Source organism: Caloenas nicobarica, chromosome 16, assembly GCF_036013445.1.
Source record: "Caloenas nicobarica isolate bCalNic1 chromosome 16, bCalNic1.hap1, whole genome shotgun sequence".
Taxonomy (NCBI): domain Eukaryota; kingdom Metazoa; phylum Chordata; class Aves; order Columbiformes; family Columbidae; genus Caloenas; species Caloenas nicobarica.
Window position 1 is genome coordinate 14,554,519 of NC_088260.1, and position 119,728 is coordinate 14,674,246.

The 119,728-nt window shown below is 54.3% G+C and overlaps 6 protein-coding genes across 13 annotated transcripts; 3 read left to right on the forward strand and 3 right to left on the reverse strand.

Moving 5' to 3' along the window:
* Nucleotides 1-4,722: 4,722 nt before the first annotated feature.
* Nucleotides 4,723-15,319, reverse strand: LOC135995064 (leucine-rich repeat-containing protein 74B-like). The gene is given in 10 exon segments (XM_065646044.1): nt 4,723-4,911; nt 6,349-6,458; nt 6,916-7,008; nt 7,534-7,704; nt 8,253-8,353; nt 10,238-10,418; nt 12,105-12,241; nt 13,406-13,433; nt 14,610-14,786; nt 15,229-15,319. Coding segments are annotated over 10 exon segments (1,278 nt in total).
* Nucleotides 15,318-23,737, forward strand: P2RX6 (purinergic receptor P2X 6). Of its 6 annotated transcripts, none has more exons than XM_065646140.1 (14): nt 15,318-15,454; nt 15,561-15,702; nt 15,887-15,958; nt 17,095-17,166; nt 18,097-18,172; nt 18,874-18,967; nt 19,252-19,332; nt 20,013-20,154; nt 20,355-20,464; nt 20,926-21,019; nt 22,039-22,104; nt 22,800-22,877; nt 23,325-23,416; nt 23,673-23,737. In XM_065646140.1, the coding sequence occupies exons 1-13, from the start codon at nt 15,318-15,320 to the stop codon at nt 23,361-23,363; spliced, it is 1,203 nt and encodes a 400-aa protein (XP_065502212.1). In that variant the 3' UTR covers nt 23,364-23,416; nt 23,673-23,737. The 6 variants fall into 6 exon arrangements, with proteins under 6 accessions (XP_065502212.1, XP_065502209.1, XP_065502211.1 ...); XM_065646137.1 differs by lacking the exon at nt 23,673-23,737 and adding an exon at nt 23,497-23,658; XM_065646139.1 differs by lacking the exon at nt 23,673-23,737 and adding an exon at nt 23,533-23,658.
* A 386-nt stretch (nt 23,738-24,123) lies between these two features.
* Nucleotides 24,124-25,694, reverse strand: LOC135995065 (transmembrane protein 17B-like). The gene is made up of 4 exons (XM_065646045.1): nt 25,577-25,694; nt 25,217-25,320; nt 24,762-24,875; nt 24,124-24,372 (listed from the first exon to the last, which is right to left on the reverse strand). The coding sequence occupies exons 1-4, from the start codon at nt 25,692-25,694 to the stop codon at nt 24,124-24,126; spliced, it is 585 nt and encodes a 194-aa protein (XP_065502117.1).
* A 2,138-nt stretch (nt 25,695-27,832) lies between these two features.
* Nucleotides 27,833-64,564, reverse strand: AIFM3 (apoptosis inducing factor mitochondria associated 3). 3 transcript variants are annotated; one of them, XM_065646418.1, is made up of 20 exons: nt 64,534-64,564; nt 57,167-57,380; nt 52,146-52,255; nt 49,299-49,408; nt 47,888-47,932; nt 47,219-47,315; nt 45,020-45,132; nt 42,444-42,530; nt 41,797-41,888; nt 39,952-40,082; nt 38,720-38,835; nt 38,311-38,382; nt 37,940-38,003; nt 37,114-37,190; nt 36,264-36,381; nt 35,161-35,259; nt 34,671-34,746; nt 29,503-29,607; nt 28,397-28,417; nt 27,833-27,872 (listed from the first exon to the last, which is right to left on the reverse strand). In XM_065646418.1, exons 1-20 carry the CDS (start codon nt 64,562-64,564, stop codon nt 27,833-27,835), a joined length of 1,818 nt encoding a protein of 605 aa, XP_065502490.1. The 3 variants fall into 3 exon arrangements, with proteins under 3 accessions (XP_065502490.1, XP_065502491.1, XP_065502489.1); XM_065646419.1 differs by lacking the exon at nt 28,397-28,417; XM_065646417.1 differs by lacking the exon at nt 28,397-28,417 and having other exon boundaries at nt 57,167-57,395; nt 64,531-64,564.
* Nucleotides 64,565-76,742: 12,178 nt separating this feature from the next.
* On the forward strand, nt 76,743-86,210 carry LOC135995199 (caspase recruitment domain-containing protein 8-like). Its single transcript, XM_065646330.1, has 11 exons — nt 76,743-77,017; nt 77,548-77,664; nt 77,855-77,919; nt 78,308-78,373; nt 79,156-79,211; nt 79,294-79,514; nt 80,823-81,082; nt 81,664-81,789; nt 82,561-82,705; nt 83,500-83,541; nt 84,412-86,210. Exons 1-11 carry the CDS (start codon nt 76,759-76,761, stop codon nt 84,672-84,674), a joined length of 1,620 nt encoding a protein of 539 aa, XP_065502402.1. The 5' UTR covers nt 76,743-76,758; the 3' UTR covers nt 84,675-86,210.
* Nucleotides 86,211-87,606: 1,396 nt separating this feature from the next.
* POLE (DNA polymerase epsilon, catalytic subunit) lies at nt 87,607-118,020 on the forward strand. The gene is made up of 48 exons (XM_065646083.1): nt 87,607-87,852; nt 88,019-88,099; nt 88,179-88,223; nt 88,373-88,465; nt 89,057-89,211; nt 90,086-90,227; nt 90,556-90,636; nt 90,910-91,017; nt 91,578-91,688; nt 91,958-92,043; nt 93,211-93,330; nt 94,113-94,245; nt 94,818-94,931; nt 95,855-96,067; nt 96,942-97,049; nt 97,787-97,915; nt 99,194-99,296; nt 99,388-99,534; nt 100,125-100,270; nt 101,181-101,329; nt 101,728-101,820; nt 102,053-102,197; nt 102,656-102,813; nt 104,295-104,490; nt 105,206-105,420; nt 105,662-105,764; nt 105,962-106,042; nt 106,116-106,238; nt 106,323-106,541; nt 106,848-107,057; nt 108,319-108,462; nt 108,800-108,940; nt 111,261-111,414; nt 111,500-111,606; nt 112,439-112,615; nt 113,038-113,261; nt 113,381-113,601; nt 113,936-114,140; nt 114,560-114,733; nt 115,017-115,142; nt 115,671-115,803; nt 115,915-116,107; nt 116,209-116,340; nt 116,448-116,641; nt 116,833-117,033; nt 117,319-117,444; nt 117,569-117,658; nt 117,878-118,020. Exons 1-48 carry the CDS (start codon nt 87,607-87,609, stop codon nt 117,989-117,991), a joined length of 6,909 nt encoding a protein of 2,302 aa, XP_065502155.1. The 3' UTR covers nt 117,992-118,020.
* The last annotated feature ends 1,708 nt before the right edge of the window (nt 118,021-119,728 follow it).

Here is a 119,728-nt window from a genome sequence, read left to right on the forward strand (position 1 = left end):
GTGCCATGGCCGGTGCTGCAGCTCTGGGGACCGGGGGGGGCTCTGGGGACCGCGGGCAGGAGCAGCCCCGGCACACGGGCTGGGTAAGAGGGTTATCGCGATCCTGGGCTGATAATCCCCGCGCACGGCGTGGGAGGGCGGCCCGGCTGGCAGGACTGGTGGAGGAGCAGCTGGTTTGCCGGGTTCCCACAAAGCGGGTGCGAGGGGACAAGAGACGCAAATTCAGAGGGGGAACAACGTGGGAGTTGTACTGGGGAGAAAATCGATGCCGGCGATGCTGCCCACCAGCGTTTAGATGTTGGTGACACTGACCCAGGCTGTCCCTGCTCCCCCAGCCCCGAACCGCAGCTCCGGGGGGTGTCCCCAGCCCAGCCCCGGAGGTGACCGGAGGGGACGGAGCTGGTGACGCTCTCGAGGCCGCAGGGACCGGGCTGGCTGTGCTGCACCCGGGCGGTGGCGGGTCCCGCGGGGGTCACCGGGCGCTGGCAGGGGGTGACAGCCGCACGTGCACCCGGCGCTGTTTCGGGGACAGTGTAACCACAGAGGCTCTGCCGAAATCAGCAGGAACTGACCCGGCTGAGCCCTGTCCGTGGCTAAGAGAGGAAAAGGGCGGCCCCGAGAACTGGAAGAGGCTGCTGGGCTGGTACCCGGGAGAGAGGAGCTCAGCGTCCTAATTAAATCTCTTCCCAGCCTTGTGTTTCTAAATCATCCCTTCCCCCTGCCCCCAGCTCTGAAAGCAGCACAGCCGGGCTGCAGGGCTGGGAAAGCTGTAAGTAATCCTCTCCTTATCCCCCCATCCTCCCCGCCTCCTCCTGCGGATCCAGCCAGGGGATGAGGTAACACCCGCGTCAGCCCGACATGCCACAGCGGCCGATCTGCTCCTTCCGCCGGCTGCAGAACGGAGGGACCTTAAAACACGGCACAGTCCCCAGGTCCTGTTGGCCCCTTGTCCCTCCATGCAGCCGGTGTACGGAGCACGGGGCTCCTGAGCGTTCCGGGAGCGTTTGTGCTGGTGTTTCGGCAGCATCTCAGCAGCCCCGGCAGTTGCGTTGGGCCACAGCTCTGCCCTGTCTCGCCGCGCGGCGCTGACATTTTCTAACGAGTTGTGTAAGCGGACGCACAAACGACGCGGTCCCATCCCTGCAGCAAAAGCTTCTTGCCGACAGCGCACAGGCCAGTCTCCAACCACGCAGTTGCAAAAGTAAGGAGAATAAATCTTCACCACGTGCACCACAGACAAGGCAAGAAGCAACAGACTTAAACTGTCACCAGGCAGGTTTAGGCAAGAGACTGGAAACACTTCCCCACGGCAATAACAGCTTTGCCCGAAAGGTTCCGAAACGCCCGTCAGCTGCCGTGGGGAACGGGCTGCAGCGAGCAGGGACGGCTGGTGCTGGGATCCCGCCTGCCCGGTGCCCTCGCGTGAATGGACACAGTTCAGGGCAGCGCAGAGCCGCAGCCCCGTCCTTGCTGGGACGAGCCGCGGCACCGCAGCACGCTCAGGATTGTAAAGCAGATCAAAGTGTTCATGCAAAACCTCTGTTCCGCACAGGGGACAGCCAGGAGCCCCGCTGCAGGCTCCTCTTCCCCAGCGCGGCCTCCAGGTCGTGCTTATTAGTAGCTACTGCAGCTAAACCTTTTCTGGTCACCCCTGTGGTTACACTAGCGAGCTTCCCAGGACCATTAATGCTCATTTTCCAGAAACAATCCGGCAGCTGGAGAGGTCCCAGAGCACTACAGGAAAACACGGTGGCTGACCCTTCCAAAAGGCAAAGGGGTGCAAAGGAAATTCAAAGCCTCAAAAGGACACTGATAAAACTGAGAGCTGCTCAAGAATTAAGGAAAAAAATATCATTGGTGGAAATTAATAGGTATTTGTGTAACCTGTGTGCTTTGATACGGTCAGGAGCTTGACCTGTTGTACTACAGTACCTTCCACAGGGCATCCAGCTGCTACCTGGCAGGTTTGTAAAGAAGCCAAAAAGGAACAATATTGAAATAACGCTCAGAGAAAGAAACCAATGCTCAGTACTGGAAATGACACTGTGCACAGGGACTCAGCAGATCTTCCGGTGAGTTATTCCCAGATTAGTTCCTAACCTGAAAGAAAACACAGCTGAGTTTGGAGGAAAGAGGAACAGTGATACCAGCTGGGGAAACGGCCAGGTAAATTGGGAATAACTGATATTTCGGTATAATTGCAGTACAACTCCTGGTGTAAGTCTCCATGTGTTAATTCCTCATAACCTTTTGCAGCAGCTGCCAAAGCACAGCAAATTACTACAGCTTTGCACACAAACCCCCTGCAGGCTGCTCCGGCTGCGGGTTCTCCTGCAGCCCCCAGGGGGCAAATCCTGCCTGCGCGATCCTGCCTGTGCGATCCTTCCTGCACGAACCTGCCTGCGTGATCCTGCCTGTGCGATCCTGCCTGCGCGATCCTGCCTGCGCACGGAACAGGCAGGGGCTCAGGTCTCCACAGCCACCTCCTGCTCTCATCAAACCCACAGGACAACTGAGTGTTCAATATATGCGCCAGGGGAGGTTGAGGTTGGATCTGGGGAACAATTTCTTCCCCAAAGGGCTGTTGGGCATTGGAACAGGCTGCCCAGGGCAGTGCTGGAGTCACCATCCCTGGAGGGGTTGGACAGACGGAGATGAGGTTCTCAGGGACATGGGGCAGTGCCAGGGGTGGGTTATGGTTGGACTCGATGATCTTGGGTGTCTCTTCCAGCCAGAATGATGCTGTGATTCTATACACACCCCAGTTATATTACCTTGTAACACACCGCTGGCTCACCTGGTGCTTTGGCGCATTGATAGATTTGTTGAGCTTAATTCTCACAAGAGAAAAACAGCAGCTTCAACTGCAGTGAGTAATGAATCAATATGTATGTGTGGATCTTCCCTAGTTACACTAGCTGGTGAATAAAGATGGACTTGGTGTGTAGGAATCCTTTACCCACCTTACTTTTAATATGATTTTAACTTGCATCTCTTCTTTGGAAATTATAGCAAGGGTTAGGGGCAATGGATGTAACAGAAGCAATAAATGGTGACTAAATATTTTAAAATATAAGTCCTCATATCGATTTAAATCAAGCCCCATAACAGCTTCTGTGTTAGATACATGAAGTTTTCATCCAGAGACAGAGGGGGTGTCAGGCGGGTTCTGGAATTTCTAGAAACATCCCATATTTACAGATCTCACAACATGCAAGAGATTCCTCCAAATGGTGTGAGCAGACCAGTGTGAATCCAAGGCACAGACATTATTTATTAGATACATAAATGTTAAACAATTTCCACATTTATAGGACAGACTCCATCAGGTAAATCGTAACTGCATAGGGTTATTTTCAAAATAAAGACCCTAAACCTCATCTTCTGCTGAGATATAACACTAAGCACAATTTCAGCAGTAGGCACATTTATTAGGTAAATGAAATATGAAAGTGAGCAAGGGGATGATAACACTTCTGCTCTAGGGAAAAAGCAAAAGGCGGGAGGAGAGCAGCAGAGGCCGCCTGGAGCTTCGGCCCCTGCCCTCGCAAGCTGCCTTCTCAGAGAGGTGCCACCACCTCCCAGCACAGCACGGCCGGGGTGTCCCCAGACCCCGTCACCTGCCGTGTCCGTGACGGGGGAAACCAGAACCAGCACGTGGACGTGCCTGGGGACGGACCAGCCCTGCCCAGCCCGAGCCGCGGGTAGAGCCGGGATGGCTGCAAGCGCTTTATCAACAAGGTCCACCAGCCTTCAGGGGACCAAAGGCCGTTACCGGAGTGTAGCCGTGATGCGGTTAAGGCAGAACCCTGGGGTTCGCTGCTCTCTGGTTCTCTGGCCTCCCGCCCAGGCTGGGCACCCGGAGCTGTTCTGTGACCGTCCTCAGCCGCCTCCCCGGCTGCAAGAAACCGCAGCAAGAAACCAGCTCTTCACAGAGCCCAGGAGAGGAGAGTCAACCCGGGCTGTGCAGAGCACAGAGGTGCTTCCCACCCTGCTCCTCCAGGAGCTCACAGCTCCCCGAAGCGCAGTGCCCGGGTGTCCCAGCAGGGAGGATCCACCGGGACCACAGAAAACATCCCGGAGAGGGGAAGGAGATAGAGCCCACGTGCTGTGGTCACAGCTGGACTACCAGAGTGCCTGGCCTTTCTCCGGGCAGCTGGTAGCATCCACCCTGCCTAACAGTGACAAAAGCAAAAGCACACAGCAGAAAACAAGAACGCCAGCCGCAATCCAGGCCTGTGCTCCACGTGAGGCTGAGGAACTGTGCTGGGAAGCACCTGGAAACGAGTCACGGGTGCATCTGACAGCAAAGACAATCCTGGCTGTGCAACAGAAGAGCAACCGGAGGCAGAAAGCATTTCTGCACAGCACATCTCTGGATAGGACTGTGCTTCCCATATAATAAGCGTGCTCGGGGGCTGTGGGCTGTGGATCTGAGCACCAGCAGCAGCTGCAGCGCATGAGGTTCCACCAGGGAAATGTCCCTACACACAAAGGTGATGACTATAAAGGAGCCACCGGGCTCTCACCCGTGAGGATGCTCTTGCTGGAAGAGACTCAGAGCTGGTTGTAGCCGAAATCTTAAAGAGAAAAGTCAGAAAAACTTCCAAATATCAGCCAATATTCGCAAAGATCCTGTCTTAGCACTGTCCTGGAAGATCCTTGTGTCACAGGCTCGGTGAGCGTACCGGGGCATTGGGCAGAGGTGCTGAAGAAGCAGCCTCAAGGAGCCTCCTGTTCACCCACTGTGTTCTGGGAGTTACCTACCACTTCGGGCTGAGTCCAAAGCTCAACCTTCAGCTGACTTTTCCTCTGCAACTTCATGTTTCCACCCTATCTGAGAAGACATTTTAGGAGAAGTATCTTCACAGCATCACACAGCTCTGCAAGCTCTTTGTTCACAGGGGTGTCCTAGAGGGGAAAGTCACCGCAGGTAAGCAAGCACACGGTGATTCACCCTCCCTCAGAAAACAGATATTGCAATATATTCTGTGCTCTCTTAACTCAAACACAGAATTCTGACACAAGGTTGTGAGATCCAGGGCTGTTAACCAACACCAACATGTTATGGGTAGGTATGAGATTCAAGAGCAGCATTCTGGTCCCCAGGCAAGAAGCAGAAGAGCTGAACCAATGATGAAGCAGCACAGAAATCAAAGGAAGATAAGGTTTTCATGCAAGCTCCTCACTGTACTGTCAAAAGACCATGACCTAAAGTGGATAAAGGTGAAAAACAAGTGAACAAATAAAAAAAGACTTGGAGAGAAAATCAGGACAACGCCAGGATGGATAGTAAGCTCAGAAGAATGGTCTACAGGAGGAGAGGTTAAAGCAGCTGGACAGGAGGAGGCACAAGGGACAGGCACTGAACAACAGTGGAAGGCTCAGCGTGTCAGGGATCATCAGGTGGTAGGACAGACATCTGGACTAGTCATAGCAACGGGTCATGAAGGAGAAGATCCACCTGATGAAAATCTGGTGACTGCAAGGCACGTCTTTCCTCTGAGCTCACCATTACAGCCTCCCTGCGTGGTCCCTGGTGATACAGTTAATATAGTCAGCAGAGCTCCTAAAGCAGACCTCTGCACCTTGGTGTGTTAATTTTGCCTTGAATACCATTGATTACACCTCCATCTATGAACAGATGTTGTGTCATCAACTCAGACGTAGTCACCTACATTGAATACGAGTGAGGAAAGACAAATCCCTCCTCAATAAATGAGTTACTGACTTATCTTTTTAGAAAAGTAGTTGTGAACTATTTAATCCTCAGGACATTACGTGGCTACTGGCCTGAGACAGAGCCTCTGTTCCAGAAGTGATGCTCTTCGGTAGGGCGTACGAGACGCCTTGTGCCGAGAGCTGCCTGGTGACACAGGGCAGCCTTCTCGGACCTGGCACTGCGCACAAATGGGGTAGATGCTCAAGTGGAAGTTCTTGTGCCATGCAAGTGCCATTTGGCTTCATCAGAAATGGGACAGAAATGCTTTCAAAATTCTTTGCATTGTCAGAGCAGAGAGCTCAGGATTCCGAGGGAATTTCTGAATTCCCAGGCAGACAGGTTGCTCCCAGTGCCCAGCGCCGTTCACCGAGGGCTGAGCCCTGCTGCTGCCCAAAGCCTGAGCAACGCCAGTTTGGTGCATTCATGCACCTCAGTGCTGCTGCAAACACACAAATTGGTCCTGGGCACGTACAGATGTGTCCGTGTTTTGAAGCTGGGGGCCATTCCCTCCACATGGAATCCTCACTGGGCAGCAACAATGCCAGAGCCAGAATCCCGCTGGCAGCCCTTTGTTATTCTTACACGGCACGTTCAACCTCTGCCTTCCCTCTTCTTTCTGGTGTAACACTGAGTGGCAAGTCCAGGGTCTCCATGCCAGCACTAGAATTTGCTTGTAGAGCTCTGAGGATCCCACAGCAACCTTCGCTCTGCGTGGGATTCCTGGTTAGAAAATGAAACAGCAGGAAAGAAACAGAAAAGAAACAGCAGGAGGATATGTGACAGGGATTTTTGTATGATCCTTGATGGTACCAGTGGTCCCCGGTGGGTGAGATACGCCAAGTGCCCGTAACAGTGGATCAAGGACTCTCAAGTGGCCGCCCCAGTGCCACCTGCTACACCAAGCTGGACACTACTGCTGCAGAAATAGGATGCTATCCATGCTGCAGGACAAGGCAGAACAGAGGCAGGCTCACCGAGATCTCTGTTCACTGCGGAAAGTACTGGACACAAACCCTCTCTCTTAACGAGAGCAGACTGCAACCAGGGAAGCACGGGAGGAGACACACTAGGGCAAGTGTTTTGCTGTGGATTTGTTCTGCAGGGTTCAAGTTCAGGACATACTTGCATCAGTGATATTTAAATATGCATAACAGGCTCTAATACCTTCCTAGGAAAGTTACTCACATTCGGTCTTTTCAGAATCTTGTTTTCTTTCAGGACAGCTGCAACGTGCAGAACTCCTTCCATTGAAATATGGTCGTTGCCAAAAACAGACAAGAGGCACACTTCGCACACAGAGCCACAGGCTTTCCACATGCACACCGCTCAGGCAAAGGTATCAAAACTCCTGCTTCACCCAGCACTGAAAACTTTTTATATCCAGAAGGAATTTAGGGCAGCTCCTTCCAACTAACCAGTTGTACCTGGGAGGTTGGAAGCAGTAAGGAGTTGCCAAACTCCACAGGCTGAGGCGAAGCTGGCACGGCCCCACGGCCCCAGCAGCGAGGCTGACTGTGTCTTTCCAACAGGCTCGGACACAAACATACACAAGATATGCACACTTCTTTTTTCCATGCTTGTTCCTCCCCAGACCACCTGGTTTCCTCCCCTAAACATCCTCTAACAGGCCTTTGTGCAATCCTCGGATGCTCTTCCCCCACATCCCGTAATGCATTCCACAGCCCCTCAGAAGCGACCCTAAAATTACAGAGATGAATTGGGATTTGGGATGAGACCAGTAGCATGTTGTAACGTTCCCTCTGCCTCGCGCACCTGTGCACTCTGCAGGTAACAGACCCAAATGGCTTTACCCACCACTGCAAAACGGGAGGAAATGTGCAGCAGGACCGGAGTCCGGCTCACCCAGCACTGAGCTCTTCCATCGTTGGCTTTAAAAGCTTCCCCCAGGGCAGCTGCTCCTCTGCTGCCAAAGCCATCGCAGGAAACACACAACCTAAATCTCCCTGTCACTTGATTCAGCCCTGGAGAAATATCCTTCTGCGCACTACCAGCCATTCTGCTGTCCAAAAAGCACTTGGAGCCTTGCTCCACCACATCTTGGATGGCACGTGTGAGATGCATTATGCAAGAGGTGAAATTAAATTACTTTAGTGGCCCCTTTCAGCCCAAGAGGCTGGGAGAACTGTTTCTTATTTTAGTGAGAGACTATTTTCTTTTAGTAGATTATAAACTGTATCTAGATGACAAAACAATTTCTGTATTGATTTATGAATCAGAAGTGAAACGAAACAATTCAAAACATTCATTGTAGTAATTTTGACTCTAAAAAGGGAAAGAACTAGAAATAAAGAAAATGAAATATATGCAGTATGTCAACAGACAATGGATGATTTTACTCTCTTAGTTCCAAGGTCTACATGAGCTCAATGATCTCATAGTTGGCTGTGGGACAAGCAAGGGCACAAGACAAGCAGCACATCATGGCATTCACGCTTGTTTAAACAGATAAAGTTTCATGTGACTTCTCAGAATTTAAAAACAGGAGTGAAAACATCTCCTGCCCTGAAACCTTTGGCCAAGGGAGCTGCCCCTTCGCTATGGAAATGACTCCAGCCGATTTTAAATTCCTTTAATCTGATGTTTTCTCCTATTGCCTTTCCAAGCATTTCACTTAAGAAAAAAATCCACGAAGCCAAACAGTTCAAGAGTTAAAAGGATTAAGTTTAAGAGTTAAAAAGAAGCTCAGGGTAGTTTAGGTATTTCTCTGCAACTGTCTGCATTACCTCTAAGCTGGCAATTAAAACTACAACATATTATTTCTTTTTATACCTCATTTACCATAAACACAAAGCAGAAGCTGCCAGACAAGAAAGCAGGTTGCAAATGCAACAAGGAGGGAGAGAAAACCCAATCGCCGTATCACAGAGCCGGGGTCTGCTGCTCAGGCGTGAGATCCGACTGCACCGGCTCATCCTCCAGCCCGACTGAGCCTGGAAGCCGAGCCCGAGCCAGCAGGTCCCTTCCCACCGCTCTGCTGGCAGAGACCAACCCCTCCCAGAGCTCCTGGGCCATTATAAAATCTGAACAGGTCTCCTCAGCAAGTGTTCTGTGAGTTTCCAGCGGGACAGGAAGGAAATGAGGTTGTCGATCAGCACAGAAGAAAAGGAAGGTACTGCCATGCCTGAAGACCAGAAGACAGGAGAGCTGTTGGACTGTGAGGGCGGCAGGAGGTGAGCAGGACAGGGGTGGAGAGAAAAGCAGCCGTTGCAGCCTTCTGAAGTAAAAACGAGGAAAAAAGCAGAACAGAGCTGGGAAGGAACCAAGTGCATGGCTGGTGTGTTCCTGGTGTCAGAAGAGAGGACGATCACGGTTGTTTCCTCTCTTGTGAGCCAGAGAAGCCCGGTGAAGAGAGCCTTCAAGGAGGAGGCCACAGCAGGTGAGATGTGTGATGGTTAAGTATTGTAAAGCAGTGGACAGACAGAAGACGGTGAATTTTTCAGGAAAGACACAACCCGGGGAGAACGTGGACCTGACAGATGGCATGGGAGAGAAAAAAATCAGTATGTCCCTTTCTGAGTGTGTACCTGTCACAGAGAGTGTTGGAAGTAGAGGGGTTTGGAGCACAGTTGTAGGGTGAGACCAGGAGTTGGGAGATTTGTGACTCTTCCTCCTGGAGAAGATAGCAGGATACATGGCTGGGGCTGCCCAAGGACAGACATGGACAGAGAAGACAAAGCATCTGCCAGTAAGGTGCAGAAAGGAGATGAGCATAAAGGTCGAAAAGTCAGGGATTCGCAATGGCATCATGAGAGTGTTCTGCAGAAGTGGACAGTCGGGAAGAAAGGATGGGGAGTTCAGCCCAGCAGCAGAGAGCCTGGTGAAACCAGCACAGACCAAGGCCAGAGAGCAGTAACTGGGTTTCACCGCGTCACACAGCGTCACAGGAGCGCTGCGAGTGTGAGATTGTAAGGATTAAATAACTGTGCACTTAAAAACCAGGAGCCAAAGGAGAAGAGTGATATGCACTAACACAGTGCGGACCAGCACAAAAAGAAATATCCGATGTCACCAGCAAAGGAAGTCCCCAAACCACGGGCTGTCAAGGGTGGCAGAGTGTCAGGGAAGCACAAGTGCCCGTTTGTTCCACCCTCAGCCCCCTTGGCCCCTGCAGTCACCCCTCGGGGACAGGGAGGCAGACAGAAGGACTGGTGGCAAACTCCGTTCTGCTGGGTTTTTTCTGCTCTTATTAAGCATTTTTCACACCTGTGAAAACTGAAATAATGATTGAGAAAAAAAGCAAATGATAGTTCCGTGAAAGGAAGACCATCGGAACTTGGGAAGTAGGAAGAACAGGAGAAGAAAGAGAAGAGGTAAAGCTTGCAAAGCTGTAAGAAAAGGCAGAGATGAAGATGCACGAATGATGATAGCTTCACACTGGTTTTGCCAACAAACAGCCCAAAATACTTTTCAGGAAACTGAAAATATTAACCAGCCCTGCTCCCCAAAGGTGAGACAGGCGAGTTCACGGAGCTGCACTGTGAGCTGCCACAGCACCTCCCCGCTTCACCAAACGTGTTGTGACTCAGACCCAGAACATCCGCTTTGCTGCTGGCTGTGATGGCATCGGCCAAATACATCGCTGCATGATCCCCAAATTCATTTCCTGAGAGCTGCAGGGACACAATTGTAGTATTTTCTAGAAACGCAGCAGAAAAGGCCTTAGCTCCTTCAACACCTAGTATAAATCAAAAGCTGGGGAAAGAAAAAACATTATCAGATCATCAAATCATGCAAGATACAAGGGAGGTGCCTGACCTCTATGCTGCAATGGCAGAAGCAGTGCCTGACTTGCCAAATAAGAATGCTGAACCTGGTCCAACCCAGTAATTTAGTCGGAACAGCAGAATTTCACTTTCGAATTCAGAGCCTGTCCCTAAGATAGGCTCATTCAAGTTTTACCACGACTGTGGGACATGAGACACAAGTGCTCCTCACACATCTGTGCTTCCCGCTCCAGGCTCAGCCTACACTCAGCAAAGTTCTAGCGGGTTTTTTGGTTCCTCATCATGGCTTGGAAAAAATAATGTAGGCTGGGAGAGACAGCGAAGCTAAATGTAAGAACAGCAACGGATGTGAAGACAGACACTGAGACCCAAATATGAAAGCGTGAACTTCTCCACCCACCCACATACAGGATGAATTTTCCTCGCACAGAAGTAAAAGAAGCCTGAACCTCTAACACTGAATGCGACCACTGGAAAACAAAACTAAGGAAATCCCACATTAACGGGCATTTCACAGCACAGAACCCGTCCCCTTCATCCGTGCTGACTTCCTGACAAAGCGGATCAGCGTTGCCTTAGTTACAGGAGAGTTGTATTCTCAGCTGTCTATACTGACCTTCTTTGTAAATAAAATATATCCCCTAGTGCAGCAACCAGCACGACTTATTGTGAAGTTCTGCCTGTATCACGGCAGGGGCCTGGAGATTCAGACACTGAAACAGGATATTAAATTAAGTGCTGAAAAATGTGACACAGGGGCATGACGGGGGCTCCACACGGACCCCTCCTGGGTGTCTGCTCATCACACAGCACAGCACGGAGACTCCGGACTGTCTCTGCGCGTTACAGCTTCAGTTTGGCAGGCGCTTCTGGGTATCCGTGGCACAACCGCCCGCATCCCCCGAGCTGCCGTCGCTGCCCCTCGGCCACGTGCCACCCACAGCTCCGGTCACCGGCACATGTAACTGGGACTTGCTTCTTAAATAACGAAAGGCAGGAAGATCAATGCTGGAAAAGCAGAGACTAAAACCACGATCGCTAGACACAACACTGCCTGGCTGAGACCTGAATCCAGAAAGCGCCGCTGTGCTGCTGCTCCCCGGATCTGCAGTATCTGTAATCTAATACTACCGAGGTGTTAGACACGCGAAACATCCCTGGGCAGAGCAGACACGGGCTGCTTGCAGATTCGCTCCCGACGGGGTTCTTTTCCACCTCTCCCTGCTTAGAAGCCCCATTTTCTTAGATGCCAATTGTGCGAACTGAATTTACAAAGCCTTAACAATTATTAAGCGCATCCTCTGAATAATCCAAGTTTCAGGTGGATGTTTCTGATCCACAATCAAAACAGAAACTCGCTCTTTCTCTTGGCTTTCCAGCAGCTTCACGGGAATAACAGCACAGGGCCGACTCCAGTTGGTGGCATCCTAACTTCACAAAAGTAACTGCTGTGAAAACGGGTGGGGAAAGGTGACACAGCAGCACTCACTGTTCAAGCAGCACCTCAGTTCTGGTGTCCTTGTCACACACACGGGGTCACTGCCAGCAGGACTGGTTAAATCCACAAAGACGCCAGCACAATTTCCTCCTCTACAGCAAAGTGTCTACTGCAGAACGGCAGATCAGGGAACATAAACCTGAAATGCAGCTGTTTTCTTCCAGCATCTCCGCAACTGCAGCCACCACATCTCCCTGCAGCCAGTTGTCACCCAGGTCTAACGCCAGGACAGAGGTATTGACCAGCAAGGAGACAAGTAAAGCCTTGGCACCCCGCAACAACAACAAAAGAAACCCCCAAAAAACAAACAAGAAAAACCCCAAAAACAAAAGCAAAAAAACCCCACAACGGGTCATTTGCAGTTTCACTGGGTTCACAAAGCTCTTGTGGATGTTTCTGTTTCAGCTCCCCTTGGCCTTTGCAGAATCAGGCAAAAAGATTCCCCTTCCAACATCATTTAAAGCTAGGCCAGAAAAGCAAACACTGAAGATGGTTTAAGTTCAGGAGATTTCATTTGGCTTATGTTATTAAAAAATAATTTATCCTTCCATAAAAACAATGAAAAATATTTCTGCTGTCAATACTGATGACGTAGAGGAAAAGGTTCTGGCCCACTGTGCCTGATGATGGACCTTTCCAGACATCACTCCTACCTGGCAGCCTGCGAGTACGGCCACAGTAAGCGCCCTTTAGTTTTCTTACAGCTGCCCTGAACATATCTTGACATTTAAGACACTTCTATTGTGCCAGCGTCCTGGTGTGTTTCACTGGGAATTCTTAATTTCAAAATTGTTTAGAATTACACAGAAATATGGCAATGACCTTGCGATTACTCAACAGATACTGCAAAATCAAATTATTTTCCTCAGCCGTGGATGTCAGACACAGGAAACCAAACTGGAACAGATCTCAGAGAACTATTCCAGGTAAAATAACAGAATGAAAAGGTTTAGCACCAAAAATTAGTATCAAAGGCTGCACCCTTTTCATGGTCCAAACTACACCTTTCCAAAATGCCATGCCCACTGAAAACAGCTTTCATGGTTGGACTACCTGACTACCAGTGTGTGAACATAAAAAAGTTTTATGATTTATTCCTAAAAATATTAATTTAAAAAATGTGGGGTGCCCCAGAGGAGACAACAGACTCGGGCAAAACTCTCACCCTGAGGGGAAGGGGGTGGCGGCACAGCTGCACCCCCATCCCCTGTTCCCCAGCCCCGCAGGACCCGCTGGCACATCCCAAACACCGAACCTTGCTGGCCCTGAGCCGCCAGCCAGGCAGGAAAGGTGCGTCCTCGACATGTTCTTGACATAAAACTTGGGTTGCTCTGATACCCAGAGGAGTTACAACAGGATTCGCCTTAGTGGGAAGGACAAAACAGGCAGTCCTGGGGTCGAGGTGTTTGCACTAAGGAGCTTCACTGGGACTGAGAGCGCTCACCTTCTCCCTGATACTGGATGAGCACTCAGAACCAAGACCATGGCAGCTGCTGAGAAAACCTCGTGCTACTGGGGCAATCCCCAAAGACCGAGTGTATATGAAGTTTGTTCCAATGGCATCTTTCCTTACACAACTATCAGTGACAGATTTTGCTACCAGAAATGTGCTGATGTCTACTCTCATCTACCCATTTGAAGCTGAACTTGGAGATGCGAGTGCATCCAGGCAATATCTCCTTGCTGAGATGTGGGAAACTTCTCATGCAGAAAAACTGCTTAGTGTTCACTTTGATTAGGCTTCCGTGTAAATCTGATGAAGATGACCAGGGAAATCTGGACACTGCTGCTGTCCTGTACTCTCCACAATACCTACTGGAGGTGTATTTCAGCCAGGAAGGCCAATGGTACCTGGGGTGGGTTAGAAGGGGGGTGGTCAGTAGGTCAGAGAGGTTCTCCTGCCCCTCTGCTCTGCCCTGGTGAGACCTCATCTGGAATATTGTGTCCAGTTCTGGGCCCCTCAGCTCCAGAAGGACAGGGAACTGCTGAGAGAGTCCAGCGCAGCCACCAAGATGATTAAGGGAGTGGAGCATCTCCCGTGTGAGGAAAGGCTGAGGAGCTGGGGCTCTGGAGCTGGAGAAGAGGAGACTGAGGGGCGACTCATTCATGGGGATCAATATGGAAAGGGGGAGTGTCAGGAGGATGCAGCCAGGCTCTTCTGGGTGACAACCAGTGACAGGACAAGGGGCAATGGGTGCAAACTGGAACACAGGAGGTTCCACTTAAATATGAGAAGAAACTTCTTCATGGTGAGGGTGCCAGAGCCTGGGCCAGGCTGCCCAGGGAGGTTGTGGAGTCTCCTTCTCTGCAGACATTCCAACCCGCCTGGACACCTTCCTGTGTAACCTCATCTGGGCGTTCCTGCTCCGGCGGGGGGATTGCACTGGATGAGCTTCCGAGGTCCCTTCCAACCCCTGACATTCTGGGATTCTGTGACTGCCATCTGTTTGTCACCAGTGAGACATGAGAATGCACATTAGGGCAGGGGTTCTGGTGAGGGAGCGCAGCTCGGCTCGGCACGTGACGGGGTTTGCAGCCCCGGACACCCCCGGGCCCGCGTCCCGCCCTGGGCTGACGGGGCTGCCCACGCTGCCGCAGGGGCTGGAGCCCCGGGCCGCGCTGCAGACCGGCACACGGCCGGTACCGGCTCCGTCCTGCGGGGAAACGGCGCTGGCGAAGGTTTCACCGAGCGCTCCCACGAAGCCCCAGCGCCCGCCGCGCTCCGGCTGTGCCCGCGCCAGCCCCGCGGGGACGCGGCCCAGGCCCGGGACCAGGCCAGGCCGCTGCCTCCCAGGGCCGGCGGGAGAAGCCTGGCGTTCCCCTGCACCCACCCGGGGACACCGCCCGCGGAGGCCGGGCCGGAGCCAACCCCAGCCTGGGGTCCCCCATCGGCCGCCACCCCGCCCGGACCCGCCACGCTGCTGCCATGGCGACGGGGCGGGGCCGCGGTGGTGCTGAGGAGGGGCGGGGCGGGGCTGCGAGGGGCGGGGCGGGACTGCGAGGGGCGGGGCGGGGCTGCGAGGGGCGGGGCGGGACTGCGAGGGGCGGGGCGGGACTGCGAGGGGCGGGGCGGGGCTGCGAGGGGCGGGGCGGGACTGCGAGGGGCGGGGCTGGACTGCGAGGGGCGGGGCGGGACTGCGAGGGGCGGGGCTGGGCTGCGAGGGGCGGGGCTGGACTGCGAGAGGCGGGGCGGGGCTGCGAGGGGCGGGGCTGCGAGGGGCGGGGGGGTGCCGGGGGCGGGGCTCCGAGGGGCGGGGCTGGACTGCGAGGGGCCGGGCTCCGAGGGGCGGGGCGGGGCTCCGAGGGGCGGGGCGGGCTGCCGGGGGCGGGGCGTGGCGCGGGCGGTCCCGCCATGGCGGGCGCGGGGCCGGCGTCGCCGCTCGCCGGGCTGCTCGACTACAAGACGGCGAAGTTCGCGCTGACGCGGAACCGGCGGGTCGGGCTGCTGCATCGCCTGCTCCAGCTGGGCGTGCTGGGCTACCTGCTCGGGTAGGGCGGTCCCCTCCCGCCGCGGCGCCCCCAGGGCCCGACGCTCCCGTAGGCGGCGGGGGTGCCCGGGGGTCCCCTCAGCGGCCTCGCCCCTGCCCCTCCGCAGGTGGGTGCTGCTGGCGCGGAAGGGCTACCAGGACACCGACCGCGCCCCCCGCGCCGCCGTGGTCACCAAGCTGAAGGGGGCGGCGGTGGCGGGCGCGGCCCGGCGGCTGTGGGACGCGGCGGACTATGCCCGGCCCCCGCAGGTACGGGCAGCGCCGGGGTGGCAAAAGCTTCGGGAAAACCCTTTGGGAAAGGAACGGGCGACGTTAACGCTGTACATTACAAAGCTAAAAAAAAAAAAAAAAAAAGGACATTTGTTGTTCGTGCTGCTGAGTGTGAGGGCGCGAGTCCCCCGTCCCCCGCTGAAGCTGCCTCCTTGCCTCCTAGGGAGAAAACGTGATTTTTCTGGTGACCAATTTCATCGCCACAGCACAGCAAGCGCAGGGCACCTGTCCCGAGGTACGTGAGCTGTGCTGGTCCTTACCCAGCGCTGCGGGGCTGGTTCTGCTGCTCTGCAGCTGGACCCGAGCTCGGCAAAACCCAGGGCAAGGCCAGACAGAAGGGAAACATGGGTTTTTATTGTAAAAAACCTGATTTCCATCATTCCCTTTGCTCCCGTAGATCTTGCTTGCTCATTTGCACTTGCTCCGTCATACCTGCATGAAGCACGATGTGTACCCAAGCAGTCTGGCCAGAATCGCTTGTGGTGACCAGCAGGACAAGGGACACGGTCCGCTGGGTCCTTGCCAGCTCTGGGGCTGGTGGCACTGGGTGATCTGTGCAGGGTTTCTGCCATGTCACCCCATTCCTGTTCCATCTCTGCACTGCAGCTGGCATCGGCACAGCCGTCCCTGGCAAAGACCTCTCTTACCCGCGTTTCTTCTTGAGTCTCACACGTTTGTGGTTTCTTGCCTCACCGCTCCATTCCCTTACCTCTGTTCTGCCATTTTTCACGGTACTTTTACATGTGTGCGCTCCATGGATAACTGTGTCCCATTTCCTTTGTAGCTCCCTACTGCAGGACTAGTATCCTTTCCATCGCAGGGTCCTATTTCTAGGAGGAGCGGAGCACAAGGTTTCCCAGGCAGCCCGCACTGAATGGTGTATGTTCTCAGAGACAAATCTTCCCTTTAAGGCTGGACTCGGGCCAGCTGCTCGGCTGAACTCCAGAGCTGGACCCTGCTTGGCAGATGGGAGCAAATGGCTTTTAAGCTGAGCCGCTGCTGGCACCTTGTGCCCGAGCCAAGCACTGTTTGTCCTGGTGATCCCTTTGGCTTTTGCTGTGTCTGCTGTGCCGTGCCCGGCCCGATCCTGCCTCCCAGCTCGCCCTGTGCTGCCAGACTGGGCTGCTCTGCAAATGCTGCAGAAGAGGAGTAACAACCCGGGTTTTGCGTCGGGGCCAATGGTACTAATGATCCCTCTTTAAAGCGCTGAGGACTCCTGAAGCACTGGGAGCTGCAGGAGTGTCCCCAGGGGAAGACATGTGCCAGAGAGCGTTGCAGGGCTCTCTCACAGGCGGTGGCATCTCTGGAAGCCTGGTTTGCAGCGTGCAAGCCAGGGCTGCAGAGAGAGCAGAGCATCTCGTCCCATTGCAGTGCCGCGGTGTGTCTGGGTGCCTGTCGCAGTTTTCACCTCGTGCCGTTCTGGAGTTTCCTGGTTTTGAGGCTGTAGGTGACATTCATGTTTGGGGAGCTCAGAAAATTTAGCAGTGGCAGCATCTGGAGTTTCTGAATATTTTCAACTACCAAAGTATTCTGTGCTGGCAGACCAGGGGAAGGTCTGGCTGGGAACAGGGGCAGCACCTGAACACAGGACGAGCTGTTTCAGCAGTTGATGTCTGTGTTGTGGCTGAGCTCTGACATATCTCTTGGGGAGACCTTTCGATATTGATCTCCAATACTTTGAGTGGTTGGAAATCTTCTGCCTCTATTTGCAAGGTACTCTGAAGGTTAACGAAGATGATCAAAATAGACTCAGAGCCAGAAGGTGTTAGTGCATCCACTCTGTCCAGGTGCAAGCTCTGGGGCTAAGGGACCATTTCACTTAAATCATGGTCTTTAGCACATCCAGCTGTGCTCAGCTCTTACGGCTCCAGATGCTGCTGGTGGATGTGTGTGTGAGCGGCGCTGGTCCCAGCCCCAAGTGTCCTAAGGGCATGAGGGGGGCGTTAGATTTTGGGAGAAGCTTCATCCTTCTTTGCTCACCCATGGCGCTACTGGCGGCTTGCTCTCCAAGAAGGTTTGCTTTGCCTCCTGGCCCCCGTACATTGCCGCATAGCTGTGCAGGGCTGGGAATCAGCAATCGTTTCTGATAAGATTAAGGATAAAGTCATAGATATTCGTGACTAGGGAAGGTGAATAGAAACCTTTCAGCCCTGGTGTTCCAAGAGCTGATGCACAGATTTCTGCTGTCAACACAAGTGCATCTTTGCTGCCCCTGTCCTGGCAACACACATGCAATGAATTCTGAGGAGCATCCGAGCTCCTAAACGTCTGGGACATGCTTGGAGAAGCAGGAGCAGCAGCACAGGCTGTGGGGGGTGACCGCGTGGCCTGGGGTGGCCGCACAGTGACCGCCGTTCTCTCTGTCTCCCTCAGAGCCCCGCCGTCCTCGATGCCACGTGCACAGAAGATGCAGACTGTCCCATGGGAAACCCAGTGGATCGTGGCAATGGTACTGGGTGTTTTGCTAAAAAAACCCATAAAGTCATTTAATTTGTCATGCTTAGTAGCAAACAGGTCCACAGAGGTGCCTGATTGCCCAAATTAAGCGCTTTTTTTCTGAGGGGAAGTGCTCTCCAGGCATTTATTCGTGGCAAAACCTTACAGCGACCTGTCGTGGCCGGACGAGATGGTGCCGCAGGCACAGGGCGCTGCCACAGCAAGTACAGGGCTGCTTGGTTCTGATGTTGGCTGCTGGAATTGAAACCGCTGTGCCGTGTGATTGGCAGGTTTTCCTTCTGTAATAAAGCCTGGCTTTTATTCCGTGCTGATTAATATTAGCAGCCCACGTGAGAGTTCAGCTGGAAAGGATATTTCAGCTCTGGGAGATGGGTTGCCGAAGCTTTGTGTGCAGAATTGCCGCGGTTTGTTGTGTTCGTGCCGGGGAGCAGCAGCGGGGCAGGAGAGGCCGCACCGGACAGAGCGGCCGTGGGAGCAGCGAGCGGCTTCTGGCCCTGGTAACACAGCTGCTGCCGTCCGGCCTCAGGGGAAGTTTCACAGGGAGGTTGTTGCGTGGGGAAAACACTGAAGGGTCTTCTTTGAGGTTCAGGTTGTGAGAACAAGACAGAGGCCAGGACGTCGTCCCAGGAGGGGAGCTGCAGAGAAAACGTTTCAAAAAGGAATAGTCAATTATATAAGTTTTCACATTTCTAGGGATAAAAACTGGGAAATGCGTGATGTTCAACACCACCCATTCCACCTGTGAGATCTATGGCTGGTGTCCGGTGGAAAACAGCACCCTCCCCAGGTATGGCACAGGGTCAGGGGACAGCGGGCGGCGAGAGCTTCGGTTGCTTCTCTGTGTAACCAGCGCCCTGAAGGCGCTTGCCCAGGGGGCAGCCAGGCCCCCAAGGTCTTTGCCATTCACCTACCAGTCGGTTAAGCCTAGAGGACTTCACACCAGAGCATTTCGTGCAACTCTCTGTTGTAGCCCGAGTCCTGGGGTTGTGAGAGAGGCAGCAGAGCGAGGGGAACGGGGACGTGCCAGGGCCGCTGTGCAAAAATCTGCGTTTGGTGGTGGTTGTTTTCCAGGAAACCTCTTCTGGCTGAGGCGGAGAATTTCACTCTTTTTATAAAGAATACCGTCCACTTCACCCAATTTAATTTCTCCAAGTAAGTACGATGCTCCTTGGCCACACCGTGTGTGCGGCTCAGTGCAACCTCCGCCGAGCGCGGGGCCGAGCAGCCCCGTGCTGTGCGGGACAGCCGAGGCTCGGGCAGTTACGGGTGCGGATGGCGTGTTCAGGAGAACGCCGGTCGCTTTGGCAGCACGTGTGTTTGCACGTGTAAGAGCAATGGGATGGGGCAGAGGCACGGCTGTGCTGCCAGCTCTCCAGAGCACCGCGAGCAGAGCAGGACAAGGCCAGTCGCTCCCAAGGTCTTGTCTGACCTCATATTTTGCAAAGGGCTGCCCTGGCCTCACAGCCCCGCAGGCTGACGGCCGCCTGGCTCCGGCGGGAGACGTGGGCTGGGGCAGCGGAGCGGCCCTGCCGGCGCCCCGGCACGCAGGGTTCCCTCCGGCACCTGCCCTGGAGGGAAGGAGCAGCGCGAAGGCAGAGGTGGGGAGGGAAGGGATAAGGCAGGTGCCATAGAGGGTGATAACTCCACGTGTGATCCCTCAGGGCCAGTTTCCCTGCAGCTGAGGCTTTAGGAGAGGCGATGACTGTGTCCCTGCTGCAGGAGCACTGGGGTCCCGCTCCAGGGGGAGGGTCTCCCTTTGTGCCCTCCCGCAGGGCTCCCGGTCCTCCCGCACCCCCTGCACCTGTGACGTCGCCCTCTCTCTCCTCTCACAGGTGCAATACTTTGCAAACCAATGACCCCACCTATTTCAAGAGCTGCTTGTACGATCCGTTCTTCAACCCCTCCTGCCCTGTCTTCCGTGTCCGTGACATGGTGGAGGCAGCAGGAGAGACCTTTGGGGACCTCGCGCTGCTGGTATTTGCTTTTCCTTTTAAAGTATGGAAGATGACTGCAAATTCCCCAAGGGTGTGGGCATGAGCAGAGGAAACAGGACTGACCCCTGAAATGCTAAAGGAATGATGTGATCTCTCTGTGTGATTTGGAACAACTGAACAGTAGAAAACTCAGCAAATCCCTGATCCTATGCCGCTCCTGGAGTAAGATGTGTTTTGCAGGGGGGGAGCATCGGAGTTCGCATCGAGTGGGACTGCGACCTGGACCAGCCCGCGGCCCGGTGCCAGCCGCAGTACTCCTTCAGCCTGCAGGACAGGAACTACAACTTCAGGTGAGGATGCTGGGGCTGTGGGACGAGCACACGGCCGTTGTTCTACGTCTGCATTTCCCTGAGTGGTGCTGCGAAAGGAGCAGCAGGGACAAGGGGATGTGGAAGCCCAGCGCAGGGTCTGTCAGTACCGGCGTGCCGTGGTAGTTTCCACTCATTGGAGCTGTGGAGGGCAACCCCTGCCTGGGGGCAGGGACGTGTGGCTGACCACACCGGTGCTGACCCTGAACTGGACGCACTGGGAGCTGCGCGCTGCTGGTGACCCCGGGCTGGGTGCTGGGCAGAGGTTGATGCTCCGCTGCTGAAGCCAAGCGAGTGACGGCAGCACTTGCATCACCTGGTCCCAGCCTGCCAGGGGACACGAGGCGTGCACAGGCACGTGGCGGCCCCTGCAGTCGTGTGGCACGGGCAGCCCTCCACTCTGCTGCTGTGGCTTTCTAAGCCGCATCCAGTGTCTCCCGCAGAACCGCCTCCTACTACTGGGACTCCCAGCGGCAGCTCCACCGGAACCTGCTAAAGCTCTATGGCATCCGCTTCGACATCTCTGTGCACGGCCAGGTACTGTCTCCTCTGCAGACCCTGCAAGCACGGTCCCAGCTGCTTTGTCACTGCACCTCGCTGCTCTCTGCTGCCGCCAGCCCCACGGCTTCCTGCTGGCATCGCTCCTCCTCACCCTGGTGAGCTCTTCACCTCTTTCCAGAGTTTTCCAAGCAGAGCAGGGAAAATCGGTCCCTCCCATTTGAAGAGAAGCTTCTTGGTAATGGCCTGAGCAGGGAGGCTTCCCTTGTTGAGGGTCTGACATGGGTGTTGTGAGATGTTGGGCCCTGTACGCAAGGTGGGCTTGTCTGGTCAGAGGGGCTGTTGGCATCTCTGAGGGTCCCATGGTGGGAACACCCTGGCGAAGAACTCTTCTGAACCTGGACAATTAATCCTTTCTTGATTAATTGTCCCCTTGTGGAGAAAGGCATGGGCACGGTCATGGCTGACGCTTCTCTGTGTGCAGTATCACTGACAAACTCAGTACTCCTGTGTGCAAGATGGAGCCTGCACTGAGAGGACTGGTCACCCCAAGTGACATCCACAGCTGATCGGTTGAGCTTGGCACTGGCTCTTCCACCCGAAGAGGGCCAAGCATGCAGTGCAGGACAGGTTGCACCACTTTGGGGTGGTGAGACCAGGTCCGAGAGGTGTGGAGCAAGGTAGAATAACTAGGAGAGAGGTGGGAACCCCAAAATCTCTTTCCTCAGAGATGCCACACTCCTTTGAGCAGAGGGGGACACATCACATCAGGGCCCTGTTCGCTGGGATGTGGTTGGTGGGTGCAGCTCTTGACGTGCCTGCAGCAGGTAGGTCACAGTGACCTCTGCTGCCACCGAGTCATGAGCTGCCTCAGTCCCCTCTTTGACAGCCAAAGGGGTTTGGGGTCCAGGTAACAGCAGTCAGGTTCCTGCAGCCGAGCACAGAGAAATGACCCCAGTTTCCCCCAGCACCTCCCTGGCTTTAAGCACGCTGCCCCGGGGCTCGTCCCACAGCCCTCACCCCTCTGCCCGCTGTCTTCCCCCTCCGTTTCTCACCAGGCTGGGAAGTTCAGCATCATTCCTGCTGCTGTGAGCTTCGGCACCGGCATCGCGTTCTTTGGAGCTGTGAGTACTCAACACCCGCTCTTTTCCTCTGATCCGCGGGTTGGGATTTGCCGCTCGTCTGTTGTTTCCCCTGCCTGCCTGTGGCGTGAGGCTTCTGGGCGCCGGCAGCCCAGGAGCAGAGCCCGCCTGGTGGGGTGTGAGCTCCTGTTGTCCTGTTCATCATTGTTCCAGTAATGACGCTGCTGGGTCGGGGTCCTGAGCACTGCCGGGGCACATCTCATGGCACCGCGTGTCCGTTGGCCCTGGAAGGTGCATCGCTGGGGCACCGCTCGCTGCCCTGCTCCCGCTGTCTCTGCCAGCAGCGGAGGGCACCAGCTCCGCTCGGTGCTCGTATGACAGGAGCCGCTGTCCGACTCCAGCACAGATGGAGTGTGGTGGTCATTGCGGTGGGGCAGCCCCTTGTAGAGCACTTCTGTGGCTTTTCAGCACAGTGATGGAGGCCCTGGGCTCCCCCGCCAGCCCTCTCGTTCCTCCCCAGTGTGCTCATCCCGGTCCCTTTCGTGGCTGTGACAGCGTCTCTCTGCCAGACCAGCCCTCGCGCTGTGTCCACGCGTTGCAGCTCAGATGATCCCGTCTGACGCGTGCAGCTCAGGGGAGCGGGTGGGGGCAGAGGGGACCTGCCGGAGCTGCCGGGGTGGCCTGGGCTCCCGCAGGAACCGTCACAGCCGAGCCCTGCTGCGGTTGTGTCCCCACAGGCCACGGTGCTCTGTGACCTGGTTCTGCTCTACCTGGATGCGAAGGCTGAGTTCTATTGGAAAGAGAAGTTTGAGGAGGTAAGGACAGGGCTGCTTGGGAGAGCTGAGGCTGGAGTGAAGTTCTGTGAGCAGATTTGGGGGGACTTCACTGTACAAACCTGACCCAGCCCCACATTTATTCACCCTCATCCGAGCTGAGCCTGGCCAAGCTCCATGTGGGAGGGTCTGAGCGCGCCCTGGCGCTGTGTCGGTGCTGACACTGTGGTTCAGTGACAGGTTTTGCCACGTGTGATTCCCACTTTGGCACTGCCCAGCAGGAACGTTTCTTTGGAACTGCCTCAGGGCTGCACCGTCCTGTTGGAGGAAAAAACGTTGTTCCTGATGCCTGATATCAAACTGCAAGTGGAGCGGGGATCTCAGACAATGAACCTGGTCACACGGAGCTGAGCAGAGCAGCACGGGACTGACCTGCCTGAGCTGGCCCCTTGTTTCTGGTATAATAAGATGACCGTGTTCATTTTTCAGGCAAAACCCCCTAAAGGTAAGACTGAGGCCACAGCTTAGGGACATCAGGACTGCTCCGTCACAAGCATCGTTCACTCCAGAGTGACCCCCAGGTAGGTGTGATGGGGGCATGGCTGTGGCCTGGCCGGAGGTGGCCCAGTTCTCCTGGCCCATTGTGTGCTGCCGGGGTTAGGGTCTGCCTTTGCTGGAGAAACGTTTGCATCAGCAGAAGTTCTTGGCTCCTGGAGCAGCCGGTGACCGAGCAGAGCCGTGCTGCGGAGCTGCTGCAGGAGCTAGAGCTTGCTGGGAAGAAACTGGCCCGTGATCAGCGCAAGAGGCCTGAAGTATTTTGTGTTCTTCATGTTCCAGACGGCCGTGGGCCTTGACTTGCCATGGAAAACAGGGATGCGATGAAATAAACCTGTTCAGAAAGCTGAGGTGGCTGAGCTCTGTCTCTAGCCCGGGGGTGGCTGGGAAGGTGTTGCGCTGCTGCTCCCGCACCTCGCAGCGCCCTGTGTGCTTCCCGCTGCGATGGCTCCGCCTGAGCCCCCAGGTCCTTGAGGGCTGCCCCCTCCCATCTCAGCTGTGCTCAGGGAGGGTTTGGCAGCACTGGGCTGGTACTTGCTTGCAGAGGAGTGCGGTGGCTCCTGTGTCCACCAGTTTCTGCCAGGACTGACGCTCTCCGAAGCCAAGTGCAGCCCTGGGGCGAACCTCCGCATCTTGGGCACTGAGCCCCCTCTCCCACCTGTCCTGGGCTCAAAAACACTGTGTGGAGGCGCAGTGGGGTCTGAGCAGCGTTTAATGGAGGGATCCTGCAGCATCACCGCTCCTCAGCCACCCCCCCCTGCTCCTTGAACTGCCGCAGGTAGAACTGTGCCGCCAGCTGCCTGGTCATGGTCCTCAGCGCCAGGAACGCGGCTGCGATCTCGGCGAGGAGGAAGGCCAGGAGCAGGCTGTGCACGGCCGTCTCCAGCGGCAGGCGGATGACCTGGCCGTCCGTCAGCAGGAAGAGCAGGAGGGGGAGCTGGATCAGGAGGGAGAGGAGGAGGAACCCGGCCAGCTCGGGTACCTGTGGGAGCAGAGGCCACCGGTGGCGTGGGGGGACCCTCTCTGCCCCAGGGCTTCCCTGCATCGGCCACCGCTGCCATCGGCACTTGGATAGCAGGGATGTCACTGCTGTGCCTGGATGTGGTCTGATGCTGTCGAGTTCAGGGCTGGAGCATCACGCCCACAGCACAGGGACACAGCAGGACAGCGAGTGGCTTCCCCTTGTCCTCTGCCCCCAGGTTCTGCCTTGCACCTGCAGTTCCCCCTCCCAGGCAGGACTCCAGGAAGAGGGTGGCAGGTGCTCAGGTCCTGGGCAAGTGGACATCCAGCACACCCACCGCTCCCCTGGCAGGGCCGTCCCGCACCGCGCCCTGGGGATTTGAGGCTATGTCAGAGGGAGATGGCGCTTACCTTCTCCTGCAGGTTCCCCACGTAGCCCAGGTAGAGGCGGGAGCCTTCAGCCAGTGAGAGGATGAGGAAGGCAGCGAGCAGCAGGAACTGGTAGTGCCAAGGCAGCAGGTGGTACTGTGGTGGGGCACAGCCTTGTCCTAGCGGGCCCCTGTGCCCACCTCGCTGTGCCCTGTGCCCATGCCCCACCAGCTCCCACCTGTGCTGGTGCCCAGCCCTGCCTGCTCTGCCCCCCCGCCCAGTTTAACCTGCCCTGCTTGGAAAGTTCAATGGTTATTCTCACAATTTCCATTTCTGTGAGCTGGAGATGAGCCCTTTTGTAGGGGATGGGGCGTTTTGCTCATGTGTGTGTGGACCCATTAATTTTGAAGAGGCTCCCCCCCTCCCCTGCTGCGTGTGGCCTCTGCATGCCCAGGGCCGCTGGGCAGGAGCTGGTTCTCCCCACCACGGGACGGTACCTTCAGCTGCAGCATCAGCCCCTCGGCCAGGCACCATGCCGGGAAGTAGCAGGCGTTGAAGTAGAGCATCATCTGGAGGGGCAGGCTGGCCAGCGCGGCGGGGGCTGCACAGGGCAGGCAGGGCTGGGCCGGGCCGCCCGCAGGGAACCCCGGCCTCGCAGCGCAGAGGGGACAGCGATGGCCCTGCCGTGCTTGGGGGCACAGCTCAGCTGTTCGCAGCTAATGCCCTTATTTTTGTTCCCCCTCGGTGGGTGGGTGCAGGGACCCTTTGGGTGTCCCCACCTCAGAAGTGCCCGGTTGCGTCGGTGCTGTGCCGAGCAGCAACCCCCTCCCTGAGCCCCCCAGCCCCACTGCCCGTACCTGGGGGGTAGGTGTGGGCAGCGCCGCTGTCCCGGGTCTTGTTGTTGATGAAGAGGGAGCCGCTGAAGGCCACCAAGCCCCGGCGGAGGTTGGGGGGCAGAGGGGTGTGCGCGGCCATGGCCAAGCCCTGCTCGCCGGGCTCGGCTCAGCCGGGATTAGCCAGAAGGTCATTAACGGGATGACAGGCTGGGCTAATGCGCAGAACACCCGGCCATTGGCTCCCCAGGGATGGGGCTGCTGAGCTGGGAGAAGGATGTGGGAGAAATACCCCTGGGACACCAAGCCCACATGGGACCCACAAGGATACGGAGCATCACCTCTCCGTGGCAGTTGTGGGGGAGCAGCAGGTTGCCCCCGTCACCATGTCGGGGATGGGCTGGTGTCCCCAGCCCAAGCACCAGCCGTGGGCAGCTCTGCTGCGTCCTCTCCCAGCTGTGCCCTATGAACATAATTATCACTCAAAGCTCCCTGGCAGACAAGGATGCCCAGGGAGGGGATGGTGCTCTTCGCCAGAAACGCTTCTTCAAAGCCTTAAGACTCGCAGAGCATTTTACCCCTCACTGTAGAGCTTCCCTGCTAACGTGCCACCCCCATGGGTCTCCGTGCTGCTCAGCATCCCCAGGCGCCTTTTGGGACCTAAAATGAGACTTGCAAGTTCACATCCCTTAGTGGATCCAGCAGACACATAACGGTTCAGGAAGGGGACCCTGTTCATGGCTGTGTGCTGGAGCATGCATGTCACTTTCTCTTGTCCCCTCTGGTCATGGTGCCTGGGAAAAGCCTTGCAGTGAAACCAGAAGAGGCCAGCTGGGATGAGACACACGACTGGTGATGTTTCTACCTAGCAAAGATCAGAAAATCTGGAAAAAACACAGGTGAGCTAGACACAGGTGGGAAGCCTCTACGAAATAGGTGCTTCCACCACCACACAGCCAACCTGCAGAGGTGACCCAACGCCTTGGAAGGAATCAGAGATGATCCAGATCCCAAGAATAGTATTGGTTTAATTCATATGGGGTGAATCAAATGAAAAATATAAATCCTCTTGCTTTGGGCTCAGGGTAAAACTGTGACTACTGGGGAAGAAACCTTGCTCAGGACAGAGCACTGGGGGACTCCAAGCAGGGTGCTCGCCCCCAGCTCTGCTGAGCTGATGGACATGGGGCTGAGGGCTGGCCAGGGCCACCCCTGAGCTGGAGATAAGGCTCTTCTTCCAGCAAGGGGCATAAAACATGACAGCAGAGCACCGACATGGAAAGCCGAGATGAGAAATGCAGCCTTGTCACTAGGTCACAGGAGGAATGAGTGACGAAGGCCGGAAGACAGCCAGAAATACTCCTCCAGCTACTATTCCTTGAGTGACATCTCAGCAGCAGCACTAATCCTGCGATAATCGTTAAGGACAGAGACATCACGCGGCTGGCGGAGGGACGGCTCCCAAGCCCAGCAGTCTGGCTGTCACACCCCTGCAGGGTCACCCTCGAGGGGTGACCGAGAGCTGCCAGTGCCCAAGCCCAAACCAAGCCCCAAGAGACAGGGAGCAGCACTCCAGCCTTTGTCTGCTCCAGGATGGGGAGATGCTGTGGGTGCTGGCACTGATGAGCTCCAGAGTGCTCGGCTTGTGCCGGGACTCACCTCTGCTGGGGGGCTGCGCAGGGCAGCCGGCCTGGAGAAGGGAGGATGTGGAACACAAACACGGGCTGTCTGGAGACCACCTGGTGTGAGCCCACCTCCCCGTCCTCCTCAGGTGCTCCCCAGGGTGGGTGGGCACGGGGAGAGCTGTGGCAAGCGCTGCAGCCATGCGGAGAAGGAGCGATGTTGGGCTCTGCGGGGTTGCACGTCAGAGCTCAGCTGGGAGCGAAGGGGATTTGGGAAGGGGCAACGTGCTTGAGAGCACGGGGAGCGATGAAAGGCACTCGCGCCGTCCATGGGGGCGAGGGGTGTGCTTGGGGCAGAGCCGCCTGGGGACCCCACAGCCCATCTGCAGCGCCCGCAGCCGCGCGGCCCCTGTGCCCCGCTCCCCCCGGGGCTGCTTTCCCAGTGTCCCAAGGGAACTGCAGCCGCAGAGCCCCAGCCCAGCAGGAACCGGGGCAAAGGAGCCGTGGCTGGGCAGGTAAGTTTGTAGTGACAGGTATCGGGCTCATCCAAGTCTCAGAGGGAAATGACTCAGCTGCAGCGTTCCCGCTTGTCTGTGGTGCTGCCATCCACGCTCCTCATGGTGAGCACAGGGTCAGGAGGGCGTAGACGTGGCCAGCGTTAGGAGCCTTTCCCTGTTAGCCAGGACATATCTCCAGTTCTAACAAAAAGAGAAAAAACCAGCAGTGCGGCGAGATGTTTCCCAGCATGTGCAAGCAAATCCGCGCGGTGTGCCTGGGCGCAGAGGCACAGCCACCCTCTGTCCTCACACACCTATCACTACAACTCTCAAAAAAAATCACATGCAGAGCCTCAATTCCATGTAAAACTGAGTTCAAACAGTACTTTTTAAAGTTAAAATCAGCTATTCTGGCATTCAGCTGAAAATTCTTGGAAAGGCAGTGAATGGCAGGCATCTCCCCGGCTGAGCAGGGTCCAGCTGAAAGGCAGCTGCTTGTTCTGCCTGTTCCTGGCAGATCTGTGCACCAGCACCCTGCACCAGGGACACAGCTCCTGCCACCCCCAGCACCCCCCCAGCACACCGTCATGGCCCCGGGGGCTGCAAAACAAATGCACAGGTGTGACCAGTGTCCCCAGGGATCAGGGACATGGCCCAAGCAGGGGTCCGGCTGCCCCTCCCGCCAGCCCTTCACACCCAGCACACCCGGGACAAACTGAACGTACTTGCCGTGACGGACAAACAGCCTAAAAGGTGTGAAAGCAGCAGGAGGCAGAGAGAGAAAAGACATTTGGGGTTAAGTGGTTTGGCTTCCTTTGGGTTCACCGAGCCCTGCCGTGTGGTCAGCAGCTCCCCCCACTGCTGGGCTGCCTGTGGGATGCCACCTCCCTCCCAGCTGCAAACTGGGAGGCCAGCAACCATTTCCTAATGCACTGGAGGTGGTGGGTGCAACCCAGCCCCAGTCACTGGTGGCCACGTGGACCCTCAATGTGCTTCTCTTCCCAGGGGAGCCTGGGGGCTGGGAGTGCTGCTCTCCACGAGCTCTTGAAAACGTCTGCTTTTATTCCAGATGTGAAACAGAAGTATTTTTAACTCATGGAAACATCCCAGAGACAGGGACCCATATTCTCCTCTCAGCTCTGATTCCCACTCTAAAGGCTCCTTCCGATCTGTTACAACCTCCAGGCATTTGTCTTCCAGCAGGACACATTCGGCACCCACCCTCTGCATGCAGGGGTGTGCTCTTTCCTGTGCAAATTCTTAAAACCAAGGTGGAGAAAAAAGCACTTTTCCTATGAGCTACACCCCAATGAACCAGAGGCTGAGACACCAAGGGCAGGTGTCTTGGCACTATGAGCTCCCTGGGTTTTGCTGTTCCAGAGGTTTGTGCACAGGCAGCGCAGCCAGCCCCTCTCTGCGGGTCCCCTCTCTGCAGGTCCCCCCTCTGCGGGTCCCCCCTCTGCGGTCCCCTCACTGGCTGCTGCCCAGGGTCACCCCAGCATCAGGCAGCGCTGCCTTGGTGATGTGCCAGTGCAGGGTGGCAGCGAGCGCCACTGTCCCATTGGCTCTGTGCAAGGATTTGTATCCTGGTGTTCAAGACAAACCCCATGTGTGTGGGATGCCAGACCTGGAGGTGGCTGGGAGGCAGCACTTTGGAGGGATGGAGTGACCGGGGTGGGAAGGGAAATGCAAGAAAGGTACAGAGTGGGGAGCACCGGGAAGGAGCTGCCCATTGGGGTCCGGCTTTGGGATTCTCAGCCCTGCCCTGCTCCCCATGTCTGTGCTTGGCCCCTGCCCCAGCATCGCTGGTTCCCACAGGGCATCTACTTACTCCACATCGCGCTTTCGGATGGTCCTGCCAGCAGCCAGGACCTCAGCCACCTTGGACACGATAGGGTCGTAGTTCATGCTGGCCACAGCCACCACCTCGTCACTCCTAGGGCCAGGCAGAGCAGAGCAGTTAGGGCAGTCCCGGGTGGCCACGGCTCCATCACCCAAAAAGCAACATGCTGGAGAGAAGCAGGAAGCAAAGAGAAACACCTGCTGCTCCAGGGCCAGGACCCGTCCCCAGCGTGAGCACTGTGGGGACAGTGCTGGCGGTGTGGGACAAGGGACAGGCGAGGGCTCAGCGCTGGCACTCCAGGCTGGCCCCGCTGTGGTCTCGCCAACACTCACACGCTGCTGTGGTGAGCATTACTAGAGAGCCCAGGAGATCCAGACAGCTCTGGGCACCCTGGCGCCTGTTGGAAAACATCAGCAAAGGTGGGTTTCATGGTGGATAAAGACCAGGACATTAGCAAGGTTGCCCAGCGTTGCTGCCATCCAGGTACGTGATCCCTGGGCTGCTGCCCTTTGCCAAGGAAGCTGAGAAGAGGGTGGTCAGGATTTCCCTGTGGGACACTTAGTTGTGCTGCTCCACATTGCCATCCCGATCCCCACCTCCCAGTGGGCAGAGCACCCACCTCTGAGCTGCTCCACAGACACGTTCCTCCCAGAGCCCTGGGACAGCTGGGGCGGCCAACAGCAGGGTCCCACCAGTGACCAAACCCCTGCCCAGCAGCGTGCCCCAGTCCAGCTGACCATCACCCACCAGGATGCCTGTGCTGGTAGCACAACACAGCCTCAGAGGCTGAATGGGAAACAAATTAAGCCGAAGGGAAGAGGATGTAAAAATGCTGAAGGTCACAAGGCAAGCAAGAAGGACTTTTCTGCTTTGAGGTTTGCAGAGGTCAACCTGAGCATAAATCTTCAAAGACTGAATTCAGGAGATGACTCATAAATAGATAACTTAATAAACAAAGAAGGTAAAGATCAGAGAAGGTGTGTGGATAAGACATTAAATACTGGCGATATTGTTGAGTAAGCTGAAGAGTGGAAGCACCCAACAAATTAAGATCTGCTCTTCAATCTGCTTCCAAAGAGCTCTTTGACAAACAGAGCAAAGAGCAGCTAGGGGGAAACGTGCCTGATTCCCAGGAGGAGGAGAGCAGAAGAGATGTTTCAGAGGAAACTTCACCTTCACGGAGCCATGGCAATTGAAATCATCTCTCACAGCTGCCCCACAAAGCCATGGGGTAGCTCCATCACAGAAAACTACCTATCACAGAATGCTGTGATTTCTAAATAAGCTCACTGCTAATAAGGGAAAGCAAGTCAGAAACAGAGCAGCAGTCTGGCTTCCCCATCCATGGGTGAGCACAGGAGGGTAGAGTGGACCAGGAGCCCAGAATCTTCTCCAGAACCACTGAAGCTTGTCCTCAGCTTAGTCCACACCAACTAGACCCAGAGATGGACCGACACTGGCCAGGCTCCGGCATGGGTTGCTGCTCCACGGGAATGGCAGCAGGAAGGGGCAGCCATGAGGCTGCAAGGAGCTCTAGAGCAGGACTTGGATGTCATTGGAAATCCCGTCCTGAGGCTCCTCAGCTCAGTGCAGAGATGTGCACCTACAGCAGAGGGCATTTCTGATAGCCTGCGGATCTTCCACCCAGAAGACAAGGTGAGAAAAAGGAGTCGTGGGCAGACGTTGATGAGGAATACATTCACACCAGAAAACAGGCACCTGTGGCAGGCAGCATGAATAATTAACCATCTGAGAAGATTACAACGTGTGCGTGTGTCCAGCCTGCTGGGCTGTCACATTCGAAGGCTGCTGCTGTGATTTAGAAGAGCCCTTTGCTTTCTGAGCCTGCCTCTGCTGTGGTGCTTGATGTCCTGTGTGATGTAAATGAGGTCCTGCACCCTCCCCAGGACAGGACAGCCTTCCCCAGGGATGTAACTCCAATGATATGTGTAGGGACTGAAGAGTTTTCTTCACAGGAGACAGACAGTCTTCTTCCAAGACACTTACAGCAGTACCTGATGGTACTGCAGTGCAGATTTCATCTTCTCCTGTTGGTCTAAGTTCAGAAATGCAAACTGCCCATGAGAACCCCATCCCACCATGAACCACAGCCTGGGGAGACCCTACAGGCATCACACGGGGCCTTGGCCTTGGCTGCTTCATCATTGTTTGATGCCTCTGGTGCTCAGCACAAAATGGGGACTGAGGCTTCAGGACCCCTGGGGGGCTCTGCAACACCTTCACACCACACCACATGGTCTTGAAGCTTCAGTGGTTCCCTCTGTGTTTGGTTTCCTGAACATAGCCAGTTCCCAGCCGGGAAACACAAAGTGGTTGGGGACCTATCCATCAAAACCAGGGGAACATGTGCCACTCAAAGGGAAGATATAACCAAGGTGTGCAAGGGAAATAAAAGGAGTATGTAACCCCACCAGCCACCCACTGACTGAGCCTCAAGCCCAACAACCACCTGACATAACCAGCCAGGAAGGCAGATGCAAGCCAGACATTTCCATCAGCAACACACGGGGCAGCCGGTCCTTGTGTGAAATAACTCACAGGGTGCTGGTGAGCTGGAGCATCCCACATCAGCAGTGGGTTTAAAACATTTTGTCTGACAGAAGGGGAAGCCAGGAGGGATCCTTCTTTTTCAAGAGGTCTTTAGGGCCAACAAGAGTGCCCTTCCTGAACCTGGGATCTGGAGCAATCAGAAGTCTTGGCATATAGGCTGAGGGAAGATGAAGCACTGTGGATGAGCACTGTGTCTACATGGTCTTCCCTTCGTCTACAGGGTTCAATGCAACAGAAGTGGGGAACTGTGAAGGAGACAACCACAGCAATTCCCTGGATCTCCCAAGATCTCCAAGGGTTGGGATGACATTGGTCTGCTCTGGCTGAGGTGCTTCAGCGAGCACAGTGTCCCATGGGGACATCTGCAGATCACTGTCCCATACACCTCCTGGCACAGGGCCTCACGCTGAGTTCTCCACAGCTCACACAGCTCTGGACAGGGATAAGCGAAAAGCTTTCGTCTTCAAATTCTGGGGAAAAAAAGAGCCTTATTGTGAAAGTCAGTGCTAAGGACAGGCTCCAGGAGTGGGAACCCCCAGTGATTCATGCAACAACCAAGACAGCACGTGCCAGGAGGAGAATAGTCCAAACCTTTGGGTGGGCACAGCAGAAGGAAGCGGGAGGGGATGGCTGAGTTGGGACAGTGTCCTCAGTCCAAAAGCATTAGCACCAACCAGCAGAACTATCACCGAACAAGAAAAAGAGGAAGAAACACTCCCGGTGGCCTCTCACAGAAGCGGAGATGGGAACTTGATCAGAGCTGAGCAAAGCAGCGGGAGTTGCTCCCCGCCAGCCAGCGCTCCCCAGTACCTCCAGCTCTCGGCGCAGGATGCTGTCCTGGTGCCCAAAAGCCATCTCCAGGAGCTCCTCCTGGGTGGCAGAACAACACAGAGCTTAGCGGGGGACCCCCACCGAGCCCGGCGCTCCCACCTGCCGCAGCTCTGCCCCGGCACCGCTGGCCCCACGCTGAGCGCCGGGTGCACCGAGCAGGAATTATGCACCTTGCCCGGGGCTTTCCTTTTGAAGAGGCCCTACAGATGTTTAATTAAAGCAATCTGACATTTCCTTTCTAATTAGGATTGGGGTAAAAAGCTAAATGCTATGCTATGGAAAGGAAGAATAGAGGTTTCAAAGATTATATGCTGTAAATAAATGTGTGCCAGTGCGGCTCATGGATGCCTAACCCCATAAAGCTGCATTTACTGCAGGCGGGGGACTGCCAGTGAGGCCAGGGGACCTGAGATGGGACAACACAGCGGCTGTGGAGTGGCTTTACAGGGGATGCAGCAGCAAAAGTACACCCAACTCTGCAAACCACTGCAGCAAAACTGCCAAAAAGGGGTTTTAATATTCCCCTAGCTTACACTCACTGAGCAGACTGTGTTTTAAAATGCTGTGTTAGCAGTTATGTGATTTAAATGCATGTCAAGATGTTGGGGGGTGGAGGCTGACAGCCCCGTGGCTGTGGCTGTGCAATGTCCCCTGGTAGGAGCTCTCCCCAGCGCAGGGGGTGCCTTGGCACAAACCAACCCTTTTAGGCAATTTAGCCAGAGACCTCAGAGGTGTATCTGTTTGCCAAAGGCCCCTGGGTGCTGGTGTGTGCTGGAGCCCCATCGTGTCCAGCAGGTTTTTATCCGAGATCCACAGGCACCAGGAGAAGGAGGGTGCGTGCTGGGGACCTGGTGGCTCATGCCGTGGGGTGACAAGGTGAGCCCCGTGCCTCTGCAAGCCCCATGGACACATCCAACTGCCAGGCTCCACCCGGAGCGATGGGGGCAAGTGGCCACCCCCAGGGAGGGGGAGGCAGAGGGGAGGCGGTGAGGGACATCAGGCAGGGGACAGAGCCCTGGTGACATGGTCTCTGCAAAGCACCTGAAGAAATCCCCTCCATCTCCTGGCATGGGGAGGCTCCATGGCCATTGAGTTCAGATTGGGATAGGACAGAGGCAACAAAAGAATAAACAGCAGCAAATATTTTGGGGATAAATTAACGATGCACAGTCTTGCCAGACTAAACAGCCAGCAGGGCTTAAGAACAGCCAAGGCAACGCATGCTGACTGTCAGTACATCTCAGGAAAGTATTCCCAGACAGGCTCCTAGCCTGGGGAGAGCTGGGTTTCACTACAGGTGTAACAAAGGCTCCTGAACTCTTGCTAATCTTCACAGTTTTTAATAGACGGGAGAGTTTCTGAGCTTAATTTGTTAAACCAGAAGCAGAAACAGTGATGCTTGAGCTCCCAGTCCAGCCCTGGTCACAGATCATTAACACAGTGATAAGATGGGAGGGAAATCCTTTATGGGAATTGCCAGCAACAAATTAATAGAAGCCATTATCTACTCTCAGATATTCTGTGAACAGACAAAGTGCTTACATCTGGCAGAGACATTAGGTCTAAAGACCAGGTTAACTTACTTTATGCTTAGCACATTGTTTCTCTAGGGCCTTTTATTAATGTCCTGCAGCCTCTGTGTCCAGAGAGGAACAAAACTAACTGGTAGAAGCTCTGACAAAAATATTTTTCAGCCTAGAAGAACATGCTTAGATAAAGGTCTATGTAGGGATGTGGAGAAGAGAAACACTTACTTGGTATAAAATGCCACAAACTTCAGTTCATCTAAATCTCCCTGAATGACAACATCATCGAACCCTTCCCCATGGCCTGGAAGGTAGAGAAGAAGTGGATTCAGCAATAATTTCTCTGGATCCAGCTCTAGCCCCTAAGACAGAGTGTTTCAATCCAGAGCTACACAAAGAGCATCCTGCAGTCACCGAGAGATCAGCACTGGAAGATGGGGTACTGAGAAGCACCCCTTCTTTCAGAGCGGTGCAAGTGCAGGGAGACTGTTCATACTGGGCCATGCCCATGATCACAGCCGGACCCTCTGGCCCTGCACCCCACACCATGAGCAGACGGGTTTCGGAGAAGATACCAGAACCCTCAGGAGCCAGGCAGGGAAGCAGGCTGGGGGCAGAGGCTGGTGCCGAGGGTCCGCAGCAAGGGAGGTGGCTGTGGCTTCCCTGCCCAGGACACCTCCGCCAGCACGAACTGCAGCAGCCTTGGGGAGCCCCATACCTGCGTATCGGATGCTCTTCCCGAACAGAGCAGTCCACAGATACGGGACTGTGCTGATCTCCATGCCGTGGGCCAGCATGTTCAGCGCAGCTATACGGCCTGGAAGAGAGAAGCGGCAGATTAAGTGAGGAAGCTCCGCACCGGAGCAAGAGTTGTGCTCTGCCTTCAGGTCACACCATGGCATTGACATCGCTAGTCCCAGAGTACAGGGAAACCAAGGCCTTCTGCGTAGGCTGACAAAAACCCGTACTGCAACAAGCACCAACAAGGCAACACATCACATCCTCCAAGGCTGGGCAGGGGCTGCTCCCGGCAGTGCAGCTCCCACTGACATCTCACCTCTGCTGGCAGGACCGACGTGCTCATGAGCCCGTTCCAGCTCAGCTTCTGCAGGGTGACAGGGCTGAGAGCTTGATGAACTGACACCTCAAATGGGGAAGGGATGGATAAATCCCTGAGGGTATGGAGACTGTTAGGGCATTGTCCCTGCCACGGGGGCATGGCTGGATCAGAATGATCCAGAGGCTGTGTCCAAAAGCTAACTGGTGTTGGTCCAGAACCTCCCACCCAGGGCACCCACCCACTTGGAGGTCAACCTCCCCACGGGGTTGTGGCCTCGGAAAGCTCCAGGTCACCTTGTCACACCAGGGTTTCCAGGCTTGTTGGTGCGAAGGGGAGAAAGGTCTCAGCCCTGCAGCATAGCCCTGGGCCAGCCCGGCAGCGTGGGCAGCCCAGCCGGGGATGTGAGCCTGAGCTGACATCAGGATGCAAACTCCTAAGAGTCCCAGGACAAGGAGATGATCAGGCTCCAGCAGTGACTACAGGTGCCTGGGAGCACATGGTGTTTGGGAAAGCCCATCCCTGGGCACCTGGTTTTGTAATGAGGCATCGTTAGGCAATGCACATCAAGAATGCTGACAAATGAAGGCATATCAGGGTAAAATACACGTGCGTCAAAAGGTTTAGTACAACTGCCCAGTTTCCCTATTGGCAGTTGTCTCATTCTCTCACTAGAGGGTTTGGAAATTTCCCAGGAATCTGGAAAAGGCTCTTTTCCATAAGCAATTTGCTGTGGCAAAGTGAAGGGACTGAAAAGCACCTACCATGCATATGGGCCATCTGCCAGTGAGGAACGTTCACCTTCTTATTATTCCTCAAGGCCAGTGGGAACGTGACTGCATCACCAGCTGCGAAGACTCCAGGGATGTTGGTTTGCATCATCTGCAGGGGGGAAGCACAAGTGCACGTGGATGGTGTTTGCACCCTACAGCAAACAGGGACCTGCCTGAGAGCCATCATGGTCCCCAGGGCACATGGCAACCTCTGCTCGGCTGTGGGACCCCCAGGCAGATGGGATTTAACATTCTTCACTTTCAAAGTGGACCATGCAGGCAGAGACCTGGAGCATCCTTCCGTCAGTGGGTTACCCAGCAAAGCGAGACACAGACTGGTGTGCTGGAGACCCTCTTAGAAGGTTGGCATCTGCTGGTGTTTGCAAACAGAGCCTGGCTCATTGCACACGAGTGATAAGCGCAGAGGCAGGTGCCCCTGGAGCAGAGGCAGCCCCCCAACACGCTCCTCGTTCATGGCACACACCACCCATCAGCACCAGCACTGCGCCCATCGGAGTCACTGGCGGTGGAAGGGAAAGTTGAGATCCTTTGTGATCCTTGAAAAGATGGATCTTTCTCCATTTCTTTCCCCCCAGATATTCACACCATTCCAGGATGGAGCCAAGTCGGACACAAGCCCCAGCACCCAGGGCTGCGATCTGCAAACCCCTCATTTGCAGGCGGCCTCAGGCACCCCGCCGTGATGCTCCCAGCATCTTGGCAGATGAACTGTCCCTGAGAGAGCAGTTCGGAGCCCTGGGGAAACTTGGCTCGGAGGAGCCCCTGAAACAGCCCCAGCTCCTCCTGCTCTCCCGCTGGCAGGGGCTGCCCCCACGCTCACCTTGTTGACCACGATGAAACCTTTGGAGTCGATGTTGATGCCACTCTGCTTGAGAAAGCCTGTCGCCGGGACTGCGCCTGCAGGAGAAGGCACAGGCTGCTGGCGCGGTAGCCGGGCGTCCCCACAGCCCTGGGGCCAGCAAGTCCCCCCACAGCCAGGACAACCCGTCTGCCCCACGGCAAAGGCAGCGGCTGCTCCGGGAGCCCCGGTCCTCCCACTCCATCACTCTCCTCACCCCCAGGGTCCCTCCTGCTCTCCTGGTCACCAGTGCACTGCTGCAATCTGCCCACCTCCTTTTTCTAATGCTTGAAGATAATTTTCAATCCACTTCTCTTTTATGGATAGTTGGAAAAAAATATATTTAAAAGGGAGTCCCCAGGCTTCCAAAGACAGGGTTCCTCTGCCTCCCTTACAGTCTGTACTTTTTCTTCAGCCTTCTTTTTCCTTTTTTGATCTTTTTTTTTTCTCTCTAGCCTTTGCAAATCAGAGTAGTCCGCAACTTTTGGAAAGTTACAGTGTGAGAAAGTATTTGTTTTTTCCTCCTCAAGAGTAAAGGAGACAAATAGCCTCTTCTATGGCAGTGACAGGAACAAAAAAAGCAGAGGAAAAATAAATTGGTTCAGAGAGGCTTTTAAAAAAAAAGCAACTTCAGAGGATGAAATTGGTTTCAATGTTTTCTTTTTCTGGAAAAAAAACAAAGCCTTTACTATTTTCCAGATACATTTTCAGTTGCATTTTGGGGTGGAGGCTCTAGAGCTGTCGCTGCCGTGTCCCCACCAGCTTCACCTCTGCCGAGCAAACCCCCACCGCAGCGACGGCCCCTTACCCACACCGACCACGCAGACGTCCGCACGCAGGACCTTCCCGCTCTTCAGCACAACCTCCTTCAGCTGCACGGCACACAGGGGGACACTGCAGTTATTTTAGGGACACAAAAACTCTGCAGCAATAGCAAGCCAAGCTGGCAGCTCGCTTCGCTTTTGACGTGCGAGTTGACCATAATTCCCTATAATGGCAACAGGAGGAGGGTGGGAGCAATGAAACTGCCCCACACACTGAGGCTGGAGTGTGTTCGCTCCTGGGAGCTAAATCCAGGGACAGGAATCTCAGGGGGTAGGAAAGGGTAGAGGGCAAAACCCCAGAGGCAAAGCGAACGGCAGCCCTGGGGGTTTGCTGGGGCCCCTGCCTGCACCCTACCTTGCCCTCCTGCTCCCGCAGCTCCGACACCTCGGTCTGCATGTAGAACTTCACCCTGTTGCTCTCAAACATCTGGAGGGGTGACACAGGACAGAGCAGGGACATCAGGACCCCCAAACCGCCCCCCTCCTGGTGTCCCTGAGCCCCTGCCCTGCTCACCCTCAGGGCTCCCCCCGACCCACCCGGCAAAGGGGGTTGGCACCACCTCCATCCCCCACACATGTCCAGAAGAAGGTGCTCTACAGCGTATAGACCATGAGAGGGAAGACACAGCCCGTTCGTTCATTCTAGTGACTGCTATCACCACAGATCAGTCAATGAACAACAAACAACAAGTGCAATAAGGGAAACGAGCAGAACCCACTCTCCCACCAAAACCACCACTCCCCAGACAGGAAAGCAAGGTCACCTTCATGACAGCACGGCCAACCCTCTCCCCGAAGAACTTCTTGAAGGGGACTTCCTCCAGCTCCACCACGGACACCGAGTGGGCCCTCTCCGTGAGGTAGGCGGCTGCCTCCATCCCTGGGGAGCAGGAGCAGGTTCAAGCAGCTCTGGGACCAGCCCAGCGCTGCCCATGCCCCCTTGTCCGCTCCGGGCTGGGGAGGTTGGAGCCTCTCTACTGGGAGATCTGGGGTGCCGCCAAGGCTGGCTGTCACAAGGGCCCACACCATTTCACGTGAGATTTATGATTTATGATGGTTGGTTCTCAGACACAAGAGGTTTCAAAGACCAAAGGGAGGAACTGGCCGCGTCAAAGCCCCAGAGTGCCCCAGGAAGCCGTAGCACCCGGAGGAGCAGACCTCAGATGCGGGAACCTTCCTCCCTCGCTGGGACTGTCTCGGCAGAGGCACGAGCTGCAGGCCAAAAACAGCCCTGGTGACTTTAGCTCTTCTCTCCAATAAGAATGGGACAATTTTCATGCTGGCAATTTCATGGGAACTTTCACCAAGACATTTTCTACCTATGGGTTTTTTTTAGAAACAGATCCTTTTGATGACCTGCGGTTTACAATTGGCACCACAATCTACATTTTTTCTGCAGATAGGATTGACTGAACCTTTAAAACAGGATCTTTTTTAAAAAAAAAAAAAAGAAGAAAAACAAATACCAAACACTTCATAATAAATTCCCTGGCTAATACCCATTTATGTTGAAGGCTTGCAGGACCCACAATAATTTTGTTATAACCATATTAAGCAAAACAAAGAACTATCAAAGAAATGATAAGATTTTTCCAATGTATTTGAAAAATTCACAACCCTGATGAAAAGTAGAAGAGAAATAAACACACAGGTTTTCACCTACCAACACAACTCTCCCAACTGAAGCCAAACCTGCACTGACACATCAGATTTGAAACCACCCAAGCACCAGTACTGGACTTGCCGCATGCTTTTTGGACCAAGACAGCAACACCTGTGTCCACGCAAGCTGAATGGCACAGCCTCTGCAGTAAAATACTTGTCTTCAGGAAGGAGGCGTCCTTACCACCCACCTGCAGCTGGAGGTTGGACAACCTGAGGTCCAGTTTAGTGGGGGTTACCTATAACTGAGCAGCAACAAACAGGGCGAGGGACCGGTACTGTCTGCAGGAAGCCAGGGACACGTGAGACTGGACACCGCAGAGCGAGCGCTCACCCAGGAAAGATGCTCCCACGATAACCACATTCTTGCTTGTGGCCAGCTTCACCACACGGTTGGCATCTTCGGGTGTCCGGATGTTGAAAACATTTTCCACCTCCTTGCCTTTGCAGCTGAGAGCTTTGGGCCTGAAAAACACACATTGAGGGTGATACAGGTGTTTTCCCTGACTTTGTGGTGGTAATTGGGACTGCAGATCTCCTTTCTGGGGCTCCGGCAGCATCTCAGCCTTTCCTTTTTTTTACCTTTCTCCAGGCTGGAGATGTAACATGGAAAAAAAATGCTGGTGGACAACAGCTGGATCACAACCGCGATCGCCGGCACAGCAGGGGCTGCTCTGCACCCACCCCCGGCCCCATCGCTGCACCAGGGATCAGCTCCTTCCCGGGGCGGGTTCTGCTTTGCAGCTTGTGCTCAGCTGCTGGCATGTGGTAAAATTTTCAGAAGCTTAATAGGACACCGAAAACTCACTCTGTCCTCCAGCAGATGCTTTGGAGCCAGATATTGAAAGTTTCATAAGCCCCTGCAGAGGCAAGTTCCACTGTCAGTTCCTTGGGGCACGCTGCTGACACTGTAGTAGTTTATTCTTGTCCTCCCCATGCACTTACTGGAGCCTACGCTCTTTTAAATATCTGGCCCCTGCACGCCTGACTCCCATCTGGAAATGGGACAGACAATCTTAAATAATTTAGGTACCTTAAAAACATTTACCCAGTGTACCTGGAGCTTGTGCATAAGGATTTTGAAATTATTGCCAAAGGCTTAATCCTCTTTTGAACCTAATTACTTGGCTGGTGCAGACGGCGTTTTGGCTGGGGTGCTGCACACCCGGCACCAGCCGCTGGTGCTCAGTGGGACTGTGGCTTTATCTGCACACGGGGGCTGCAGCGGGAGCCCCTGCTCCGGCTGCTCTGCCGCATGCCCTTCCCACACAAGAAATTTTGCAGAGGCTGCATTTCTCCTACGCTGTTTTGTCCCTTGGCACTAGGAGCACAAGGAAAGGGAGCCAGGATGCCTCCTTTTCATCTTAAAGGGCCAATTTTGATAAATCCCCTATTGAAAACAAACCAAGGCACCACTCCCAGGGTGCTGGGGACGGTGCCGGTCCCAGGCGATGCTCTGCACCCAGCAGCAGCTGCGCAGAACAGGACAGGCACTTCGCTTCTGCCTTTCCTACAGCTGGAGCAGGTTTCAATCTGGAAAACCCCCTCCCAGAGGTAAGTCCCACAGAGGGGTCTGTCAGGCTGGGGCAACAGCAACACCTATTTGAAGCTGCAACAGAGAAGCATTAAGCTTTCATTGTCAAGAAAGATCTTAAAGGTGGGCAACAAACAGAAGACGAAAATTCAGAGGGATGAATTATCTGATTGACAGGGTTGAGTATTATTGAGGGGTGAAAAGAAGAGCAAGGTGGCGAAAATGACCTCTAAAAAAACCCACTTCAGAATAATTTAATTTTGGAGGCTTTTGTTAAAGAAAATATGTTCAAGGTATTAATTTTCAAAATATGCTCAAGGCATTAATTTTAATATTCTAAGGCATTAATTTTAACATTCTAAGATGATTAACTCAGCGGGAATTTCATGAGTCTCTCCCATACACTTCTTGCTCTTCCCCGAGGGAACGGAACAGCCTTAAGGTGCTGTTGGCAAATTCCTCCACCTTTTCAAATCTCTGGTTTCTATCATTTTTTTAACATATCCAATAGGTGTTCCTTCTCTTGCAGACAAATTCAGTATCCAAATTCAACCACTGTTTGACCCCTTATCCCCAGGAGCAAGCTCCTCACGTTCTCAGATAATACAGTTTTCCCAGTCTTTAAAATGTTTGTTTGTAGCTTACGTGTTTCCAGTTGCTATCAGCAGCTTGTTGTATTCCATCTTAAATCCATCCTTGAACACAGCTGTCTTGTTCTTGATATCTATAGCTGCAACCTGAAATCATTCCTAAATAATGTTAAGGGATGAAATCCCAGATGTTCTCTAAGATTCCAGCCCAGCCAACTTCTCTGCTAGGTTTTAGTTGCCTGGATTCCTGTCCACAGCTTAGTCAACCCAGACCTTAAATATGCCTAGCTGCCTTTTCACAAATCCTTAAAGATTTCCCAGGATAAATAAAATAATGGGGAGAAATGCTTAAACCATCATTGTCTGCACCGCTCGCAGTCTGATTATCCTGATCAGAGGCCAGTTGGTCACCCCAGATCCACATGAGGACGCTTGCAAATGGCAGGTAAGAAATGATGGTTACCGTGGAGTTTGTACAGGGTGTCCTTCCCGCCACGGGAAAATCGCATTAACTGTGGTTTTGAGCAACCACAGGCAACCTGTGCCCTGGGGCATAAAGCTGGGGAGCTGGGAGAGACACAGCATTGCTGCAACAGCATCCAGCGAGCCAAGAACAGAGACAGTGGCCACATTTCCTAAACACAACCTTTGTGCCCCAGTACACAGAAGACACCATGCAGGTACACGTAGGACTCTCCTTACCTGCATTTCGGTCAGGACTTCGATGTCATATGTGCGGAAGAACTCCTTGGGGCGCAAGGCAATCTGCTCTGGGTGGGAATCCATTGACTGCAAAAAAAGCCATTTTTCTGTCAACTCCTGTGTGTTGAACAGGCAAATGGAGAAATGCCTGTTACCAACTAAAGTCAGCAGTTGTCTGAAGTCAGTCCTTATGGCATGGGTTGAGTTGCTCTATAGGGGCTGGAATCAAAGCCTATTCAAGTAAAAGTTGTCACAAGATGCTGAACTGGGCTCTGGTTCCCTCTCTGCCTGCTCGGCGTGGTGGCGGCATTGACAAGACCTCAGGCAGGACTGCAGTGAGTGCTTCTGGGTGTCGGCAAAGCAGCTCTGAATGCAGCTCCCCATAACACACAACTCCAGAGAGGCAAAAGAAGGGAGTTATCCCTCCATTATTTGGAAACCAACCAGCTGCTTTGGGAAATGGAAGACAAAAGAGCAGTAAGAACTATCAGGATTATCACAGCAAGGGCAACATTTCCAAAAGGACCTGAGTTAGTACCACGAGTTCCCTCGAAAGCCAAAGCAGGGGTGTGTGGCACATATCTGCTTGTCTTAACTGCCACGTGCAGGTTCTTGTCCTTCTCAGCCTTCCTTTCTCACTTGGGTGAGACCTACATACAGGGTTGAGCTCACATTCAAGCCCAAGTTCCTCTGTCCTTCTAACTCTGTGTCCACAAGCTCAGGCATAGGTTGGGGACAAGCTGAGCCGAGTGACCTGTGTGCAGGCTGCTCTGTGCTCCAGCACATCCCTCCTGCCTGCAGCACCGTGGGGACAGGCATGGCCACACATGCCACGGTCAAGCCCTGCAACATATCACACAGCACCGAGCAGCAGCATTGTCTGCCTGCACCGCACAGGCACGACGTTTGAGCTTGACCCAAGAGGGACAGGGGATGCAGGAACCACGGGCTTCACCATCTGCCCCGGGGGATGGATGTGCCAGGTTCTTCTCCCTGGAGGTGGCTTGGTCAGCGACTGGGACGAGCCCTGCAGGACACGCCCTCACTGTGACTTCAGATAACCCTGTACTCAGAAAAGACCCGTTTCTTAGGACTTGAGGCAGATGCAGGGTCATACGGGTTTTACTGCAAATTCTTTAAACACCCAACATTTACAGAGAGGAACATCTGACCCCACAGCTTGGGAGCGGTGGCTCCCATGCCGGTGCACAGGGCGGGCAGCACAGAGCTGTGCACAACCACCACGGGTTTTACTGCTGCTCAGTGCTCCAGAGATGATAACAGGGACATCGCAGCACACCAGGGAGCAGGTCATTGTCCAAAGGGGACAAAGAGGAACAGTCCAGTGAGACCTCAGGACAGATTGATAACAGGTGTTCAGCAAGGCAGAGGAAGGGCAATGCTGCAGTTTTTGGAGGCAAGAAGTCTGCTGCTTACAGCTTCACGTGTTCCTCCTCTAATGACTCTTTCCAGGGTTAGTCCCACTTACAGTAGGATTACAAAAAATCTCCTTTTTTCCTAGTCTGGTCCAGAATATTCTGCCTTCTCTTCCATGGGCTTTGTGCACCTTCCAAAAGCACCTACAGCTAGAGGTGTTTAGTGAAGACTTTAACAAACCAAGCATAACATCTCTGCTGTGTGAGAAGTTCTTACTATTTAATGGGAAGCGGAAAAAGAAGTTTAAGACTCACATGATGGGGATAAGTGTTTCTGAGAGCTGCCTGGCTGGGACTGTGAGCTTCTCCAAGCTCGCCAGCACAGCCCCTGTGGCTCTTGGACGCAGGTTTCAGCCAGATGCTCTTCACCCCAAGCAGGTCTTGTCCAAGCACAGAAATGGCTTGAATGCTCTCAAAAGCCACATGCATATTTGCCTGCCTTTGAAAACCAGTTTGCCTTGGAGGTGGAAGTGGAGTTAAATGCTGTCATTATAGAGTACCAGCTCCCACAGATAAGCATCTCTGACATAAAGGGGAATACATATACTGCCTGTTCTTATGTTATCTCTAAGCTTCAAGACCAAATGCTGCTGTCCAACCTGAGTTGCTGCCTGATAGCAAGTAAGGCCCAAGTATCAGTAATAAAAATTTTGATTAGAAGATCATCCTGTGTCTACAAATTGGAATGCAAAATGGGATGTGTGCCAGAAAAAGTCATCTTTGCACTGTGATCAAGTTATCAGGTCGTGATGATGACTGATAATAATAATAATTACGGCATGGTAAGAACCATGCACTAATAAAAAACCTGGTAGACAACACAATTTTTTCACATGCCCTGTTTCATTGCCCTAAAGATTTTGGTCCAGAAACTTAATAAGAATCCAGGCATAAGCTGGCCAAGACAGCTACTGCTAGACCTATGAAGAATGCCTTTGTTTCTGTGCTGGAGTATTCTTAGTTCAGAGTTTGTACAACTTTTGTGTTTCATCTTTCAGTCACCAACAGAAAATTCAATGGAAAACAGAGACAGGATGAATAAGGAAGAAACATGCTGCTGCAATGAATAATGGTGGGGAAGGGTCCTAGGGCAAATTTTAAAACTGAGGAGGAATATGACATACCTGAGGTGATACAAACCTTACTGAGCTTTGGTCTGTCATAGGGCAAGTGTCTGTCCATTGTGCACATCACAATCCTGTCTGAGAAACCCTCCTGGCGCAAGGTCTCTGCACAGACCAGTCCAGCGGCTCCTAAGGGAGAAGGAGGACCGGGGACAGCCGTGCGTATAGAGCATTTGAAGGTCCGAACCCTTTGCTCCTGAACCCCACCAGGCCTGACTCCAGAAGCACCATCTCCAGTAGCCCTGGCCTTACTTCACAGTCCTTCCCAAGTACAACGGCAGATGCCACCTGCACGGGCAGCCGGTCGGGGTGGACGCACCAGGCAGGAGGAGGGACTCTCTGCCTGTGGAGCATGACTTTAATCCTCTGGGGGACCTGCTTGTCCCTACACTCACGCACACCCACCAAGAGCACACGTGAGGAGTGCTGCCAACACCCGCACACCTCTCACAAGCTTGGGGCGCAGGCAGCTGCTCAGACCCTTGCACTGCCCTGGTCAGGGAAGGGTCTTGCAGCTTCTCCTCTGCACACTCAGCTCCTGGGGAATTTACAGCCAAACACGGAGGACACGGAGCCCTCTCTTCTTCATGGCTGAAGTACCGGTTGCACGCTCCACTGTAGAGGATTTTACATGCAATTTCTTTGAGCTTTTTTATTTGTTTGTTTTTAGACATAGAAAAAAGACTAAATCAAACAAAAAGCTGCCTTGGGATATGCTGTTCCCCTGCAGCCAGGCAGCCTGATGGGCACGCTCCTTCTTCCCTGGCCAAACTGGTGATACTTGAGAGTTCAAGTAAGTCCTGAGTCTCTTCTCAACCAACGAAGCCTCACTCAATGAGTATTGTAAAGACCATGGTTTCTGTAATACCAATGAAAGACGATTGTCCAGGACAGAATCATGGTTTGGTCCATCCACAAAAGGCTCCTGTTGATGGAGGCATGGAACAGTGGAAGAAGGGACAGGTGGGTGGCCAGCCTGTGCATGCTGCCTGGAGCACACCGAGCCAGGATCGACGCTGCACTCGTGCCAGGGTGACCCTCACATGAGCGAGAGGCCGTGGTCTCTTGCCCTCAGCTCTGCTGGGCATGGCTGGATCTCTGGATGAGTGGTCTCTTCCCAACACTGCTTCCTCACAACCCCAGCTTTGAAATCTCCTTTCTCACCCACCAGAACAGACCTTGGTCTTTAATAGACCTCTAAATTTAGCTGTTCAAGCCTGAGAAAGTTCCTTTAGCAATGTCTAACATTGCGTGTTTAGTGACCTTGCTGAGGATTTTGATGACTGTCCAGCCCTGCTGTACCCCAGGACAGCCCAGCTGACCTTGCAGAGCAGCAGTGTCACAGCCCAGCTTTCAGCCAACAAACAGCAGGGACACAGGGAAGGGAAAAATGTGGCCCAGCAGCGAGGGAAAAGCTGGCCAGGCTGGCTTTCCCCTCTGCGCAGGCTGTGAGCTGCAACTCAGATGTCAGGAGCAGGAGATCGCTGGTGACCTGGGAGCTGTGATCAAGTGAGAACAACCCTTGTGCCAGCAGCAGCTGTTCCCTCCCAGCCCCAGCTCCAACACCGGGCAGCTGGCATCCTCCTACCACCCTCCATTTCACCACAGTATGGCCCAGGGTAGCGCCCAACCCATTACAGAAACAGGCAAACTCGGAAGGTGGGATCCACTCCATGAGGCTTTCTACAAAAATTGCATTATACAATGGGAGCTGGGACAAGAGATAAGAAAAGCTAGCTTGGCAGTTTCGCTATTCCATGCAGGGATCTGATATTTTCTAAGAAGATGGAAGAAGTTATCTTCAGAGAAGCGCTTTGAGGTGAGAGCTTTGCAGCTGCAGGCAGCTGCAATGCGATGAGACAGAGATGTGCAGGGTCCAAGAGGAAAAGTTGTATCCACATAATGGGAACATCTGAGAGGACTTCACACATATTGGTTGTGGAAATCAGGGATTACTGATGTATCTAGGGAGAGTCTAGAGAAAAGAGGGTTCAGGGCACCCACTACAGAGGACTGTGACAGGGAACAGCAAAGCTCTACAGACCAGAAGCACAGGGCACCTTTGGACCATTAGTATGTAGGACAAAAAAGACCATGAAGAACCTCTGGACACAGGAGGGGTGCCAGAAGGTGCGTGGTACACAGACACCTTGCTCTCTGCACACCCACCCGGGAGAGGACACACATGGCGGTCCCAGCACATGCCACCCGATACCTGCACCGATGATCAGCACGTTGGTACTGCTCAGGTTATAGTTGCTCAAGGAGATGCACTTTGCCATCATCTTTGTCCTCCTCTGTGTCTGAAGAGCCTATGCCACCAATGACAAGAAGAAAAGTCATTATCTTTTCTCAGCTTTAACCTGGGTAGCCAGGCAGGAATAGGTTCCTTTCCAACAGAGCTGATGTCTGGGCTCAAGAGCACAGACGACCTCTGTCCTCGCCATGTCACATTCAGACCCAGCAGACAAGGCCAAAAGGCTGGTGGAAGAGGCCTGTTTCCATGGGCAAATTAAATTAAAAGTTGCTTAAGGAAACAGGACAAGTTCAGACAAACACCTGGTAAGACCTCCTGAATCCATGGACACCCCAGCTGAGGTGTCCGGCAGCTGCAGGAGGCTGGGGGAGCACAGGCAGGACCAGGGAGGGGACACTGCACCTCTGCCCTGCTCCACTCGTGCCTCCGCGCAACTTCAGGCTGTTGCTTGAGACAGGACCGGGACAGGTGGACCTGTGGTTTAGCCATGTTGGATGCTCACATACCCTCCTGTTCAGGTACTGCTTCTGCCAGAGAGCCCAAAGAAAAGCATTCCCCCCACCCCATGCCCACAGAGCGAAAAGCAAAAGCATGGGCCTTGATTTTGGGATGTCAGTGGCTCCTCACCTGCTTGCTTGCTCGGATGTACACCTTCTCCTTCTCAATCTTCACCTGAGGGTGACAGAACAGCAGTGGTTTGCAGGACGGTGAGTGCCTCCAGCATGAAGAGAGTGATTACTGCCTCTCTGCAACAACTAGCGAACAGAGCAGCGATCTCACCAGGTCTCCTGTGAGAGCGTCTCAGGCCATGGCAGGGCTCGTGCCAGCTCAAGACTGTAAGATGTTTCCTGTCTCATATCAGCTACACACTGGTGGTCGGTGTAAAACCTGATTTCCATCTCAGGCTTATGGCTGGTTTCTCAGTCCCACCCCACTCCTGCTCAAGAGACTTCCCAGACTGTGCACCTCCAGCCCAGGTGACCAGGAGATGTCTGATGCCCATGGGTGGATGCAATGAGAGCTGCAGGGAGGAAGGAGAGCTGGGTGAGGTGTTGCACTCTGCAGGCCACCCAGTATGTGCATGGAAATTGTTTGCTCCACGCCTTCAAAGAGCATGTTTATCTCCTTGCAAACAGCCATTTTGTGGATGACACCAAGCTGAGTGCTGCGGTTGACATGCCTGGGGGATGGGATGCCACCCAGAGGGACCAGGACAGGCCCATGTGAACCTCCTGAAGTTCAACAAGGCCAAGTGCAAAGTCCTGCACCTGGGTCAGGGCAACCCCTGGTATCAACACAGGCTGGGGATGAAGGGATGGAGAGCAGCCCCCAGGAGAAGGACTTGGGGTTCTGGGGTTTGAAAGATTGGACATGAGCCGGCAATGCGCGCTTGCAGCCCAGAAGGCCAATCTTATCTTGGGCTGCATCCCCAGCCCCGTGGGCAGCAGGTTTGGGGGGATCCTGCCCCTCTGCTCCGCTCTGGTGAGACCCCCCTGCAGTGCTGGTTCAGCTCTGGGTCCTCAGCACAGGACACACATGGACCTGCTGGAGAGGGGCCAGAGGAGCCCCAGAAATGATCCGAGGCTGGAACAGCTCTGCTGGGAGGACAGGCTGAGAGAGCTGGGGTGTTCAGCTGGAGAAGAGAAGCTCTGGGGGGACCTTATTGTGGCCTTTCTGGACTTAAAAGGGGACTGATAATGAAAGACGGAGATGGACTTTTTAGCAGAGTCTGCAGTGACAGGACATGGAGCAATGGTTTTGAACTGCAAGAGGGTAGATTTAGATTGGACATAAGGAAGAAATTTTTTACAATGAGGGTGCTGAGACACTGGCATAGGCTGCCCAGAGAAGCTGTGGATGCCCCATCCCTGGAAGGGCTCAAGTTCAGGTTGGACGGGGCTTTGAGCAACGTGATCTGGTAAAAGATGCCCTGGCCCAGCAGGAGGGTTGGACTAAGCGATATTTAAAGGTCCCTTCCAATTCAAACCATTCTGTGATTCTCCGATTTCCCTAGCTGCTGCAAGAATGAAGGTCTCACCTGGAACCGGGGTAAGCTGTCCAAGCCAGGAAAGTCCTCTATGTCGCCTGTGCTGATGTTGAAGCAAGCTCCATGCCAGGGACAGCGGACTCTTCCTTTGGACAGAACCCCTGCACGGAACATGGCAGAGCAGAGTTGGTGCTGCCCTGCAGCTGCCTCCCACCCCTGCCCACCGCCCGCAGAGATCGAGCTGCCATGACCTGGCCAGGGCAGGGGTGGCAGAGGCCAGGCCTCCCTCCTGCTGCCCCAGTGATGGTGGATCCCTTGGCTTGTCCACAACGTGGACACCACTGCTGAGTGAGGCTGACCTCCTGAAGATCAAGGTTGCTGCCCAGGGTCTCCTACAGCAGCAGGAGCCGTGCTGTTCCACATAGAGCAGCTTTCAAGTCCAGACTCTGTGAGTTCAGCCCTGTGATACTCCTTCTTTACCCAGAGGTGTCACCTCTCCTAGAGGACCTATGGCAGATGTTGTGGACCTGGATGGTCATCTGCGTGTGGGACTGGTCCAGCCATTTGGGACAGAGGGTGACCACAGTTACCAACTGGGATCCAGTATGAGGGATGCCATCTAAAATGCCCTCGCTGACGGTGCCCTTCCAGCGCATGTGAGCGCAGGTCCAAAGCTGCCTGCTCTGGACTAACCTCACTCTGCAGCAGGGCCTGGGGCTGCAGTCTCCAGGGTCTCGGAATCACCTCCGCAAGCCTTGGTAGCACCTGGAGCAGGCAGAGCCTCAAACAGAGCACCACTTATTTAGAATAAGTAAGTTCAGAACAGATCCTGACACAGCAAAGAGTCTGCACACCACCAGGAAAGCACGAGGCATGCTCAAAGCCACGAGTAGGCTTCTCGCAAGTGCTTGCTCAGAGGCTGCTACCTTGAACTTTGGCTTTCCCTGCTTCAAAGAGCTGGCTCCCAACGCTGGAGCAGAGCAAACGGCTACAATTTGGCCACACCAAACTGGTCCTGAGCTTGCACCTTTGCTTGCCAAGGCACAGCCATGCCACGTCTTATCACCCACCACGTGTGGGGACACAGAGGCAGCCCCTGCACTTCTGCAGCAAATCCTGTATTCCCCAAGGAGATCCCTGCGCAAGCGGCCAGTCTCCGGGCTGCACCCACAGGTCTCTGCAAGGCAGGCAGGCTCTCACCTCCATTGGCCACCGGAGCTGCGTGGGGCTCTTTGCCCTGCCCAGCGAGACACAGGCCCCAGGCAAGGGGCCAAGACCGTGGCTGCGGCTCCTGGCCCTGCGGCTCCTGGCCCTGCGGCTCCCGGCCCTGCGGCTCCCGGCCCTGTGGCACCTGGCCCTGCAGTACCTGGCCCTGTGGCTCCCGGCCCTGCGGCACCTGGCCCTGCGGCACCTGGCCTGCGGCACCTGGCCCTGCAGTACCCGGCCCTGCGGCCCCCGGCCCTGCGGCACCCGGCCCTGCGGCACCCGGCCCTGCGGCACCCGGCCCTGTGGCTCCCGGCCCTGCGGCTCCCGGCCCTGCAGTACCTGGCCCTGTGGCTCCCGGCCCTGCGGCACCTGGCCCTGCGGCACCTGGCCCTGCGGCACCTGGCCCTGCAGTACCCGGCCCTGCAGTACCCAGCCCTGCGGCACCCGGCCCTGTGGCTCCCGGCCCTGCGGCTCCCGGCCCTGTGGCTCCCGGCCCTGTGGCTCCCGGCCCTGCGGCACCCGGCCCTGTGGCTCCCGGCCCTGCGGCTCCCGGCCCTGCGGCACCTGGCCCTGTGGCTCCCGGCCCTGCGGCACCCGGCCCTGTGGCTCCCGGCCCTGCGGCTCCCGGCCCTGCAGCACCCGGCCCTGCGGCTCCCGGCCCTGCGGCACCCGGCCCTGTGGCTCCCGGCCCTGCGGCTCCCGGCCCTGCGGCACCCGGCCCTGTGGCACCCGGCCCTGCGGCACCTGGCCCTGCGGCTCCCGGCCCTGCGGCTCCCGGCCCTGCAGCACCCGGCCCTGCGGCTCCCGGCCCTGCGGCTCCCGGCCTGCTGTGGCTGCCCAGCACTGTCCTGTGGGCTCTCGTCAGGATGCTCTGATGTCTTCCCCAGGATCCCACCTCCGGCAAGCCGCCCCTGCCCCAGTTTGGGTGACGCATCTCTCCAGCATGCAGCTGGGCCAGCACTGCCTGCTGCCATCACTCAGACTCTGGCTGGGGACCTGCCTGAAGCCCATGCTGAGAAAATGACAGGATTTTTAAATGACAAGATGGAAACTCACTGTACCTCATCCTACGTCTTTCAGTAACATCAGCAACATTTCTTTTTGCTACTGAAAGGATCCCATCAGCTCAAAGAGCTTCCCCTTCTCCCACAGACAGGATTTTGATTTACAGGGAGCTGTGGTTTTTTTTTTTTTTAAGGCTGAGTAGCCTGGAAAATCAAAAGGTGATTTTTTTTTCTCTTTAAGACTTTTTTTTAACTCTTCAGTGCCTGGGAGGTGATAAATAGAACTATATGAGAAGCCTTATACAATCGGGCTTTGTGTGGGGACAGTGCTGCAGCTATTTCATACCCTCCAAGAGATGTTCAGCTAAAGAATGAAGCAAAGCCAAATTTAATGGTGCCTGTGCTGTTCTGTTCTTCAAAGTCACACAAAGAAGTCCCAGCCCTGTGACCAGCAGTGATAAGCTGCGCTCACCAGCAAACCAGACCTGCAGCAAAGTGCTCCCAGAAGTTTTGTGCAACCCCAGCTTTCTGCTCATGCCTCCCCTAGTAAGAAGATGCTGGGGTGATGCTGAGCGTGCGCTGTGGCAATGTCTCATGCCTGTGCAGCGCAGCTGGATGACCACTGAGCTCTCTTTTGCCAACACTTTGATTCCCTTAGTTAGTCTCCTAGGATGTGATGCAGACTGACCTTTGACCAGTGGGGCCCCATAGTGGGGGCACTTATGTCCCACGGCGTGGAACTCACCACCCTCCTTGATCAGCAGAGCCTTCCCGCAGCCCAGGTCCACTTCCCGCATCCTGGGGAGGAGGAGCACGGAAAGCACATGGCAGAGCATCTGTCTGGCAGAGGATGCCACCCCCTCGCCCTGCACCCCAGCCCTGGTCCCACCAGGCTCCCCCCCAGCTCCAGCTTGCTCACCACTGGCTCCAGGTGACTCAGAGCTGTGGGTCACTTCTGTCACCAAGCCAGCTTTGGAGGTGGCTCTGCTGCTTCCAGCCTGGGGCACATCCAAGCTGGGCCATTGAGCAGCAGCTTCTTCATCCATCACTATGCCAAGAGGTGGCCCAAAGCACCTCCCCAGCTGCCCAGGAAGTGCCTGGTGGTCTCCATCCAAGTCCAGGGAGTCAGAATAAAGCTTTTCAGTAGTCTGGGAGCAAGACACCAAACTGCTTTTACTGTGACATCATCTCCCCTCCTGGCCTCAGTGGTTCAGCAGGTCCCTGCCAGGCTTCTTCACCCACTCAAACACAACATTTCTGAGACTTGAAAACCAAGAGAGGCAATTCTGACCCTTTGCATACTCTGGCCTTGGGGTCTGTCTCCCTGAACCTCAGGGGTCGTGCTCTGGTGTGCCCTGAACACATCCCAGGGTCAACAATGTGGGTCACCTTTTCCTGATAAAGCCACCAGGACAGGATACACCTACATGTAACTTCCTTGTTGTTACCCTCAGCTGTTTTTGCAGAGTAAAGCTCACACAGTGACCAGCCCGCCTGCTCTGGGCCACTGGCCCCAGCTCTGCATCACGGAGGGACTTTGCTTCCCCGGCACCGCTGTCACGCAGCCCCCTGTTCGCAAAGGACCAAAGCAAACCCTTGAGCTGTTCCTCCAGAGAGATTCAGGTGCTCTTTGAAACACCACAGCTGCTTGTGCGGCACCCTGGACAAAAGCATGATTAGCAGAGCAGGAATCCTTTACACACAAGCTTCGCAGTTTTTAGGCATTCTGGGTCACACCTCCCCACCTGCAGTCACCCGGTCCTTGACCAGCCAAGCCAGGCTGAGGCTCCAGCCACCCCTGTCCTGGCCAAAAGCATCTCTTTGTCAATCATGCATCTTGTCTGCAAAGACAGAAAGAGTTCTGGAGCATCTCCATCTGCTGAATGAGTGATTAATGATGCCATTAGTGCTGGATAGAAGCATTTTAGAAAATCCTTTCTAACTCTTTTGGCTTGACCCAGAGCTGACTTGCAGCACCAACAGCATCCCCCGGCGCCCAGCAGCGCCCAGGCTGGGCCCATTACTCTGCTTGCTGCAGGCTGCCCGGGCACCGGTTTTGCAAGGCAGCTGCAACATGTGCTCTTATTTGCAAGTTTCCAAGCCCTGCAGACCATATACAGAGCCAGGCGGCACATAGGCAGTCGCATTACACTGGGTAGTTGCACTGTCATTGAAATATGAGTCTTTCAACCATTCATCATTTCCAGGAGGCCACCCATTGCTCCTCTCTGCAGAGTCCTCTCCAGCATGGAGACCCATCTCCTCTACCTGCTCAGATCTTTGCCAAGGGGATATCTGCAGCTTTCCAGCTACAAGGGCAGCACAGGCTGCCCAAGCAGCATTGGGTGAGACTGACATTGCCCTGCATTGAGCAGACATTTACTCTCTGGTCTCTCACTATGTCTCCACCAGACCTTTCATATGAACATGTCCTGTCCTCACCTCCTTTTCTCACTGCTCAGGTGTTCCCTTTCCAATCACAGCCCTGACACACTCTGTGCAAGCCATGGCCCTGTGTGAGGCACTGAACTTCTTCCCAATGCAATCATCACCAGCTGCCTCCCTACAGCAGAGCCCTCCAGCTCACCATGGAGGAAAGCAGAGAGCCTAGACACAAGCCCTCATTTTGCAGGGCCCTGAGTGCGGAGCTAGCACAGAGCTGCTGTTCCCTGGACACGTGCTTTCTTGCAGCCAGAAAGCCTGTCCCCACATAACTTCATGTTTATCTGGAAATCCTGGTTGTTCCCATTGCACTAAGTGGACCATCTCTACAGCAAGCCTGGCATGTTCAGGTTGTATTTGGTGTACTTTATACAGCACTGGTGTGCACATAGCAAACCCCATGTGCTCAGGAAAGCTACTGGCCATGTGTGATCCACCAATGTGGTGCATGCATGACAGGTCTCAGACAAATGGGAGACATTTTGCATGCTCATTCCTCTTTGGGTAACTTCTCAGCTCTATCCTGTCGCTTGCACACTTGTCCGATTCTCTGCATCACAGTCATGGTGATGAGACCAGGTTTCAGTCCACCAGCACACCTGTAACACCTTCAGATTCACCTTGGAAAAGTCTCCATGCATGTGCCTGCTCCACCTGCATTGACTGTCCCAACAGAGTAAGAGCAAATGCTTTATTTCCTTGCCACCTTGGGCAAAACCAGCAGCAGAGCTCATCACACCTGCCCCTGGGAATCACGTTGTCCCATTAGATTGGCAGCTCCACTGCCCAGCGATGCAGCTCTGCTCACTCCCTGTGTAGGACACTTGGCACTTGGAGGTCCTTTGTCAGCACAAGGGGAACGGAGCAGTACAAGTCTTACTGCATTCCTCAGCTGCGCAGGACTTCAGATAAAACCTGCTATTTGTTAAATGACAACCATAACTCTACGGGAAGATAAGATAAGATAAGTGAAAGAGTTTATAGCTTACCCAAGGAACTGTGTGATCTGAGAGAGTCAAAAACAAGACCTGGTGTCTTCAAGGCAGCACACAGCCACCCGCAAGACTCCCAATCCCACAGTCACTCCAGAGCAAGCAAGAGGGTGATTTAGGCTGCACTGTTCCCAGCTGAGCTATTTACTCAGTTGGGAATTTGTCCTGTTGCCCCACTCCACCCTCCACTCGGGAAGCACCAGCTAAAACTCAGGTCTGGCCTGCAAAGGACCTTTGCTCAGGAGCTGAGGGAGCACCGGGGGGGCTGTTTTCTGTCTGCAGCTCATTGACCCCTCCCAGTTAACCTGCTGGGAGTTTATCCTCCAGTATCTTTTACTGGTTCTACTCAGACCGTCTTGGTGCCAGAAAGGGTGAGCAGAAGGAGTACCTTGTGCTTGCAGACTCCGCTAACACAACTGAGAGGTGCCCGAACCCCTGTGCCGGTGCTCCGCACTGCGTCTGTGCCCATGCACACCCTGTCCAGTGTCTCAGAAAATCCCTCCAGATATCAGAGCAGGAGGGGCTCCTTTGGTCTGACCCGTTGCTTACATGAGCTGCAGGACCTTCTCGCAGCACCTCTCTTTTGAGCTAGACTCAGTTTGCTAGAAAAAGCCCAGTGAATGCACGTCCACTGATGTGCCTGGTAGAGTGTTTCAGTAGCTTCACGCGCACACAGTTGAAGTGTGATCCCAGCTTCCAGACCGATGCCAGTTTCTAGGCCTGGCTTCAGCTGAGGAGCTGCCTGCAGCCAGGTATGTTCTCACAGACTGCCGCCAACTCCCATGACCGGCAGAGCTCTTCATCTTCCATGCTGCATGCTTTCCAGTCAATGTATCTATCGAAGCCCTCCTAATTTTCCAGCTTCCTTCTTGCACTGGGGCACCAAAGCAGAGCACGCTCTTTTAGTAACGCACTAAACATTAAGTCAGCAGAAGCTGCCTCCGTGAACACTTGGTGTTCAGCCAGCAGGCTACGTCTTGACACTGGAACAGGATCCTCCCTGTGCAACCAGTATTTCCCGGGATAGTATCCCCTTTTTGCTTTGCTCCAGCTTCAGAGCAATCCCAGTCCCCACCTGTGCTCTGCCCCAGGTCTCCCGTTCCCCAGCCTGGCTATTGTCCTCACCTGCGCAGGGGCAGGGGTGGCCCCTCCGCTCCTGGAAGCAGCCAGCCCGGCACCGCTACGCCTGCCGTCCAGTCCGGGGCATCTCTACCGACTCCTCATCCCCACCTCTCACCGGGGATGGCCATTCGCCTCCAGGTCCTGATGGCCCTCCATCACTTCTCTGAGCTGCAGCAGAGCTTGCAGAATCAGCCACACCTCATCACACAAAGATTTAATCCAACAGAGACCTGTGCATCCCTTTGTAGAATGGTCTGATATGTAAATTCCCACCACAATGAAAAAAACCTGTTTATTCCTCGATGAACTTACCTAATGAGAAGAATTTATAGCCTGTGAAGCCCCTTATGTTTAGCACAAAGTAGCTTGTAGTACATGGATTATTCTAGAACATTATCACAAACAATAGCTCAATTTAAAGCAAATAGTTGCCAGACTCCTGCTGTGTCCCACACACCTGACATCACTCCTTCACTGGAATAAGAGCTATTTTGAACTACATTTTCTTTCACACAAGGACAGAGCCTGCTGAGGTGTTGGCCATCAGACTAACGGAACACACTACAGAAAAGGCACCTCTACCCAGAAAATAAACACCGGTTTGTAAACCACTGTGACCAGGACAGGCACTCTAGAGACTTCAGAAAACTCTTAAAATCAGGGTAGTGAAACTGTACACAGCTGAAGTGTGTTGCCATTACCAAAAAATTTAGAAAATTGCATCACTGGTGAAACAGCAAATTGAAAGAGAAGAGTTTGGCTAGAAGAGCAAGGCACTGCAGAAATGATGTAGCACACGATCTACGCCATCAGCTCCATCCGTGCACTAGTCATGCTGCTTTGTAAAACTACTAAGACTATACATTTATAAAAATTTGTCAGGGTTGTCTAATGCAAGCTGAGCAGAGCCTGTTGAGAAATTCTGCTACAGAACAACACATCTTTCAAGCCCTAGGATAGACTGTGCAGGGAACAGCAGACGTTCTGGTAAAAAACAGTTGTCACTTGTACATGATGTCGTTGTTTAAGAAGAGAAGAAAAAAATTTACTCAGTTAAATTATCGTCTCCAGAACCACTAAAGAACAAGATAGAGGGTTTGGTTTGGGTTATAAGGTCTCTCAAGTTTTACCTGCAAAACCTTTAGCCACTTACTGTCCATTCTCCAGGTCCTTCACATGGCACACGGATGCTTCCACCACATCCTTGGGGTTGTGGTAGGGATTGCTGGCAATGGGATGCTCCTCAAGGTGATAATGCCGGGCAGTCCCGTTGACTTTGTAGATCAGGGGGCTGGCTTTCCCATTGGGTGACATCTCCTCCTTGCTTCTCTCCTTCTCAGGTATCACAACTTCGATTTTCACTTCAACTGCAGGAACGAAGGAAATTTTCATTAAAATTAAGCTGGAGGTTTTGCTGTCATTCTGCCTTGCCCTCCTTCCTTGGACTTCAAAAGGGGCTGACAGACATCAGAATAAACATTTTTAGTTGCCTTGCTTGGCAAGATAAAATATTTGATATCAAACTTGGCTTGATTACCCAAACCCCTTATTCCACTGCTCTTTCTCCATGCATAAAGTACATATTCTTGCAAGCAGGCATTAGTCATCAGTGCAAAACAACCCCTCAGTCACAGTTGCTGTCCTGTTTAGTGGAAAACAACTTCAGGCAGCTAAATATGAGGCAAGCCAAGGCCTCTAGGGCTCAAACAGGCTTCAAAAAACCCTTTAATTGTTTGTAGGTAACATTAACAGAAAGAGAAAGCCAGCGCTGCATGGTGTATAAAGCCGCTTTGTCAGAGGGAGCCCAATTAACAAGGAACTAGAAACATCCAAAATCGCTTCTGCACGAGGTTTTCGGCATAGAGCGAATCTTCAGAATTAAGTGAGCAAAGCAAGGATTGTCCATTTTGCTTAGGTTTATGCCACTGAACAGGTTTGAGAATAGAAGCATCCCCGGCCTGGGGACCAGTGGACCAGGACACGCTGGAGCTGCTTGTGCCAGTGCAAGCACGTCGCCCCCCACCTCGAGAGGGGACACCAGAGTTGTGAGGCCCCTCGTCCCCACCCTGGGTGCTGGCACAGGGCAGTGATGGAGCGCGGCACAACCGGGGTGCTGCCCCTGCGCCCCCCGTGCTGGTCCTCGCCTCCCCAGGCAGGGACAGGGGGCACGGGGGGACTCTCCTCACCCCCTGGGTAGTGCAGATGTCCATCCGAGACCCCCAAAGGGCAGCGCTCCCCCAGCCTCACCACCCGTCCCCGCCCCAGCCCCGGGGGGAGCACCAGGGGAAGCTGGTGATGAGCTCTTGTATCATAAAGTGAAAAACATCACTTTAGCTCCTAGAGACTTCATAAAACTAAAGCCATTAATAGCTATAAAGCCCAGGGGAGTTCTACAGCGAACCAGAGTGCCAGAGACTGAAGAGGTGTCCCAAGCAAACGAGAGATTGCTGGACTTTCCCCATCTTATAAGTGTCATGAACAGGACAAGCTGTGCAGCAGATAAAAATTAAAGCTCACACATGAGACAGGTTAAGGAAAGGCAAAGAGAGGGTAACGACGTGCCCCAGAAGAGCAAGACAAGCCCTGCAGCAAAAAAAGGGCAACAGGTCTTCTCAGCTTCATCTGTTGCTCCACACCATTTATTGCAAGTCTGTTGAGAGGATGATGGAAGAAAAGGTCGGGGAGAAGGTTGTTCATTCAGGAAGGGAGAAAAGCAAGTGGCCATGGCCGTCCAGGCAGGGGAGGCAGGCGGTTGCTTCAAGAGTCCTGTGAGTTTCTGCTCTTTGTGCCAGCTCAGCAGGGCAGGGGATGGGGTGGCTTTTCACCAAAGTGCCAAATCCTCAAAGTCGCCAGGGGCAAGATTCACTGGGGCTCTGACAGACAGATCCAGTAAAGTCATTTTCTGCCTATCCACACTGAACCAACAGAAAATATTACGTTGTGTTGCATTATTGCAGCTTCCAGCTGCAGGAGGAACTGTGAATACGCCCAGCACCATGCATGAAAAAAAAAAAGTTGCTATGAGCAACTGGAGCTGGAGCTTTACGGAAGCAGCCCAGCTCCCTGCAGGTACCCAGCAAAGAGCCCGCTTTTCATAAGCACTGTTCTCCTATGGCGTTTGGAAAGCAGACGTGGATTTTCCAGGACAGAGTTAGGAAATATAAAGAACATCCATTTATGCCAGTTCCTGGAAAATGCTATCAGTCAAGGAAACAGGAGGATCATTTCATGTGATCACAGTCAATCAGTCGTTTATCTGGAGGGGTCGCAGCTGCCCATCCTTGCAGCCAGACCCCGGCCCAGGCAGCGTGCAGCTGTCGATGAGACCGGGCCGGCGTGGCAGGGCCGGTGGCTTCAAGCCCCGACGGTGACATTGATGCCAGTGAATTCACCCTGTGGGGAACAACCCCCATCTCTCACTCAGCCCAACACCCCAAAGCTAACAAAATTCGTTTGTATCAGGTGAGCACCCAGAGTGCCCACTGACCCACGGGCCTATGAACCTGTGCGCATGAAGATGGAGATTTAACTCTGAGCTCTTCGCTTCTTTCTCAGCTAGAACAACAGATGCGAAAAGCAGCAGGTCTCTGGAACCAGCACGTGACAGCGCTCCCAGCTGTCCCTGCTCAGCATTCACCAACACTGCTGGACAAATGATCCAAGGAAAAAGATGTTTAAAGTCTCTCTCCCTCCTGCTTCAGGGTCCACACTTCACCACTTTCCTCCATGGGGGGGTAACTCTCACTCACCTCTCCCTGACCCTTTATCCCCCTTCTCCTCCTTCTTCTTCTCGTCCTCGTTCCGCCCAGCCCCGTGGGGTATCCCTCTGGCTGGAGACCTGCATTCCTGAGGGATGATCCCTCCAGGCATCTGGGCTCAGCAGCACCTGAGCTGATCCAGCAAACTGCTTCAATTTCCACCAGGGAAAATGACATTTAAATGAAATATTTATGAACCCAAGTTTAATTCTGAAATCCGACTGGCATGGCATGGCTGGGTCCAGCACGCTCCATTCCTTTGACAGTCTTTTTCTACAACTGCTAGAAGAGGTTCTCGACCTTAAAGCAAACTGTCTGGGAAGTTTGAGGCACACGCCTACAAATCTGTGCGGTGGCCAACTCCTCAGGGACCAGCCAAGGCCACCACCGTCACACAGCAGGACTGCCATGGCAGGTGGCAACAACGGCAACAGCTGTAGCTTCCGGGGCTAATGTATGCATCTAGATATATAGATATAGGCAGAGGTATAGATATATAGATATACTTGCTTGCTGTGTGCCATCAACAGCACTTGTGTACATATATATATGTGTATGTATGTGTTTTGTGTGTTCATGTACATATATGTGTATTTTTTATCTGTATATGCACACACAGACATATATATGTGAAGGACAATGGTAGCAGGCCAGGGCTCATAAGAACATACAAAAAGCAGATGAAAGTTTGAGTATTAGCAGGGCCTAATACGACACATCTGCATACACCTCAGCACTGCCAGCTCTTAGTCAGCTCTCCAAAAATAATAGAATTGCTTAAAATATGGACTCTTGTCAAGACCATAGATTTTCACTCAATTTTTTTTCTGACAGGTTTTCAGCCTTTACATGGGAGCACAGCTGGAACCGCTGTGCACACGCCCAGGAACCGTGCCCCAGCCCCATTTGTCATGTTTGGGGTTTATTTTTCACACTGTGGACATGATGCTCTTGCGCTTTCCTTTATGTCATTAACACCTGGCAGTCAGTCATTAATACTCCATTACATCTCCCATAAATTTATTCCTTCTCTATCACTATTCACATCCTCATAGGACAAGGCAAAGCCTCTGACTGCTTTTAGGCAGGTACCCGAGACACAAGGCTGGAAATGTTGGCAGGCGAAGGGTGGCTGGACTGCAGTGCAGGGCTATGGTCATTATTTCAGAAAATTAGGGCAACTAAATGACCCAAGACTTCTTTACCACAGGATTAGCTTTGCAGTGTGAGTAAATTTAAACTACAAGTATTAGGCCATTTAAAGTATCATACTTAAAATGGTAGAAAAAAGGAAAATACTAAGTTAATATGGCAGTGCAGGTGAAGAGAGAACTGTCATGAGCCAAGAGTTGTCTTGAATCTGGGGGTTCTGGGTAAGATGAAGATGCCTGGCCAAAGGGGATGCTGGAGCCAGGCTGGAGGGGAGAGCTGTACGTCTGCCTTCTCCAGCCACAAAACCCTGTGATGTCTCAGGGTTTGCTGCTCAGGGGCTGCAGGCACAGGGCAAATGAGCACTGAGGGCAGGAAACAGCTTTGCGCTGGCTGTACGGTGCTGACGGCTCCAAGAGCCCTGGAAACCAGAAAAACATCGAGGGTGGCGATGGTGGAGGGACCCACAGTGGGCACAGCCAGAAAGCCCAGTTTACCCTAGCAGGATTTATTTTCCAGCAGCCAGCACAGAGTAAATCCATCACCACAGGACGTGTTTGGGGTCTCGCTCGGCTCTGCCAGCTGCGCTCTCCGGGCATCCTCAGGGCTCACTCATGCTGCCTCTTAACTCCAAACCTCAACAACAACTACTTCAGGTGGTCTCAAAGGGACTCCAATCCATTTCCATTAAAAATGACGGAGCTAACGACAAAACCATCATGTCAAACATGCTAGGCTCTACCCTCCTTCTCCAGATGGCCTGTCCGGCAAATGCCATGCTCCCAAAAACCAGGAGGTAGGACCTGCCAGCCAAGCCTGGAGGCATGCTCAGAGCCAAGCTCAGAAGGATACATAGCCCATGGCACCTCCTCCAGCAGCGTGCAGCATCGCTGCAATGGGGACACGTTCCCTGTGCAGAGCTAAGTGCATCCTCTGTGCAAAGGCAAAGCTGACCCACAGACACACTGCTGTGCTGGAGTTGCTGCCCTGCCCCACCATCAAGCACTGAGCAAAACAGAGGGAGCAAAGAAAAATAACCACAACTTTATAGGTTTTGCAACCCGCTCTCCCACGCCTGGTGCAGCGATGGTGCTGCTGCAGCTCACACGGAGCAGTCGCTGGCTCACGATGGTTCCCGTTACTCGTCATCCTGACCTGGCTGCCTCTCCCAGAGTGGGTGCTGGGATCCCACGCAAGCTGCCAGCTGGCAGCTCATCACGTATGCATCACGCACCCGGAGAAAAAAAATATGCAGAACTGGGCCTTCAGAAGAGGATCCAGCATCACGGGATTGCAGCATTAGAGATAACGGAAGATTACATTGCTGCTTGAACGTAAGCTCTTAATTAAACTCTTAAAAAGCAGGATGGGGTTGGGTACTGCAGCAGCAGCCAGACTTCAAGGCTGGCCTCCAGTACAGCCAGCATAGTTATTTACTGTTGCAGGACTCCACTGCCCAAAGCTCTTGCACTGGTGACCTGCTCATCTAAAGCTCTTCCTGGCAAACAGCAACTTGTCTGTAATGTCAAGGTTATCTTGAGAAACGCTGAGGGTGCTTAGGGCGACTGAGGTTCCCGCTTGGATATAAGAAGCTGGAGGAGAGAAGGATCTTGCACACATCTTTCAAAAATGTCTAAATAAATTCTGTGGACTTCAGGCTTCATCTGAAATATTTCCTTCATGTCAAAACAGCACTGATGGAGAAAATAGTTCTGTTCTGTCGCTGCATGATTTCCTCCTCATTTTTACACAGGAAAAGTACATTTTTAGAAATAAGAAAGTCCAATACTTAGCTCTGAGGGTGCACAGTTCCTGCAAGAAACGGGAATGACAAAACCATAGAAAAAGGCTGTGAAATTTCTTTGCCAGAACAATTGGTAGCTGCAAATGCATTTGTTTACCTCACTGCTTTTGCAGGTTTTGTAACCGCTGAGATGAAGAACCAGGGGCTTGTCAAAAGCCTTTGAAGTCTGCTAATCAGAACCAGAGCTGCAGAGAGAGCCTTACATCACAGACAGCATTTTCAGTCATTTGGCCCTGCTATGCAAATACAGCTCTACACGAAAATCTGCAGTTCAGGAAATATGCCTGCAGAGCGCTTTTTGTCCTGCGTCAGTCCAAGATTAAACGCAATTTTGCTGATGGTATACAAAATAAAGTGGAACTGCCAGCAGAGTTTGTTATAAGTTTAGTCAACAAAGGCATTTATTCCTGGATGCGTTTACACCCCTTAAACATTTCAAGGAAGGATACAGTGCGGGTTTTCCTTAAAGAAAACTTACAGTTTGCAGTGTCCAACGCCATATTACCTTGGCACTGCAATGACCTGTAAAATAATCACAGTACAGGTCAAGGGCAGAAGAACCACCTCTATTTTCTCCTTGTGCCTTGCAAAGCAAAGGCAGCAGACCTCACTCAGTGGGTACTCAGTGGGTCACAAATGTAATTTGTATTGCCCCTCTGACTGTTCGAGTCCTTCAACCTGAAATCCTCACTGCCTGACGCAAAGACAACACACTGCCAATAGAGGGTCCCCAAAAGATGTTTTTCCACCCACAAAGGCTACGTGTTGATGCCGACTGATCTGATAGATCAGCACAACTCTCTGATTCGCCTTGCCCTTGGGCAGGAGCAGGTAACAAGGGCAGGGTCGTCCTTCAGCTCCCTCTTCAGGGGCCAAAACAAGTCGCAGGACGGGAGCTCTCCTCGAAGGCAGCTTTGGACACGCCGGCTGCAGCAGCCCCCGCGCACCAGCATCGCTCCCTGGGGACCCACGCTGCGGCGACGCGGGTGCTGCCGGGTATGACGAGCCTGGGTGACCACGCGGTGCCTGCTCACGCCCATGTTGCTGGCAGGGGCTCGGGACAAGGCTTAACGTTGACACTTCCACACCAGACCTCCCCCCACCAGCCAGTTTCCCCCCATGGCCTGCACCGCAGCCCCTTCCCCTCCTCTGTACGCCACCTTTGCCAAAGCACCAAGAGCGGGGAGCCCATTCAGCCCAGCTATGGCAGGAACGTGCAGAGCAAGGGGAACATCCTCCTTGTCCAGGTGCCTACAGCTGCTTTCCCTGCTGGAGGCAGCACACGTGGACAAGCTTCATCAAGAAAATCCAGAAAGCGGAGCAGCCCCAGGACCTGCCCTGGGCGGTGGGACTGAGAAAGCACCAAGAAATCGAGCAGTAGGTGGTCCTGCTCCTTCCCTGGTCATTCCCTTCCAGCAAGGACAACACAAGGGCTGGCCAGTGAGTGGCAAAGCGGCGGCAGCAAGGAAGGAGCTGGAGCCACACGAACCAGCTGGGAATGCAGGGGCAGCTCTGCCTGGGCACTGCGGGTGGGTATGGGAGGACGGGACAGGGAATTGCTGGCAGCGGCTGTTGGGGTGGGATTGCGGGGTGTGGGTTGAGCTCAGCCCCTGCCCCTGCACCACCACAGCCCCCACACAGCTCCCTGCCTGGGAGAGAGAGTGCTGAGGAATTTGGGGGGATTAATGAGCCAGTAATCCTCTCTGCGGGAGCCGAGAATTAACATTCCCCCAGCCAGCATCCACCACTGCTGACCTACTTCTCCCCCCAGGGACACTGTGACAAGGCACGGAGCTGGAGGGCGGTCACCTGGTTTGGGCTTCGAGAAGCATCCTCCCATGGCGGCGGGCAGGTCAGCGAGAGCATGAGCACATCCTCACCGATAAACCGCCTGCTCCCACCGTCCCGGGCTCCAGGCGTCGTTCACAGCCTGCGTTGGGTAGAAAAGCTCTGTGAGAAGCGGTACCGGCGGCGGGGGAAGGCAAGGCGGCGAGCAGCGCTGCTGCCCGCACAGACAGCCGCAGGCAGGACGGGCAGCAGGAGCACAGGGGTGCACGGAGCACGGGGACAAGTCGCACCGAGCCCTACACACTCCCGGTGACCTGAGTGACAAGGGGAAAATGTGACGCTGGGGTCACCGGCCTGAGAGTTGACAGTAAATTCAGTTATGAAGTTTATAAATTCAATCATCCTTTCAAAGGTTAAAATTACAAAAGCCCTTGTATCATTTATGTTCAGACTTTAATAACTTTCCAAAGACCTATGTTTGGTAATTAAATCTCTAAGCACATAGGTCACAGCCCAAATACAGTTATTTTACCCTAAATACATTTCAGTCAGGTTTTTTTGCTTTTATTATTTGGTGATGGAAAAAAGAAATCTACTTTATTGCTGGTCCTGCAAGGTTCCCCTTTCCAGTAATGCTCATTCCTGCAGAAATCCCATTCACTTTGGAACAATTATTTATTTGAGAATGAGTTTTTAATATCAGGCCATTTTGCACCAACCCCCCTTTTCTTTTATACTATTAAGACAACATTTTTCACATATAAAGGGGGCTGGCAAACAGTCCACTTCAAGTTGTGTTTAGCTCATTAGCTTTGACTGATAGTGCTTTCAGATTTGGTACAGACTAAGAATTAGGATAAACCTTTTTGGTTATATGCCTTGACTGAAAACAGGAAAGATGAATACAACACAATTGGCAATAAATAGAACATCTAATTAATTTTACCCATTTGTACCTCTACTTGAACTTTACTTTGGTTTTGAGTTTTACTATGGTTTTGCCGTATATTTTTCACAAAGCCTCCCGATGTGGGCAGCAAGTTAAAACTGTTTCCAAAGGATATTTTAACACAGGCAAAGCAGGCTTTGTGCAGCTTAGAAAGTGCCTCAAGATCTTTCCAATGAAAAGAAAATACAGAAGTGGCAGGAAACAGATGCCAAGCACTGCAATTTCTCCCCTGAAGCACCAGCTCATAATATCTGGATGTATCCCTCTGTTTTCAGCTACATCCCTCCAAAACACGCACACTCCTTCCCGCACACCTTCAAACTCCCACTCTGCTGTGCATGGCGTGACCTCCACCAAATCCCAGGTGTGTTGCAGGAGCACCTTCAAAGCCTGGAGCATGTTGAGTAAGTAATCCAGACTATAGAGGAACAAGAGGTCAGTGCAAAGTGAACACATGCCATTTGATAATGGCTACTGAGGGGTACCCATTGGGGACAGACTATTAACAGGACAAAAACCACACAAGCTTGTCTGCAGACTGCAAAGCGCGATGAGGTACGTGTGGAGCTGCTGAACAAGCTCATTTGCAAAGGGGAACCTGAAATGGAGCAGGAAGAGCAAAGAGCTCTCTCACAAGAGCATCCAAAGAAATCAGCAAGCCAATATTTATGCAAGAGCAAATGCAAAAAAAAAAAAAAAAAAAAGCCATGCAAGGATGGTGCACAAATGTAGAGGAAGATTTGGGAGCACTGGGGAAAAACGCAGCAGAGAAGTCACATGCAGTAACTGCTGTGTGGCCCTTTGCTAAAACTGGCAGGAAGAAAGGGAAAAGGGATTTGTATCAGAGAAACAGAGTCTCAAGACATCAATATATCAGTGATACAGGAAAATAATTTAGTGTAAAACATAAAATACCACACAGAGGTTGGACAAAAGGAGGCAAGAGGTGAGTGCTGAAGAGGAGCAGGTGATGGAGGATGAGCTGGGAGGAACATCCAGGACATCCTCAGCATCAAGCCAGAAGGGAAATAAAACTGCACATAAGTGGGTTCATACCAAAATGAGATGCTGTGGTGAGCAGAACGTGCCAATGAGACAACGTGAGCCACATAAAGGAGAGCAAAGAGAAAGCCGAAACAAAGACACTGTCACCTACACAGAGGCTGGGCTTTCTTCTGGAAGGCAACCAGCCTGCTCGGAGGTCTGCCACCGCCGATTGTCACAGCCGACTCACGAGCAAACCAAACCCCCTGCTAACCTGGAGTAGCCATTTGCTGTGGTGGGTTTCCTGCGGCAGAAAGCGGCCGCGGTGCCGCAGGACGGGGCTGCGCTCTGGGCAGGCAGTGAGGCCCTGGGGTGGGGAGCACAGCGGGGACCCCAGCCAGCTGCGCAGGCGGTGGCTGGATGGCAGAAGGGTGGCTCCCAAATGTGCCTCACCAGAGGACACCCCCATCTTCCCCAAGCCCCCAAAGATGCTGATGCGCAGTCCAAAGGGTTGGTTTCTAGTTGGTCTGTCTGGTTTTACAAGGGACTTCGGGGTGTTGTCAGAGCTCCTGTCCCTGAGTATCAGCCATTTGTCTAAGATGCCTTTGCTTTGTTTGGACCTTAATGATGGCAATTGGAAGCCATCCCCTCAGGCCTGCTTCACATCTCCTAATTTCCCCACTGATGGCCCCCTTGGGCCTTTGGGAGGCACAGGTTGTGCTCCCGCTGACCGAGCCACCCAAAATCTCCAGGCTGTGTGGGTCAGAGCAGAGGACAGTGCACATTTCTGGGTGTCCTTCCTCTATTCCTGGAGTTAACCAGGTCGAAGCAAAATGGTTCTTGGTACAATTTCAGTTGACACTACAGGAGGAGAAACCATCTGGCTGCCCAGAGCCTCAGTCCCAGCAAGCCCATAGAGATGTTTCAGAAAGTCACCTAAGACCCAGCTGGTTGCAGAAAGGCACCAGCCTGCCCTGTCAGACCAACTCATGAGACACAAAGGGATCGTGTCACTGCTAGCAGCATCCAGAGGTACCGATCCAGAGCTGGATCCCGCAGGAGTCATGGCCAAAATCTTCCCTCTGTTAGGAAAGTGAAATAAGCTCATATACAAAACAATGTAACTGAACCCAAGATTATCCATAAAACCTTGCTAGCTGTTGAGGTGTAATGCACTGACCTATATGAGGTCAGGCAGCTGACGTCCATCTCTCAGTAAACCAGTTCAAAATCAGTTCCCTGAACAAAACAACAGTCTGTGCTTCACAGCTGTACAGGAACACCTTCAGCATCTGCTTGAAGACAGCAACAAGGAGTGCACTGTCAAAATATGAGACAACTGCCGTGGCGCTGAGGAACATACTACCCCATCTCTAAGAACGCCAGTGTGAATGGGGAATCAGCCCTGCAACAGGCTGTCTGCAAAAGAGGACTCCAGCATCACCCAAAGAGAGCACTATCCAAGAGCACACCACCAGAGAAACCACCCTGCTCCTGAACAGAAGAAACATGGAAAATAATCCAGCAAAAGAAATGTAGAAAACAATCCAGTGCTACTAACCCCCAGCACTTCCACTGCATGGCTGTAAAACTGCAATATTGCAACATCACATTTTCACTGCAGGTAAGGGATATAAAACCAGAAGAAGGATCATGCAGCTCAGCCCAGATGTCTACGTCTCTGACAGTGCCCAGCAGTGCTTGCATGCCATGAGCAGGCAAGAACAAGGCAGGCATACGGTGACACTTCAGCCCATGTCTCCTGCCAGGTTCAGGCAACCCATGCACAGATCAGGATCCAGAGCTTGCACAGTTTTTGAGACATGGCGCAGTATGATGGTGCTATTATTAGCGCTGTATTTACCTCTCACTGCTGAGCCCCAGGCTCCTATGTTAACTGAATGCTCTGCTGTGACTTCAAGATCTTTTCCAAGTGGTAATGTGGTAAGTATATAAATATATACTACGTTGCAGGTATAGTTAGTATTTTTCCCCTGACCATTATTTTGTGTTTATTGAAATAGTGTCGTTTTATCACCTGCCCACCAAGGTCCATCATACCCAGCTGCAACATTTCACATTCAGCATCTGGTTTGCTGCTGTGAATAATTCTGTATTGCCTGCCTAGAAATCTGGCACATGTCTGAACACTGAGCCATGCCCAGTGACATGGGCATCTCCCAGACATACCAGTTTGCAATCCAAGCTAGCTCCAGATGGGGATGTCAGCTGGAGACATCTCCATGTGGAGCACTGTGCACAGACAACTCAAGACTGTGCACAGACAACTCAAGAGCTGTTGTGTAGCCACAGGATCATGGAATAATGTAGCCTGGAAGAGGTCTCTAGTATCATCTGATCCAATTCCAGCTCTGAGCAGGGTGAGATACAAGCCTGGACCTAACCTTAATCCTGCTTTAAGCTTTAGAGAATGGACCCAATGGACCCACAAATGCCATTCATGACTTGAGAAGACCTACTAACAGCTGGAGGTCCTCAAGGGTAACAAGCCTTTTCAGACGGGTAGCAGTGGAAAAGGTTGAGACTCAATGGCCTACAAGGAACAAGAAAATCCACTCTTGGCTGTTGGAGACCACTCCAGAGCTCCCCATCCACACCTCTTCCATTGCAGGATGCAGCACCCATTAGAAATGGGAAGTGGAGATGTTCAAAGATGTTCACTCTCTCAACACTTTGGAGCACCTAAAGGTCTCCTGCAGAGTCTGGGAACGGCATATTTTCTCCCAGGACTATCACTCTGGAGTGTTTTGCCATGAGCCCCTGCGGTGTCTCCAGTGGAGGAGGGGAAGGGGTCGGGCACTGCTGGTTTGCACTGGAGCCCTGGTAGCCCAAGGGGGCCAGGTAGCAGGCCTTGCTCACGTGCTCAGGGAACAGCCGATCGCCAGTTCTGGGGTCAGGAAGGAATTTTTTTCCCCTGGGCAGACTGGCACTGGTCCCCAGGGGTTTTTCGCCTTCCTCTGCAGCATCGAGCATGGCCCCTTGCCAGGGCTCCTTGGGGCCATTTCTGGCCAGGGATCCCCTGCTGTTGCAGGACCAGGAGTCCAGCTGTGCCCTCCCTCTCTCTGCCTCTCTTTGCTGTGGCAGCTTTGTTTTTCTAGTTTTCAGTCATTTGTATCATAGGTCTTCTAAGGCAATGTCCTACAGCTCCATGCTCAACAGGAGCTGCTGTTTTTTAACTGCCCATGCATACAATAGATTTTTCTTTTTATTGTATGTCAGTTCTGTTGTCTGCAAACATATGCCCATTTCTGCCTCAAGAACTTTGTCCTTCAGAAGCATTATCAGTTACCGCAGATAACTTTTGGACTCACAGCAATATTATCACCATTTGAAGAACTCAGCACTTTCCTCTCGGGACATCCATGGATGTCTCTGAAGAGTCCATATCAGATCATGCCAGAGTCATTTCTTTCCTGTATAGTATAAGGACACTTAAAATGGGTCTCACCAACAAGCTTATGCCCTGCATACTTAGCTCTCACCAGCTGCCACAGTGCACCTAGATCTGAAAGAAGGTCCTATGGCCAGAAGAAGAAAGTCTGTGGAAGCACCTGTACTTGGGGATAGCATCTAAACAGACATCTGGATTTTTAGGAAGGACCCTGATTTCTATCAATAATGGCCTTTTTCTACCACACTTACTGCTCAGGTGAGAGATTCTGGCTGGTTGTCTTACATGGCTGGTTTTCTATCTGAACCCTTAATTGTGGTCAAAATCGATCTTCAAAACAAGAAAGCAAAACTTTCCTACCTATAAGCTTGGAGGCACGCTGCCCTGTGCTCCTCAGTTCCTCACCTACCAGCAGGCAACGCCATGGGCTGGGCACGCTAGGGAACAGAGGACACACGACAACTCCACATCTCCTGGAAGACTTGCTTGTCTGCAAACAGCCTCGCCTGCTCTGCAGAGCACGGAGGAACAGGTGCCTTTTCTAGGCAGCGAGATGTGGTTCCGCAGCTGCGCCCCCGAGCAGGGGCACAAGAGGAGGGGGCGGCTGGAGGCACTCGCCACACTTGCAGGGAAAAGCTGGCCCTGACTCTAGTCCCTGCTGTGGAAAAAAACAACCCTTGAACTCAAACCATACCCTATCTACCACAGAGCTGCCTCCTTGCCAGTTCTCCATACATGGAAAATATTATCTTTATCACAAGGCCCAGCAGGAACCGTGGAGCAGTCCCAGCAGCAGACCCATTTCAGACACACCCTGCAAACAAAGTGAAGCACAGACCCCACCACAGCCTCTCCAGCACATCCCACAAGGCACAGCCTGTCCTGCAGGGCAGCCTGGGCTCTGGTCCTTGGGCTCGGGGCACCTCCCCTGCCCACTGAGTCCTGAACGTCACCGTGACCCAGAGCCCCTGTTTCCCAGCCACCTCCTCTCCCCATGCGATGGCAGCCAGCAGCAGACCCTGTGTCCCAGCCCCACCATTGCACCACACATCACCCTGTGATGTGCGTACCCACCAGGTACTTGCCCACCCTGACCCATCACATGCCCCTCACCACAACACCAGCCCCCACACACCAGACTCACACTCCTGGTGTCCTCCTAAGACAAGGGCTTCCCATTTCTCTTACTTTTCTGGGGATTTGCTGTAGTTTGACTCTCACAGTGTTTGCCAGAACTATGAGGTGGGTCACCACTCTCCACCAGGTCCTTCCATGCCTGGCACAGGAATGTCAGGAAGATTTAAGAGTGGTGACTCTACGTCTCCCTGTCCCTGATGAGTAAATCCAACCTGTTCTCCTCTGTCATCTCATGAAGGTCAGCTCCTGTTTCACTCTTGGTCTCCCTGTGCACAGCCTCATGCCCAACTTCTCCTCCATCTCTGCTCGGGGGTGCAACTCCAGCCACTGGCGATGCTTTTCACCTCTGCCTCCTCAGCATGTTTCAGTAGCATCTGCTGCTTCGTGGGCAGAGACCATTGATAAAAATACACAAGGTGGATCCCAAGAGTCCCTGCAGCCAGGCCAGCACACCCGCCTCTGCCTCAGTACCCTCCTAGCCCCCAGCAACCCTGCCATGACCCCCAGCACCCCTGCCATGACCCCCAGCACCCCTGCCATGCCTCTCCAGCCCCGTCAGGGACAGGTTTCAGCCCAGAGGGCCAACAGCACCCTCCTGCAGCTGACCTCCTTCCCTCCCCAAATGCAGCCAGTCTCCATGGGCCACCAGTTTGGAGCAGTCCCAGTCCGTCCCAGCACAGCCTGGCAGAGCGGGAGCTGACACAGACCCGCGGTGCACAGACCGCACTCCCCACGGTGCAGAGCAGGCGATGGGGAGACAGCACTCGGGCTACCGTTGTTGTCTCACCACAGCTGCTCCTACAGTGTCACGCAGCCCACAAACACCTTCCTGCTGCCTCCACTGCCCTGCAGAGAGCGACTCCACCAAAACCCAAGACAGCTGTTGGCACAAAGTCCTGCTGACACCCCGAGCTGCCCGTAGCCTCCCTCTCTGTCCACCCAGGGTTCCATCCTCCACCCACTGCACCACCCCGGGCACAGCCAAGCTGCCACAGCCCACCAGCACATGGAGAAACTCCCTAGTTTAGTATCAGGAGCTCCAGTTCCCTGCAAGGTCTGGCTCAGCAAACTGCCCCATCTCCAGGACGAGCTGGACTCTGCCGCCAAGGAAAGCAGGTCTCTCCTCTGGACGCGGGACTCTGAGCACAGCCCAGGCATGGCCAGAGCATCAGGGGTCCCAAGGCTCTTCCCCACACCCCACAGACCACGTCATGCCCTCTGTGTTATCAAGGCAACAGGGGGCAGCCCTGCTCTGACCCTGGGGAGGGGCACAGGGTTCACCTGCCACAAGAAAATTGTGGAAAGACAGTGGGAGGACAACCAAGTCACACAAAAGAGAGCATGACAGGAGACCATGTTTTTAAGGCAGGGAGAACTTGTATTTTTAAAATAATTTTGGGGTGAAAATAAATAGACAGGTCTCCATCCTGAAGCTATCACTTTTTTCAGGAATTGTACTACAGAGGATGAACACAGGGGTCCTACAAACTTCCCCCCCTCGACCTCCAGCACTTGCACAGACCAGCCTCCCAGCATGGGGTGCTCGACTGGGGGAAAAACACTCTCATTAGTGTAACCACCACCCGTCCCTTCACCTCGAGGATGCTGCACCCATGACACCCTCACAGCCGTGCCACTGCTCACCCCCTGCCCGCGCAGCAAAGGAGACAAACTCAAGGGGGCTGGCACATGGGAACCCCCTTCTCCCCTTTCCCTGACACCCCAACCTCCCCTGCATCCCTCCAGCCATTCGCCCCTTTTTGCCCCCAGACAGCTCTCCAGCCAGTTCCCGCTGCCCTTTGCCCAACCTTCCTGCTCCCAATTTCCTTACATTTCCGTATCCATCTCCATCCTCCTCCCTGGCCCCGCTCCAGGGTCTCCCGGCTACTGATACCCAGCAACCCTGACACTGTTAGAGCCCCACCAGTCCCCTCCTTCCCCTCCTGCTCCTTCCACCACCTCGCCTCCCCAGGAGCCCCCAGCCCCCGCCCACTCCTCAGCACATCTCTCCCCAACAAACCTTTGCCTTCCCAGCTGCTTCCTGGCAAGAACTGAGATCTGCTTTGCACTCACCTTGAGCAAACAGCGGATTTGGCTTTGCCAGGTCATTTGCTTTTGGATGGCCCCAAGAAACATGAACAAAACTCACTGTGCAAAACACCAAAAGCAGTTCACAGCCCCACTGATTGTCTGCCTGGCCCTGTGTCACAGAAGACAAAGAGGGACGTGTCCTGGTGCACTTCACCTTGTCACCAGGAGTTTGTGTCAGCGGCAGCACAGAGAGCTACAAAGCTGCTGTTTAATGTGCCCCACCAGCTCCCGAAGAAGAAGCCCAGCGGGAACACTATGTCACACTACAATTAGCCACAATGGTTTTACTGGCTGCTGCTTCAGCAATTTATAGGCTCCAGGTTAAAAGCTCATTCAGCAGCGCTGTCTTTGCCACCCCTCCAAACACATCCTCTGCAAACTGGATAGGAAATATTCTGAAATTAATAATCAAACACGAGACTTTGTTCAGATCTCAAAGGCACGCCAATAAAAAGTGCAAATGCTGAAAATTCCCCCCAGGTGCAGACTGCTTGATGCAAAAATCAAAACATTTCACAAAGAAAAATAATTTTAATTCTCAATCACTCCACTACAGGCAGCCAAGTCCTTCCTCTTGCTGCCTATTGCTGCCAGTTCACGACTGAACAAGTAAAAGCCGTGTTCCCTACAGAAGCTGCAAGCAGTGCGAAAGGAGTTTATTAGGGCGATGTTTTCCGATAGTAACAGCTAAAGCACACCACCACCAAATTTCCATCCACCGCACTAGGAAATTGACGTTCCTTCTCAGAGGAGCCCGTGAGGTTACCCGCACTTTGCATTTCCCCAGGCACCCACGCAAAGGCAGCTTTACACCTGCAAGCATCGCATGGACCGTCTGCGTTTTGCCAGTCCCCCAGCTGCCGGTCCGTGACACCGGGGCTGTTTGCCCGAGTGGGTTCACAGTCCCCCAAACCAGGGACAAACAAACTTGGAGGACACGCGGAGGGGGCGGGGGGGGACAGGGACCCAAACCCGGAGGTTCAGTAGAAACGCAGCTTCTTTTCACCGACAGCAATCGCTGTCGCTTCGCTTTGATTTCTTAAGCAATTACCGCATCTCACCCGAGATGCGAAAACAAGCGGCGCTCCCGCAGCGCTGCGGCGGCCAGCGGCCACCGCTCGCCCGGCCCGGCCCTGCCGGCAGCTCCCGCTGCAGAGGAGCCTCCGCGCCCCGGGAATCCCGACGCCTGGGGGGCAGCGGCAGCTCCCTAATCCGCCCGCCCGATCCCCCGCTCCGTCCCGTCCCCCGGCGCGGAGGGGCCTGGGCAGCTGCGGACAGCGGCCCCGCACCAGGAGCGCCCCCGCTCCACCAGCCCCGGGCCGGGACCCGCCGCCCCCGCGCTTACCTGGGCAGCAGCGGCGATGCCGGCGCGGCGGCGGGAGCGCGGCCGCCCCCGGCCGGGGCGGGGCGGGGCGGGGCGGGGCGTCCGCCCGGGACACGGGACCGGCAGCGAGGAGCGCTGTCCCCGCCGCCCCCACCCCCAGCCGCGGGTGGCCACGCCGGCCCCGGCCACGCAAAGAGGCATTTTTGCTCCCGCTCCATCCAGCGGGGCTGGGCACCACCGCCTGCAGCCGGGGTTACTTCTGCCCTCCTGGAAATGACCCGTCCCGTCCTTTCCCAGGTCACTTCTACATTTCCCTGCTGGATTCACGTCTCTGCTCTCCCCTTGCAGACAGGGATCTCTTCCCCCTCCCGCCTGCCTGGCACGTTCCTCTGCTCCCTACTCCACTCTTTTCCTTCTCCATCATACCCTGTTTGGCAGATTTTCAGCATCTCTGTGCCTTTTCTTACTATGTGCCCCAAACATGTTTTTTCTTTTCCTTCTATGACTTTTGAGACAACCCTGGATACAGAGGAAGGCCTTTTCTCCTCCACATACAGATTCTCTTGGGTCACTGCTGTCTTAAACCCTGATTATACGACTCCCCGATGTTGTCCAGGTGGTTCACTGCCCTCTCATACACAGCTTTAGATCCTTGCTCCCAGTGAGACACGAGGCTTAGCTGGGCTGTTCAGCTGCAGATTTCACCGCTGTTATAAAACCACCCACAGGTGGAGCCTGCAGACGCAGGAGCTCCAGGAAGCCACATCCCTCCATAGTCTTGCGAGGGGGACTGTGGATCCTGCTGGAGCTGCCTCAGTTTTAAAGCAGGAGAAATGACAGCAGGTCCACTGGGTACGTCTGCAGACAGCGGAGCAGGAGCATCCCCACACGTGGTGCTGTGCCTGCCTGCAGCTCGGTGCAGAGCTCATCCCACGGGACACTGCGCCTGGCAGCAGAAACCCATGACAGCCACTTCTGTTTCCCTACCCGGCACGCAGGATTTTTGATCTCTGGTGTGCAAAAGCACTGCCACGCAGCTGCCAAGCAAACAGCAAGGATTTGGCCTTGGAAGGAATCGATAAATTGCTTTGCAGGGAATTACCCCAACAGCAAGCTCTATCGGCAGGCCATGGGCACTCAGGCTCCTCTGACACTACGAGTGTACAAGAGTTGGGGCTGTTTCACTGCACCCTACAGGGCTGAGCGCACGTCTCCAGGGCAGGGATGTGTCACCAGCAGCACCGTGCGGCTGCACTGTCCCAGGAACAGCACCAGACGTGGCTCTGCCTGCAATGGGGTGACTGGGCCAGGGCCAGCACCCGTGAAGACAGGGCGAGTGGGCAGCCCAGCCCTGAGGGGTGGCTGTGGGTCCTCCCCTCCCCATGAATACTGCGGAGCTGCTGGTCAGTGTGCAGCTCATCATCGCTGTCTCTTGGAGTGCAGCCTTGGGCTCTGGGCACTGAGTCCCTCCCCCCGACTCCGCTCCCGCACTGGGCTCTGCCTGGACCGCAGGGTCACACACTGAAATGTCCTTGCTGCCCGTCTGCCAGGGCAGAGGGTGCCCTGTATGTCGCTGGCAAGTCCTGCCACTCCTGCTCAACCATCCTGGGGCTGTGAGTCTGCCCCAAGGGGGATGGTGCTGCCTCCCTGGGGGCTGACAGGGCCACGCCAGCCGTGCCAGCTGCCTGCCCACCGTGCTGCCCGCCCTCGACTCCCTGCAGCCCTGCAGCGGTCAGGGAGCTGGCAACCTGCAGCCCTGCACATCCCACCACCTCCAGATTAACTGCCCCCCCGCCACTGCAGTGGGGACGGGGACAGGCTGGTCCCCCTGCAGCCCGGGGCAGGCAGAGCCGCGTCCTCCCCAGCCGGCCAGGGCCGGCAGGAAAGCGGGGGCAGGGATGTGCTGGGGAGAGGGGGAAGGGCAGGTGCTGCAGTGACCCGTGAACCAGCGGGGGACCCTGTGCCACCCCCACACCTGCTTTCCGGCCTGGATCCAAGCCTCTGCTGCCCTGGTCCCTTGGCAAAAAGCTCTGCCCTTGGCTGCACAGCCCTGCACATCCTTCCCCGGGGAAGGAAATGCTGCAACTGGAGCCTGATGGGGGAGAAGGGGAGAGAGAAGATAACAAGGGAGAGAAGTTGTGTGGATGGAGCAGCCCAGGGCAGAGAGCCCGGTGCAGGCAGGGAGAGAGACCGAGCAGGCAGGGGCTGCAGGCAGGAGGAGAAGCACTCAGCTGAGGCATGAAGGAGCTTTGACAGGGAGTCAGCCCTGACGTCACCCGCTGCTTTCGATTTCTGGGGAAGTGACGGAGCTGGAGCCTCGGATCTTCGGTAACAGCTGAACGAGACGCCATGGCGGAGCAGCAGCCCACGGCCGACAGCCCTGCAGAGTTCCGCATCTTCGCTGTGACTTGGACGGGCCAAAAGCTTGCAGTGCAAGTGTCTCTAGATGACACTGTGCGGGACTTTCAGGTCAAGCTGAGCGCACAGGACCCCTCCCTGGGCCCTGAAATGGCAAAGGTGATCTACAATCAACGATATATGCAGCAGGACCTGACTCTGCGATACTATGAAATCAAACCCGACTGCACGGTGTTCTGTCTAAGAAGATGTAAGTACAGGGTGGCTGGAGGGAGGTGGGAGAGGATCTGTCTGGAGGTGGGAGAGGGGCAGCGGGTGCAGATCGGGTGTCTCCCGAGGAGAGGACCTGGCCAGGACCGCAGGCAGGACGGAAGGGGCAAGGCGGCTGCAGCCGTGTGTGCACCAGGGAGCTGCAGGAGCACGCCTGCACTGCAGGCTGGGAGGAAGGCGAGGGCCCAGGGAGGCACCTGGCAGGAGGGGGAGGAAGCACTTTGCTTCTGGAAGCTGAGCAAGGAATCTGGTCTCTGCATGGCAGCCGGGAGGGATTCAGAGGTGCACACGGGCAGCGTGTCCTCAGCCCCGCAGTGCACTGCCCTCCTGGGCTGGGCTGCTGGGTGAGATTCCTGTTCCTAGCAGCTTGGTGCGAGTGGGCACAAACCGGCAGGAACAGCTTTCATAGCAAAGGCGTGAAGAAGTGGGAGAGGACGGGCAGAGGAAGGGATGCTCCTCTGGACACGACCTGGCTCCTGAGCTCTCCTCTGCTTTCTGTTGCCGTTGCAGTGCGAGGTGGTGATAGTGCAGCTCTTGAAACTAAACCTCCAGGTAAGGTCCTGCCCCCGTACAAGTTTCGCGGACGTGTACAGCTGCAAGGGATGGAGAACCAGCCACAGTATGATGGTGAGCAAATCCCTGCCATGATTCATACTGGACGATGTGAAAGTTGCAGTAGATGTACGAGCCACACGAGGGGACCAATGTGGCTAATGGGATCCAGAAGGTTGGGTGAAACCTGCTTGCGGATGGCTTCTTCTCCCAAACATGAGGCAAAAATGACAATGTCTTCCTGTTGTTCCATTCAAAACCTTAGACCCATGGAAGCTGGTGGCAGACCCTCATGAATCTCTGCCAGCTGAGGCCTCGGGGAGCGCAGAGGTGAGTTCTGGTGGGACAGGGTGCCTGAGGCTGGGGTGCTGCAGTGAGGAGCACCGTGGGGCTGGGGAGGAAGGCACGGCTGCAGCACGCGGGCTCGCAGCCGGTGCTGACCATGGCGGGTCTGGCGCTGCCCGTCACCACTGCGGAACCGCTGCGGGGGCAGGAGCCGGTGGGTGCTGCCCCTGGTCCCAGGACAGGGACCTCTCCCTGCAGGCAGGCCAGGCGGGCACAGCGCGTTCCCTCCCGGCAGGAGCAGGCCCAGCTCTACGCCTGGTGCTGGGGATGCTGCTCGTGCTCTCAGGAGGCCTCTCCTGCCTCCAGCAGGCAAGCACGGCTGGAGGGGACAAAGACAGCTTGTCAGAGCTTTCCCCTACGTTCCCCTCTGCAGGCGAGCTTTCCGTCGCTGAACCCGGGCTCATCACCGCAGGGAACCTGCAGGAGCTGCGCGGCGGAGGTAAGGGCTTTGCCAAGGGAAATGGCACAGCAGGGACTGGCCCTGGCTCTCAGCTGGGAGCTTGAGTCTGCCTTCCAAACCTGTTGTTTGCAGCAGCGCTGCGTCCTCCAGAAGAGTCCGGCTTCTTTTGCTACGCTAACTCAGCACATGCTGCCCCAGCTTTCAAGTTTGTGAGACAACAAATCCCACTTGATTCCATCCCAAATTTATTCTGGCTGCTAAATATCTCATCTGCCTGTGGCCACTGACCTCTCTGCTCATGCACCATGGCAGAGAAAGACCAGCCCAGGCTCTACTCACAAGAAAGTCAGCAGTTAACAATATTGTCTTTCTCTCTCTCAGGAAACAGAAACTTTCCTAGCTGGCATTCCCATTTGCAAAATGCATCCTAAAAAGCAGTGGGTGACACACCCATGCCTTCCCCACCCCAGTGCCATCTACCAACGTGGGGCGAAGTGTTCAGTCCTCCCGGCTGTGCCTGCACGCAGGATTTCTCTTGGCCACTGCTACAGGGATCCGCAGGAAAGGGGTCGTGAGCCTCAGACAGGGCCAGGGCTTGTTTCACATCCCAGGGCAGAGGACTTGCCAGTCAGTGTTTTTTCTGGTGTCTTCACTGCTGGGGTGATGCCTTTCTGGGCAGCAGGCAGCAGCTGCTTGCGAGGCTCCCAGCTCCCACGCCAAGCAGTATCGTGCTTCGCTGTAAATCCCTGCACGCCTCCTGCAAGCAGCACCCAGCGTGCAACACTCCTCTCAGTCCCAAACTGGCCACACTTGTGTTGCAGGTACTTCCAGAAGTGACGCCGAAGATAACCCGAGACTCTGGGAAGCACGTGTACCAGTAAGAGCTGTCGGGGCAGCGGGAGCACCTTCCAAAAGCCCTGTCCCAGGTGGCATGAGCCTGTTGTTCCTCCCACCTGCAGAGCACACCTCCCCGGTGAAGGCGTCTTCCAGTGCTCCATCACCGGCCTCAGCTTCGAGGTGAAGTCAGCAGTGACCGTCACCTACAGATACGCCACCTGGACCCGGCACCTCAGCAAGGGTGACCAGGAAACGTGGGTGCCCGCCGGACCCCTGCTCCACATCGTGGTGCAGCCCGGCGTCGTGCGGGCGGTGCGTCTCCCCCATTTCATCTGCCTGGCAGGTACAGCAGCCGCAGGGACCCGCGTTTCCAGAGCCACCATGTGCTCAGGGACACCTCTGGCTCCTTGGACAGAGATCTCCGTCCAGACAGGGCCAAACTCTCCCTTCCCTCCAAGGTGCCCTGTACTCCCTTGTATTCCTCTGCTTTGCTTTGGGTCCTTCATCCTTCCCTCACTTTCTCTCAAGCCTTCCCAGCCGTCCCTTCCCCAGCTCCTGCTCCACACCACCTGCCCCTCCTCGCCCACCTCTCCTCCCAGCTGCCATGATGACCCCTGGGCACTATCCCAGCCCGGCTGCAGATCAGCCCCTGGGCTCCCCTGGAGAGTTTCTCAGCCCTTTGCACCTGTGGCAGCTGTGGATGGCAGTGGCCACCCCTGCTCTGCCCCAGCCGGACAGGAGCTGGCCGGCTGCGCCCACCCACAGGCCGGACCCCCGCGGTGGGATGCGCTAGGCCAGAGCTGGCCTGGGCAGAAAAATAAGTAGATTGAAATGGTCCATTTTCCCCCTGGCAGCAGGAGAAGCCACAAGGCTTGGATCTGGGTCCTCTGCCCTGCACTGCTCTTAATGAGCCACTGCTAACGAGCAGAGAAGGTGCTGGGCTGTGGAGCACACAGACGAGTCCCAGTGCCCCGTGCTGGGGGCCCTGACACAGGCCCTGGCTGTGCTGGCCGAGGGACTCTTCCTGCCAAATTCGTGTCCTCCTCCAAAACAGAACCGTTTCTTTTCACGGGGCTCCATGTCCCGCCCGGGGCCTGGCAAGCGCAGCCGTGTTGGCCAAAAAGTGGCTCTATATAGTCTTCACTGACACAGCTGTGCTACACAAAATGCTGTAATTATATTAATCTGTCAGGTTAATAGCAAAGTGTGCTCCAGAGACAATCCCAGTGACCGGGAATCAGCAGAGCTCCCTGACCCAGTGATCCCCCGGGATGGCACCTCGGGTTGCTCAGGCTGCTCTGGTGATCAAAAACCAGAGTGACTGGTCACACAGCGACCGTCTGCCTCCCCGGTACGTGCTGGTGTGATGTTTGCACGCAGGATGCTGCACAGGTGCAGTCTGATAATTTTCACAGGCCCAAGTGGCCACCTTTAGATTTGCAGTTTTCTGAGCCCACAGGAACAATGCCAAAGGCCTGCGACGCTCTGCTAAACCAAGGAGACCAGGGCACACGTGGGACCTAAAGCAAACCATGTCATCCTGTGTGTGCACGTCTTCTTTCTGATGCTAAAGCCTCCAAGAGAAGGAGGCAGCCAGAGAAGGTACCAGGATAACTAAACGGAACCTTGTTGCTTTTTCTGTCTCTTGCAGAAGACGTAGATACCAGCCCATGCTTCATTGCCCATTTTGAATCTGGGAACATGACCCTGCAGAGACCGACGAGGCTCATTGCCTTCTCTGCTGTCCTGGACAATCCCAGCTTCTCACTGCTTGGGGTGCTTTGGAGGAGGTTACGTTCAAGTTTAAATTCATTCCCTATGCACTCCTTGGTGCTGATCTTCCAGCAACTCAGTGCTGCAGACACAACTCTTCACCTCTACCTCATCCCAGATGACAAGTCTGTGAAGCAGGTAAGACAGAGTGAGCTTGACTGTGTTAAAAAGGGATGATATCTGCATGGCTGCAGTAGCAGGGACTGGGTGTGATAGGCAGAGATGCCTCCATTTTTCTGCCACCAGCCTCTGATTTACACACGGTCCTGTGCCATCTCCCACTGCAGGAGCAACCTTGCTCCTTCCTCCCCGATTATCCTCATTCCCAGACACTGCTGGAATCAGCCTCCGTGTTTTTGGCTGGGACGGCATGTCCCGGCACAGCCGAAGCCGTGGCACAGGGTGCTGTGCAGCACAGAGCAGATGTAGGGCTTGCTGGCCGCTGCCAGGCACGGCAATAGGTGGCTGCGTACCAGCCGTTCTCCTGCTGTGCACAAGCCCTTGCACTCTTTCCCAGAGCCACGGCGCGGCACCTGCCCACGCTCCTGCCTGCGCCCAGCGGAGCTGCCTGGCCCCTGAAGCACAGCACTGCCTGGAACACACGCCCCGTGTCTGTTCGGAACGGGTCGCTCTCTTCTCCTCTCGACTTTCCAAGGGCTGCCTGCAGTTCACAGCTCCTTCTTTTTTCCTCTTTTAAAAGTGACACTTGATGTTTACAGGCTGTTGAGGAACAAGAAAGGAACTGGAATTCAAAGCTTATTCCCAAGCCTTCTCCATTCAATCCTCTGTTCTTCGGCTGCTCTTATCGGGTGACCAGTACTAGTTTCGTAGTAATGACGCCTAATGTAAGTGTGACTGTTCTTGTTTTTTGTTTTGTGTTTTGTTTTTCTTCAATGAAACAGTAAGTTCAAGATGTGTCTGTCCTCAGCCATGCTCTGCTACCAGAATCTGTCTCACTAGGTCTCAAAACAAGAGCTGCAGGGAGCTGTACTGGTTGCAAGTGGCAAAGGTGTCTCATGATACACATTCCCAGAAAGAGCACAGAGCCCACCCCGAAGCCCCAAAAGGGAGGTCTCCAGCTTAATTGAGAGATAGTCCTAAACACATGAATCACGAGGTAGGGTTTGGTTTTTCCACCTCCCAAATGACCAGGTAGCAGCTGGGAACTGTGCCTTGAAGAGCGGTTGTAAAGACAACAGAGCCAAGCTCTTGGCAGTGTCAGGTAAAAGCGCTAAAAGCCATAAGTTGCAACCTGGGAAGTTCAGGCTGAATCTTATACAAAATTTTATCACCCAGTGGAGATGCAGCTGTCAGGGAAAGTTAGAAGGTTCTGAATCTCTGCTCTTTGAGCTTCTCTGTACTCAGCTAGACAAAGACCCTGCTGAGCACATCCAGACTGGACATTGGCCCATCTTCAAGAGGCAGGTCAGGTAAGACACTCCAGAGGTCCCTTCCAACCCAAATTTGTGACATTGGCAGCATAGCAAAGCCCTGACACGTCCATCTTCCCTTGTCTTTCCTCTTGCTGGAATGGCCAGACAACACAGCATGATGTGTGTGAACTCACTGCAGCTCCCCATGGCGAGAAAGACTCAACTTGCTTCTTACCTTTGCAGACAGAATTGCCATTTTGCTACAAGAGTCCAAAAGAACAGCAGCTCTTTGTCGAGATCTACATCAGCAACATGGTAGAGGAAATGAGTTTCCTTATGACAGACACACGCAATGGCACCGAGGTCTGGAGGGCATCGCTGAGATCAGGTAGGAACAGCAGGTCCACCTAGGGGCTCACTCACCTTCTCAAAAGCAGGGGTACCACACCACCCAAGCAGACCTCACGCATTGTGTGGTCTCACTTGTCCGGGCGTCCTGCAGGGAAAGCAAACCCTGCACATGCAGCAACTGGCTGCTGCAGAGTAGGGACCTGAAAGGACACCCCAGCGTCAGCAGAACAGAGCTTCAGATTTAATGTGGAGTTTTAGATGCTGGGAATGAAGAGAGTATGGTGTGTGTGCAGGTCTTGGCACCACAGGATAAAAAAGAAATTAAGCTACTGGAGAGTGTCCAGAAGAGGCTACGAAGGGTTTGGAGGAGAGGCCATATGAGGAGCGGCTGAAGTCCCTGCATTTGTTCAGCCTGGAGCAGAGGAGACTGAGGGCAGAGCTCATGGGGCTGCAGCTTCAGCAGGGGAGCAGGAGGGGCCGGGCTGAGCTCTTCTCTCTGTGACAGGGACAGAACCCAGGGAATGGCAGGAAGATGTGCCGGGGAGGGTCAGTTGGACATGAGGAAAATGTTCTTCACCCAGAGGTGCTGGACACTGGAACAGGCTCCCCAGGGAGGTGTCACGGCCCCAACCTGACAGTGTTCAAGAAGAGACTGGACAACGTCCTCAGACACACGGGGTGAAGTGTGGGGTTGTCCTGTGCAGGGACACGACTTGGACTCGATGATCCTGTGGGTTCCTTCCACTTCAGGACATCGTATGATTCTGTGATTCCGTGATTCTATGATCTCAATGATGGCACATTCAGTGATCTCTCTCCTTTCTCTTTCAGGTGATATTAATCTTCCTACTCGTGACTCCAAGACCTTCTCAGGTCAGTACAGTGTTTCAGAGCTGCATTTCTAGAGTCTGAATCAATTTCTTGGCAGCTCAACGTCCCCTGCTTTAAAGCAGATATCAGCCTCTTTTTTTTCCATTCTTATGATAGTTTCTAGGCTCGAAACCTTGAAACTTGCAACCTGATTCTTTTATCCCCACATTGTTGGCTCTTGCTCTGTGTTCAAAGTCAGGCAGGATGGGGCTCTGAGCTACCTTATCTGCAGAAAGATGACCCTGCCCATGGTGAGGCGTTGGACTGGGTGATCTTCGAAGGCCCTTTTAACCCAAACCATCCTGTGATTCTACAAGGAGTTGCCCTCTGGGTGCCCACTTCAACCTCACGTAGGAGGACTGGGTGGGGCTTGGGAGGAGAGGACGGGCAGAGCTGCCCACTGCGCCGACCCACGGCTTGCTCTGCACCCGCTGTCATCGCCTGCCTTTCCAGGCTCTGTTTCTTTACAAGCCGCTTGCAATCCTGTGAGATTTCGGAGCTTTGAGTGACCTGTGCTCTGAATTAGGAGCTCCGCACCTTGCAGGGCGGTGGCAGGACAGCAACTTCACACCCAGACACTGTAGGAATCCCAGAGGGGACAGTTTCTGGCAGCAGATGAGGGCTGCCACCCACCTCACCTCCTCCAGCTCTGACTTCACGTTCTTGTCCCCTTCCTTGCTTTGTCTCTAGTGCTCCACTGCTGCGGCAGCTGGTGCCCATCCGTTTTGGTGGAGGGATGCAGACATGTGGCTGTGGGACAGGGTGCACAGCCATGGTGTCTGCTGCCTTGGGGTTCCACGTACCGCAGTGTGGCACTGACCTGCGGCTGCCTGGCCGCATGCAGCACAGTAACTTGGCCTTGGTGTCTGCTAGGTGAAGCCTTTGTGAAGAAGCACCAGACTGAGCTTTGCTCCAGGATGAGGCAGCTCCCCAACATTCTGCTACACTTACGGGATGCAAACGTCATCAACAGCGATGAAGAAGAGGAGGTGCAAGGTCAAGATACAAATAAGAGGAAGAACCGAGTTTTGCTGGACCTAGTTGAGAAGAAAGGGCTGAAGGCCCAGGAGCAGCTCTACCAGATCCTCCAGATAAAAGACCCCTACCTCATCGCAGACCTGGAGAAGTCCAGCTAGGCCAAAGACAGCAGACTGCTTTTGCTGCCGTTGTTCAGCTTAGAGAAGCAACGGAAGGGCAGTCCGGTTTACCAGCACCTGAATCCTGATCTTTCAAGGCAAAATCCACGGTGCAAAGCATCAAGAAGCCTTCTGAACCACCCAGCTGCCAGCAGTGCACAACCAGTTTCACGCCAACCACTGGTGAGAAGCTGCTGGAACAAGAGACCTTCGTTCCCAAGCCAGTGCCAATACCTCAGACCTGTCTGCCCCCCCGAGACAGGGCCCGGCCTCTCCAGAAGCTGCAGGCAGCTGCCAGCACAGGAGCTTCCATCACAACCGCGACGCCCAGCTCAGCCTCCCCATCCTCAGCGTCCAGGGACACCTCTGGCAGCTGGAAGAGGGCAGCTGCATTTCCATGCAGAGCTGTCCACAAAGGCTTGTTCTCATGTGCAAGCCACAGCAAGCCACAGATGTTGATGTGAATCCCTATCAACTCGAACCTAACACTCATTTCCCTCCAGCCTACTTTACCCAAATGACCCAAATTCACTGAAAGGCCAAATAAGCAACCTGACCCCTCCCGCAGCCAGGAGAAGGAGCACCTCCCAAAGAAGCCACAAAAAATAGCAAAGAGAACAAAGGTTTGTGCCTCTTCAGGGTAAGTCTGACTCAATAGCAGACGCTCTACATTCAAAGCGAGCCAGCAGGTTAATTTTCAATCACTTTCTCGTCCTCCATAAGGTCAGTTCCTTTCTGGATCATGTGGATGCCTTCACTGATCGCACCCTCCTGCTGTTGAACGGGCCAGCCAGGGCAGGAGCAGTCTGCTCTGGTGTCCAGTACCTCAGCAGAGACCTTTTGGGTCAAACTCAGGTGAAATTCAGTTGCCAAAGCAGAGAGGCAGCTTCTGGAAGCTCAAAGGAGCGTCCAGTGAGTCCATCACATGCTCCATGGCTTTCTGAGGTGGAAGGGACACTTAAGTATTGGTCTATTTGTTCCTTCTCTTGCACACGTGGAGTGCACATCGTTGCTGAAACATGCTATAAGAGTGTGTCTCTGCCCCATTAAGGGTCAGGGACCAGTTCAATTACTACACAACCAACTCGAACTCAAGGGGATCAGATCCCAAAACTCTAGAGTAACAATTCAAATTGCACATCTTCCCACTCTGTGTCACAGTGAGGACTCTCAGGGGCACCCAGATGATCGCTTACCAGGTGGCTGAGGTGTCTCCGTCCCCAGGGAACGTTCCTTAGATGGCCAGTCCAAGGAGGAGAGTCTTCAACCGCGTACCCGCTGCTCCCAGCAGAGCAACTCAAAGGGGGTTCAGCAGCTCCGTTTACACCCTAGTGGAATCTGAGCTGTGGTCACTCGTGGGAGTTGTCCAGAAGTTTCTCTTAGCCAAGGTGCCTCATTAGTCAAAGGCCTTGTCTGTCGATCAAGGGGTGTGTGCATGACCTAAGGGTCCATCAGCCTGGAGGTTTCTGTTGCTCTCGGGTGGGGTGGGAGCGCATCTGCCACAGGATGGGAAGGGGAACCAGGAGGAACAAAGCGGGGGCAGGCAGGAAGGGGAAGCAAAGGGGCCACTCAGGTAGAAACCGGAGCCGGTCTGGCTGAGCCCTGTGCCTGGTCACCACAGTCTGTCCTATATGTATATTTCTCATTAAATGTTTTCTTAACGATTTTCTGCGTAATTTCCCTCTCTACCCCTTGTGCTGCAAGGACCAAGTGCCAGTAACTGGTGAGACCCGTGTGTGCGTCAGGGGCTCGGGTGCCACCTACGGGAGAAAGTGGCGGTCTTTGGGAATGGTGTCCCCAAAATTAGCTACTGGGGGGGACTGGAGTGAGGCGAATGAGGGCTCCGTGCAGCTGGAGCTGGACCGTGTGGCACAGCCTGTGTGTCTGGTGGGGGCGAGAGTATCCCCCAAACACCAGGTGTGCAGGGGCTGCACCTGTGCGTTCACCAGCAAAATTCAGGCTGGACTCGAGGACCCGTGGGGTGGGTCTGAGGGCTGGAGTCCAGGCCAGGGAACCGGGGGGACAGAGGGGCCACATCGGTGCTTGGGGAACCCTTGTGTGCGTGTGTGCTTGTGCCCCCCCGAGTGCATGTGTGCTTGTGTCCCCCGAGTGCATGTGTGCTTGTGCCCCCCGAGTGCATGTGTGCTTGTGCACCCCAAGTGCATGTGTGCCGCACTAGTGACCTCCCACCTCTGCCACCATGAGAGGAGGGGACAGGGCTGGCGTGTGATGTGGGTGCCGTGCGTGGGTGCTGATGATGGCAGCATCTTGCCCGTGTTTGTCTCTATGTCCTGTGTCCGTGTGTCCTGTGTCTGTGTGTGCACGCGTGTGTGTCTAGAATACACGCTCGGCTTCGCTGCTAGTTCAATTCACAAAGGGAAATGCGGCAGCCACATCCGCACCCTGGACAGGCTCTCTGGCTCCCTGGGCTCCAAGCGCCCGGGCAGCGGGATCCCGGCGCAGGGGGCGGGAGGCGGCCATGCCGTTACGGCTCTGCCCACACGCACAGTGAGCTGTACCGCTCTTCCACCGAGGGGCTGTCAGATTTGCAGCCCGGAGTGGCAGCAGCTGCCGCCACTGCAGACCTGGAGCAGCGGGGAGGCCGCTCCCGCTCAGCCCGGGCGGCTCCGCAAGCGGCAGCACCGGCGACCGCTGCCGGGCAGGGCCTGGCGGGGGCGTGGCCAGCGCCTGCGGGGCGGGGCGCGCCGGGGCGCTTCTCTCCGCCATTGGCTGGAGGTGCCGCGGGGGAGGCCGGACTTTTCTCTGATTGGTGCTCTCATCGTGGGGCAGGGCGCGGTTCCCTCTCGCGGGAACCGGGTGCAGCGCGGGAAATTTCTTCCGCGGCGGCGGGCCGGGCCGAGCCGAGCCGAGCCGGGCCGAGCCGAGCCGGGTGGAACCGGGCCGGGTCGAACCGGGCCGAGCCGGGCCGGGGATGGTGCTGCGGGGCGGCGGTGGCGGAGACCCCGAGGCAGCGCGGCGGGGCCGGCGGGCGGGCGGGCCCCGGGAGCCGGCGCCGGGGACTGACGGCACGGCGTCTGGCAGGGACGATGGCCCCGCGCTGTCCGCTCTCAACCGCCTGGAACGATCGCAGCGCACGGACCGACTGGACGCGTTGTTCGGCTTCGAGCGGCCAGCGGAGCCCGGCGAGCGAACGGGCTGGCTTATCAACATGCACCCGGTACGGACCGGCTGGGGTGGGGGACGAGCAGCCAACCGTCGGGGCACGGGAGAGTCACTCGAGGAGGCCCCCGGTAGGGAGGAGGTCCCATGGAGGGGCCCTTGTAGGGCCCGGGTGGGGGGGTCTCACGGAGGGATCCTGCTGAGTCCATGGTGTCCGTGGGCAGACGGAGGTGCTGGACGAGGACCGGCAGTCGGTGAGCGCCGTGGATTACTACTTCATCCAGGAGGACGGGAGCCGTTTCAAGGTGGGTCCCTGGCGGGGCTGCCTGAGGCGCAGGGTCCCACGAGGGGACCTGCTGCTGTGACCCATCTGCTCTCTCCTAGGTGGCCCTGCCCTACAAGCCCTACTTCTACATCGCCACCCAGAAGGTGAGAAGGGGACCCTGGGAGGGCTGGGGTCCCCAGGGGAGGGCACAGCAGGTCCCTGGGGATCTCAAGGCCTCCTGGGCATCCTGCTTTGGAACCGCGTTCTCCCAAGGGACAGAGCTGCGCTGCTCAGCCCCAGGGTCTCTTGGCAGGGCTGTGAGCGAGAAGTGTCCTCATTCCTCTCCAAGAAGTTCCAAGGGAAGATTGCAAAGCTGGAAACTGTCCCTAAAGAAGACTTAGACCTGGTCTGTATTCTTCTGCCCTCTGTGCTCTTGAGTAGCCTTTTCTTTTTTTTTTTGGACCTTGCACAGCTCTAGTGAATTAGGAAGGGACTGAGTAGTGAAGGGAAACAGCGTGCTTGACTTCAGTCTCCCAGCGCTGTTTGTGGTGCCTATCAGCAGCAGGTTAGTTATGACTAATTGCTTATCGGTAGGAAGTACATTCCTCTCCTTGAGCACATCAGCTGGTTCACAGCATGTTCAAAATGTTTAATTGCAGGAACTAAAGAATGATTGGAGGAGGAGAGGGTACTGCGGGAGGGGATACTGCTCATCCTTGACCTGCTCTTCCTCCTCTTTCCTGAGTGAATCCCACTCGTGGTCCTGCCTGTGTGGGCAGCAGGGCTGGCTGGGCCCTTGCTGTGCAGCTCTTACCCTCTTCCCTGATGTGCCTACCAGAGTCTCTTCTCAGTGCTTGACTCTCCCACCCATTGGCATGTTGGTTTTGGCCAGTTTTTCCACCTGCATCAGTCTAGTCTGCCTTCCCCAGCCACTCCTATGGTGTCCATCGCTCACTGCTCATCCCCCCTGAGCTGGCATTGTCTTGCTGCTTTGCAGCCAAACCACTTGGTGGGCCTGAAGAGGAACTATATCAAGCTGTCCTTCAACACGGTGGATGACTTGGTGAAGGTGCGGAAGGAGATCTCTCCTGCCGTGAGGAAAAACAAAGAGCGAGACCAGGCGAGCGATGTCTACACGTCCATGCTGTCGAGGTGGGAGCTCTCCTTACGGCAGCCAGTCGGTCCCTCGTGTTACTAATTAGGGTCCCTTGATTATTTCTTAACTGTCCTTGGAGAGGTGTTGTCCTGCCTGGGATCTGACCCCAGCTATTCCTCTCTGCCACCCATCTCCGAGATGGTTCTTCCAGCTCAGTGCTGCACACCAAGAGGCCCCAGAGCCTTTGGGATGTGATGTGCTATGGTGGTACCTCTGTCTGCCGGTCAGATAGATTCCCTGTCCCCTGAGAAAGGATGCTGAGAGGTACTGCGCAGCCTTACTTCTAGCTGTGGCTAAAGGGGAAAAAAGCCCAACAAATGTTTTCTATTGGACTGAAAAAACAGGTACTTGTTTATGAGATTGGAAGCAGGCAGAAAAATGGTAAGAAACTTTGTTTTTAAAGTCAACCAGAATATACACACTAAAAATTCACTCCTCTCTTTGGTTTCCTGACCCTGAAGTCTGATTTCAGCTGAGATTTGAGGAAGAAGAATCAAGCCAGATGAGTGCTCCCTGCTCACCTGAAAGACATGCCATCCCTGTTCAAAGTGCTTCACAGGTTGCCCTCATTATGTTTAGACTTATTACTGTATGTATAAATCCAATGGTGTAAGAACCATTCATTACACAGGCATGTGTGGGCTTTGTCTGCGTGTACCTCTGAGCAGCTCAGAACATTGGAAGAGGTGAATTTTTGGACAGCAGAGGGACCGCGTGTGCTGTCTGTCCCAGGGAAAAGAGTTTCTCCTCCTTTTGTGGTCACTGACTCCTGCTGGCGGGCGTCACTGGTGCCGCAGGGCTGCCCCTCGCAGCCGAGCCAGCGGAGACGTGCGCTCGAGTAAGGCGGCTGCTTCGCTCTGTGCCTTGCAGTGCTCTGAGCGGAGGCAGCCTGAGCACGGACGAGGAAGGGGCCTCCAGAAAGGTTGCCAACCAGATGGACAACATTGTGGATATGCGGGAGTACGACGTTCCCTACCATGTTCGTGTCTCCATTGACCTGAAGATCCATGTGGTGAGTAACGAACGGGGAAGCTGGAAGAGCTTTGCTTTCCTGCTGCCCTGCTCCTGAAGTGCAGGCGGGGCAGAAACGTTTTTTTCTTCAAGACCTTTGCAAAGGTGTCAGTGATGATGAGTTCATGTGCAAAGCTTAGTCCCACACTGCTGGGCCTTCTCCTCAGTTAATGACAAGCAGGAAAGTTAAATGATTGACATACAGCCACAGTTTGAGCCTTTCTTCTGGGCTGCATTTAATTTGTGCAGCTCTGTCCCCAGCAGCCGGACAGAAAGCGTGCAGGGAGCTGGCCCCGCAGCGAGGCACTGCCCACCCCCTCTCTCCACAGGCTCACTGGTACAACGTGCGTTACCGGGGCAGCACCTACCCCCCCGAAATCACCCGCCAAGACGATCTCGTGGAGCGACCGGTGAGCGTCTACCCAGGGGCAGGGCTCGTGTGTCCGCCCCGCGGAGCTGGTTTCTGATGCGCTGTTGGTATGCATGTGGTATGCACCACACTGGTGCTCAGGGGGAAAGCTGTTTTCTGGGCCTGGGTAGTGACTTTGGAGTTGATAAAGCAGTAAAATGATTACCGGGGAGGGTCTGGTTCACTTCTTTGGGTAGCACTGGCCTCAATGGGAATCCCTCTTTAACTTCAAATCGGCTTTAGAATATTTTCTAATGGATTTGGTCCTGCTTAGGATCCTGTCGTTCTCGCCTTTGACATTGAAACTACCAAACTCCCTTTGAAGTTTCCTGATGCTGAGACAGACCAGATCATGATGATCTCCTACATGATTGACGGGCAGGTAAGGGACAGCAGAGCGGTTTTCTCCGCGCTCTGGCGGTGGAGCTGGGGAGCAGACCAGCGCTTCACCTCGCCCCAGCTCGCTCCGGGTCGCCTTGCTTTGGGCTGCTTGGTGTGGACTTGGCTGTGGAAATGAACTTGAAGTCTGAATGATGCAGGAAGCAATCAGACAACGCCTTCAGACACACATGGTGTGAATTTTGGGGTTGTCCTATGCAGGAATAGGAGTTGGACTTGATGATCCTTGTGGGTGCCTTCCAACTCAGGGCATTCTGTGGTTCTGTGATATGTGGTTTTGTGGTACCCAGCTCAGGTTGCTGATGCTCCTCTGAGAGAGCAGGAGTAACCTGGAGAGCACAGGGACAACTCTGCTGTCCCATGTTGTCTCCCCATGGCCTCCTTAACCGATGGCCGGTGGTGGTTCAGCGGATGACTCCCAAAGAGTGTTCCTGCTTGACAGAAGCTCTGTCTTTCAAGAGGAGAACATCCTATTGTTTGGACAGCATTTTGGGGTTGCCTGCAAGCCAAGTCCTCCTAACTGCCTCTCTGTCACCTCCCTAGGGCTACCTGATCACAAACAGGGAGATCGTCTCTGAGGATATTGAAGACTTTGAGTTTACTCCCAAGCCGGAGTATGAGGGTCCGTTTTGTGTCTTTAATGAACCAGATGAAGTAAGTCGCTTCTGCCCAGCAGACTTTTTACCTGCCCGGGGCTCTTGTTGGCCAAAGAGAGATAAGCACTTGGTAGGCTGCCTCTCTGGGGAACATGGTGGGTCTGGCAGGACTGGTCATGCTTTCATTGCTTGGTATTGAGGGTCAGAGACATCAGGTTTGGGCTAGATGTGGAGGAGAGGGGAAGGCTGGAGTAAACGTATAGTATCCACCACCTTGCTGTAGAGGAGATGAAACTATGTATGTATCTTTTCTACTCTTTCTTCTAGGCTCATTTAATCCAGAGATGGTTTGAACATGTCCAGGAGACCAAACCCACTGTCATTGTCACGTACAACGGAGACTTCTTTGACTGGTAAAATCAGGAAATAAAATTAATCTGGCAAGGCGTCACCTGAGCTGTGGGGCAGGGTCAGGTACCAGCCTCATCGTCCTTCCATAGCTCACACAGTGATGATGCCGTGTGGTCTATGCCAACTGGCCAGTCTGAGCACCTCACCAAACCCTGTGGTCATTGGCATGGAAGTATGAGCTTGTGTAGAGTCCGATCTGCTTGGTTGAGCTGCTTTAAACCCTTGTGAATGTGCCAGTGTGGGTGTATGGAGGAGCCCAGTCTTGGGAGAGCAAGGACAGGGTCAAAAGAGACCTGCAGGATATGGGGAGACGGGCTCAGGCAAGCCTTGGGGAGGCAAAGGGACAGGGACCATGTGCCTCCACCTTCTGGTGCAGGGCGGAAGCAAGCAGCCTTGTCTCTTGGGTCATGCTGCAATTCCGTCCTGCACGAACTTTTCCCTGCGGCCAGATATCACGGATAAATGGCAAGAAAAATTCTTTGGGTAGTTTGTGACAAAGCAGTTGTGAAACCGTTGTTGGAGATGAAGGGAAATGGCTGTTTGTGCTGCTTTTGGCTGTGGTAGAGATAATTTTCTTCATAGCAGTGAGTATGGGGCTGTGTTTTGGATTTGTGCTGGAAACAGTGTTGATAGCATAGGGGTGTTTTAGTGAAGCTGAGCAGAGCTCACACAGCGTGAAGGCCTTTTCTGCTCCTCACACCGACCCACCAGTGAGTGGGCTGGGGGTGGACAAGGAGTTGGGAGGGGACAAAGCTGGGATGGGTGACCCCAACTGACCCAAGGGATATTCCAGACCATAGGATGTCACACTCGTATATGAATCTGGGTGAAAAAGGAGAAAATGGGGGAAATTCGGGGTTATGGTGTTTGTCTTCCCAAGTAACCATTAAGCATGACAGAGCCTGGCTTTCCTGGAGACAGCAAAACACCTGCCTGCTCATGGGACGTGGTGAATGAATCCCTTGTTTTGCTTTGCTTGCACACACAGCTTTTGCTTCATTAGACTGTCTTTATCTCCACCCATGAGTTTTCCCACTTTTTCCCTTCCAAATATCTCCCTCGTCCCACTGCGAAGGAGTGAGTGAATGGCCGTGTGGGGCTTAGCTGCCAGCTGGGGTTAAACCACAACATGGTTCTGTTCCTTCTCTTCATGTTACCTCTTTTCCCAGGCCCTTTGTGGAAGCAAGAGCAGCAGCTCACGGAATTAATATGTATCAGGAAATTGGGTTTCAGAAGGACAGCCAGGGAGAGTACAAAGCAACCCAGTGCATCCATATGGACTGTCTAAGGTACCAAATGCTGCCCCGCTACCATATAACTGTGTCTTTATCTCTTGAATTTATACAAAATACGTACAGTTGTATTTGAGTACTGTTCTGCTTCTGTCTGTTGGAAGCTTTCATGTGTCACACCTCCCTAGGCTGGCATGACAGCCCATTTCTTTGACCGTGCTGCTTCCCCTTGGCACTCCGCGTACCGCAGAAGCTGCCAGGCTTTTCCTGTGAAGGGCTGTCGGGGCTGCTGCTCACCCTGCCGGTGCCTGTTCTTGGGTGTCTGAGCTCTGATTTGGGGGAGCAGAGAAAGAGTGGAATACGATCAGGCCATTGGAGTGGGGAAGGGACTCAACAGCCTCCTGGCACAGCCAGAAGAGGAAAGGACGCATTTTATGTGCACAGGAGAGAGAAGCTGGGGTTTATATCTGGGTTTCCTCCACTGGAGCAGTGTCTGGACTGGGGAGAGTGGCTGGCTGTCCTGTCCTGGTGGTGTCTCCTCCAGTGGTTAAATGCGTATCTTAAAGCCCCTGAGGGAGTTGGAAGGTGGTAATTCTGAGCAGCGGTGATGGTATGGATAGTGGGGTTTGCCCTGCTTGGGACTTCAGTGCCTTGGTAGAGATGCAGGATGCCTAAAGCTGGGCAGCCTCTTACTCCACCGCACTGGGATGCTGGGCTCTCGGCTGTCCTCAGTGAGAGGTCCCCTTTGCAACTGAGGTCCTGTTTGCAAGCCTGAGCCTCTTTTTGAAGGCCAGGGCTGGCTTCTCCACCCAAACTGGTATTTTTGTGATTCTGCCCAGGTGGGTGAAGAGAGACAGTTACCTCCCAGTGGGAAGTCACAACCTGAAAGCAGCAGCTAAAGCAAAACTGGGTTACGACCCAGTGGAGCTGGACCCTGAAGAGATGTGCCGGATGGCTACGGAGGAGCCTCAGGTATTCCCTCCCTGCACTGTATCTCCTCTGAGCGCTTGGAAAAAAAGCCTAGAGCAGCTGCAATATGATGCAATCCTTAAGTTCAAGTGTTACAAAATGGTTTTGCTTAATACAATGGTTTTTGAGAAAGTAACTCAGTTTGTTTCCCCAAATTGCCAGTGCCATAGAAGCACTTGAGCTTGTGGGGCAGGATTTCTTTGAAGTGGTTTTAGCACTGGCATTGCACTGTGTATTTTCTGTATTTATTTACATCAATGTGAGATGGCAGGCAGCACCTGAATCAGAAACACCACCAAGAGTCATGACTTGCTGGAGGGACAAGAAACAGGCTTATCGCTCCAGGCATTTCTTCTCTTTCAAAGCTGACGTGTTGCTGTGTAATTAGAGCTAGAGGAGGATGTCCTCAGAAGCAAACAGATAGTTCTTTACATCCTAGGATATGGAGAAATACACTTTTCCTTTCTTACCACTGATACAAGTGTGTCCAGAAGGAAGCAATGAAAAATTGTTGTAATTGAGCTGCTCTATCACAAGTGATTTGGATTAATTTGCCTCTCACCCTTCCCTCACAGACCCTGGCCACCTATTCAGTGTCCGACGCAGTTGCTACCTATTACATGTATATGAAGTACGTGCATCCTTTCATTTTCGCCTTGTGCACCATCATTCCCATGGAGCCTGATGAGGTGGGTGCACTCCTGAAGCGGTGATTTCTTTGCCAGGTGAGGAGCCACGTCTCCCATGCTGCAGGATGCTCTGGCCACAGACCTGATTTCCACTGCCTGGGCACTTTCCCATTCATGTCAGGGAGGGAGGGTGGATTTGGAGGCTACTGCTTTCTCTCCACAGCCCTGGAGTGTTTTGAGAGAGGTGCCTAAGAACAAGGGACCTCAGGCTTGGCAGCACAGGGGCTGGAGCAAGAAAGTATGGCAGCTGCTCCATGCTCAGCCAAGTTTACTTGCAGCTGTGGTCGTGTAAAGCTGGGTCTCCTGATGGCTGCTGTCAGCTGAAGGGAGGATGGCTAGGAAGCTGTGTGAAGCATGTAGGAAATGTCCTTCTGTCCCCACTTGTTTTATCTTACAAAGGTGTTTGACAGTGGAGTAGTGTCAGGAGATGATGGCAGCAGAGGTCTGGAGGTCTTTGCACCATCCTTAGCCTGCTCTCCTCCTGGCCAACACAAAGGAGTCGGTTTCTCACTTGTTCCCATCACCCTTGCCATGGGCTGCAGCACTGCCCGCTGCGCGGTCACGTGTGTGTCACCAGCTGAAGATGTCCAGGTTGCCGACGTGGCCGTAAGGCCAGTCTGGTCCCACCAGCACTGGTACAGCACTTCTTGCTGAATCACAGGGTGGTTTGGGCTGGAAGGGACCTTCAAAGGTCATCTAGTCCAACCCCCCTTGCCACGAGCAGGGACATCTTCACCCAGATCGGGTTGTTCAAAGTTGCATCCAGCCTGACCATGAACTTTTCCAGGGATGGGGTATCCACAACTTCTCTGGGCAGCCTGTGCCAGTGTCTCACCACCCTCATAGTAAATAATTCCTTCCTTATATCTAATCTAAATCTACTCCTTTTGAGTTTAAAACCAGCTTTGATGTCTCTCCTGCAGGTGTTAAGAAAAGGATCTGGGACACTCTGTGAGGCGCTGCTGATGGTTCAGGCCTATCATGCCAACATCATCTTCCCCAACAAGCAGGAGCAGGAATTCAATAAACTCACAGAAGATGGCCACGTGCTGGACTCGGAGACGTACGTGGGAGGCCACGTGGAAGCGCTGGAATCTGGGGTTTTCCGCAGTGACATCCCCTGCCGCTTCAAAATGGTAAGGGACCTCGCAGCCGCCCCTGCCCTCGTGAGCGTGGTGGTGAGGAATAACCCTCGGCTGTGTTCCCGTCTCCTGTGTCCCCGCTGGGCTTGGGCTGTCCCTGTCATATGTCAGGAGACCCTGAGCACGTGAGCTGCGTGGGAAGGGATGGGAGGGGGCGTCCGAGTGGCCGCTTGTGCTTCGCCGGGAGAACAAGTGGCATTGGTACCTCAAACGAAGCAGGGCAGACCCGGACCTTGCCAACAGCAAGGGAGAGCGGTCAAGCGCGGTTTTGGGTTTGATTTTGAGCCAGTGGTTCTTGGAAGATATGTCTCTGTCCCCTTGGGGTCGTGTCCTCCCTCTGTCCTTCTCGTACCCAAACTAAGCTTCTTCAGAACCCTATTTTCCCCTATTTCTGGTTCATGCTGCCGTCTCCATCGCCTGCCCCTTGCCCTGCTTCACACCTGTGTTGCGCTCATGAACCCTTAAGTTTTCAGAGGTGGGTTCATTCTCTGCCGGGCTATGCATCACACTTAGTGCGAGACTTTTTGGTGAATACCATCTAGTGAATTATCATGGGGAGCATGCACTGGGTGTATAAAAGGATCTGGAGTAAGTGTGTGTCTTTGGACCCTTGCAGCAGCCAAGAGGTGCTGTACTACCAGACACAAAGGCAACCAGCTGCCCTTGTCTGTTCCCTTCGTTGCTTTTTTTTTTGCCTTGAGCTGGCAGCAGTGGTCTAGACCCTGCCCATGCCTCAAGGGCCGTGCTTGGAGCTCGCCGGGTCAGGCGGGGACATGGGCGGCGGGGACATGGGCAGCGGGGCAGGCGCTGCCAGCCGGCAGCCAGGGACAGCTGCCCGCGGTCCCAGCGCCGTCCCACGCCCCTGCAGAATCCTGCGGCCTTTGACTTTCTGGTGCAGCACGTGGAGAAGACGCTGCGGCATGCCATCGAGGAAGAGGAGGGTTTGCCGTTGGATCAAGTCACCAACTTCCAGGAGGTACGTTGCCCACGGCACAGCTGGGCTTGGCAGGGAGGGCTGAGCTGCCAGGCTGAGGCTGCAGCTTTAAAGTGCCTGTTCAGGTTTACTTTATGCTCTATGGAGAGAGACCAAGAAGCCCATCTATGGGCACCTGCAGAGTAGATGGTGTTAAGGGGTGTTACAACCAGCCCCAGCCAGGACCAGCCCAGCCCAGAGTCTCTGCCCTGCCTGAGAGACATGGTTCCTGCTTTCCCCTTTGCAGGTTCAACCAGGAGCAAAGCTCTGAGAGCGCTGGGAAGGGATTTAGTGAGAAGACAGACTCCTCAGATATCCCAAATACTCATGTTCCTCTTGTTCCCTGCTTATCAGCTACAAAGTGCAGGTCGCCTCTCTCCAAAGCCGAGTCTGGAGTTTCTTGGAGGGCATCATCAGTTACTGACTGGGGACTTCTGGCCCTTGCTGTTGTCTCCATTAACCTATTTGCACTGAAAAGGTCCTCAATTGAGTAACCTTTAGGAAGTAGCTGCTCTCACCTTCTACGTACCCCTACAGATAATGCCTTCCTTGGACATACAAAACAAAACCCAAAGTACTGGTGGCTGAGGAGTCCCTGATGCTGCTCCTTTGGTCCTTTAAATTCTTCCCCAGTCAGTTCTGCCACTGTTCCTGTGCAGGAGTAAAGGACCAAACTCAACAAGTATTTGACTCATTAACTCCTTCCTGTCTGAGTTTCCCTTCTTTTTGTCTTGACACAGGTTTGTGATGAAATCAAGATCAAACTGAATTCCCTGAAGGATGTTCCAAACAGAATTGAGTGTCCCCTTATCTACCATCTAGACGTGGGGGCCATGTACCCCAACATCATTCTGACCAACAGGTTGCAGGTGTGTAACACCAACCTGGCCTCTCCTAATTTATCTTTCAGATGACCTTGGTGGTCCCCCTGGTTGGATCCCCTTAACAGCAAGGGCTGAACTTTCTGCTCAGGGCAGGGTGATCAGATAAGGCTGGGTGCGAAATTCAGTCCAGCTGCTGTGGATGCCAGGTCTGCAGAGGTTGAGCTACAGCTTAATTAAGCGAGGAGGGCGGGCTGAGGCCCATCCCGGGCTGTCCCAGATGCTCCTGGGATGCTCATGTCCCACCTGGCCCGGCGCAGCCCGGCTGGGAGGGCTCGGTCCCCACTGCGGGGTGTCTGCCCCCCGGTACTCTCCAGGCTGCAAGAGGCGGGGTGGTTTGTGCCACCAGGAGCTCCGCGCTTGCAGTGTTCTCGTGTTCCTGGAATTACCTGTAGGTTTCTTGAATAAAGGGATTTTTCCCACGCTTGAACTGCGATGGAAATTTTATGACCCAGTAACCAGGCAGGTTATGTCGCACAACCTGCAGGTATCGAGCCCTGAGCCCATGTTGCGGTAACGGGCTGTGGCGAGACCGAGACACTGTGACGTGTCACTGTAAGGCCCGGGCACCAGCCAGTGCCTTTTTTTCCTAAATGTCATCTTGCCACACTGTTTTCTTTTTTTTTTTTCTTCCCCTCTCCTTTGGATTTTTTCTTACTCCTTTATTGACGGAAACAAGTCTCAGTATATCTCCTGGGGATGGATGTTACTAAACATTGTCTTTTGGGGACACTGAATCCCAGTCTTCAAAAACAAACCAAAACCCAACCTAGTAAAGATTCAGGTATTTTATATCTATATGTGTATGTGCATATATATATTACAAGTTGGGATCCTCTAGGAGCTGTATAGATTGGCTGCAAGCACAAACCTGTAGTTCTAAATGAATGCGTGTACATTCTGACGTTACCAAAAGAGTTGAGAATGATTGGTATCCTAGGAAGCCTGTTTTATGGCAAGTTACCTGATCATGATTTATTACTTAAGGGGAAAGATGAGCTCTGGAAATTGAAGGGTTTTTAATTAACTGAATCATGACAGGGTTGGTTGTTAAAATCATATTAAGCTAATTATTAAGCTGCGACCCTTCCCCCAAACCAGCTATTATTTCTGTGGGTTATGTGTTCCTGGAAGGCTCCAGAAGGGAGAACTCACTGAGCACCGGCTCTGATGTTCACACCTGTGCTGTTCTGCCACCCAGCACCGGCTCTGGCACGAGCTGCAGAGCTGTCCCCTCTAACCCCTCGTGTCTCCTGCCGTGTCCAGCCCTCGGCCATGGTGGATGAGGCCACGTGCGCAGCCTGTGACTTCAACAAGCCGGGTACCAACTGTCAGCGCCGGATGACTTGGCAGTGGAGAGGAGAGTTCAGTAAGTACAGGAAGGACCATGCAGTCCAACCCACAGAGATGGAGACAAATTCCTGCTTCTCCCCTGGGAAACCGATGGCCGTTCTCCGCAGTGCCTGCCAGCCGCAGCGAGTATCACCGCATCCAGCAGCAGCTGGAGTCAGAGAAGTTCCCTCCGCTGTCCCCTGAGGGAGCACCCCGTGCCTTCCACGAGCTCTCCAGGGAAGAACAAGCCAAGTATGAGAAAAAGCGGCTGGCAGGTAAAAAAAAAAAAAAAAAATCAATGTCGTGATCTGGAGTAGTGTTTTGCAACCTAGACTGTGAGCGGTACGCACCATTAATTACGTCTCTTTGGCTGTGGGGTTAGTTCAGGCTGGGTCTGGTCTCAGGATCCCAGCAGGCTCCTGTGTGCTTCCCAAAGAGGGGCTGGGCACTGGTGCGTGTGTCAGTGCTTGTCTTTTTGTCTGTTGAGAGCCATGGACTTGAACTGAAACATGAATGGCTCCATTTTTTGGAAGGCTGCTAATTAAAGCCTGTTAATGAAGGAGAAGCATAATGTTATCCTGGAGTGATGCAGTCCAGAAGAACCATCCAGCCGGCTGGGGGCAGAGCCTGGTTTTTTGGATGGGCCATACATGCATCACAAAGAATTTATTTCTCCCACCTACCCCCGTACCTCCATAACAAGGTGCTGCTTTCTCTGTGCTGGTGCCTTCCTTCCCTTTGCAGCAGGACTGCCTCCCCGCTCACCCGATGCTTAGATGTCTCCCTGTCCACACTGTGCCCATCCCTCTGTCCATAGCAGGGCACCCATCCCTGTGAAGCTCCCTCTGCTTCTTCCCTCAACTAGATTACTGCCGCAAGGCATACAAGAAGATCCACGTCACCAAGGTGGAGGAACGAGTCACCACCATCTGCCAGCGAGAGAACTCTTTCTATGTGGACACAGTGCGAGCTTTCAGGGACCGCCGCTACGAGTTCAAGGGGCTGCACAAGGTACCGAGCTCAAATTCTGGTTTAACTTTTCTTGCCAAGGCTCAGGACCTCTCGTCTCTCTCTGAAAACCTGAGCCCTGATGGATTGCACTATTCAGCCTTTGTGTTCGGGAAGGATGTGGTGGAGCTCCTGGCAGCTGTAACTTCTCACTGCCGAACCTTCAACAGCTGCTGCCGCAGCATTTGCTGCTGCTGTGGTGCTGTCGGAAACAAACCTGCATCTCCAGTTCTCACTGGTTTAGCAAATCCTCGTCTATTCTGTTCTGATATATCTGGTCTGGCCGGGTTCAGTCTGAGATGTTCTTCCTACATGGAGAAACGAGACAAGCTGAGAAGCAAGGTCTAGACCTTGGGTAAAGGAATGGTCACTTGCAGGAGGACATTCTAGTTCTCTGCTGCTTGAGGTTCATGCTAGAGGACACCAGGGCACGTTATTCTTGGAGTGTGTTGAAGGCAATGACAAGGCCCTGCCCTCTGGCAGAGTTAATTAACGAGCTGTTTGCTTTACTGTTACTCCCAGCTGCCTGTTCTGCCATGAATTGTGGAGCTGACTGAGAAGCTTTTTTTACACAGGCAGTTCTGCAGTTTAGCCAGACACCATCGATTGCTGCAGGCAGTGCTCGGTTCTTGCCTGCGCACACACGGTGCAGCACGGCAGTGCTGCCGGCGCAGGTTGAATTCTGATCGTTGCCATCGGAGTTACGGCCGGTGTTGCTGGTCCCTCCTACCTTGTGGCAAAGCACCTCTGGCCAACTCCTCCTGTGCTGGAAAAGAAAAAGGAATGTTTAGCTCATGCTATGGCAAAGATACTGTTCTAGAGTTGTAAGCCTATACTGGGGCTGTGGGGGAACCAGATGGATACCACCAGTAGTGATGCGTGGGATCATCCTGACTCTGCCTGTGGCTTGCAGGTGTGGAAGAAGAAGTTATCTGCAGCGGTGGAGACAGGAGATGCCTCTGAAGTGAAGCGCTGTAAGAACATGGAAATCCTGTATGACTCCCTGCAGCTGGCCCACAAGTGCATCCTCAACTCTTTCTATGGCTACGTCATGCGGAAAGGGTGAGTCTCCCCTTGGGGCGATGCTGGGGTCCTCCAGAGAGGACTCTTGGAAACTAGGATTGTCCTAGGGAGGCTGTCACTTGCTTCACCTGCTTCTGAAGCACCAGGTTGGCGGTGGCTGCTGCCTGTAAGAGTCTCCTGTTGCTTCTACCAATGACTTCTTATCCTGGAGACTCCTGCCAGACATCAAGTGTTGGCCATAAGTGACAGGAATCTTGTCTGTTAGTGGGTTTCCAGCTTGTATGAAGCATCATAACGAGGGCAAGGAGAACAATCTACCAAGGGCCAGTGTTGATGTGTTTCTTGCCATTCTTCCTCCGGAGGTCCTCCTGTCCTTTCTGTAGCTGCGCTTGGGAGGGAGCACTTCATGCTCTTCACTTTGACTCCTCTGCTCACAGAGCTCGCTGGTACTCCATGGAGATGGCTGGCATCGTCTGCTTCACGGGAGCAAATATCATCACCCAGGCCAGGGAACTGATCGAGCAGATTGGGTGAGTATGTGCTGGGCTGGGAAAGAGAGGTTGTCTGCATCTGGGACAGATGTGAGAGCATGTTAAACACCTGAGGTTTCAGCAGTTAATGTTGAAGATTCAGGGGGTTTGCTTTGCAGAAGGGACCAGAGAGTGGATGCAACAGGCTGCCTGTGCCTTTATGGGGGACACAGAGCTGATCCTCACCTATCATCTACTCTTCTCCTGACAGTGACCTTCCTTCCTTCCTTAGGAGACCTCTGGAACTGGATACCGATGGAATTTGGTGTGTCCTCCCCAACAGCTTCCCAGAGAACTTTGTCGTCAAGTCAACCAATGCCAAGAAGCCAAAGGTGACAATCTCCTACCCCGGTGCCATGCTGAACATCCTGGTGAAGGTGAGTCATGCACCCTCCCAGGCCAGCTCTGCAGCCTGGGACGAAGGAGGAGGGCTGACCAGGGAGGACATGCAGCGAGCGGGACATGGGGGCTGATGGCCCAGAGAGCGCCTGAGCCAAGGCAGAGGCTCTGATGTCCCTGCAGCAGAGGGTGCTGGTCAGAGGCCAGGGTTGATGGGTGCTCAACTGTGTAGGCTGGGAGTCCAGACTAGAGAAAGGTCCAAACCCATCTCCTGCTTGCTGCAGATTCCGTAAGACAAAAGAATATAATTTTAGCGTCCAAAGCATTTTCCTTTTCAACAGACAGCTCAGATGTTTTGATTTTTTGAGTCATAAATTGTGCTGTAGCTTTCAGAGGAGCACTCAGTGATCCTTTGGGCAGGGTGTGCCTGAGGGCATCTCCTGCTGTAACCAGCCCAGCTATTGAGTGAAGCTGTTCTCCTGGGCCGTGCCCATAGGAAGGCTTCACGAATGACCAGTACCAAGAACTGCAGGACCCAGCCACTCTCACCTATGTCACGCGCTCGGAGAACAGCATCTTTTTTGAGGTGGATGGACCATACCTGGCCATGATCCTCCCAGCTTCCAAGGAGGAAGGCAAAAAGCTGAAGAAAAGGTGAGATTTCCAAGCTTGCAAGATTATCACTTCCCCTGGGTAACAGATTGAGGGTCTCCTTCCCTTCGTGCATGTGGGGCACGTTGTTCCTTGCTCCTGGAGCTGGCAGCACGCTAGATTCACTGGCTTTAAGTTGTGAATTTCTTACACCAGATTGTCTTTGAATCCAGCTATGCGCTTGCCTCCAGTGCCACGCTATGACAATAAATCTTAGAAGATAACAGCAAATCAACATTTCTTCAACTTGGTGACCAGACATGTTTGGCTCTGAGTTGTGTGGGAGAACCTCAACTTTCCCTCTGAGGACTTCTAATACTGCTTACATTCAACCTAATCTGTTCAGACTCGCCAGTTCCTGCCTTCCCATCTCTCAGGAGTTCACAGACCTCCAGTAATGCTTCTCCTAGATGTTTCCCCTTCCTTCTCTATATGGAGAAAGAAACATGTCCTGCCATTACTGTCACTTTACAGGACAGTTGTACCCGAACTTTGCTGATTTCTCTGCAGCCTCCTAAACAGGAATGCGAGCTAGAGCAGTAGCAACCACTAGCTAGAGGGGTGCCCGCAGACCTGGGTCTGGCTCCAAGAAGTGCTGTTGCTGCCCTTTCTCACCCTCTGTCTGTACAGCCCTGTGCCTTTGTGCTTAATGCCCCATGGGACGAGCTCCAACATCCACCATCTCCTGTCAGTGCTTTTCTGCAAGCAACGAGTCCCTGCCACAGGAGTCGAGGTGATGCCGAGCACTGAGCAGGCTCTGCTCATAGGACTCTTATCTCGGGGCTTCTTGGTTTCGTGTCATTTGGGGATGTTAGCGAGTGCACTCATTCCTTGGTCGCTCTCCAACCAAAACAACCTGGAGCTGCCTGGCAGGCACCATTGTCGGCGGTGGAAGAGAAGGCCGTGCCCACAGGAGCGTGGTCAGGTGGGAGAAGGGCTGGCCAAGTGATGTAGGTTTGAGTATCCTCTCTCTTAGCTGATATTCCCATAAGGTTTTTCTTGAGATGCACAAATAGTTGGCAGGGATGTGTAACGCAAAAAAAAATGCAAGAGGAAAGGAGAGGGGGAGGACTTTTTCTGTGGTCATGTCATGGCTACATCCAGTTTCCTCTGAACCCCTTTGCCAGCATCGGAGCTGATGAAATTTTCTTCTCTCTAAACCTCTTCCCAATATCTTACTCCATTTCCCCACCTGGGCTCTCACCTCCCACCCTTTACTTGTGTGCAATTAAGACGATTCTCCCAGTCAGTGTGGATGAGCTGGGCACGAGCTGACGTGCTTTTGCAGACCAAGTCTAAACGGTCGGTTGAGCAGCTGTAGATGTTCTGAGATCATCCTCGTGCCAAACACCGTGTCCGTTGAATGCACTGGATGGCGTCATGGTGGCATGGGGAGAAGTGCCCCGGCAGGAGGGACACCAACGGGATCCTGGAGGACATGGCCCTTGGCGCAGGCCGCGTCTTGCCCATGCCGTGTCTCCTAGGTACGCGGTGTTCAACGAGGACGGGTCTCTGGCTGAGCTGAAGGGATTTGAGGTGAAGCGCCGGGGAGAGCTGCAGCTGGTGAAGATATTCCAGTCTTCTGTGTTTGAAGCCTTTCTGAAAGGCAGCACCCTGGAGGAGGTCTACGCTTCTGTGGCCAAAGTGGCCGATTACTGGCTGGATGTGCTCTACAGCAAGGTAGGCACAGCTCAGCGTGTCTGTGTGCCCAAGGTGGAGCCAGAGAAGTGTCAGAGCTGGCTGAGCACTGTGGGGAGGATGAACTTTGCTTGCACAGAGTAGATGGTCTGCTGTGCCTCTGGTGGTCGCTTCCATCTTATTTCTGCTGCTTTGGTTCTCTAGGGCTGCTGGTTAGTGTCTTTAGTGCAAGGGCTCCTCATTCAGCTGTAACTGCATGAGTGGTGTCCTTCTGCAGCCATCTCCTTCGTGGAGCTGGCCTGGTGGCCCTCATCCCCCAAGGACATTGGCTAAAGGATTTGCTGAGGAAGAGAAAGACAGAGCCGCTTGCCTGTGGCACGTTTTATGAGGAGCACAGAGACATCAGCTATACAGTAGCGGGAGAACAGAGAAAATGCAAGAGACTGGGTGGTGAGAGGGTCTGAGAGCCTGACTGTGTCCTTCCATTTTGCAATGACCTTGTTGGTGAGCCCAGCTCCTCTGTGTGTACAGCACAAACCGGTGCTGCCACAGGCCAGCCATGGCATAAAGCAGTGCAAGCCTCAAACCCGCACCCTCTCTTTTCAATAGGTCACATTGGCAGCTGAAATGGAGCAATTCCCAGGCTCCTGTGAAGAGCCACACCAACGGGGTGTAGGCGCGCCCTGTATCTGGCAGCAGCAAGGTTCGATCATTAGATTCTTGCTGTTATAGCTTTGGGTTTTTTCCTTCCTTTCAGGCTGCCAACATGCCTGATTCAGAGCTGTTTGAGCTGATCTCGGAGAACCGCTCCATGTCACGCAAGTTGGAGGACTACGGGGAGCAGAAATCCACCTCCATCAGCACTGCCAAGCGCCTGGCAGAGTTTCTGGGGGACCAGATGGTGAAGGATGCAGGGCTGAGCTGCCGGTTCATCATATCCAAGAAACCAGAGGGGTCTCCGGTCACCGAGAGGTAACCCCATCTTGAGGGGCCAAGGCTTTTGACGGTATGAGGGCAACCAAGAGAAGAGCAGGGTAGCAGGTGGGGAGTGAGCTGGTGTGATGTGGCCAAGCACTCACCTGTGTGCTGGCTCAAAACAGGAGCAGGACTAGCGATAGGCAAAACCGCACAACTGCTGCGTGAGCTGGGAGAGGGGATCATGTGCTGCCGAGACCGTGCTCCGGGAGGGTAAGAGCTTCCCTGCCATCCCCAGGGCCATCCCCCTCGCCATCTTCCAAGCCGAGCCCAGCGTGCGCAAACACTACCTTCGAAAATGGCTGAAGAGCCCCTCTCTGCAGGACTTCAACATCCGCGCGGTGAGTGGGACGTCCCTGCGGGTGGTCCCGGCGCTGGGACAAGGGCTCGTCCCTTTGGAGGTGCGACCTGGGCAGCAGCTGCTTGCACCAGCAAAGTGGGGTGCTGGGGGTGGAGGACCCAGGGAGATGCTTGATCCTGAGTCTGGTGGCTTTCTGCTCAGCTTTCCTTGCTACCCGCTGCTCTGACCTCTTCACAGATCCTGGACTGGGACTACTACATTGAGAGATTGGGCAGCACCATCCAGAAAATCATCACCATTCCCGCAGCCCTGCAGCAGGTATGGGATGGTGGGGCGGGTGGGCAGAGGGCTTCAGTCAGAGGACTTGGTGTGATTTGGAGATGCTCTCCAGGTAAAGAACCCAGTGCCGCGGGTCCGACACCCAGACTGGCTCCACAAGAAACTCCTTGAGAAGAACGATGTGTACAAACAGAAAAAAATCAATGAGCTCTTTACTTCAGAAGGCAAGAGACAGGTAAAGAGGGTGATGGAAAGGTGCTGGCTGTGCTGCTGGGACTAATCGGCAACCCACATCCTCCTGCTGTCCTTCCTCCCTCAGGTCCTCGCCCACCAGCCCCCAGAGGGGACACCCAGCTCACACATTGGTGACATAGAGGACTTTGGGGCTGCCAAAACCCTTCAGCCATCAGTTCCCATCACAAATAAGCGGAAGCGAGTCCCTGCAGCAGAGGAAAGCCAACAGATGTCTCAGGACCTGGAGCTATCCCAATCCTGGCGAGAGATCCTGGGTCCACCTCCACCCTTGGGCACCACCAAGGTGGGTGAAGCAGGCTGGACAAGAGATGACTTGGGGCTGTGCTTGTCCACCCAAGCAGCTTGGATGCTGCCAGGAGGAAGCTGTGGATCTCCTGAAACCCTCTGCGCAGCCATGGCTCAGGGCTACAAGGAGAAATATAACCAGGAGATGGAGAAATATAACCACTGATGGAGGAAAGGGAAGCTGGGGCAGGAACGTGATGTGGGTCTGGGAGATGGAGGGCTGGGCTTAATGGTGTTGTGTTGTGGTGCTGGGAAGCTTGTGCTGGTCTCTGGCTCCACTCATGCGTGCTGCCACCCCACTCAGGAAGAGCGGCTGGTCTGGCTGCGCTACCACCAGAAGAAGTGGGAGCTGCAGGCTCGGCAGCGGCGGGAGCGGCGGAAGAGGCGGCGTCTGGAGGATGGTGGAGTGCCTGCCGGTGGAGGAGTGGTCCGCGATGCCCTCTCCAAAGGGCTGGGCAGCTACTTGCGCAGGACAGCGCGCAGTATCCTGGACTTGCCCTGGCAGATCGTGCAGGTACCAGGGAGTGGACCTGCCATGGGGGGCAGCCTGGGGTGCAAGCATGGCATTGACACTGTCTGAGCTCAAATGGTGAAGCTCAGGGAATGCTCACCCCAACACCACTCTGGTGTTAACCCTGGGGAGGCCAGTGGGGCTGCAAAGCCTCAGGTTCACACACATCTGTATGGAAACAGCATCCCACGTGGTCATTCTTGGTGGTGAATCTGGGATGTGCATGTTGATCTGCCAGTTGGGTCAGCTCCAGTTCAGCCCGTGGGCAACTCTGTGCAGTAGTCACGGAACCGCAGAAACACTGGTTGAGGCTGGAGGCAGCTCTGGGGTCCACCTGGCCCAACCTCCTGCTCAAGCGGGGCCTCTCAGAACCAGTTGCCCAGGACAGTGTCCAGATGTCTTTTGAGTACACTCAAGGTGGAAGACTCCACAGCCTCCCCGGGCAACCTGTGCCAGGGCTTGGTTACCCTCACAGGGAAAAAGCGTTTCCTGATGTTCAGAGGGACCCTCCTGTGTTCCGGTTTGTGCCCACGGCCTCTGGTCCTGTCACTGGGCACCACTGGGAAGAGCCAGGCTCTGTCCTCTGCACTTCCCTTCAGATATTTTTATACATTGATGAGATCCTCCTGACCTCTGCTCCAGGCTGGACAGTCCCAGCTCTCCCAGCCTTTCCTCTTATGAAAAATGCTCCTGTCCCTTCTTAATCCTTGTGGCCCTTCATTGGACCCTCTCCAGTATGTTTATGTCTCTCCTGTACTGGCAAGCCCAGCACTGGGCATAGTGTGCCTGTGGAGGGCGCAGGATTCCAGTGATGCCTGAAAGCAGCCAACATACAAACGCAGAGGTGGGGTGGTGCCGTCCAGGCATTTTCACAAACCCTCATCGTGTGGCCATCTGAGCCCAGCCCCTTGTCACCCACTTCATCTCCCGGAAAGGCCCGCAGAGCTGCGGGCAGCCCGTGTGCAAGCACGAGCTCCAGATGGGACAGCTGGTCCAGGACATCTCAGCGATTTCGCTGGCGTCAAGAGTCAGCTCGTGTTGGTTGGCCAGCCTCAGCCAGAGAGTTTTCTCCATGGTGCCCTGGGACAGTAGCAGGACATGGGGACTCCAGCGCTGGGAGTGACGACTCTTTAAGTCTCCTGCTCTCTTTGTGGCCACCAGCTGGCCATACAGATCGACAAAGTGCTCTGCAGCTTAGCAGGGAGATCCAACATGTTACCAGTGCTTATGTCTAACACTAACTTTGCAACCCCACGTCCTGCAGATCGCCGAGAGCAGCCAGCCCGGGCTGTTCAGGCTGTGGGCAGTGATTGGGAGCGACCTGCACTGCATCAGGCTGAGCATCCCCCGGGTCTTCTATGTCAACCAGCGCATCCCGAAGCCGGAGGAGGGAGCAGCCTACAGGAAGGTGAGGGCCTGCCCCTTCTGGAAGGGGAAACGGTCACTTGTGTTGAGACAAGGCGCTTCACTTTCGCTGCAAGCAGATATTACAAGCATCTGCCTTGCAGGGCCTCACTCTCCAATTCCATGGATATACCTCAGCCAGTCCGCCGTCCCTCTGCTAATCCCAGCCTGCCCAGAAAGCGGGTTCTCTGTTACGGGAATTTGTAACGTGCATGAGCACAAACCACTGATTTTCTTAGCAGAGGGGGGCACCAGGAGCTGGGCTGGCTCAGGCCCCAGCTCCTGGCAGCCGTGCCACGGGGTGCGGTGAGCCCCGCTAACTGTGTCTCTGGCCTCGGCAGGTCAACAGGATCCTGCCCCGCTCAAACTTGGTTTACAACCTGTATGAATACTCGGTCGCTGAAGACATGTACCAAGAGCACATCAATGAAATCAATGCGGACCTCTCTGCTCCGGACATCGAGGGAGTCTATGAGACGCAGGTAACTCCTCCGGGTGCTCATTTTTAAGGATTGCTGAGTGGTAGGTCGTGAATCTGAGTGCCAGTGGCACAGGAGGACACCTGGCACTTAAAAATGCAGCAGCTTGGTGCAACAACAAAAATCAAAGACCCTGCATAGCAGAGTGCTGGGGAATATACCCATGTTCATGTGGGCAGAGTATCAGCACGGGGTTTAAGGCATGTTGGGAGAAGGGAGTTGGGTTTATTTGAAGTCAGGAAACTTCAGGGAAATTTAAGCATTTAAACGTTTAAGCAGAAAGGGTGAGCTTCCTCTAACCCAAACCAGAACCAGCCTGCTGGTGTTTGTACCAGAAAAGATAAGGGATATTTAGAGTAAAGATGGGGGAAACCCCAACACATGTGGAGGTGTACATAGGTCTGGGTGCCATGCCCTCAAAAATGAGGTAATAAAGGCTGTTATAAAAGATGAATAACGTACAACTTGAAAGTTCAGGAAGAGCAAGAACAACCTAAACGAAGTTCAGTACAAAGCAGTCAAGCCAAAATTAAATTTACCAGTGTTATTAGTGCTGAAAGCCTGAAAATGAAGATGGGAAACTGGGATACCCACTTCTATTGGACACTGGTTTGTTCAGCAGCTCAAAACCTAGTGACAGGAATTTAATCAAGAAGACATTGTAGTCTCAGGACTTGACCTATATGGAAGTGGGAGAGTAGTTTGCACCATTGTAAGAGTACAGCTATATGTTAAAGAAAGTATAAAGGCAAGAGAATTTGCTACTATAATAAAACTTAGAATTATTATGGATCAAAAGTCTTTGCCTAAGTAGGACAAGCTTGATGTGAGCAGGCGTGCCATTAGCTACTAACGCTTTGTGAGATAGATGCAAGAGGTCGCAAGGGCAAAAAGAGCATCATAAAGTTGGGAGAGTTCAACTACTGAAGTTATTGGTACAGCCTGGAAAGTGTTACAGTGGGGCATGATAAAAGAAACCGGTTTTAGTCACCTTAAATTTCTGCTTTTAGAAAATTTGGATAAAGGTCCCTCAAGACAAGGCACAACTCTTAGTTTAGTAAGCAGTACCTAAAACTTAGCTTAGTAAGCAGTGCCTAAAACTTATTTCAAATTACTCTACCAAAGGGACGAGCATGTACACAAATTCATCATATCTGTAGAAAATCTTCTGGTAGCAAACCTGAGTCCTCTCCGCTACCATAGTGTTATTGTAATCAGTGGGACTAGGTAAAATCAAGAAGCAGCTAGCTAAGAGGAAATTAAACTTAGCAACTGAGGTACAACAAGGGGCATGGAGATGTTTTAAAGATATATAAGGAAGTGAGACAATCAGAGGGTTGCATCATGTGTCATGCAAGGGGAGGCTGAGCAAGCTGGGACTGTTCAAGCTGGAAGAGAAGCGGCTCTGGGGACCCCTCGATGGGAGGAGTGAAGGAAAGGAGCCAGGCTCTTCTCAGGGGTGCCCAGGAAGAGGAGGGGAGGCAGCGGGCACAAACTGAAATGTGGGAGATTCCACGTAAACATCAGAAAAAACTTCTCCTGCAAGGATGATTGAGTGGATTGCCCAGAGGTTTGTGGAGTTTCTGTCCTTGGAGATACAGAGAACCCACCTGGACATGGTCCCAGGCAAGGAAAGATCTGTCTTGATCTTTAAACACCTGTAGTCCAATTCTGAGCATGGTCACCAAAAAATGTATCGAGACTAACATAGGAGAATGACAACGAGGATGCGAGGGAGAGAAAGGCTTCCTTGCAGGAATGGGACTCAGGGACACAGGAATGCTTCGGCTTGCTAAAGAGATCTGAAAATGAGATGCGCTAGGGGTCTATGAAATCAAAACTGACACGAAGGAGGTGTGATTAGGCAAGGAATGTTTATTGCTTCTCAGTGTTTTGGGAGTAAGTCCCACAGCAAGTCTGGAGTAGTCCTATGCAGTGGTGGAGTTTAGGTTAATAAAACAGGGGAAATCAGTGGTGGATATTCCACTGTGCCGATTATCCGGTAGTTCAGATGAAGCCTTTGTCTCGAGGGAGTGTCAGAGCTGCAAGATTGCCCAGATATCCCTCCATGGGTCCTCCAAAGTACCTGCTGCTGCCCTTGATGGTGGGATCTGAGACCAGATAGGAACACATGTGACTTAAGAATTACAATACCTGTTCTATATCTCCAACACCGTCAAGGGTGATAATACAAACTCATGCTGAAGGCACCTCAGATGTGTCCTACCTGTGGTTTTTAACCCAGGTTGTTCTAGGTCTGAAACACCCAAGAGGAGCTTGGTGGCGGAACATTGTTCCACCACATCTCTCCCCATCATTACAGGTGCCGCTGCTCCTCCGTGCCCTGATCCACCTGGGCTGCGTGTGCATGGTCAGCAGACAGCTTGTCAGGCACCTGGAGGGGCGAGAGGCCGAAACCTTTGACATCGAGCACCTGGAGATGCGCTCGCTGGCCCAGTTCACTTACTTGGAGCCAGGTGAGGCACCCTGGGAGAGGGGCTTGTGGGAAACCCGGGACCTGGTGTCTGTGGGTACCACTGATGCTCTCTGCTCTGTCCCTAGGGAGCATTCGCCACATCTACCTCTACCACAGCTCCCAGGGCAGCAAGGCGCTCTTGGGCCTCTTCATCCCATCGCAGCGCAAAGCTGCTGTCTTTGTGCTGGACAAGGTAAGGTGGGACTTTGGAGGCTGGGGGACTGGGGGCACTGGCGGTTGAAAGCTGGACATGAGCCAGAATAGTTGCAGCCCAGAAAGCCAACGATGTCCTGGGCTGCATCCCCAGCCCCGTGGGCAGCAGGTTTGGGGGGGATCCTGCCCCTCTGCTCCGCTCTGGTGAGACCCCCCCTGCAGTGCTGGTCCAGCTCTGGGTCCTCAGCACAGGACACACATGGACCTGCTGGAGCGGGGCCAGAGGAGCCACAGAAGTGATCCGAGGCTGGACCAGATCTGCTGGGAGGACAGGCTGAGAGAGTTGGGGTGTTCAGCTGGAGAAGAGAAGCTGCGGGGAGATCTTAGTGCAGCCTTTCCGGACTTAAAAGTGGACTGATAATGAAAGATGGGGACTGTTGCAACAGGACAAGGTCTGATAGTTTTAAGCTGAAAGAGGAGAGGTTCAGACTAGATAAAACGAAATGTTTTATGATGAGGGTAGGGAAACACTGGCCCAGGTTGCCCAGAGATGTGGTGGCTGCCCCATCCCTGGAGACATCCCAGGCCAGGCTGGACGGGGCTCTGAGCAACCTGAGCTGGTGCAGATGTCCCTGCTCATGGCAGGGGGGGCACTGGGGGGGCTGGGGAGGGCCCTTCCAATCCAAACCACTCTGTGATTCTGTCATGGGGGTCAGGCAGCAGGAGGTTTCTGCACACCTTGCACATCCCCGCCACATTTCAGCAGGGCTTGGAAGGCACCTGGTGATGCGTGGAGGGGACAGACCCCCCCAGGACTGTGCAACCCAGGGTCCCTCTCGCTCTGGCTCTGACCTGGTCCCCCTTGGGTGCAGGTACGCAGCAACCAGATGCCAAATCTCACCACCCTCTTCTCGGTGGAGCGCAGCACGCTGCTGGAAAAGGCAGGTGAAGAGCTGCTGCCCCCGGACAAGCACACCTTTGAGGTGCGCGCTGAGACCGACCCCAAGGCCGTCTACAGAGCCATCCAGCGCCTGCTGCTGGGCTACAAGGTGAGGTGAAGGTGCAAGGAAGGTCTCCACGGGACGTTGTCTGTGCAGGCACATAGGCAGGGGAGGATGCTGCGGAAGGCACTGGTGCACCAGTTCCAACAGCACCTGCATGTAGCTGCTGGCCTGAAGATCAAGGGTGGAAGTGGGTGTTGCTCAAAGGGCAAAGTGGGTGTTGCTCTTGCTTGGGGTGGCTCACCTAGGGCAGTGCCAACAGCGAGGTCCCCTCCGTATCTCCCTGCCATCCCTGTGCTCAGCTGCAGAGCCGGCTGCATGGAGCTGGGTGCTTCAGGAGTGCCAGGGTGTGCTGTCCCCACCATGGGGACCTGCTGCGGGGACACAACATCCAGCACTGCCGGTTTCCTGCTGAGCAGAGGTGCTCGCTGGAGAGGTGCACCAGGATGTGTCCCCTTTCCCTCATGCAGGACGAGCGCCGTGGCCCCACGCTGGTCGCTGTGCAGTCTAACTGGGACCTGAAACGGCTGGCAAGCGGGATCCCCATCATCGAGGAGTTCCCCTTGGTCCCCATCCGGCTGGTGGATGATGTCAGTTACTCGGTCCTGGACTGGCAGCGCCATGCCGCCCGCCGCATGATCCGCCACTACCTCAACCTGGACACCTGCCTCTCCCAGGCATTCGAGATGAGCAGGTGCCCAGGGCGGCCGTGTTCCCCTGGGGCTGCCTCGTCCCTTGAGGGGATGGGCAGGGGTCCCTGTCTTCTCTGCAGCTGTGCCCACTTCAATGACTGTTCCCCTCTCTGTGCCCCAGGTACTACCACATCCCTGTTGGGAACCTCCCCGAGGACATCTCCACCTTTGGCTCTGACCTGTTCTTCTCGCGCCACCTCCGTCGTCACAACCACTTGCTGTGGCTCTCACCCACGGCCCGCCCAGACCTGGGGGGTAAGGAGGCTGATGACAATCGCCTAGTCATGGAGTTTGATGAGAGAGCTTCTGTGGAGATAAACAACCCCGGCTGCTACTCCACAGGTGAGAAGGGAGTAGGGTGGTAGTGCTGAGCAAGGTCATCCCTGGTGACCCAGCGACAGGTCTTTCCCAGAGATGGAAGCAGCTTGAGTGGCAGTCAGTTCTTCTGAGCTCCTCTGCTGCAGCTTCCAGAAAAAAACGGTGGTCCCCAGAGGGTTAAGTGGGTCCAGGTCTTGTTGGAAGACAAGTACCAGTCAAGACCTGTGAATGCATCTCCCCCCTCGGTGTGGCAACACCTATGGATCATAAATGTTGACAAGCATTTGTGGCAGAGAGACAAGGAAGGGTGTCCTTGTTGGTCCTTGCCTGCCTGCTGAGAGGTTGTGTTTGCTGTTAGTGTGTCTGGAGCTGGACATCCAGAGCCTGGCTGTAAACACCGTGTTGCAATCCCACCACATAAACGACATGGAAGGATGCTCCAGCATGAGCATCAGCTTTGACGTGATTCAGCAAGCGTCCCTAGAAGACATGGTGACAGGGAACCAAGCTGCCAACATCCCAGCCAGCTATGACGAAACTGCCCTCTGCTCCAACACTTTCAGGTATGGTTCTAGGAACCAGCAGGAGGTGGAGCACCTGGTCTTCATCCTGGCAGGTCCCCTCAGGGGTCCTGGTTCTCATTCTCTCCCAGGTTTAGCCTTTCCCAGATTTGTGCCAGCAATGGCGCTTGTGGGTGCTCTAGATATAAATTCAGGTCTCGAGGGCAGGTCAGGCGTCTTCTCAACAGACTTTTGAAGATCTTGGGCTTAGGACTGCCTGGTGGCTCAGCCAGCAGACGTATGGGGATGTTGGTGAAGACTTGGCCCTTTCCTGTTTCTCCTTTCTTTGTGTTCCACTAGGTTATACTGGCTCCTGTGCTCACATGTCTCTGCTTTGGCAGAGTTTCTGCCCTGAGTGTCCCTATCTGGTGAAGGGGTCACTGGTGGATGGTGGGGTGATGCTGGTCTCTGCTCCCTGGCAGGATCCTGAAGAGCATGGTGGTGAGCTGGGTGAAGGAGATCACGCAGTATCGCAATGTCTACGCAGACAACCAGGTCATTCACTTTTACCGCTGGCTCCGCTCTCCATCCTCCCTGCTCTATGACCCAGCACTGCACCGCACGCTCCACAACATGATGAAGAAGCTTTTCCTGCAGTAAGTGAGACCTGGAGTGTGCCAGGCTGGTCAATGGGGAAGGGACAGGCATGGTGTTGGTGACCAGGATGCTGTTGACACCCACAGTCACTCCTCTCTGCCACAGCCTCCAGAAGCGGGCGGCAGATTGGACCTCCCGTACGGTTTGGGTGAGCTCCCTGGCGTGGCATTGCCAACATGCTCAACTCCTGACTGTGCAGGATCAGCATGTCATCCACAGGTTGCAGCCGCTTGGGCTTTGCCTTCCTGCCTGCTGACTCCCGCTCCTGTGCCTTGCCTGCAGGCTGGTGGCTGAGTTCAAGCGTCTGGGCTCCTCAGTGGTTTATGCCAACTTCAACCGGATCATTCTGTGCACCAAGAAGCGGCGCATCGAGGACGCCATCAGCTACATGGAGTACATCATCAACAGGTGGGGTGGGCTTGCCAAGCTGGGCCTGGAGGTGAGCTCTCAGATGATGGAGCCAAGGCAGGGCTTGGGACCGGGAAGGAGGATGCTGATTTTTTTGCCTTTTGATGGGCCTCAGCGTTTTTTTGTTTTTTTTTTTTTTTTTTTTGCAAAGCTACTGAAGGGACAAGGCTGCCCAGTTCTCTTGCTGTCATGCCTGGAGCAGGGATCTGTCCCTTAGCTGTCTACTACAGGCAATATTCCAAGAATACTCATAGGATTCAGTCCAGAAGAGAACTTGAGGTGCCCAACGCTTCATCCCCTGGCTGGCTCTCAGCACCCCAGCCATGGTACAGGCACCTCCACACAAGCACAGGGTGCCAAGACTCCCTGGGCATGGCTTCCCTTGGGGTCCTCACCAGTGGTTGGATGGGAGAGGGGAACCCTCTCTCTCCTTGCCAGCACCACCTCCTCCCCACAGTGTCCCCTGGAGAAGGCTCTGAACTAGGGACGGTGCCAACACTGTGGGTGACCGCAGTCTCTTCCCTCCAGCATTCATTCCAAGGAGATATTCCACTCTCTGACCATCTCTTTCTCCCGCTGCTGGGAGTTCCTGCTCTGGATGGATCCAGCAAATTATGGAGGTATCAAGGGAAAAGTGGATTCTCGTGTCCACTATGGGGAGGTAAGAGACGGGAAGCGCTCGTTCCCCAGGAGCAGGGTGCTGGGGGTTGAGCTGAGCAGGGAGGCATTGGCTGGGCAAGAGGAACTGCTGTGATATCTCTGGCTCCTCCAGAAGGACACCAGCAAGAGGCAAGTGTCGGAGGAGGAGGGCAGCGAGGAAGAGGAGGACGAGGAGGAAGCGGTGGGGGAAGAGGAGCAGGAAGGGGAGCTGAATGTGGAGGAGATGCTGGAGAACAACTGGAACATCGTGCAGTTCCTGCCCCAGGCCGCCTCCTGCCAGAGCTACTTCTTGATGATTGTGTCAGGTGAGCTGTCCCAGGGAGGGGACGAGGTTGCTTGTGCCTGCCCAGTGCCAGGGAGAGCCTGCACTGGGGCAGTTGCTGGAGCCTTGCCTGTGTCTCCCCAGCCTATATTGTGGCCGTGTACCACAGCATGAAGGAGGAGCTGCGGCGCAATGCCCCCGGGAACACCCCAGTCAAGAGGAGGTGCACCAGCCAGGTGTCCCAGGAGGCGCTGGGGGAGATGGGGGCCATGCCTGGTGAGTGCCAAGCCACGGGGCAGCCCTGGTGCAGGTGGAGATCCCCCCACCTTGCTGTCCCTGTATGCCACCATATGGCTCGAGTGCTCTCTGCTCTGTCTTTCGAGGCATGATCACCTTCTCCCAGGATTATGTGGCCAATGAGCTCACCCAGAGCTTCTTCACCATCACCCAGAAGATCCAGAAGAAGATGGCTGGTTCTCGTAATGCCACTGAGCCTTCAGACATGTTCCCAGTGCTGCCTGGCTCCTACTTGCCGCTCAACAACCCGGCTTTGGAGTTCATCAAATACGTTTGCAAGGTCAGCAGGGTGGGCCAGGCCCCTTTTCTGAAGGTTTGCAGTCAGGGCTCAAATTCTGGTCCTTGTCGATGGCTCAGATTTGCCACAGATTTCCTCCAGGAGTGCTCTACAACCAGTTTGTCTTGCCCTGCATCCATACGAAGTCGTGAGGGCACTCTTCTGGTAGGCTCACCTGGCTCCTATTCTGGTAGGTTCTGTCTCTGGATGCCAACATAACCAACCAGGTGAACAAACTGCGCCGGGACCTGCTGCGCCTCATCGAGGTGGGCGAGTTCTCAGAAGAAGCCCAGTTTCGGGACCCTTGCCGTTCCTACATGCTCCCTGAAGTCATCTGCAGGAACTGCAACTTCTGCAGGGACCTGGACCTCTGCAAGGACCCTGCCCTCTCCCAGGTACAGCCTCTTTCCTGGGGCCACCAGAGGCCTCAGCATGGCCACGCTGCAGGCCGGTCAGTCACGTTACTCATCTTTTCTCTTTAACCTCTTTGCTTTGCAGCTCTGCTTGCTGCTGGTGAGCAACCTCACCTAAAGGCCATTTTGTATTTGCCTCCTTTTCTAGCTGCTCGTAACAGGTCTGAGCACCCTTGGGCTTTGGCTGATGCTCTGTCCTTTTGAGAAACCGGTTATGCTGTCCCAGTGCTTGGGACTCGTGGTGCTCAGCTCCCTCTTTGCCCCTAGGATGGGTCAGTGCTGCCCAGCTGGGTCTGCTCCAACTGCCAGGCACAGTATGACTCCGATGCCATTGAAGTGGCTCTGATGGAAGCCCTGCAGAAGAAGCTGATGGCCTTCGTGCTGCAGGACTTGGTGAGTGCAGGGCTTCCCCCTCTGCCTGTCCCCCTGGCTCGCTGAGGCCAGACACATTCACTCTGCCCCTGGCAGGGGGGCTTGGCCTCATCTCCTGGCCCACCTAAAACTCCTTGGCCTCCAGGTGTGCAAGAAGTGTCATGGTGTGAAGGAGACACACATGCCCACGTACTGCAGCTGTGCTGGAGACTTTGCCCTCACCATCTCCTCCCAGGTACACCCTCCTGCCTCACCCAGCCCCATGCCAGCAGCTACCGAGGGACAGCAAGGAGCCCTGTGGTGCCATTCCTCTGCCTCTTCTCTAAGCACTTGGCCCCTGGGCCCTGCTGTGCTGCCGTCTGCCCCACCAAGCCATGACTGACCCCCCCAGGAGCCCCCCTGCTACCCAGGGGTGCTGGGCAGCCTCCTCCCCTCCCTGTTCCCTTCTCCCCAGACCTTCATGGAGCACATCAACGTCTTCCAGAACATTGCCCGGCACTACGGCATGTCCTACCTGCTGGAAACCATTGAGTGGCTGCTGCGCACCAACCCGCAGCTCCAGCGATGAGGCAGTGGGCTGCTCCCCCTGCCTGCACCCTGCCGGTCGGGGCACCGAGGCTGTGCTCTTGTGTCCTCCGCAGAGCAGCCCTGGACCCCAGAGAAGCTGCATGTTCCTCCTGCAGCGGGGGAGGGAAGGCAGGAGCTAGGGCAGGGACGGGGCTCTCCTGCCCCTAGCTGCCTGGGGCACAGGGGCTGGAACTGTGCTCTACAGGTTTATACTGTGTGTTTTTAATGTTAAATTTCTATAAATAAATGGACTACAGAAGGCAGGTGTAGTTTTGGGGGAAGGGGGGAAGCAGGGGCCGCCTACAGCTGGGGGAATTGAGCTTTGTCCTTGCTGGGACAGAAGGATCCAATACGTGTTCCCATCTCATCCCTGCCTGCTTGGGGCAGGAATGCTGCAGCCTGGCAGTGTCCCCTGGCTCTCCCCTCCAGCTCGCAGGGGCAGCACTGGCCCCTAATGTGACAGCAGCTCCCTGCCAGCGAGTGCGTCAGGCTGCAGCCTGTGCTTCGGTACATGGCTCTGCCTCCTGCTCCTGTTCACCTGGGAGAAAGAGGCCCCAGGGCTGCAGCATCCCAATGGGCACAGCACCACCACGGGTACGGCATCCTCGTGGGCATGGCCCCCCAGTGACCATGGCCTCCCCACAGGCATTACAGCCAAGTGAGCACAGCAGCACTGTGGGCACGGCAATCCCAGAGGCACAGCCCCCGACCGGGCAGGGCAACCCCTATGGGCACGCTTTCCCTGGGGGCACAGCACCTGCTACAGGCACAGCTTCCCCCCACCCACCCTGCTCTCACCCAGCCACAAGCACAGCTCCATACTCACCTCACCAGCAGGACAGGGCTGGGTTGTCACTAGACCTGGGCCACAGGCCCTTGCCAGAGATGCTGTCGGCACTGCCTGCTTGCCCAGGAGCGCTTTTCCGCGGGAACAGGCTTACCAAATCAGCTGGCTGAGCACCAAGGAGGAGCTCTAGAGCCAGAGTAGAGGATCCCAAAGGACTGGAAGATGCTGGGGCTGGGCAAGGAGCGTGGACACCAGAGGCAGACGGAGCAGCAGCAGATTCCTCTCCAGGGTGGGTTTTATGTGTTCCCACATGTGCAGAGGGCAGATAGGGGAAGCTTTGCTCCTTGGCCACCCATTGTCAAGGTTTAACCCCAGTTGGCAGCTAAGCACCACACAGCTGCTCACTCACTGCCCCCCTTCCTCTCCAACCCAGAGAGATGGGGGAGAGAATCAAAAGGGAGAAAACTCCTGTATTGAGATAAAGGCAGTTTAATAGGTGTAACAAAAGCTGTGCACACAAGCTAAGCGAAAGAAGGGATTCATTCACTCCTTCCCATGAGCAGGCCGGTGTTCAGCCACCTCCAGGAATGCTGGGCTCCATTGTGTGCAATGGTTACTTGGGAAGACAAACACCATCGCTCCAAATGTCCTCCCCTTCCTTTTTCTTGCCCCAGATTTATATGCTGAACATGGAATATCCCTTGGGTCAGTTGGGGTCAGCTGTCCCAACTGTGTCCCCTCCCAGCCTTTTGTGCACTCCTTGTATTCTTGTTCACAGGCTAGTATGAGAAACTGAAAAGTCCTTGACTGCTTAGCAACAACTAAAACATCAGTGTTATCAACATTATTCTCATACTAAATACAAATCACAGCACTCTACCAGCTACTAGGAAGAAAATTAATTCTATCCCAGCTGAAACAAGAACACCCATCCCCTGCAGACACAGGAGG

What these genes read in the sequence shown, in the direction of transcription:
- POLE (XM_065646083.1), top strand. Translation starts at nt 87,607, where the DNA reads ATGGTGCTGCGGGGCGGCGGTGGCGGAGACCCCGAGGCAGCGCGGCGG. An exon ending in ATCCATATGGACTGTCTAAG is followed by an intron (nt 93,331 to 94,112) that starts GTACCAAATGCT and finishes GATTCTGCCCAG; the next exon opens with GTGGGTGAAGAGAGACAGTT. An exon ending in TGGATGTGCTCTACAGCAAG is followed by an intron (nt 104,491 to 105,205) that starts GTAGGCACAGCT and finishes CCTTCCTTTCAG; the next exon opens with GCTGCCAACATGCCTGATTC.
- LOC135995065 (XM_065646045.1), bottom strand. Translation starts at nt 25,694, where the DNA reads ATGGCCGCGCACACCCCTCTGCCCCCCAACCTCCGCCGGGGCTTGGTG. An exon ending in TGCCCACACCTACCCCCCAG is followed by an intron (nt 25,321 to 25,576) that starts GTACGGGCAGTG and finishes TGCCCTGTGCAG; the next exon opens with CCCCCGCCGCGCTGGCCAGC. An exon ending in TGGGGAACCTGCAGGAGAAG is followed by an intron (nt 24,373 to 24,761) that starts GTAAGCGCCATC and finishes CTGCTCCCACAG; the next exon opens with GTACCCGAGCTGGCCGGGTT.
- LOC135995199 (XM_065646330.1), top strand. Translation starts at nt 76,759, where the DNA reads ATGGCGGAGCAGCAGCCCACGGCCGACAGCCCTGCAGAGTTCCGCATC. An exon ending in GAACCAGCCACAGTATGATG is followed by an intron (nt 77,665 to 77,854) that starts GTGAGCAAATCC and finishes TCAAAACCTTAG; the next exon opens with ACCCATGGAAGCTGGTGGCA. An exon ending in ATGACAAGTCTGTGAAGCAG is followed by an intron (nt 81,083 to 81,663) that starts GTAAGACAGAGT and finishes TGATGTTTACAG; the next exon opens with GCTGTTGAGGAACAAGAAAG.
- AIFM3 (XM_065646418.1), bottom strand. Translation starts at nt 64,564, where the DNA reads ATGGGAGGATGCTTCTCGAAGCCCAAACCAG. An exon ending in AAGGACCTGGAGAATGGACA is followed by an intron (nt 52,256 to 57,166) that starts GTAAGTGGCTAA and finishes CCTCCTCCCCAG; the next exon opens with GATGCGGGAAGTGGACCTGG. An exon ending in CTGATAGCAACTGGAAACAC is followed by an intron (nt 40,083 to 41,796) that starts GTAAGCTACAAA and finishes TGTGTTTTTCAG; the next exon opens with GCCCAAAGCTCTCAGCTGCA.
- P2RX6 (XM_065646136.1), top strand. Translation starts at nt 15,318, where the DNA reads ATGGCGGGCGCGGGGCCGGCGTCGCCGCTCGCCGGGCTGCTCGACTAC. An exon ending in ACTATGCCCGGCCCCCGCAG is followed by an intron (nt 15,703 to 15,886) that starts GTACGGGCAGCG and finishes CTTGCCTCCTAG; the next exon opens with GGAGAAAACGTGATTTTTCT. An exon ending in CCCAGTGGATCGTGGCAATG is followed by an intron (nt 18,173 to 18,873) that starts GTACTGGGTGTT and finishes TCACATTTCTAG; the next exon opens with GGATAAAAACTGGGAAATGC.